Source organism: Scleropages formosus, chromosome 6 (assembly GCF_900964775.1).
Source record: "Scleropages formosus chromosome 6, fSclFor1.1, whole genome shotgun sequence".
Classification (NCBI taxonomy): domain Eukaryota; kingdom Metazoa; phylum Chordata; class Actinopteri; order Osteoglossiformes; family Osteoglossidae; genus Scleropages; species Scleropages formosus.
Window position 1 is genome coordinate 29,415,078 of NC_041811.1, and position 142,090 is coordinate 29,557,167.

The 142,090-nt window shown below is 43.6% G+C and overlaps 9 protein-coding genes across 15 annotated transcripts; 5 read left to right on the top strand and 4 right to left on the bottom strand.

Moving 5' to 3' along the window:
- Positions 1-9,680: 9,680 nt before the first annotated feature.
- On the top strand, positions 9,681-19,541 carry pde6b (phosphodiesterase 6B, cGMP-specific, rod, beta). 2 transcript variants are annotated; one of them, XM_018751116.2, is made up of 22 exons: positions 9,681-10,151; positions 11,619-11,771; positions 12,534-12,623; positions 12,713-12,853; positions 12,951-13,025; positions 13,127-13,191; positions 13,352-13,418; positions 13,578-13,625; positions 13,808-13,957; positions 14,160-14,303; positions 14,440-14,505; positions 14,960-15,106; positions 15,464-15,571; positions 15,691-15,800; positions 16,929-17,016; positions 17,147-17,247; positions 17,598-17,705; positions 17,837-17,900; positions 17,980-18,054; positions 18,135-18,218; positions 19,206-19,362; positions 19,486-19,541. In XM_018751116.2, the coding sequence occupies exons 1-22, from the start codon at positions 9,681-9,683 to the stop codon at positions 19,539-19,541; spliced, it is 2,568 nt and encodes an 855-aa protein (XP_018606632.1). The 2 variants fall into 2 exon arrangements, with proteins under 2 accessions (XP_018606632.1, XP_029108837.1); XM_029253004.1 differs by having other exon boundaries at positions 19,206-19,319; positions 19,506-19,541.
- An 8,733-nt stretch (positions 19,542-28,274) lies between these two features.
- Positions 28,275-29,260, top strand: LOC108933515 (heat shock protein beta-11-like). The gene has a single exon (XM_018750648.2). The coding sequence runs from the start codon at positions 28,352-28,354 to the stop codon at positions 28,967-28,969; it is 618 nt and encodes a 205-aa protein (XP_018606164.1). The 5' UTR covers positions 28,275-28,351; the 3' UTR covers positions 28,970-29,260.
- A 1,626-nt stretch (positions 29,261-30,886) lies between these two features.
- Positions 30,887-32,172, bottom strand: LOC114910728 (heat shock protein 30-like). Its single transcript, XM_029252993.1, has 2 exons — positions 31,447-32,172; positions 30,887-31,159 (listed from the first exon to the last, which is right to left on the bottom strand). Exon 1 carries the CDS (start codon positions 32,143-32,145, stop codon positions 31,522-31,524), a length of 624 nt encoding a protein of 207 aa, XP_029108826.1. The 5' UTR covers positions 32,146-32,172; the 3' UTR covers positions 30,887-31,159; positions 31,447-31,521.
- Positions 32,173-32,932: 760 nt separating this feature from the next.
- Positions 32,933-33,800, top strand: LOC114910730 (heat shock protein 30-like). The gene has a single exon (XM_029253008.1). It carries the CDS (start codon positions 32,948-32,950, stop codon positions 33,569-33,571), a length of 624 nt encoding a protein of 207 aa, XP_029108841.1. The 5' UTR covers positions 32,933-32,947; the 3' UTR covers positions 33,572-33,800.
- A 1,230-nt stretch (positions 33,801-35,030) lies between these two features.
- carm1l (coactivator-associated arginine methyltransferase 1, like) lies at positions 35,031-47,965 on the top strand. 2 transcript variants are annotated; one of them, XM_018754991.2, is made up of 13 exons: positions 35,031-35,216; positions 38,436-38,561; positions 39,756-39,862; positions 40,697-40,801; positions 40,978-41,088; positions 42,671-42,848; positions 43,077-43,167; positions 44,897-44,978; positions 46,149-46,234; positions 46,360-46,449; positions 46,799-46,936; positions 47,025-47,114; positions 47,503-47,965. In XM_018754991.2, exons 1-13 carry the CDS (start codon positions 35,048-35,050, stop codon positions 47,510-47,512), a joined length of 1,383 nt encoding a protein of 460 aa, XP_018610507.2. In that variant the 5' UTR covers positions 35,031-35,047; the 3' UTR covers positions 47,513-47,965. The 2 variants fall into 2 exon arrangements, with proteins under 2 accessions (XP_018610507.2, XP_018610515.2); XM_018754999.2 differs by lacking the exon at positions 47,503-47,965 and having other exon boundaries at positions 47,025-47,118.
- Positions 47,966-48,505: 540 nt separating this feature from the next.
- pum3 (pumilio RNA-binding family member 3) lies at positions 48,506-59,415 on the top strand. Of its 2 annotated transcripts, none has more exons than XM_018754980.2 (18): positions 48,506-48,559; positions 48,933-49,045; positions 49,527-49,739; positions 50,756-50,894; positions 51,525-51,600; positions 51,795-51,888; positions 51,993-52,059; positions 52,174-52,348; positions 52,903-53,006; positions 53,776-53,854; positions 53,965-54,063; positions 54,212-54,265; positions 54,352-54,432; positions 54,530-54,672; positions 54,766-54,988; positions 56,328-56,415; positions 56,614-56,704; positions 58,498-59,415. In XM_018754980.2, the coding sequence occupies exons 2-18, from the start codon at positions 48,973-48,975 to the stop codon at positions 58,625-58,627; spliced, it is 1,929 nt and encodes a 642-aa protein (XP_018610496.1). In that variant the 5' UTR covers positions 48,506-48,559; positions 48,933-48,972; the 3' UTR covers positions 58,628-59,415. The 2 variants fall into 2 exon arrangements, with proteins under 2 accessions (XP_018610496.1, XP_018610488.1); XM_018754972.2 differs by having other exon boundaries at positions 48,559-48,608.
- Positions 59,416-61,325: 1,910 nt separating this feature from the next.
- kcnv2a (potassium channel, subfamily V, member 2a) lies at positions 61,326-67,686 on the bottom strand. The gene is made up of 2 exons (XM_018750090.1): positions 66,373-67,686; positions 61,326-61,589 (listed from the first exon to the last, which is right to left on the bottom strand). Exons 1-2 carry the CDS (start codon positions 67,684-67,686, stop codon positions 61,326-61,328), a joined length of 1,578 nt encoding a protein of 525 aa, XP_018605606.1.
- Positions 67,687-69,238: 1,552 nt separating this feature from the next.
- Positions 69,239-87,977, bottom strand: vldlr (very low density lipoprotein receptor). 2 transcript variants are annotated; one of them, XM_018751842.1, is made up of 19 exons: positions 87,553-87,977; positions 82,451-82,570; positions 80,613-80,735; positions 79,362-79,484; positions 78,766-79,137; positions 78,403-78,525; positions 78,027-78,149; positions 76,499-76,618; positions 76,135-76,260; positions 75,784-75,955; positions 75,355-75,576; positions 75,073-75,191; positions 74,561-74,700; positions 74,092-74,233; positions 73,746-73,895; positions 72,635-72,694; positions 70,627-70,707; positions 70,323-70,492; positions 69,239-69,999 (listed from the first exon to the last, which is right to left on the bottom strand). In XM_018751842.1, exons 1-19 carry the CDS (start codon positions 87,617-87,619, stop codon positions 69,967-69,969), a joined length of 2,586 nt encoding a protein of 861 aa, XP_018607358.1. In that variant the 5' UTR covers positions 87,620-87,977; the 3' UTR covers positions 69,239-69,966. The 2 variants fall into 2 exon arrangements, with proteins under 2 accessions (XP_018607358.1, XP_018607366.1); XM_018751850.1 differs by lacking the exon at positions 72,635-72,694.
- A 7,197-nt stretch (positions 87,978-95,174) lies between these two features.
- On the bottom strand, positions 95,175-109,108 carry sh3bp2 (SH3-domain binding protein 2). 3 transcript variants are annotated; one of them, XM_018751863.2, is made up of 13 exons: positions 108,987-109,108; positions 103,098-103,237; positions 102,578-102,680; positions 100,804-100,921; positions 100,495-100,562; positions 99,449-99,522; positions 99,143-99,214; positions 98,270-98,882; positions 97,630-97,741; positions 97,155-97,210; positions 96,814-96,889; positions 96,276-96,335; positions 95,175-96,007 (listed from the first exon to the last, which is right to left on the bottom strand). In XM_018751863.2, exons 1-13 carry the CDS (start codon positions 109,070-109,072, stop codon positions 95,870-95,872), a joined length of 1,716 nt encoding a protein of 571 aa, XP_018607379.1. In that variant the 5' UTR covers positions 109,073-109,108; the 3' UTR covers positions 95,175-95,869. The 3 variants fall into 3 exon arrangements, with proteins under 3 accessions (XP_018607379.1, XP_018607387.1, XP_018607394.1); XM_018751871.2 differs by lacking the exon at positions 108,987-109,108 and adding an exon at positions 106,399-106,453; XM_018751878.2 differs by lacking the exon at positions 108,987-109,108 and adding an exon at positions 103,790-103,915.
- Positions 109,109-142,090: the final 32,982 nt, after the last annotated feature.

The window sequence follows — 142,090 nt, forward strand, 5'->3', positions numbered from 1 at the left end:
AATGTAATGTAAATGTTTCTACAAGATGTGGCATGAGTATGTGTAACTGAGCTTAACTTTTTTCAAAGAACCCTTTTAAAGTCACCAGAAGTGATCATGAAAGGTATGAAAACGTCAACCATCTGTGGCTGCAGTGGCAATGTAATCTGTAATGTTACTGCACTATCAGGCCCAACCACAAAAGGCCATTACGGGCATTCAAATAGAATCCTCATCAGTGGACGGTTTAAGGACATGGTGGTGTAACCACTTAATGTATATTGGTTGTTGACAAACAGACACCTTTGTTTTGACTTTCACTGAAATACTCAGAGCCTCTGTCTGTATTAGTCTGATGATGTTGTTGTCTATTTCCAGCAGGGCTTCAGCGGATTTCGGGTCTTTTTTAAGCTTGGCCTGGCCTGCGCAGGGAGCACCTTGTTCTCCTGGCAGAATGTTCCCTGGGTTTGTGCCACCACCAGACTTTTGGGTGCAGCCTTATAGTTGGGGTTGTGTCAGCAGCCAGATCACATGCAGCAGGTTTGTGCTGAATAAAGGAGTCCTGGCACTTCGCAGGGTACTTTCACCACCGGATGGGCAAGATGTAAGTTATGGTTACATATCCACTTTTGCTAAGAACTAGATGTTATGTACAAACAACAATGTTTCCAGAGCTGGTAAAATTACATTAAGCAGGTTAGCAAACAGTGGTAAAGTACACACACTTTCAGAACCGCTTGTCGCATATGGGGTCGCAGGGAACCGGAGCCTACCCGGCAACTCAGGGCGTAAGGCTAGAGGGGGAGGGGACACACCCAAGACAGGACGCCAGTCCGTCGCAAGGCACCCCAAGCAGGACTCGAACCCCAGACCCACCGGAGAGCAGGACTGTGGTCCAACCCACTGCACCACCACACCCCCTAGGTAAAGTACAGTCTGATAAATCTTAAATCTAGCACTGAAAATGACATTGTTATTAAAAGGCTGAATGGGAATTTTTTGACTCTGGGTCAAATATATATTTTACTGATATTATTCAGTAATATCACTGCGACCCTACTAGGACAAGCAGAATAGAAAATGGATGGATGGATGGATGGATGGATGGATGGATGGATGGATATTATTTATATTGTTTACTTAGCTGACACCTTTCTCCAAGGCAGCTGACAGTGTTAAGTTTGCACAAAGCTAAAGTGCTTACCACATAACATTCAGATTATGACAATCAAGAATAAAATACAGTGCTGCTGCCGACACAAGACCAGCCTATGACTTGACGAGACAAAATCACTGGGATTTAAAAAAAAAAAATCATAAACAAATCAAATCACTTTATTGCCACTTCACCATAACCACAAGTGTACAGGTGGTGAAACTCTTTGGTGTATTCTCTGCAGTTATGCATCATAAGTTGCAAGTATAGAGACCACAAATATACATAATATACACAATAAACACATGCAGAGTATGTACAGTATTCATATAATATAATATACACAAAATACACGTAGGACTCAATGTACAAATAATATGCAATACACACACGTCCCGTCGATGGTGATGGGGGTGTGCTCCCTGTCCAGTCTCCTAAAGTCCACTACAAGCTTCTTGGTCTTTTTAATGTTGAGCGAGAGGTTGTTCTTCTGGCACCAGTGCGTGAGTGCACACCTCTTCTTTGTAGACCGTCTCATCATTGTTAGTGATCAGACCTACCACCATTGTGTCATCAGCAAATTTGACAATGACACTGGTGCTGTATGTGGCCACACAGTTGTAGGTGTACAAGGAGAACAGGAGAGGACTGAGAACACACCCCTGCGGGACTCCAGTGTTGGGGGTGAACGGGTCAGAGGGTGAACAAAGTCGAGAACAATTTGTAGGCAAAGGCAAGATTTTACAAAGAAATGAGGGCAGAAAATACAGAGAGGTCCTATGGCAAAGATCACTAGTAAAATGAGTAAGAGTCTTGAAAAGTCAGCGAAAAGTCTGAAGAGAAGTAATACATTTACATTTACATTTATTCATTGAGCAGACGCTTTTGTCCAAAGCGATGTACATCTCAGCAAAAGTACAATTTATGCATTAATACACCTTATCCTGAGTGGAAACTCATTCCACGGCTTGGGAGGCAGAACGACTGATCCTTTTGTATGTGCTTGAGGAGGGAAAATACAGAAAAGAGACGGGTAGAAGCAGAGTGGAGTTTATGTCAAAGGCAATGGGGAGAGGTGAGAGTCTGAATGCAGTGAGGAGTTCGGTCATGTAGGGATCTGCAGGTTAAGATGTGCCTTAAATCCCATCCTAGCTGTAATAGGGGGGCTGGAGGAGAGAGTGCAGAGGAGGACTGGTGTGTGCAAAGCAATGACCATTAAACACTAGAATAGCAGCATCATTTTGATTGTAGTAGAGGAATAAGTCAAGGATGACACTAAAGGAATAAGTGATGAGTGTGTGCCTATGAGGACACGTGATGGCTGTAACGGAGTGATTCATCCAGAGTGACATGGGGGTACTCTATAGAAGGTGAGGGTGAGACGTTAGTGCCGTCCAGAGAATTTTCAATGAATAATGTGAAGAAAGATTTTCAGGAGCAGGTGAAGGGTGTCAGACTTAGAAGATTAAAGTGAAGGCCAAGGATGCAAGATGTGATGCCTGAGTGGAAATTTGATATTCCGTTTGAAACCTGATGGCTGGAAAAAAGAAATGAGATACGGATTTGACCACTGAGTCCATAAAGGTGAGAGAGCTTATGATGGAAATCAGGTAGTGAATGTGTAGGGATCAGACAGGTCCCGGGACTAATCCATGAGGTACACCTGTAGACAGGACTCAAGAGGAGAACAAGATATTCCAGGAAATAGAAGAAGGTGGACTGGGAGGATGAGATTTCAGCCAGTCCAATACAATTCTAGTGATGCTGAAATTTTTATGTGATGAGGAGAGAAAAGAATGATTAGCTGTGTCAAAAGCTATTGACAGGTCAGGAAGAATGAAGGTGGAGCAGGGGGAAGCAGTATGACCGTAACCATTTGTCATTGATGAGAGAAGTTTCTGCTGAGTGCACTCCACGAAAGCTAGACAAAGTAAATGGTTGAAGATCCTTCTCTGAGATTAAAAAGGACAAATTTACTACCCTTTCCAATGTGTTGGATGAAACAGAAGGGGATTGCATGAGTCTTCTGGCAGTTTGCTGGGACAATCATGTTCAGTGAAAAGTTGAACGGAGAACACATGCATGGCACAACACTGGGGGGATGACAGACTTGAGAATTGCTAACCCAAAAAATTTCATTGCATGAACAGCATGTTAAAATGTAGTCAATGGGGTTAATAAACTGCTTTTGCTTGAAAGTGGACTTTGTTGTGCGGCAGTGTTTTTTTTTTTTTGGTGAACTTTACCATGGAACACAAGTGAGGTACACAGGGGTGGATGATCCCACAAAAGAAACAGTTCATACAAATCTGATGATTCTCTCATTTCATTATTCTCTCGTTTATTTTCCAAGAAAAAGACCAGCCAACCATTTGTCATTCATAAGAGGAACAACAACCAAACACAGGTGCTGAAGGTCAACTGTTTAATAGACATGGATGAATCCAGTTTATTCTGACCTCAGGGGTTGTTCATATTCCCTCCTCACATGTGACTCTGTTCCTTGAAGTGGGTTTCTAATCCCTAGAACCAACTGCTTGTTCCAAACTGGATCCATTCTAGGAGTTTTGGATGAGAGGGCAAGAACAACAGCACAGCATTCCCAGAATTTCCATCCCAGAATACAAAAACAACTGCCTAACCTTACAAAGTATAAAAACAACAGCGGATCTTTCTTAATTTCTCGTGTCAGGCTTTCATTTGAAATAGCGGAATCCGTCTTGGTCTTTTTCTGGGGAACTGTGATAAATGCGCATAAAAATGGAAAAAACTATCCATCTTTAACAAGTGTCTTATAATGTTCTTACACTTAAAAAAACACTGATTTGTCATTTTATTTCTTCATTTATTTTTTTTTTTGAGTCCATGAGAATGGTACCAGGACAAATGTCCGCGATGCTCAGCATTCAGGGGACTTTCATCAGTTTAGCGGTTAATCTATTGTATGTACAGCCTCTAACATGCCAATATTTTTCTCTCTGCTTCTCATCAGTCTTCACTTACTACACACTACATTACTTCTGCCAAATTATACTTGGCACTGGTAATTTAGTGTGACATACTTTGTTTATAGAACAAATGTCCACCTGCTTCACATTTAAGCAATGAACAAATGTCAGCTATTTTAGCTGGATTGTTTATTGAACATCTGGCTCTCTGCAGAGGTATATACACTCACACTCGTCAAGTCCAGTTTTGAGATTTACGTTGCTTTACATCATCATCAAAATGAAGGAACTGTAGGAGAAAACTGGAAGAAAGAGCCCTGTTAGCATCCCTGACAACATGCCATTCATTGAAATGCAGAAAATTGTGTGTGTGTGTGTGTGTGTGTCTGGTAATAATGTGACATGTGCGCTGTATGAAGTAAGCAGTGTGAATAGCTTTGTCAAACTAAATTGCATCATGCTTTCTTGTGTTACTGTTTCAGTCACTAATGTCTCCCTATATGGCACTACATTAGTTTATGTTGGATGCAATTATGTATTGGCCAAAAATCAAGGCTCTCTCACAAATCTTTTTCAGCTCAGCTTCAACTGATCCGGGTAGTTTTCATACATTTTAAATGGTTTTTGACGTAGACGCGATTCACCGGTCGTTCGTTCTGCAGGAAAAACTCAACTTTCATACAAAACTATCAGGGCCTGTTTCACTTCATTTTATCATATTTCTGGCAGAACTGTGCACAAGACTGTACGAAAAAAAACCTCAGATATGAATGGGTCTGGTAACTTATCATTTTGGACTGTGTGACACTACTGTCCCCTAGAGTCCCAAGGATGCCACTGGCCCTGAGTCTGTTCCGGTTGCCACGGGCTGAGGTCTGCTCAGCCTTTCTCGGACTCTAGCAAATAAGATCAGAGGAGACAAAAACAATTATATTTAACTGAGACAATGAAATTATGAAAATACTTAATATTTTTAAATACTTTTACTTTTCAGCAAAGCCTGAATGCTCTCCAGTGTATACCCTGCAGTACACTATAGTAAGTGCTTCCCAGGGCACTTGGGACTGACTTCACATTTCTGGGAGCTTAATGAATGAATTGCTTGTCAAAATAGATGGTTAGCTGTTATTATGTTTAACACATAATTACACATTTCCATTTGTAATTTTTCTCCTAACTTCAATTTATACATTTTTTCATAATGAATACATTACTCGGGTTACTAATAAATACATTCTTTTGACTGTGCGTTGCTTTGCATAAAAGCATCTTCTCAATAAATGAATGTACATGAAAATGAGATTCTGGCACTCATATATTTGTAAGCAAAAATTTTGGCACTGATGGTAAAATTGCATGTTTCGTATAATCTGTGGGTGGAAGGAAGTGAACATAACCTCTGAAGAGTGTAAACAAAGTGACATAGTTCTGCTCATTTTAATGCACAGTTATTATTTATTTGTAGAATTTCACAGATGGAAAATAATGTGGGGAATGTTGCAAAGGTTTGGGCACAGTGTCACTGGATTCATTAATTAATACTTGTTAATTCTACAAATTTAGCCCTTTCATTATGCCAGGTGATGACAATTAAAGAGCTAAATAAATTCTCTCACTCTTCTGACCTCTGAGCGCTCCTATTCTCAGTCATCATACTACTGTAAGCAGCTGACGAAGAACTTAAAGGTAATTGTCTCTTATGAAGAAATTAAAGTTTTAAGGGGAACTGTTAAAAGCAAAGCAAAATCTGGAAGACCAAGAAAAATTTTACCAAACGGCCCACTAACTGGTCAGATGTGCAAAGTAGACCCCACATATCATCGGGAAGGATGTGCGGAAAGCAGTGGTCCCTAGAACGGCACTGATTTCTTGATTTCTCCAAAAAATGATCTACATAGAAGAGCTGTCAGAAGGAAACTTTCCCATGACCTCCTCAAAAAGCCAGCATTCTGCAGTATGCAAAACTGCTTCTTTAAGTCAGAAGGCCATTGGAGAAAAGTTCTGTGGACTGATCGAACAAAAGCTGAATATTTTGACCGCAACCAGAAAAGACACTACCTTGAAGAAATTACCTTACCACCCATCAACATGGTGCCGTAAGCCACAATATCTCACCAAAACGGTTTTATTTCTGTGTTTTGTTCAATTCAGCAAATAATTATTTATAAATTGCAATATGCAGAAATATCTTGCTTAAATTTGTAGCCTGCAGGTAGGGTTAGGGACACATGGTATTTGATGGTGCCAGAAACTTCTTCATACAAATGAAAGCTTACAAGCAATATAACTCACACACCCAGTCGCTCAAAAATACTAATAAAAAATAACTGGCAACACCAAATCAAGGTTAAACCTGTTCAGACATGCAACAAAATATTTGCTGTCAGTAACAGGAGGACGGGGGCGCGGTGGTGCAGTGGGTTGGACCACAGTCCTGCTCTCCGGTGGGTCTGGGGTTCGAGTCCCGCTTGGGGTGCCTTGCGGCGGACTGGCGTCCCGTCCTGGGTGTGTCCCCTCCCCCTCCGGCCTTGCGCCCTGTGTTGCCGGGTAGGCTCCGGTTCCCCGTGACCCCGTATGGGACAAGCGGTTCTGAAAATGTGTGTGTGTGTGTAACAGGAGGACTATGGTGAGAAAAGATCTGGGAAGCACTGGAGAAACCTTTCATTCAAAGTTCTATGACTGTGCTTTCATGTTTCATGAGGGTGGCACCTTTACGCCCCCAGTTCTGAGCTCATTCGCAGTCATCTGCGAGGTTTGACACCTCCAGTGTGTTGAAAGTGGAGCAGAGCAAACAGAGTCATCATAGTGCCTGTGTTTAGTGGCTGCTCTCCTCCTTCTGTGTGGAGCCCTGGGGCAGAAGATAAATAGAATATTATTTGCTCATTACAATCAGCTGTTATGGACAGATGTGTCAGGAAAAACAACAGTATTTGTGGCCTCTGCTGGTGTATTAAAAGCTCAGACTTCACACACCTGTTTGTCTTTTGTCTCCCTCTGCATCACTTAGCCCCATCTCACTGTGAAGTGGGGGGCTGACATTGACATTTATTCATTTATCCACCACTTTTCTTCAGAACAAAAGACAACTCAGAGTAAACAGGGTGCATTTAGCCAACAAAGAGTTATGATTCAATTTGTCCGGTATCCCCATATTTACCAGCGTACAGTACATTAAGAGCTTCATATAGAACTGACACGAAATACAAAGGTAATTGTGACAGATAATTTAAAGTGAGTTTAGGGAGCAGATAGGAGATTAGGAGAGAAGGGTTTGAAAGAGATGTGTTTTGAGACCCATCTTGTACATTGAAAGGATTCCAGCAGCTCTGAGGGGAAAAGGGAGAGGGCTTGCCTGGGCAGTTAGGAGGCATGGCAACTAGATTTACTGTAACTAGGTACATGTAGTAGGGTAGTATAATGACCAGCTGCACCAGATGTTGGTGTCCTCCCTTCAAAAACTGTCTAGAGTAAGCATTGACTTGATCAACCGCTACACCGCAACCAGACCCCTTCGCTCGTCTACGTCTGCCCCCTTGGTGGTCCCGTGCAAAAGGTAAAGCGCGGAGGTTCTCATTTCTGGCTCTGTTGTGGTGGAATAACCTCCCCCTCTCACTCAGAACTGCTGAAACTCTACGTCACGCCCCTGGGAACGAGCAAAGCAGAGACACCTGCGCCCACTCAAGAAGACCAGGGATAAAAGAGGCAACGCGTCCACACCCGGGCGCGGATTCTTGCAATTGCCCTGTGCCTTTGCGGTCTCAGCGGCTTTGCTCAGCACTCGTGTCTTGCCTGTCCTGGTATTTTGACCCTTGCCTGTTCCCTGTTTCACCACCGAGTCTAGATTGTCTGCCTTGCAACGTTCACTCCTGAAAAGACCCACGCCTGTTCTTGACTCTGATCTTGTCTTCTCCCTTGAACCTGATCTACAAGATTAAAGATCAACCCGCAACTGGGTCCACAAACTCGCCCTCGTCCAGTCCTCATATCTGACACTCTGTCTACATTCAAGAAAAGTCTGAAAACTCATCTTTTCCTGTCTCACTTTGCCCAAGATCTCTCCAGCTCATGTACGATGTGAATGTTCATGCACCGTAACTTTATGATCACGCCCAGATAAACCTTTACATAGCCACTACTCTGGTATTGTATATAAATGTTTGTGCACCTTTTTAAAAATAAAAAAAGAAAAATTAGAGGAAGGTGATCAGGATTGGGGGGGGCGCGGTGGCGCAGTGGGTTGGACCAGGTCCTACTCTCCGGTGGGTCTGGGGTTCAAGTCCCACTTGGGATGCCTTGTGATGGACTGGCGTCCCGTCCTGGGTGTGTCCCCTCCCCCTTCGGCCTTACACCCTGTGTTGCCGGGTTAGGTTCCGGTTCCCGGCGACCGCGTATGGGACAAGCGGTTCAGAAAATGTGTGTGTGTGTGTGATCAGGATTAGTCTATCCTGAGTTTTATGCACCTACTCGTGCGGTGAACATCGGTGCATCAAGTGGAACAAACTAGGTTTACTTAAGAATCACATGTCTGCAGTCATGTCTCTTTCTCCTAATGTAATGTACAAATTGTATTTTCTATGAGATGTACGTCACTTTGGAGAAAAGCGTCTGCTAAATGAATAAATGTAAATGTAATGTAAATGTATTATGTCTGGAGTAAGTAACTTTGATGCAACTACTCGTGTGATGTACATTGGTTCATATGGTGGACAGTAACAAACTAGCTGTATCATCCTTCCAAATAAATCTTGTGTCTAGTGTCACTGATCACAATCACAAGTTCAGATATTCGCCAACCTTTGAATGCACATTATATACCTTTGAGCATTACAAAAAAGTACTTGTTAAAATAATTTCAAAAAACTACACCAAATGCTAATTACCTGGTCAACCTGACCAGAACCTCTTGCTGTCAATCGTAGCAGTTACACTTCTACTGCAGGCGATCATGTCAGGGGTTTGCTTTCCCCATTTCTGCATTCACATGAGCAAGATTTTGCACTGCTTGCCCAGTGCCAGGAGTAACTGTGCAGGTGTGGAGACAGTGTGGGTGCTGAGATAATCAGCTAGTGGGCAGGCTAAATAGGGCTTAGCAGTGAAGAGTGTGTTTTTAATAAGAACATAAAGAGCTTGTGCACTGACTGAAGCCAGCAGGGAGAAGTTACGGTAAAGACGAACACTACAGTTGCCAGTACACCACATCAATCTTTGTATGAGCTTCTATCTTCGGGAGAGCGTCTCCCATCTCTAGGTTTCCTGCTTCTTCAGCTCAACGCAGAGAACGTGGAGCGAGGGGGCGTCCACACCGGGCCAGGATTCCTTACTGCTGGGGCAGGTCACCTGACCTGCGTTGCCTGAGCAGATCCGTATTCACCTTCAGCATTATTAGGGGACTCCACTCTGGTAAGAGTTGGACTGCTGTCAGGTGGTCCCTGGCATTGCAGGCTTCTCTCTCCACAACACTAGCTGTCCCTCCTTTCCCCAGGGAGCCTGGGATTACATGCACGTTTCCTTCTCGTCACTCCCCATCGACAGGCGCTCACTTCGTACATTTCTCCCGTTGTTGTTCATAGTCAAAGGGGACTGGGTCCAAGTCCAAGATGAGCGTCACGAAGGAAGACGTGAAAAAGTTCCTGGATGAAAACCCAGCCTTTGCCAAAGTTTACTTTGACAAGAAGCTCAAAGCTGGGGCCATCGCTGCGGTGATGAACAGGCCAGAGTCCACAGTGGACTTGGCCACTTTCAAGGATTTGAGCCAGGTGGAAGAAGCAGGGATCCTGTTCGACCTCATCCACGATATGCAAGAGAACGTTAACATGGAGAAGGTGGTCTTCAAGATCCTCAAGAGGATCAGCTTTCTGATCCACGCTGACCGCTGTAGCCTGTTCATGTACCGCCAGCGCAATGGAATCGCCGAGCTCGCTACTCGCCTCTTCAACGTCCACAGCAATGCTGAGCTCGAAGATTGCCTGGTGCCACCCGACTCAGAGATTGTGTTTCCTCTGGACATAGGGGTTGTAGGGCATGTTGCCCACACCAAGAAAACAATGAATGTCAAAGATGTATCAGAGGTAAATTGTTCGTCTCCATATGATTTCTGCCTGTTACCTGTAACACCTAGTTGTTTTACAGTGTTGCTGTGAAAATACTGCGTTTACTGTGAGATGCCCATGAGGGGTGAGATGTGTACATAATTTATCTTAGTCATAAATAAGGATAATAAATGAACCAGTATGCCAAGTTTTGGATGAAGCACACTTATTCTTCACACGAAAGCTGTACCAGCTCCACAATGAGAACCACCCTATGTATTAAATTAACGGCAATACGGCATTTTATCCATGACGTGCTATCAGAAGAAAGGACCGTAGCCAGATCATAATTAGAGTTAAAAACTAGCTTTTATGCAAGTGTACACTTATCCATAAATATGTTAAGCAAAAAGATGATTAAAATCCTCTTGCCATAATCTCATTTAATATATCCCATGACCCTGCTATGATAAGTGGGATTACAGCACCGGTGGCATTTACAGTCAGCAGAACAGTGAAAGGGATCAGCATGACTGCCACTATCTTTTGTAGAACTCAGTGTGAAAAGGGCAATATTGAACAGGGTGTTACACAAATGACGACTGTACTTATTCACATTCCTATGCGAAATGCATGTCGTACCATAATTGATTTTTGCTCAAGTTCGAGCGGTCTTAACTAGAGAGGGGAAAACCAGTGTGCATTTATTAAGTATATTAATACTGTATGTTCAAGCTTTCTTTAGCGCTGGATGCTTGAGGTCACACAGAATTCTTCCTGTCACACAGAACATTGCAGCTGGGTAGGAAATGGGACATTTACATTTACATTTATTCATTTAGCAGACACTTTTGTCCAAAGCGACGTACATCTCAGCAAAAGTACAATTTATGCAAATGGGAGACTGATTTAGGAAAGGGCCTTCTTGAGCATGTGGTTATGGGTTTAAGTCTCTGCTGGACTTACTATGGTACCTCTAAACAAGGTATCTCCCTTCAGTAGACAGCCATTAGTGTAAAGCGGGTGTGTTAAAATGTCAAATAATAAGCTATATTTGCGAGATTCTTCGTTAAAAAAAAGTATACTAAATCAAACCTGAGTCAAACACTTTCCACAGTACCACTATTCCTGCAGCTGTAGGTAAATTTTGCCTTGTGTGCCAAATTAATTGTTTAAATGCATGCTGTCACACATATTTTAACTTAATCAGTGTGTATGGACATCATGGAGCAAGAGCGGACAAATAGGTTTTGTATTTTTTAGAGCCAGGCTGGGTCAACGTCTCAGAAAGTCCACAGGCCCCAGTTCTCAAGTGTACAGCTCCAGTTTCGCTTTGTGGATCTTCTGTTACCAAGTCTGGAAAACACTAGTGTGGACCTGAGAAACCGTGCTGTGAAAGTGCAAAGCCATGGTCGTGAAATGCGGAATCCTAATTGGCGTCACAGTTGTGCGGAAACATAGAGCCTTGAGGATCCTATGACCTTGTTTGGTTCCTTGTCATCCCAGGACAGTCACTTCAGCTCATTTGTGGATGAATTAACAGAGTACACCACCAAGAACATCTTGGCCACGCCCATCATGAATGGCAAAGATGTGGTGGCGGTCATAATGGCCATCAACAAGACAGATGGGCCGTTCTTCACATCTGAGGACCAGGATGTGAGTATTAGGGGACTAACAGCTCCCTCAAATCACCCTCTTGCACATGCAAACATGACCTTAATTACTCTTACATCACAAGGTTGTAGCTCAAGTCCTAAGAGTAGTGCTTAACCTTAATTGCCCTACAAAACATTCAGCTCTTAGGATGAAACTACTGTCAAATTACCTGTATCAAATTATGTATTTTTTTAAACCAAATCAAAACTGTCAATACAATAAAAATGTTTAATTTATATGTACATATATAATTTAATATAGTATACATAATTATAAATATAATATATAAAACATCCTGCTGTTGTTTAAAATGTAACCATGTTCTCTTCAATATGTTCTTTATAATGAAGTAGGATTATGACACTTTAGTTTATTCTATTCTTTGTGACTTTGTCAAAACAAAGTTCCTTCTTGAGACCATCATTTTTCTAATGTTATTTATTTCAGTTATCCTGTTCAACACATGAAATAATGAAAAATGAAATGTGAAATACACATTGAAATATGTTTATGTTTGTGGCATTATTAGGAATTATTAGAGATGCTATTAAAGGTCTAAAGTAAGTTAAATTTACGTGGCCGTCAAACAAAACCGAACGAGGCGAATTGGGATGATCTTACCTGCACTTTTCGAAACAAGAGAACTGGTCTGTGGCTGTTTCATAGAGACAAGATCACTTGTGCTTGTAAATATGTCTCAGTACTAGTTGTGAAGGAAAATCTCAGCTAAATTCCCGTTTCTAATCTTTTCTTGTCTTGCAGCTTTTTTTAAAGTATCTCAACTTTGCCAGTTTAAATCTGAAGATTTTTCACCTGAGTTACCTGCACAACTGTGAGACACGTCGAGGACAGGTGGGTGAGACACGGACTGTGCCGACCGATAGCGGGTCCGCTCCCGACCGCACTGCCAGCTGATCAGCTCCTGATCTCTCTCCGACCAGCTCCTGCTGTGGTCGGCCAACAAGGTGTTTGAAGAGCTCACGGACATTGAGAGACAGTTCCACAAGGCCCTTTACACGGTGCGAGCTTACCTGAACTGTGACAGGTACTCTGTGGGCCTGCTGGACATGACCAAGGAAAAGGTACGTCTGTGCTCCTCTGAAAACATACGTTCAGAACAGCCATGTGATCTGCATGACAGCAGTGACTTACCCCAAAACCTTTGTCTGAGCCCTACAGGAGTTCTTTGACATTTGGCCGGTGCTGATGGGAGAGCAGCCCCCGTACAAAGGTCCTGTGACCCCAGACGGCAGGGTGGGTGCAACGCTTGTGTGCCCCTCTTTCATGGCGCAAGCTGAGTCTTCTCTCTATCGTATTTTAAGAAACTCACCTCATTCACCATTTTCATGGTTTAGGAGGTCATCTTCTACAAAGTCATCGACTACATTTTGCACGGAAAAGAAGAAATCAAAGTCATACCGTAAGTCTTTTCTCTCCCTTTCCTCGCAGTTTATCTAATGTACTTGAACATTTAATTGAAGAGATGCAAATCGCTGACGATTGTTACAAGTGAAATACTGTAAAGTCCATTTGTATTCTTCTGTCTCCATGTAAATCTGTTTTTCTTCTCCCCGAAACAGAAATCCTCCTGCAGACCACTGGGCATTGATTAGTGGACTTCCGACTTACGTGGCAGAGAGTGGTTTTGTAAGCTCTTCATCGTGTTTGTCTTCTCAAATTCTCATTTTATATCGATGCTGAAAATTGTTGCTATCAACTGTAACTTGCATGCATCGACCATGTTATGACACTTGTATGAGGGTGTACATTTACATCACTAATGATCATTTGTTTAATTTGTGATAGATTTGTAATATCATGAATGCTGCAGCAGAAGAAATGTTCAGCTTCCAGGTGAGAGAAAAAGGCTTAGATACATTACAGGTTATCATTTCACTTTGTTAGCCCTTACTTGCTTTGCATTGTATTGTTATTATCATGATGCCAGAAATACCTTCAGAACAACCTCTGCTCAGGTCTTTGTTTATATCCCCTCATGCTGAAGTGTGCTCATCCACTCCTCCCCCCAAATTTAGCAAGAACCCCTTGACAGCAGTGGTTGGACCATCAAGAATGTACTTTCCTTGCCTATTGTCAACAAGAAGGAGGAAATTGTGGGCGTGGCTACGTTTTACAACCGAAAAGATGGGAAGCCGTTTGACGAGCAGGATGAGCAACTGATGGAGGTAATTTTTCATATTGGATCATAAACATTATTCTAGTTATTCTAACTGCTGTCATGTTGACTAATAATGTATTTGCTGTATTCTCAGTGATGCCTGCAAACTGACATAGACAATCTAAGTATGTTTAATTAGGGCGTACTGGATACCTAGTGTCCACTGACTTGATGTTTAATTACACCCCCCAACCAACCCATCTCCCCAGTCTCTTACACAGTTCCTGGGCTGGTCTGCGCTTAACACAGACACGTATGACAAAATGAACAAGCTGGAGAACAGAAAAGATATCGCCCAAGACATGGTGCTATACCATGTCAAATGCCGTAATGACGAGATTCAGAACATCCTGGTGAGTGAAGGTTCCCACAGTGCTGCTCTCAGTCCTGGCCGCCTTCACCTTGCCCAACCCAATGCATAGAAGATGCATAGAAGATGAACCTGCTTTCACGTTTTAAATATCAGTCTCTGTCCTCTTTTACTTTCAGAAAACACGAGAGTATTACGGATGCGAGCCCTCAGAATGTGAAGAAGATGAACTCTTACAGATCTTGGTAGTCTCCACAATGTTGCGATTATATAGGGAGCAGAAGGGTGGCAGTGCGCTCCAGTAGCACCACTGACTGTATAGCACAGGAGTGGGTTCAGGTGGAGAATCACCCCTGAAATCAGTAATGACTTCAGTGCTGGAGACTTAGTAATAGCACAAGTGATGTAATAACACAACTGAGAGGATGTGAGGAAGACTACCACCTTTAACATTGTCTAGTTCTTCTCAAACAAGTTTTAGCTTAGAATAAATATGCATTATGTTCGGTTGGTGCCAAAGCCAAAAACGTTTCTCAAACAGTTAAGTCTATGCAGTGTGAAATCCTTGTAATTGCTCCAATTTACCGTTTCAAAATCTGTTTATGACACTGATCACTTAGCACAAGTAGTTAAAATCACCTACCAAAAGTAGCTGAAAAGGCTCCATCCCAACACGTATTTTTGTGCATGGTTTTTCAGAAAAAAGAACTTCCTGGCCCAACAAAGTTTGAGATCTATGAGTTCCGGTTTTCTGATTTTGACTGCACAGAACTGGACCTGGTCAAGTGTGGCATCCAGATGTATTACGAGGTTGGGGTGGTCAAAAAGTTCCAGGTCCCACAAGAGGTAATGACTCTGGCATCTAGTAATCATTTCTTTGAACTGTTAGACTATAATTGGACTATTTATGCAGGAGTCCAGTGAGACATAACCTCCATTTGTTCACATATGGCCATGCATTCCATGCATGAATAGAGTGATTTAAAGCAGTAATGGCGCTTATTACTGTTCATGTTAAAGCTGTTGGACAATATGTATACAAATATGTATAAAATATGTCAATATAATAAATTTGAGCAAAACAAAATATAGCTCTTGCCATACAATTAGCATAAACAGAATAAGCCTTTTACCACATTCCACAAAATGAAGTACAGCTCAGTTTAAGATGTAATTAATTGCTCCTTCCTGCCCACTAAACAGGTCCTAGTCCGGTTCATGTACTCTGTCAGCAAGGGCTACAGGAAAATCACCTATCACAACTGGCGTCACGGGTTCAATGTTGGGCAGACTATGTTCACCTTATTAACGGTATGAAAAAAGTAAATTGTGAATTTTCTCCTAATGAAACATATGTCAGTGAATTGGGTTTAAAGCTAGGCTGTTTCTCAGCAATCCTGTTGGTGTATTTTTTTTCCCCCTTGAACTAGACGGGTCAGTTGAAGAAGTACTACACAGATCTGGAAGTTATGGCCATGATCACATCCGGTTTCCTGCATGACATTGACCACAGGGGCACCAATAACCTCTACCAGGTGAAGTGAGTATGACAAGTACATTTCTACCTTCTTTTTCCTGTCCTGGAATTCCTACGGAGCCTATAAGGACAGTGATCCTCAGTATGAGCTGTAAATGACTAAAAAGGCATTACAGATTTTCTTATTAAGCCATTTCTCATTTAGTGCCTGAGCTAATTTTTATTAGCTTATAAACTTACACTTAAATGCCAAAGACATTAAAATTGATTGAAGATTTAATACTCAGATCCTTAACACAGCAGCTCTGGCAGCTTTAATTTGAACACTTCTGACACTAAGTTCCAACCAAATATTAATGTTTAATAAATTACTTGACTAATGTGGATTCTGCTAAGAAACAAGGAAACTAGGTAGTCTATGAAAAGGACCCCCAGTAAAATACAGTAAGAATAAGCTGCTATAATACTTCGTACCCTTTGTCTTGGAATTGCGATGGCACTCCCAACCGATCATCACCACTATCCATCAACCACCCAAGCTTCTACAACATGGAAAACTTTCACAATTAACCTTTTTCATTTATCAGAGATATTACAGCATAAGAGCATTTACAGAAGACTTTTGAGATAAACACCCAACCAAATGATAAAGATTCTCTCTCCAGACTTAACTGTTACCTTCTAATTTACTTATTAATTTCACTGACACTTTTCTGCAAAGTTACTCAGTGTTAAGCTACTTACAATTACCTGTGAATTTAGACAGATGGGGATTTTTACTGGAGCAGTTCAGGGTAAGCATCTTACTCAAGAGTACTATAGCTAGAGTCGGGATTCAAACCTGTGGGTCCAAAGCCAGTAGCAGTAACCACTATACCATGCTGTCCAAGGGTAGAAGGGGACTTTCTGAGTGTAAGTCACAACCTGTTTCTCCACTCAGAACTTTGGTTAGATGTCTAGAACATTTTCCATTCCATCACCTGATGTCAGGTCATTAACTGTTTGAAGTTTATTTATGATGAAAAACTAAAAGCTTTAAACACGGAAGTACGCTGAGTGTAATTTAGAAACCTGTTCTGGGACATTGCACACTATTCTACTCAGAGTTTACAAATAAAATCTTGCAAAGCAGGGGTAAGAAGGTCTAGCCCGTCTCTACAGTGTTTTGTTTGTTTGTTTGTTTATGGGCAGGTCACAAAACCCCTTGGCCAAGCTTCACGGCTCCTCTATTCTCGAAAGGCACCACTTAGAATTCGGAAAGTTTTTATTAGCAGATGAGGTGAGTTTTTTACATTAAGATCATCCCCTTAAATTCATTCTGAGACCCGAAGATTCCTTGTTTGCATTCAGTCACGGTTCTGTTGTGTGTAGTGCAACAAAGTAAATCTGTCTCCTCCCCTATCTTCCAGTCCCTTAATATCTACCAGAACCTCAACAGAAGACAAGTGGAACATGTCATACACCTAATGGACATTGCTATCATTGCCACAGACCTGGCACTGTATTTCAAGTGAGTTTGTTCCCATGATTCCATGTCATTTTGAAATGTTATTAAGTTTATTACCAACTGTGTTAGACTGGTCTATAGAAAAACCCAGATTCCCACTGCAATGATACTGGTGTGAAAAATACTTATTATGGCTTTTAGTTTTCACGCTAAAGACCATATGATTTTTTGCATGTTCAAATAAATGGTTTTTGTGCTAGTTCGAACATTTTTGGCATAGAAGTTTGTAACCTTAAAAATTCCAGCTGTAATAAAAGTTTGAAGTCTTTCAAATAGTGCTTCTTTCATTAAGTATTAATTATTATTATCGTCCTTCTGTTGATGATGAGTTCACAGTTCCCTTCCGTTTACAGAAAAAGGACTATGTTTCAAAAGATAGTCGACCTTTCAGAGACATACGAGGACAGGAAGAAGTGGGTGGATTTCATGTCCCTGGAGACCACAAGAAAAGAGATTGTGATGTAAGTTTGAGATGTAAATTGGAGTGTTTGTTGGGTTTCACGATTTTGTTGATCTCGAGCAGGTGCTTCACTAGACTACACTCTGTGATTGTGGTTTCTGAACAATCCTTCGGCCTTTCCGCCTTCTGCAGGGCTATGATGATGACAGCCTGCGACCTGTCGGCCATCACCAAACCATGGGAGGTGCAGAGCAAGGTGAGGCAGAGCCCTCAGACACTCAGCCTTCAGTTGTCCAAGTGTTCTCACAGTTGCCTGGTTTTTGGACTCTCTCTAGGTGGCGCTGTCTGTGGCTGCAGAGTTCTGGGAGCAAGGTGACCTGGAGAGAACCGTTCTGAATCAGCAGCCCATTGTGAGTATGCTACAGTTCGCTACTGTGTGTGTTTTTACACATATGTGTGTGTGCTTCTAACACTTCTTCTTCATCTCCAGCCAATGATGGACAGGTACAAGGCTGCAGAGCTTCCAAAGCTCCAGTGTGGTTTCATCGACTTTGTCTGCACCTTTGTGTACAAGGTACCACTTTGTCACGTTTGTCAACATTTGTTACTCAGTAGTGTTCAACCAGAGTATCTTGGACACACTGCAGCTTAGGGAGGTCAGTGAAGACCTGGGATTGTTCTGGAGGAAACCAGTAGCTCCAACCTGGACGAATAACTTATACAAGCTGTCAGTGTGCTGTCTGAATATACTGCACTGTAACTGTGAATCTTGTACCAGGTCACATAAAGGGAAAAGCCAGAGAATATGAATAAATTTTTATCCTCCCTGAACCACCTAACAGCATGCACCCTTTCGTGCTAATGACGGGAAAAGTTGCATGAAAAATTTTTCAGTGTGATTAATTATATAGCTGCAATTTTCTTTGAGGAAAGCCCTGATTTATAAGGGTTTCCATTTGAGAAGGGTCAGCAAATTAATCAATTAAATGGCAGTGATTGTTTTTTTTTTCATCTCAGCAAAATCATTATGTTGCTGAATTTTTTTCAAGGAGGACTCACCCCCACACCCAAAATCAAAATTTCAAACTTGCCATGCCAGTATTACTCAAACATATACAAATCTGGCACTTGCGTTGTTCAAAAAAGGGGCGCAGCAGTATTCTTTTAAAGGTCCCAGAATTCCAGGCTATGCCCCTGGTTGGTTGCCCATGCCAAAGGTGAGCTTGTCAGAAGATGTGACACTCCAATGACCTGAAGTTCATGGCTGCACTTTTAGAGCCACTTGCTACAGGATCCAGCTCTGTGACATATTCTAGTACTGTTCTTCATGTCCTTTTACCACCATCAACAGGTTTTTTTACCTTCATCCCTGTTGACCAAGAAGCTGCCATTTCAGCCCAATTTCTCTTCGCAGCCTGAATATACAAGACTTTCACTGAGTGAATTGGCACCAACAGCTGAATTTGCATGCTAGCCCTAGTGTTGGACAAGGTATTTTCTTGATATTCGATGAAAACTTGACTAGACAACATTGTACTCTTTGACTTTTCTCTTTCTCCAGGAGTTCTCTCGGTTCCATAAAGAAATTCAGCCCATGTATGACGGCATCCTCAACAACAAAAAGGAATGGAAGGCCAAGCAGGATGAGTATGAGGCACAACTGAAGGCCATTGAGGAAGCAAAGAAGGCAAAAGAAGAGGCAGAAGCTGCCAAACATGGTAAGAACCCTCCACAGCTGTCCATAGCAGTCCAGGCTCATCCATACATTATCAGGGCTGAGTTTCTGTAATTCAGGGCTGAGCATTGTGTAATTATGTGTGTTTGTTTGCCTTGCTGCACAGCTTCAAACAACAATGCCAGTGCAGGCTCTGGGTCCAAGACCTGCTGTATCTGCTAAACCATTGGATTGACCCAGGAGGAAAGGACATGTCCATTTGACATCCAGTCTGAGTGCACCAGGGGAGAGACTTTGATCTCAACCCAAACCCAACCACAGGAACCTACAGAAGAGTAAGAAGGAACATCTCCTGCAGTCAGCCCATACCAGAACTGAGAATGAAGCCACAGTAGGCAGTGGTTCTGCATATGATGAAATGGGTGATTTAGCAAGATTCATGATCAGGAATCCATCTCTTAGTCAATGATTTTCTTTCTTATTTCTCTTCTTCAAGCGCCTCATTCAGCATTGTTGGTTTTGACCACTTGTGTCATTTTACTTTTTCATTGAACTGCAAGTCAACAGAGAACAACAGTGTGTATTCTGTACTGAGAAACCGATAAGTGGAGCATATACTATAGCATTAAAAGTTAGCTAAATCAACAATTATAGTTTTGTCTAACTCTTAAATGGGCTCATGAATATTTATATACTTATTAACGAGTATCTGCAGTGTAAAGTTCTGTGTCCATGGTTCTCCTTGAGTTGAGATAAAGGGCAGTATGGTGGCACAGCGAGTAGCACTGCCCTCTCACAGCACCTGGGGGGTGCAAAAGGATGTTGGTTTGATCCCCCCTCAGTCTGTGTGGAGTGTGCATGTTCTTCCTGTGTCTGTGTGGGTTTCCTCCCACAGTCTGAAGACATGCTGTTCAGGTTCCCCATAGTATGTGAGTGACATGAGAGTATGTTCTGCTGATGTATGGATGAGTGACCCAGTGTAAGTAGTGTATTTAGCAGTGTAAGTCACCTTGGTGAACAAGGTGTGTGGGCTGATAACACTACATAGAGTTCATTGGAAGTTTCTTTGGACAAAAGCATCTGCTAAATAAATAAATGGCTGAAATGGGCTCCTAGCAGTAGCTGAAACTCTTTTCCATCTCAGTGTTAAACCTTGAAGCATTTGAAGTAATGCACTTCTTTTAACTTTTTAAATTGACCACCTTGACGTATCTCATCCCTTCCAGTCCTTCTTTGTTCGGTAGAGAATAATTTTTGCACAATAGTACATTTTTTGGTACTTTACATGGCTATAATTTAATTCCCTCTGTATGGAATGTGTGGAATCTCACTTGATACAAATCACCTTTCAGAGAAGGTATAAAAAAAGCTTTTTGTATTGCAACATAAGATTTTTGGACCAGGGTGGCATGGTGGACTTTCTAGCCTGTTTGACTGTAGGTTTGAGTCCAACTTAGTCTGTATGGAGTTTACATGTTCTTCCCAAGTCTGCCTGAGCTTCCTTTGGGTGCTTCTGTTCCCTTCAACAGTCCAAAGACATGTGCTTCAAGTTAATTGGTGGCTCTCAATCACCCCCTTCTGCACACACCTCACAGTATATACACTAGAGCTCTGAAATTGCCCATTGTGCGCATGTGTGTGACTGCCTTACAATGGACTGGCGTCCTGTCCGGGGTTGTACCCTTCGTGGTCTAGTGTCCAGTGATTCCAGGGTAGGTTCTGGACCACGCTAAGGAGAAGCGCTTACTGAAAGTGAGTGAGTTTTGGACCACGTGTATTGTCTACAAGTTCAGGTACAAGTGTTACAGGTGTGTGTGAGAGAAAGAGAAAGCACCTACGTTCTTTGGACAACTTCCATTCGGGCTTCCAAGGGTATGTCTCTTTCAGGTACTTTCTGGCATCAAAACACAGAAAGATTTTGCCCAATTGTGCTGGAATTTTGTTTTGAGGAAAAGATAAACCCTTTTAGTAGCTAACAGTGTACATGAGGGAAGAAGGTTGCTGTGAATATCATACTGTACTCTGCATTCAGAAGAGAGATGGGCTTTTTTATGGGAAGTTTTTTTCTTTTGCAATTCATGTAATGATAATGAACTTCAGTCTCAAAATGTACCCTTTTCAATGTTTTTGAAATGATATTATCTATGAGGATATGTACTATTTTCTAACTGTAAATAGACAAAATGTAAATATCTTTAAATATAGAATAAGCAAAAAACCGCTATAATTTCCATTTCCAGATTAAATTATGTACGTACTTTATTCTTTTGTGCATTTCAGTGATGGCAATAAAACAAAATTTAAATACTACATGGTTAATTGATCTTGCATATTAGTTTTGACAATGCTGAATGTTGGTGTCAGTGAAAGACAAGGGGTTTTGTCACATTTTTTACAAAAATATTTAATCATTATTTTGTGTTCATTTATACACCACTCTTTAAATACCTGTCCACAATGAACATGTGGCAAGCAGGAAGTTCAAAAACTTGAGTTATATTGTGACATATGAAACAACTGACAAAAATGTGTAATAGTACATTGAAGCTGAGATGACTTGTTTTTGCTTTTGAATAAGAAATGTAGTGATTACAGATAATGAGGTTTGCAAGGCTTTCCAAGTATGGTCTTAATGTAAAATGACAGTTATGGACCTTAGATCCCTGTCAAAATTACTTTGGTTTCTACATCTGCATTGTCAAAAACACCAGTTTTTTTTTTTTTTTTCATTTTTATGTGACATGTTCAAAGGTGAAAAAATAAACATTAAAAGTGATGTCAGTACTTTTACCACACTCTTTTACTGTTTCTGAGTTGGAATATGTATATATATATGTCTATTTGCAGATTGCAGTGATTGTGTATATATACATATATATGTAAAATATTAATACAATAAAAAGTTTAAATGTATTTAACTTTTAGCCATTTTGTGAATTTTGTCTGCTTACAAACTGCCAATCCTTGATGTGTTGACAGTGGTCCCTTGTTTATTTGTCCCATTTAGACAGGTATTCCTGCTGGTGATTCACTATCTGCTAAAGCTTATTATCCAACACAAACTATCAGCACTTTCCAGACACTCACAGTCAGATCTGAGTACGTCTAATCTGACAAGGTCAATTTGGACACATGGCCTTACTTTACTTTGGTGTCTCTAGTAATGTATAATTCAGGAGGGAAAAAGGTTAGAATGGCAACTGCTAAGCCCTGCCTAACATGTACACAACTGCTTTATTTCATACTTTTTAAGTGATAATCTTGACTGGTGAGGTGCTTCTGAGTTAAAACCTAATTTATTTTTTTTAATCTGATATGTCCTATTAGACTTTGCACTTTCAGATTGGAAGAACAATTGTTCACCTCTACAAACTTGTGTGTTTATTTAGAGTGTCAGGGTCTCCAGGAGCCATTCTCACCTGGCTTGATGTGTTCACTCAGCATTTTCTTATATAGGTCTGTGACCCAAATCCCAGGATTTGTACTAAACCAGGGTCTGGATTAGATTCCTTCTTCACCACGGTAAAGCCCAAGCACCAGAGCCATAAAACAATACGGACACAATTAGATAAAAGCCCAGATCATCAATATGCATTTGCAAGGAATCAAAATAATTTAAGATCCCAACTGCCACAATAAAGTAACCAAGATTATAACCTCAGAGGGCAAAAATATACAGAAAATTAAAGCAGTGAACATTGTCATCTATACAGGACTACTTCCCACCCAAAGACAAATTATCACAATGCCAGACTGTAGGTGAACCCAGGCTAATCTGTCTATTAGAAAAAAATAAATGCAGGAATTCTTACACAAATGTAATATTGTTTTGATAAGCTTATTGCAACATATGTACATTAAATATTGAGCTTAAATATTTACTAGAGTCAAGGCATGAACCTCACATAATAAATACACAATCAACACTAAATTTCAGATCTACAAGAAGTTCAGATTTTCCATGTGGTACACCAATAAACATTTAGCCATCTGCAAGCTTATATTTTTCAAACAAATATGGTTTGGCATTCTTCACAATGCTGTAGGCACCTATAAACAACAAATTCACAGGTCTTCAGCAGCAGACACTGGTGTACTTCCACTAGTGTAGAAGGCTATTAAGGCCTTGACATTAAGGATGCCTCAAATGACAACTGAAGTTATAGCTCCACATGTAAAAGCTGCATATGTTACAACAGATTTAAACCTCCAAATAATGACAACTGCCAGCCTATACTGCTAGTGAGAAAACTGCAATTCCATAAAATATGGAGAGTTCAACTGTGCCATATCTCTTGGGAAAATGAACTTTGTACAATGCTCAAGAAAAATGTCAGATAAACAAATGTAAATATCTTGTCTGATAGGATTAAATAATCCCCCCCAATACCGACTGTGCTGAGCCTGCGCTACAAACATTGATCTTTACCAAAGTAAAAATTAAAAGCTTCTTTTCTACAGTGCTTAAAATCTCCAGCCATTAAAAAGAAACATGAATAATATCAAGTAAAACATTCCTTTTTTAGTATATACTCCGATACCTAATAAAAACTGCTGTGACAGAGCAGGTGAAGATCTTATAAGCACCTCGGTCAGCTCTGTGGAGTGGAATGTCTCTTAGGTTACCACATCTGAAACAGATTCCCTCATTAATTGAATGAACTAAGGTGATTCGCAAAGGAGTTGGATAAGAACTGAGCAGTACAGGTCACGGATGACATACCATCATCCCCACTAGAGGTGGCAGTAGCAGCAAAAGCAGGGATGCTGACAGTAGGGAAGAAGAAAAAATCCCCAACCTGGCAAGCCAGAACACCACAAACATGCTGCTGGATGAACACGATTGCAATGATCGGTGTCTTTGCAACCAACTCAAGATCTTTTGTTGAATTTTTTTTTTTTAATGTTTTTGACCTCTGGCAAAAGAATTTGCACCAACTTAAAAATAAAAGACCCTGGCAAAGACCTTGACCAGGGTATTGGTGGACCCCTGCCCACTCCCTTCTTTCAGCAAGCACCTCATACTACACATCTGTACCACATAGACATAGCTCTGAAAAGCACTACAGACAGTTATTTCATCCACAAATTTATTTTACATACACCTTGGAAGGTAATGGAATTTCTTGCTGACAAGATGAAGTACTGGTACTGATTTCTCTTTAATATTCAAAATGAACAAACAATTTATCCGCTCCAAGAAGGGATTCATTTCAAAATGGTGTCTTCATTGGCTGTTGGAGGAAAGAAAAACAGTGACGGATTAGAAAAGGTGTTCAGCATTCTTAATCTTAAGGAGGTAAACAGCCTAGGCATCTGTACTGGTCTAATATTGGTTAATCTGTCAGTTTGAGTCCCTGTCCAAAAATTAATAATGGAAAGACAAGCTTGACAATAGTGGGGGGACACCACCCAATTATGAGTGACTATAGCCCTTAAACTGTTCCTTAAAATGCCTCCATAAAACACATTACTAAGAAAGACTTTAGGAAAATCTTGCCTCTCCTCAATTAGGCATTTCATAACAATGATGAGCAGAAAACTTGTTCTCCTTCCTCTCATTTTACTCACACACACAGATACACATCCAAACATTCTGAAACCAGCAATTTTTTTCCCCCTATTTTTTCTTTCAAGTGGTCTTGTAACTAATCAACTTGTCATAAGTCTGTGTTCCAGGTTTGTTCAAGCAAATAATACATGGGATGAGTAGTAAAAATAGTAAATCAATACTGAACTTTTAACAGCTAACTTTTCAGGGCAATAGAGCTATGGCAAATCCTCAACAAATTCAGTCACACTATGAATTGTGTAATGAGCAGCTCCTCCTAGCTTCAATACAAACAGTTTAAATTCAGGAGACACACACGGGGGGGGGGGGCAGCTTGTTGACCACAACTCAAAACTACTATTTAGGAGTAGTTTCTCTATTGCATAACAAGAAGAGAAGTCTAACCCTCTGCCAGCTGTTTGGCGATGCGCTCCTGTTCCTCACGGACCTTCTTCTCTTCTTCCTCAATCCTCCTCTCTTCTGCAGCAATTGGCTTCAAATAATCTGCACACCAAACAGGAGAAGCAATAAAACACACACAAGAGGGCAAAAAAGTAAAGCAATGTCACATTATACATTTTTACTAGACAGCTGCAATGACTTGGGAGACATTTTCCAGTAGACTTTCAGGTCACAGGATCCTTCCAAACAAACCTGAACACGCTGGGCTTTACTGTAAAGGTGTCTCACAAAACGTACCATATCTTTTTTTGCCATAGACGATTCCAATAAGTAAAGCTGACCACCTGGCGGTCTGAAATAAAGAGAACATTATTAACTGCAGCTGCTATTCCATCAACCACACCAACAAGGATATCACAGCATTTAGAGCTAATAAAGCATTAAAGAAAAAAACTTTAATAATCTTAACCGTGTAAACCATATAACATAAGGGGACACCAGGAGGCATACTGCTTAAAACAGCCACCTGGGTTGCAGGCTTGAACCTCTGCTCAAGCTACAGAGCTTGAGAAAGGCACTAACCACAAATTACCCTGTAAAATTACCCAGCTGTATAAATGAATGAATAATTGTAAGAAACATGGGAAATTGTCAGCTTAATGTACATGTAATAATGCACCCAATATAAAATTTGATCCCCCACCCACAACTACTTACTAGCAACAGAAAAATATATAAAACAATTACTTTAAATGTTATAACCCAAACAGAGCTACGTTTGGTCCCCATTACTGTAACAGCAGAGCTAAACTAGCAGTTACTCACTCATTGACCTTCAGTTCAAGTAGTCACACAAAACAAGGCATTCGACACACATAGTTGACGCCGCCTATAATACACACGCTTTACACACACATTGTAAATTAAGGTAAGCAGCTAACAAAACGGGTACCAATTTCTGATTGTTAATAATAAATAAAGCGTTGATCCCTCGGCCTGCGCTAGCCAGCGATGACAGAACATCTCTGTCACCTACGTCCAAAGGCACTGAAAGGCACTCTGAAAAACAACGTTGTCTAAAGGAGGACAGCAGGAACAATACGAGCGCAGGGCCTCCTTGGTACAACACGTCCTCAAAATTACCTTGATAAGCGGCGAAACCTGCACAGGGGGAACCATCTTGTTCTTCAGGCGTAGGATAACGGAAGTAACCGAAATCCCCCCGGAAAACAGACGCTTATACGTCACTTCCGCTTTGAAAAAAAAGGTCGAAAATCTGTTGTGACGAATGTTGTAAAACATGTCGGATCACGACTTCGCAGAGTTTCAATTTTAATGTGCGATTCACTAATTCTGTCTCCGCTCATGAAAACGGCGTATTTCCAGAAACCCACACATATATTGTATACGTATAATACGGTGCGTTTTTTTTTTTTTTTAAATCCTCGTTCATTTTTAGATAATGGCTTGTTGTTCACACCAAACGCAGATATTAGTAATTTACTTATTTAGCGTATAATTTCCGTAGCTGCCTTAAAGGGTGAAAAGAATAAGTAGCTGATTGACTAAATATATTTTTGTTGTATTTATTTCCCTGTCTGATTTAATTAACACACAAATAATTAATAATGTCCTGGAATAATACCAATCGGAAACATTCAATGAAAAAAACAGTGAAATACAGGACCTCCCGATGATTAATTTCTAACAAATAAATCACCGGGCTTGACACACGTAAACCCTTTAAAAGTGATCACACCACAAAAATAGTTAAGACGTGACAAATTATCCCACTCTAGAGAAAAACACCCTGAGCTTTAACTCTGGTTCTAGTTCCGCTTCAACATCGGCTACTGATTTACCGATTGCCCCTTTTAAAACACATAAAGTCATACTACAACATTAAAATGACACTACAATGAACATCCCGTAAAAGTAGCACAATATTAAACATGAATTGTCAATGAAAACACTAAATCAACCACTAAGAACAATGGGTCTAAACTTTCTAGGGGACAAAAGCGAAATGAGGTTAGTCCCTATGAGTACATGGCTTATTCCAGCACAAAGTGCACCGTGGTGAACATGGTACACAGCACAGTATAGCTCATTAGAGCAAAACTTGGCTTGGTAAGTGTAATAGAAATGCGACTTGATCCGTTTCATGCGTTCCTTCACAAATTCAAATCAGAGAACAGGAAAAACAGAGAAAGCACCTTTACATGTGAAGCAATGACTTTAAGAACAACTCAGGAACCAACGGATAGCATTATGGTTAGAGCCTTGCCTTTGGACCCAGAGGTTGCAGGTTTGAATTCTGTCTCTGGCTATAGTAGCTGTGAGCAATATACTAATTTCTAAGTAATACTACACACACGGTGGTGCAGTGGGTTAGACTGGGTCCTGCTCTCTGGTGGGTCTGTGGTTTGAGTCCCGCTTGGGGTGCCTTGTGATGGACTGGTGTCCCGTCCTGGGTGTGTCCCCTCCCCCTCCGGCCTTACGCCCTGTGTTGCTGGGTAGGCTCTGCTGTGGTGGGTCGCCAGCACTGAAATAAGTAAGTGCCCTCACACAGCCCATCATGAGTCACTGCTTGTGCCATTCCGCGTACAGATCACATCCCTTCAGGAATGTGCGCCGGGCTTCGCTGCTGAACCCGTTTGCTGGAAATAAACTAATAATGCGAGCAGTCTGTCTCGGCCATGAGGACATGTGGCTTTTTTTAAAACCTCACTACCCTGCTAAGTGGAGCTGGTGCGGGACCATGTGTCACACCCGGGTGCCGCTCTTCGCAGGGGTCGCCGAACGGGAAGGCGGGAGGGCGCCAGTTGCGCTCCAAATAGAACAATGCTCTATGCGGCAGGCACGCGGCTCCTGGCCTGCGACACCCAACCTGCTTGTTTTTAGAGTATGACCGAACGTGCTAAGCAGCAAGAGCCCCGTGACGCACTGCGGGATGAGTCTGGAAGGTTCTGCAGCCGGCTATAAAAGCTGAAACAAACGAAGCGAAAGCACACACACACACCCACACCCAGGATCACTGGAGCCCAGCACAGGAGACCACCCTGAACACGCGGCGAAGATGATGTACCCAGGCGTACTGCCGTCCTCCTTCAGCCCCCTGATGGACTTCCACTGGCCCGTGCGCAGCCTCTGGCCGGAGACACGGCCTCTCTTCTTTCGCATTGAGCAGGAGATGATGAGGCACATGCAGGAGATGAAGCAGAGCCTAGAATTCATGGAGAAACTTCATCAGAAGATCTTCGAGGAGATCGACCATGTGCCGGCTTCCATGGCGCTGAAGCCCATCTCTTTCAAGGTGGACAATGAGGGACAGAACTTCGCCCTGACCCTGGACACTAAAGACTTCTCCCCCGAGGAGCTGGCTGTGAAGCAGGTGGGCAGGAAGCTGCGGGTGAGCGGCAAGTCAGAGAAGAAGCAGGAGGACGGGAAAGGCTCTTTCTCCTATAAATGCCAGGAGTTCCGGCAAGAGCTTGACCTACCAGAAGACGTGAACCCTGAAGATGTGATCTGTTCGCTCTCTGAGGGTCAACTCCGAATCCAGGCCGCCAGGTCAGCGGTGCCCGCGCTGAAGGAAAGGGTGGTGCCTATTGACTGTGCCCCAGGAGTGAAGTCACTGGCAGCACAAAGTCCCAACATGGAGAACAAAGATGCCGAAACAAGCCCTTCCAAAGAATGACAGCCATGTGTCAAAGGCGCTGCATCCACTGGAAATCTAGGTGCATAAGTCTGTGTTTTAATGGTCATGGATTAATTAAATTAATTTTTGTCCAGTTTCAATATTTCTATTTTGTACTGATTTAGAATTAACATGACTTTAGCAGAAGTACTGTTTGGATGAGTGACACTGTCAATAAAATGTTATTTTTGAAAAAAGTCTTTCTTAATATTCGTTCTCTATGTATTCTTGACTTTGAATAATGTAAGAATGTAACTGAACAAGAGGGGCGGCGCAGTGGTGCGGTGGGTTTGGCTGTGTCCTGCTCTCTGGCGGGTCTGGGGTTCGAGTCCTGCTTGGGGTGCCTTGCAATGGACTGGTGTCCCTCCCTGGGTGTGTCCCCTCCTTCTCGGGGGAGAAGTCTGTGCCCTGGGTTAGGTTCCGGTTTGCTGCGACCCTACTTGGGACAAGGGGTGTGAGACTCAGTGTGTGTACCTGGACAGAAAAGACAAGTGAATATATCCTTGGAAGCATTACTTTCACAAGACAAAGTATTTTGAAGCCGCTTTTGTTGTTATCCATAAAATACTACCAACCTGACAGGTTACAGTCAACAACTTGGACTGAAAATCTTTTCTACAGAAGAGTCTCATACACCATGCTTCGTAGCAGGCAATAACGAAAAGCAAGAAAATTACCCTAAAATTTATGCTCAGGTCACAACTTTAAATATTAAAAACGGTAGCTTGCAATGAATACAAAATAAAGTGTGATTATTTCTGAAACTCCAATGTACGTTTACTCTCTTTTATTTCTAACTCTTTAAAAGTCAGTCCTAATGTAGTGGTTGTCTCTCATTTATTTATGCATAATAGCTGAAACACCTAGTAACAAAAAAAAAAGTGCATTCAAGAAAAAGATCTGCCAGACATTGTCATGTTGGTGCTACAGTTTGCGGTGTCTAAGCACACCAGTATTCCATGTTAGATGTGGTTGTGAACGACTTTTTTCCTTCAACTGTTTTTTAATTATTCTTTAAGAGTAAACTTATGAAGTGTTCTAAACAAAATGAAGGAAAAACATAGAAAATTTGACGTTCAGTACTCTAGACGCGTGGAGGGGGTGGTGGCGCGGTGGCGCAGTGGGTTGGACCTGGTCCTGCTCTCTAGTGAGTCTAGGGTTCGAGTCCTGCTTGAGGTGCCTTGCGACGGACTGGCGTCCCGTCCTGGGTGTGTCCCCTTCAGCCTTACGCCCTGTGTTACCGCGTAGGCTCCGGCTCCCCGCGACCCTCTATGGGACGAGCGGTTCTGAAAATGTGTGTGTGTTTCTGAAACTACAAATATTTCTTTTACATTGAATAGAAAAAAAAGGAAGTAAAACAAGAAAAAAATGTGCTGACCAAATGTAAGTACAATTTATTGTTCTTGCAAAATAGACAAAACATTAAGTATGAAAGTACAAATTTTGTGAAATACAGTTTTCTTAATTATGATGCTGCATGAGTAAGTAAATGGCTCTTTGTACATATTTTTATATACTGCAATTACATTATACTTATTTATATACAAACATTGCAAGAGAAGACAAAGCAAGGCGCCAAAAGAAATTGCAAGGTAACTTGTTGAAGTCCAGGTATAACACTCCATTATAATAAAATAATTACAAGTGATTAAATTACAACTGGTAAGATCTTCTGTGGATTATGAGTTAAAATTATTTTTTAAAAGGCTGTTACAACAAAAACAGAAGCCAAACGTATGTTCCTCAGAAAAAAAAAAAAACTGAAAGAAACTAAAAAACATGAATAACTCAGTAACTTAAACAGTTACACAGATTTTTTTTTTTTAACATCTGGATGCCTTTTATGAAGTAGGAAAACATCTGAATCATGAAAAAAGTTACTAACTTTTCCACTTATTACGAAATAATTATCAGGGATCCAAGTGCGGGATATTTTATTACTTTACGAAAGGCGAGGCAAGGCAGGACTCAGGAATTGCGGACAGGAGACCGGACTGTGGGAACGAGGCAGGAACACAAGGCGAAGACCGAGAGCTGCGGGTTGCGACTGCAGAGGGAAGTGATGTCTCGGGGAGATTCCGCCACCTGTGGGAACGATGGCGTAGCTTTTTAGGTTCGATCCCGCCGATTCCTGCCAGATGCGGTAGACTGCAGCGTGCTCAGCGGCGTGATAATAATGGCATTTCGAAGCTACAGTAAAGAGTAAAAAAAGAAAAGCAGTAATTCAAATATTCTTTAGAAAATTTTATTTGAGAAAATTAATTTCACTACAAAATATTTTCTTAACAACTCATTGCATTTTATAAAGTGCACATACCGAGAATACATTCAGAATGATTTATTTCAGAAAGTAGTTCATTAGGCAATATTTTGTTTACACTTGATTGCATTTTGTAAAGTAGAAAAAAACACTGAGAATATGAAAAGCATTAACATTCAGTACGTCTGCATACATATGATATCAGGAAGATTTTTACCCCGACACAATCATCTTAAAAAAGAAACAATCCGGAAACATCCATTTCATATCAGTTGAGTTGTTCGATCTGAGCCTAGTTCTGTTGTTGGCTCTCGTTCTCTGTGCTGATGCCACTTTCCCGGGAGCTCTGGCTCCGCGCGCTCGACACATCTGGACTCGTCGTGTCTATGGGCAGCACTCTCTCTGCGGCCGCGCGCAGCGCCTCCCTCGGTGCCCGGATGCGGAGTCTCCCGTCAGCGAAGGAGCAGCTCACGGCTTCGGGGTTCACGTCTTCGGGCAGTTCAAACTCTCGTCTGAACTCCTGCCTTCTGTAGCAGTAGGAGCCTTTCCCGTCCTCCTGCTTCTTCTCGCTCTTCCCGCTCACCCGCAGCTTCCTGCCCAGCTGCTTCACACACAGCTCCTCTGGGGAGAAGTCCTTGGTGTCCAAGGTGAGGGCAAAACTCTCTCCCTCCTTCTCCAAGTGGTACTTGAGAGGCTCCAAGGACGAAGACGAGGACGGGACGTGGTCAAACTCCTCGAGGATCTGCTGCTGGAGTTTCTCCAGGATGTCCAGGCTTCCCCTCATCTCCCGCATGTTCCTCAGCAGCATCTCTCGGGGAAAGAGAAGAGGTCGGCACTGTGGCCACAGGCTGCGTACAGGCCAGTCCGAGTCCACGAGTGGGGTGAAGGAGAAAGGCTGGAGCATGTAGGAGCACATCGTCGTGTCTTGTCTTCTCTTCTCTTCTGCTCTGCTCTGCTCTGCTCTGCTCTGCTCTGGTAGAGGAGGACGCGCTGCGTTGTCTCTGCTTGCTTGTCGTGCCTCAGCCGCCTCAGCTCTCTGTTTATATTACCCGCGCGGAGCGCTCGAGCGCTTTCGTGAACATTCCTGTCATTACCAGATTTCTCCACTGTGTGTCATCGGGCGCAGTGGCTGTGACGTCACTGCGGGAAATGCAGCGGGTGGTTCAGCTGGAAACCTGCCAGGGATTCCTTCACACAGACACAAGTACTTTATCGAGCTGTATGTGTTGCGTTCATAGTGACTTACTCATTCCTTTGCCCATATCATTTTCTAAATATAGCTTATTTATAAGTTTCGTTATTTTTTCGGTTGTTATTCAACTTTAAAATATGAACATTTAATTTCCCCCCGCATTTCAAACTTTCATTTGTCGCCAAGAAACCGTCACTGTATAATATTAGATAATATTATTTCAATGTTTCACCAAAACATATTGGAAAAAAGATTTAGGCTCAATCAGAAAAGAAAAAAAATTAAAACTTAAATGACAACTGCACTTAGCGCCATACTGGAGTGACGTCACAGCCCCTGCGCCCGGCGACACACAGTGGAGAAATCTGGTAATGACAGGAATGTTCACGAAAGCGCTCGAGCGCTCCGCGCGGGTAATATAAACAGGGAGCTGAGGCGGCTGAGGCACGACAAGCAAGCAGAGACAACGCAGCGCGTCCTCCTCTACCAGAGCAGAGCAGAGCAGAAGAGAAGAGAAGACACGACGATGTGCTCCTACATGCTCCAGCCTTTCTCCTTCACCCCACTCGTGGACTCGGACTGGCCTGTACGCAGCCTGTGGCCACAGTGCCGACCTCTTCTCTTTCCCCGAGAGATGCTGCTGAGGAACATGCGGGAGATGAGGGGAAGCCTGGACATCCTGGAGAAACTCCAGCAGCAGATCCTCGAGGAGTTTGACCACGTCCCGTCCTCGTCTTCGTCCTTGGAGCCTCTCAAGTACCACTTGGAGAAGGAGGGAGAGAGTTTTGCCCTCACCTTGGACACCAAGGACTTCTCCCCAGAGGAGCTGTGTGTGAAGCAGCTGGGCAGGAAGCTGCGGGTGAGCGGGAAGAGCGAGAAGAAGCAGGAGGACGGGAAAGGCTCCTACTGCTACAGAAGGCAGGAGTTCAGACGAGAGTTTGAACTGCCCGAAGACGTGAACCCCGAAGCCGTGAGCTGCTCCTTCGCTGACGGGAGACTCCGCATCCGGGCACCGAGGGAGGCGCTGCGCGCGGCCGCAGAGAGAGTGCTGCCCATAGACACGACGAGTCCAGATGTGTCGAGCGCGCGGAGCCAGAGCTCCCGGGAAAGTGGCATCAGCACAGAGAACGAGAGCCAACAACAGAACTAGGCTCAGATCGAACAACTCAACTGATATGAAATGGATGTTTCCGGATTGTTTCTTTTTTAAGATGATTGTGTCGGGGTAAAAATCTTCCTGATATCATATGTATGCAGACGTACTGAATGTTAATGCTTTTCATATTCTCAGTGTTTTTTTCTACTTTACAAAATGCAATCAAGTGTAAACAAAATATTGCCTAATGAACTACTTTCTGAAATAAATCATTCTGAATGTATTCTCGGTATGTGCACTTTATAAAATGCAATGAGTTGTTAAGAAAATATTTTGTAGTGAACTTAATTTTCTCAAATAAAGTTTTCTAAAGAATATCTGAATTGCTGCTTTTCTTTTTTCACCTTAACAGTAGCACTAAGAATTGTTTTAATTCATAATTTCTAAGACTTAGTTAATTGCTCCGTAAATATATATGAAGTTCTGCAGGCATGTGAATGTTTCAAAGCTCCGTCCGGATAACTGCTGGATTTAACCAAAAAAAAAAACTTTGCAGAAAGTATGGAATAAAACATGGCTTATAAGAGGTGCCATTAGGATTCTGTAGGGTGAACCTGACTTGGGACGAATTGCCGTTTTTCCACATATTAAATAATGGAAAAATTTCATGTCACTTTCCCAGAAGCGAATTAGGACCAGTGAACAAGGTTAAACGTGTACCGCCTTTATGCAATATATATATTCCTTAACATTTAATCATCGGTCGTGCCCTTCATTTCATAGCTTTCGATAAAGCCACTGAGTGTCGTCGGGCGCAGGGGCTGTGACGTCACTCCAGTATGGCGCAAAATGCGGTTTTCATTTAAGTTTTTTTTTTTTTTTCTTTTCTGATTGAGCCTGAATCTTTTTTCCAATATGTTTTGGTGAAACATTGAAATAATATCGAATATTACACAGTGACGGTTTCTTGGCGACAAATGAAAGTTTGAAATGCGGGGGGAAATTAAATGTTCATATTTTAAAGTTGAATAACAACCGAAAAAATAACGAAACTTATAAATAAGCTATGTTTAGAAAATGATATGGGCAAAGGAATGAGTAAGTCACTATGAACGCAACACATACAGCTCGATAAACTAAGTACTTGTGTCTGTGTAGGAATTCCTGGCAGGTTTCCAGCTGAACCACCCGCTGCATTTCCCGTCATACATTTTCAAAGTGCGTTGGCACGCGCTGTGTCACTTTCTTTTACCAGAGTAAAGAGGGAGCTCTTTCAAACACCCCACGGGCTCTTTCCCCGTATTGTAGTGTCACATATCGAGCAGCAGGAGGCGCTCTTTAGGTTCATCTGAGCCGCGTTACCCCTCCCTCCCACGAAGACGCCGCTTCTCTCCCTGTTTTACTCCGTTTTAACGAGTGTCAGAAAATCAGATGCGCGCAAAATCGAGCCCGGAAGCAGCAGGACCCCATCGCGCGTGGGGCAGGAACGTGGGCCAGCAACGTGGGCCAGCAACGTGGGCCAGCGTCACCATGGAGACGCCTGTGAAACGCGATTGCTTCTCCGTGGGATTACACTTTGTCAGCGAGGACCAGGAGAAGGGTGACATCCGCGTGTCGGAGGAGAGCGGGCGCGAGGAGCTCACTCTGCGCGCGGGCGGCGGCGACGACGAGGGCGACGCGGACTTCACTGTCAGAAACGGTAAGAAGAGCAAAGCAAGGGAAGGGGCGACTGGACGTGGTGGTGCTCCCGATGGCAGCGCTCAGTGAATTCCCCACCCCCAGTCCTTGCGAATCTCACTGTCCTGCATTGTTAGTGACATTTTCAGAAGTTTTCCAGAACGCAGCCTTTTCCATATCCTCCTGGCTTCACCATAATAAATAAACTTCATGCAGAGGGTCTGCTTGTATTATACTTTTATTAATATTATTAATAATACTATACTATTCCAAGCATCCTCTGATCTGTCGTAGAAGCAATGTTCTGGTAACAGTGTATCTTTCAGTACTGATGAAAATGCAAATGTGCCCAGTCTGCTTAAAGAATGTCTCTTTTGCCTTAACTATAAATAATATCCCTGGTAGAAACCACCTATAAAGTTGTTGGGGTGTGAGGGGGTTACAGACATTAAAGGAAAGTGTGCTGTTTCCTTAATGTTTTACATTTATTCATTTAGCTGATACTTCTCCAAACTGACTACAGTGTTAAGGTATTGACTCATTTATTAAGCTGGGTAATTTTACTGGAGCAGTTTTTAGGGAAGTATCTTGCTCAAGAGTACTACATTTACTTATTTAGCAGATGCTTTTCTCCAAAGCAACATACAGTGGATACTCCATAGTGTTATCAGCCAACACATCTTATTCACCAAGGTGATTTACACTGCTAGATACACTACTTACACTGGCTCACTCATCCATACATCACTGGAACACACCCTCTCTGTCACTCACACTCTATGGGCGAACCTGAACAGCGTGTCTTTGGACTGTGGGAGGAAACCAGAGCACCTCAAGGAAACCCACGCAGACACGGGAAGAACATGCAAACTCCACACAGACTGAGTGGGGATCGAACTCGCATCCTTTTGCACCCCCCCAAGTGCTGTGAGACAGCAGGGCAACTCACTGTCCCACCATGCTGCCCAGAGGTACTAGAGCTGGAGGTGGAAATAGAACCTGTGACCTTGAGTCCAAAGGCAGTAGCTCTAACCACTTCAGTCCCCGCTGTCCCATCAAACTTTTCCCATAGCTTTAACAGCATGAACTGGAAACACACACACACACACACACATTTTCAGAACCGCTCGTCCCATACGGGGTCACGGGGAACCGGAGCCTACCCGGCAACACAGGGCGTTAGGCCAGAGGGGGAGGGGACGCACCCAGGACGGGACGCCAGTCCGTCGCAAGGCACCCCAAGCGGGACTCGAACCCCAGACCCACCGGAAAGCAGGACCATGGTCCAACCCACTGCGCCACCGCACCCCCGAACTGGAAACACCTTATGAAAAATTCATAAAAGATTCGATGCATTTTTCAGAATGTTTTCCAAGATATTATTCAAGCTCCAGATATATAGTACTCTCTTTTTAGAAACTTTTTAGCCACCTTTTTGTGTTGCTTTCCTTTTTTGCCAAACATCAACATGTCATTTTCCATGGAGCTGCCACCTTTATCGTATCATATTTATCATGGAGCTGCCACCAGTGTGACATGACCTCCGGAAACACAATGTGTCCAGAATGTTTGATGCAGGAGTGATTGTCCTTGGCATGGCATTTCGGAGCACTTTTAAAAAACCATCATAAGAACCACGTACCACGGTGTACTTCTGAGTGTGTTCAAGGAGACAGCAGTCAGGTGTTGGTGTCTAGTCAATCCACCCTTGAGTTCCGTACCGAAATGGATGGGGGGGTGCCTACCGAAACCCCCGGTGCTCTCCATCCGCTCCATGCAGGTGTTGCACACGTTTGTCCCGTCCCGTCCCTGCCTGTGTGGGCCGTTGCAAGACATGCTGACGGCAGCAGCGCATTTATGGTTGTGTTGTATGACTTCAGGGAATTTGGCCGAGCTCTGGGCCCTGGTTGGGTGAGGGTTATGTAATGTTGAGCCCAGATTCATCTGTTCCAGAGCGTGTTATTCATATGGTACACTTGGCTTAACTTGTAGGGTTTTTTTTTTTTCTTGCAACCAGCATCAGATAACGTGGCTGCACACTTGGCGCTTCATGCCAGAACACACTGGGCTTCTCAATGCCCTACGCTGTTGGCGGTGAGACTGCGGCTCGGTCTTCATCCCATCAGTTTATTTATCAAAAACAGCCACGGCAGATTGTCTTTAATGAGCAGTGGTAACTGGGGCAAAATATTAAAGAGAATAGAAATAGAATGTTTGAAATTAGTAAAGTCCATCATTATACCACTGAACAAGAATGGAAGTTGTTAAAAATATTCGTTAAGATGCATAATGCCGAATAGGAACATTTTTGTTTCAAGTTATTTTTGTATTGCCGTTATTAGTGCCCTTGAATGCCAGAGCTCTCTCAGTTCCATATACAGTGTCTTCAGAAAGTACTCAGACACCACCCACTTTTTCCACACTTTGTCGTGCTGTGCACTTAATTCAGAATGGATTGAAATGATTTTTTTTGTTATCAGTTGACAGGCAGGACCCCATAATAACAATGAAAGCACATTTTTATTTATTTATTTATTTATTTATTTATTTATTATTGCAAGTTAGTAAAAAACAAAAAACTGAAATCCCTCATTAACATAAGAATTAATTTTGTAGTATTTTGTGTAATATTCTTTAAGAATTATATGTTTTTTGGCGGCATGGTGGTGCAGCAAGTAACGTAGCTGTCTCACAGTGCCTCGGCGTTGCAAGAGGATGTGGGTTCGATCCCTGCTTAGTCAGTGTAGAGTTTGCATGTTCTTCTCGTGTCTACGTGGGTTTCCTCTGGGTGCTCTGGTTTCCTCCCACAGTCCAATGACATGCTGTTCAGGTTCCCAGAGTGGTGTAACAGAGAGTGTGTGTGTTCCATTGATGTATGGATGAGTGACCCAGTATAAGTAGTGTATCTAGCAGTGTAAGTCATCTTGGTGAACAAGGGGTGTGGGCTGATAACACTACACAGAGTGCATTGGAAGTTGCTTTGGACAAAAGTGTCTGCTAAATATGTAAATGTATGTATTGATATTGCCTTTTTATAATATCCAGCAATTTCAAATATGTGCCCAGATAAGACTGAGAGGGACCAAGTGAAAGTGGCTTGCTCCTAAAATGAAATAATTTGGATCTGAGTTAGGATAAAAAGGTGTATCTCACACACACACAATAGTGCTTGAAGACAGGGGCTGGATGTCCCAAGTTCACTTAGTCCTCAGTGAATCCTCTAGTTTTGCACCCTCTGCAGGTGATGGAGTGTGCGTGTTCAAATTCTCCATTGGCCCGGAGACAGAGTGCTGCAGGGTGGGAACGCAGTCCTTTCTCATCACACTGGGCTGTGTCAGCGTACTGCTGTGCTTCAGAACCAGGACTGGTGAGTGCCACGAGTCAGCGACACCACACCCGCACCTATTAAACACTTCATGTCGACAAATAAGGATCGTAACACCGTCTTTCTCGGGTTTCCAATAATGGCAATTCACTGCTGTTTGGGGGATGAAGCTTGCATCGGGGAAACCTCCACATAACATGTGCCGGCAATCTCACATTTACATTCATTGATTTGGCAGATGCTTTTCTCCGGAGCAACGTACAATAATTATTATTTTGCCTTGAGCTGACATCTTTATCCAAGATAACGTACCATGCTAACACTAGATGCTTACATTTCAGTAAACTCCCTCCAATTGTTCAGCCATCTGTACACCCAGCATTGTAACACACGCACACGTCTACATGCTATGGGCAAGCTAGAGTCACCGATTAACCTGAAACAAATGTCTTTGGGCTGTGGGAGGAAACCAGAGCACCTGGAAGACCCCGGAAGAACATGCAGACTCCACACAGACTGAGCCATTACTGCACTTACAGGGGAATCTTTTGCCGAGGGGCATTCCTAAAAGGGGGGAGGCAATACTCTGTGGGAATCAAAGTCCTTTCTGCAGTGAAAAGAAGGTTTGAGAGCCACCACTGACATGCTCAGCTGCTGCTTTTATGCAGAGGAACACACATGGAAATACATATGGGAGTGAGCTGCCTGGTCAGTCGAACCCCTGTCGGATTTTTATTAAAATCAGATACTCGGATGTACAAAACAAACCTGTTCCTTGACTCAGTGTGAAGAAAAATTCCCTTCTGCTTTGTTTTATTATTTAAGATCAAAAAAAAAAAAAAAAGTTCCTTAGCTTTGGGGTTCTAGCTATGAAGTGTTTGAACTGTTAAAGGTCAAAGGTTGACAGCGTTGGACACTGCCGCTCTCCGCAGCAGTCTGGGTTGGGTTTGAGCTCTCAAGTGTGGCCCGCGTGCGAAGCGTCCCGTCCGATGGCACCGCTGTCCGAGTTGCGCGTCTTCGCTGGAATGCGCGTCGGGATGCGGAGCGCTCGCCGGCGTGCTCGGACGTGCCGAACGCGGAGCCGAGAGCCTCGCGTCTCCGTGGCGAGCAGAGAGGGCCCGTGTTTGCGGATACATGCGTGTGGCAGAGCATGACCGGCGTTATGGAAAGCTGCAGCTCTCCTCATCATTTCATGAGAAGGGTGTTTCTTTTTTTCTTTTTTTCTTTCTGACCCAGAGTTCAACGCCTTCCACACAATGCTGAGCACACAGAGCAGTCTGGACAAGGAACAGTCTGCCTTTGACCAGCGCACAGATGTCTCATCCGCTCGGCAGTACTTCCAGGTAAACATTGTCCAGCCGTGGCGCCAGGCATGGATAGATGAGGCCTGTACACCATCCGTGTGGTTTGTAATGCAGGCTAGGACTATGTGTGACACGGTCAGCTTCTAAACTAAGATTCGAGTCTCTGAAATGGCAATGCTTTTTAAATTTCTGAACTTGTGGCAGCCACACAGCAAGTAAATAGGTTACAAAAGCAGATGGTGCCAAACTGTTCCTAGCAGGAAGGCCTAAGAATTTGAACTGCGGAGCTGTATATATAGTGTGTGTGTGTGTGTGTGTGTGTGTGTGTGTGTGTGTGTGTGTGTGTGTGTGTGTTCCAATGACGTATGGATGAGTGACCCAGTGTAAATAGTGTATCTAGCAGTGTAAGTCACTGCAGTGAATAAGGTGTGCGGGCTGTTAACACTACACAGAGTTCATTGGAAGTCGCTTTGGAGAAAAGTGTCTGATAAATAAATAAATGTATTCACTTAGGTGCAGGACCCTTCCAGTTATTCGTTTAGCTGACGCTTTTCTCCAAAGCGATCTACGGTGTTCATCTACCTACAATTGTTTACCCATTTGTACAGCTGGGTAATTTTACTGAAGCAGTTTAGGGTAAGTACCTTGCTCACAGGAACTACAGCCAGAGGTGAGATTCCATCCTGCAACCTTTGGGGCCAAAGGTAGTAGCTGTAACTGCTACGCTACCAGCCGTCCCACCTGAATTTTCATGTAACGCCCTTATTGACGTGGTTGGGCCAGGCTTGTGGCAATGGCCTGGAGTGTCATGGTTCGGTGTGTCTTTTGGGAAAGCTCTGGTCTCCTGGTGATGCGCTTTGTTTGTATCTGCAGTTTTATGGCTGTCTGTCCCAGCAGCAGAACATGCTCCAGGACTACCTTCGCACAGCCACCTACCAGAAGGCTATCCTGCTGAATGAGGTCGATTTCAGAGACAAGGTGAGACCCAGGGCAAAATGAGAAATGAACAGCGTCCGGTGGTGCTTCTTAAGGCCTTGACTCGGTCTGCCGGATCATGGCGCATCTCCATGGAAAAACCCACAAGGAGGTCTCGCTGTGCTGCTGCTATGGAAGGAAGAGTGAGAAGCACTGACACTCTAGGTCTGCCCTTCCAGGTCGTATTAGATGTGGGCTGTGGTTCGGGGATCCTGTCGTTTTTTGCCATCCAGGCCGGAGCGAGGAAGGTGTACGCTGTGGAGGCCAGCTCTGTGGCCAAGTATACCCAGGTCAGTCTCTACTCTTCCTTTTCTGGATTTTAGTTCCGTTGAGCATCAGGGCTAGACGCATGATTCTGATTAATATTTAAGGTAATTTATGATAATGTCAAATTATTGTTTACTCTTAGTGATCTTATGTGATTAATGAATTCAGAATGAAGTTAAAATGCTATTCTGCTTAGTGAGTCTCCAAAACACCCTTCGCTTATGTCATTGTAACTTATTAAATAATTGTGAAATACTCCTGAATTTTACTCCTGAAAAGTTGAAAGTCTTGCTGTTTTTCACTTTTTTGGTTGTTTTTTACACAACTCTTTTTAGCTTGGCTGGTGAAAGGCTGTTTAGAAGTTTAAAAATAGTGCATCTGCTTTTTATTGTAGTTCATTTGTAGATGCTTGGCATGGCTTGGTGTAAGTCAGTGTGGTAAATCGGTTTTTACTTTGTTAATGGCCAGCTTTGTTGCGTTGTGTTTAGTTTAAAACCCCTGACTGTAGCAGTCAAGGCAAGTAACACCTGATAAAAGCTCAGCCTAAGGACTCGCCCTTGAATAACACCAGCAGGCTCTGAAAGACCGTGCTCTGCTGAAAGCTTGACTTTAGCGCTGGAAATTCCAAAGGCTTAATGATCCGACAACAACTTTTGGCCAATAAGACTGTTTAGAGGTAAAGGAAACATATTTTCACGCTTGGGCAGATTCTTTCTCAACAGTCAAGCATAGTTCAAAATTTTCCTCATTTTCGGTAAATACATATATTCTTTCTAAGATTGCAACCATATGTGTCCCTTGTCATGCCCACTATATTGCCTCGTATCAGCCAAACACAACACCAAGCTTGACGTTGGTTCAACATAAATAAAAAACACAGAATCCTTTGGAAAGCAGTGAGTGGAGGGGCCTTTCCTGCTGTGCTACCCCTTGATTCAGACTGTCCATCAGCCACATTCCATACTCCCCATTCAGTGCTCACCACTCTGTCCTCTTATTCTCCCCAGTGTCCAGCTTCTTGCCAGATGTGCAGGAACAGCAGTTGAAGTGAACAGCTAGGAAAATGCACTTTAACACTTGGACAAACAGGAAAGGGTTTGCTACCACACTCAGCCTAGAGCAGAAACCTGGGAATGACCATAGTGCTCTGGGGTCAAGGAGAATACTGGAGTATACTGTAAATCCACAATTTTTAGTGGGTTGCGGTGGAGTGGTTGAGGGACTTGGGGGTATCTAACTCTGGCAGCTGATGTTGGAGACCAAAGGGAGCGTCCTGCTCTGTCGACTGGAACAGGCTCTGGTTGTTTGCAAAGCTGGCGAGGAAATCAGACGGCTTAACGGGAGACTTCACGCAGGAGGTGTACCTGAACATGAATGGTCACGGACTCGCCTGCTAACCATTTCCTCCTGACCAGCATTGGGCTGTGAGTGTGAGGGGGATCAGCATTTCCTCCCTGAAAGCGTCACATTGCCTCCATGACATCCACAACGGAAGGAGTGATAATGCTGCAGGGGAATAGTCAGCACTGTGGTGAATAAGGTCCATTACTGGTAAAACATGGTATACACTGACCACGGTGCCCGTTGTTAACTTTCATCTCTCAGATGCTGGTCAAGAGCAACCACCTCTCTGACCGGATCACGGTTCTAGCAGGGAAGATTGAGGAAGTGTCCTTCCCGGAGAGGGTGGACATCATTGTGTCCGAACCGATCGGGTACATGCTGCTGAATGAGCGAATGCTGGAGAGCTACCTTCACTCCAAGAAGTGGCTGAAACCCCGGGGTCAGTTCCCACGGTCGCTTAAATGACCAGACCTTTTATAGGATTTTATTGGTAGCTTGGAGTGTTCTCCCTCTGAAGGTACAGTGCTGAGATTTTTTTTTTTTTTTTTTTTTTTTTTTTTTTTTTTTGTCTTTTGCTGTTACATCCATAATTAATTCCGGTTTCTTTTCGCTGCTGCATGATGATCTGTTGGTGGAGCTCACATTTTCCCTACTCTTCCACCAACAGGAATGATGTTCCCCACGTTCAGTGACCTCCACCTGGCACCCTTCACAGATGAGCAGCTCTACATGGAGCACTATGCCCGATCCAGTTTCTGGTGAGCAAGCTGAGTACTTTTTGCCACTGCAACTCGTGTTCCGTCAGACCACACTGGAGAAGCCCCAATATGAGAGAGGACCTCCCACTAAGTAGGAGAGAGGGTACATCCAGTTTTAGGTTTTTAATTGTGTTTTTTTGCATACATGTCCATCCTATTCTTATTCCCTGCCACTCACATTAGTCAGCACTATTGCCTTAGATGACACATATATGGGCACCAAATAGTGTACTGCTGAGGTCCATTAACCTGCAATCAAAGAACCCAGGTTCAGCTTCCTGCTCCTGCTGCAGTAACCTTCAGCAAGATACTTACCCCGAATTGCTCCGGTGAAAATGAGCCAACTTTGTAAATGGCTGAAGAATTGTCTTGAACTTGGTATGCAAACGTAACCATGTAAATTGCATTGGAGAATAAGACACAATGTACGTGTGGTATATCAGAAATGTTCTAATGGGGTTTGCCGCTAATGTGTGAAACTAACCATGAAGTGGACTGTATTGACGCCCCAGTCTTGTCTCTGCATGCAAGAGGTGATTCAGCTCTGTTTTCCCTCTCACGGTACACTGATAACATGGTCGCCCCACATGGTCAGACCTGAGCACTGAAATTCACCACGATTAAGTGGCTAGGAAATCTCACCATCAGTACATGGTACCATCATAAGAAAAGTGATTACAGCGTGGAATTTATACCTTTCATTGTAACCGGGAATGCTGGCTGCATTTCATGCGTTTTTTTTTTTTTTTTTTCTTTTCTTTTCTCATTGCAAACTTTCTGACAAGGCCTGAACTCAATGCACTGTAAACTCACTCCCTTGGAGGAAGGAAAAAGTAAGTTAAAAGTGCAGACAGTTATGTTTTTAAATAAAGACAAATGTATAGGTGGCACGACGGTACAGTGGGTAGTGCAGGTGCCTCACAGCACCCGGATTGCAGCTGGCCATAGATTTGATCGCTGTTCAGATTGTATGGAGTTGCCATGTTCTCCTCGTGTTAGAGCGTGTTTTCTCCCATAGTCCAAAAAGATGTTTCAAGTGGTTGATGTCTCCAAATTGTGTGTTTGTGTGGCTACCTTGCAATGGACTGGCATCCTGTCCAGGGTGTTCCCAGCCTGGTGCCCTATGATTTTAGGATAGGCTCCAGACCATCGTGGTTGTGCCTAAGACAAGTGGTTATCCATACTGAGTCAGTAAAAGTCAGTGCGGGCTGTACTTTGCTGCCACCCCCCCATCCTTCAGTTGGGCACACTGCTCCTCAGGGGTGCCGACAGCCTTCAACTGGGGCCAGAACACACGCTTGGCTGAGCTGCATATTATCTTACACATCACACCACCCGCCCGCACCCCACACTCCCACACCCAGCAAGCAAAGTGAAGTCTCATGGTATTGGTAATGCTATTCATTTTCTTTTTTCCCTTTTGTCACGCATAAAGAGATGGGGTTCGAGATCGACTCGGGGTCAAGTGGGGGCATGCACATTAGTCCTGTTTGCGTTTTACTGAAACACTGAAGAAATGAAAGATTAGTGCTGAGCAGTGCCTCTCGCTCAAATCTACCGTCTTTTACTCACAATCCTTAACCACGTCTCTGGCGGCAGCCTGCGTGAACATACTGAACAATAAGGTATTCCAGAACGTCTCAAGAGTTACCTCGTAATGGGGTTCTGCACGAAAGGACTAGGATCTCGTACCCTCCTGAATGGAAGCTGCTTCTTTGTCCCTGAGCAGGCATCAGACCTCCTTTTTTGGGATTGACCTGAGCAGCCTGCACAGCGCCGCTGTCGACGAGTTCTTCAAGCAGCCAATTGTGGTGAGACTCACCCCCGGCACAACCATGAGCCAGTGCATCTGAGTCTCAGCTCAAATACATTCCTGACAAACCAACCAAAGCGAATTTATTTATCTGCCCTGCTAATATGCTTGCCCTAAAATCTATTTTGGCTCTGTTGTGGGAAAAGGGTGTAATTCCAGCAGCAGAGTTTCAGTGTTCCTGTAAAGGCTATAAAAAAAAAAGTCTGTTGGTGTTGGAACCCTAATTATGATGCCGCTGAAACACATTTGAAATAACTTGGTGTTTTGTTTTTTTAGAACGACATCACTGAGTAACAGACTTTTGAAGGTTGGGGTTCAGGGGCTTCTCCCCTCACTTTCAGATGAAAGTTTTTAGCGTGATTCGCACATTGAACAAACTGCAACACCGTGCAATAATAATTGTACTCTTAAAATAATATGTATGTTGTATATGCTAATGATAACATACTGTAACAACCCATGGTAGCGTTACAATACATATTTAATAGGTGTTTTTCTTAAAATTATCTGTATAAAAGACAAGCTCAAAAAATTCAGATCAGTTGGCTACAAGTAGAACAGCAGAGATTTACTGACATTGTAGCCTATTAAAAACACACTGAATGAGTAGTTCAAGGAGAACTTGCACAATGTTGTTATATTGATATTTTTATTAAGGAACACACTTACACAGGCCTCTCACAGCATTTGTGCTGTGTAATCTGACATATGCTTCATTCACTCTGTGTAGTTTGCATGTTCTCCCAGTTTTTGCATGGGTTTCCACAAAGTGCTCTGGTTTCCTCTTGCAGACCAAAGAAATGTGTCTGAAAAACATATTGTTCAGTAGTATGCATAGTAGTATAGTAAATTTTTTTTTCCATTTGTTGGTGTTAGTGTAAAAAAAATTGTCAGTTTTACTGAACTATCCCTACCTTACTTATTTGTTTCACTGAATGTTTCCACAATACAGTATGATAATACTCTGCATTTATTTAGTGCACAATTATCACTGAAATTTTTGACATTGACAAATGTAAATCATATTGAATGACCCGCTGCAATGATTTTTTTTTTTTTTTTCTCTCCTTGGCATGAAACTCTTGCTTTGCTTCCGCTGGCACAGTAACATCAGAATCTTTCACTGTTACCAAAATTGTATACATTACAAAGCATTTTCTTTCTTAAGGACACATTTGACAAGCAGATTCTTATGGCAAAATCTATCAAATTCAGCATCAATTTTTTGGAGGCCAAAGAAGAGGACTTACATAGGTAATGTTTATCTTACTTTGGCAAGTTGCAACATCTATTAGACTGATCACCTTTTCTGAACCAAAATAGTTGTAAATGACATTTTATATCACCAAATGTACAGCATACCTGACTGGCTTTTGCAGGATGGAGATCCCCTTTGTCTTTCAACTGCTCCAGTCTGGTCTGATCCATGGCCTGGCAGTCTGGTTTGATGTGGCCTTTGTGGGCTCCAGGTAGGGCCTAGTATGTAGGTACTGGTATAGGTACTGATTGCAAAAGGTTGTAGGTTCAAGAGCACATAAAAATATCATTCTTGGGGGGGAAAAAGACTGAGACAGACACCTGCATGGAATGGAATGCCACATTAATACTGAGCTCTGTACCTGAATCCCAGCCACACTCATTTTTTTCCATATTAAGAATACATTATGAAAGGGAAAGACAAGTCGATAAACACACGGTACACCTCAAAAAAAATTTGTCTTTATTCCAAGAGATTAATAGCATGAATGCCCTCCCTACATTTTTTTCATAGTACTGTAAGTCTGCTAAAACATATTTCTAACACTCTTATTTGTGCAGAACCACAGTGTGGTTGTCCACCTCCCCCAGTGAACCCTTGACACATTGGTACCAGGTACGATGTCTGCTCCAGACCCCTCTCTTTGCCAAAGCGGGTCAAACCTTGTCTGGGACAGTCCTGCTAGTGGCCAACAAAAGGCAAGGGAGTCATATAGAAAAATGTATTAAATGCTGACCTGAGCTAGTAATAGAATGCAATCTATAAATGCCTCCTCACTTTTCCCAGGCAAAGCTATGACATTCATCTGTCTGCAGTTGTTGATCAGTCTGGCTTCAAATCTGGCAACACGCTGGACCTGAAAAACCCTTTCTTTAGGTGAGTTGGACAAGGACAGGCAAGATGAAGACGCTGACAGCAGGAACACAGCATAACTTTAGGTCATGCTATACCTTTTTTGTGACTTGTGTATATTGTATGTACTCTACAGTTGTATCTTTCCATACGAGTGAAGTGGAACATTGCATAAGTATAGCACTGCTGTAAGTGTAGTAATAGTAAGTACGGCAATACTGTGGACGTGCACGTGTTTTCAGTACCCAAAATAATATTAATCAATGTCAGGAAGAGTAATCTGAAAAGCTGACATGAGGTAGTGACCTTTAAGTACTTTACATACAAAGTACATGCATATTTTATGTGCATTTTTCTGTCTAAATTAAAAAAATATATATTTTCTCTTTGGTCCTGTTTCCCCTGCCCTCAGGTATGCCTAGGTTTGCAGAAAATGCTCCTGAGAAGCCACGGACACTGAAAAACAGGCCTCCGACATTTGAATAGAAGCCAGGAATACGTGCCACTTGGTTATATCTCAACAGTGGTGGATCAGCATTTGAGTTTATTATGTGTTTCCTGGGAAAGTTTGGTATATCATCAGCAAAACCTTGCAAACATGGAAAACAGAAATACACAAGAAGGGAACCGAACAGTTAAATCAAAAATGGCGCCAAAGTGGTTTGACATCTGTGATGCTAACGTAACCCCGGGGGTTAGGGGTTTGGGGTTGAGGGGGCGGTTGGGGCAAGCAAGTTGCAGACCACGGTCAGTGTCATAGATTCCGGGAATATAACAATTTGTTTATAAACATTTTTCAAAGATGCAATGGTACTAGCCTTTTATAATAATTGTATACTTATAGAATTATTGCAGGTACTCGAATTTGGACTAAATATCAACATTGTCACAATTTTTTTTTTTTGCTTTGATAGCTCATTTTTAATTGTTTATTGATCTAAACTATTAAAAGGTATTTGTATGGATCCATTGGATGTTGTTGTGTTTGTTCACTTGAGCCCTCATTTCTCCACTGTGAAACTGCTGTATTAATGTGCGAATTGTACGAAGTCATTTCGTCAATATGTGTTCGAAACTGATACTTTCCTAACGTTATAAGAATGGATGGTATTTTTACGATAACGATGTTGCAAACAAGTTGTGATACTTTATAATACTGTGTGTTATTCCGTCAGTGAAGACGAAAACGCTTTACACCTATTTTCACAGACTGGCAATGAAACCACAAATTATATGCATTTTTATTGTTCAAAATTAGATCGCAGATAAAGTATTTCGCACAAGAACAGCGTCCCTTGTGCTCGTCACCAAAGACCTGAAACGAAAAGAAACCGTTAAGGCTGAAACCGGACTCTTGGTTCTGCGGTATGTGGACCTTGTTGTCGTAAAACAAAGGTCAGGTTGTTTTTGCGACAGTTTGCCTCGGAAAGAAGAGCCGTAAAGTATTCGCTCTCTGAACACGTGGGAAGGTACGTAAACGTGCTGTGGCTTCCTTCACTTCTGAGAACATATGCGCTGGTATTTGTTTTTACATACATACATGAAGTGTTCCCGTACTGCATTTGTTGTTTTCTAAAGTTCCAGAACACTATACGATTTTGATGTGAAATGTTTACCTGGTTGATTCGTTTTGAGAGGTTTGTTTGGTAAGACAACCGACTCGAGTAGTAGTTACACATCACGACGTGTGTCACATCATGTCATATGTCACGGCGCGGTACTAAGTCGTGGCGCTAGCCTAGGTTCGTTTCGTTCAGTGTGTGTTAGCTGTGACTGCGGTGGCCCCGTCGCTTTGCGCTAGAAACTCACACTCGCGCTTTTGCTCGCACGCGCGTGCCTCAGGGTCCTGCTCGTGCTCCTTCCCTGAGCAGCGCGAGCCACGATGGAAGCCAATCAGAAGAAGAAGACGTGGTCTGCGAGGAAAGGTGCGAAGAAACCGGGGCAGAAGGGCAGAGGTGAGCGAACGGCGGAAGAACCGAAGTCTTGGAAGGGCTTTCCACAGTTTTACCAAGAACTCACATCGTAAACCTGTGTGAATCGTTGTAAATTTACTAATTCGACATGATTGTATGTTAGGCGCCTTACGGAGCCATCTGAAAATATTATAATGTCTCAAATTGGGGTGAACATCACGGTGATATCCAATTTCATGTGGGCATTTCTTCTGAACTGGGACAGCTGGTAGTAACGGTTAGATCTGCTGCCATTGATTGGACCGAAAGGTCGCAGGTTCGATCCCCACCTCTGGCTGTAGTACCCTTGAGCAAAGTACTTACCCTCAATTACTCCAGGTAAATTACCCAGCTGTATAAATGGGTAAATAGCTGTAAGTAGCTTAATACTGTAAGTCATTTTGGAGAAAAGCTTCAGCTAAATATAATGTAGACTCATGTCATGTACATAGTGTATGCAGTCTTAGTTTGCTGTCTATTTCAGCCTCCGCAGGTAAACCAGGTAAAGCAGGAGACTCGTCCGCGGTTGAACCCGGGGAGAAATGGCCCAAGAAGCCGCACGCTGGAGAAAAGACTAAGAAGTTTGAGAAGACCAGTGGGAAGGGGGCCGCGCAGAAACTCCGGAGGAAAAAACCGACAGAGGGGAAGTTTCCACAGAAAAGGAAATTCACGCCTGGGAAGAAAAATCAGGAGGAAGGTCAGAATTAAAGTTACCTGTAATATATTTTTTTTAAAGGAAGCGTAGTGAGTAGTAGTGTTGTTTTTGCTGTTACCTTCCAATTGAAGGACCTCAATTTGAGTCACACCTCTGTTGTATTACTCTTTAGTGAGGAACTTGAGAGTGTAAAGTTGTATAAATGGGTCAATTACTGTAGGTGGCATAGTATACAAACTTCACATAAGTTGTCTTTTGACACAGGCATCAGCTAAATAGGTTCCCCCATAGTGTGAGAGTGACAGACAGTGTGTTCCACTGATGTATGGATGAGTGACCCAGTGTAAGTAGTGTATCTAGCAGTGTAAGCCTTCTGGGTGCTCTGGTTTCCTCCCACACTCCAAAGACATGCTGTTTGGGTTCCCCCATAGTGTGTGAGTGACAGAGAGAGTGTCTTCCACTTATGTATGGATGAGTGACCCAGTGTAAGTAGTGTATCTAGCAGTGTAAATCACTGCGGTGAATAAGGTGTGTGGGCTGATAACACTAGATAATAGAGTTCATTGGAAGTCACTTTGGAGAAAAGTGTCTGCTAAGTATACACACACACGCACGTTGGCTGAAGTCGCTTGTCGTGAGCGGGGTCGTGGCAATCTGGAGCCTAACCCAGCAACACAGGGCATAAGGCTGGAGGGGAGGGGACACACCCAGGACGGGATGCCAGTCTGTCACAAGGCACCCCAAGCAGGACTTGAACCCCCGATCTGCCGGAGAACAGGATCCGGCCAAGCCCGCTGCGCCACCGCACCCCCCCCCACATCTTCCAAGTAAATAAATGTAAATGTAAGCAATGGTTGAAAAAAGAAAAGGTTAGAAATCGAGGATGATGGCACATGTCACCTTTTATTGGTCTTTTTTCATATGATGCTGACCCACATCAAACAGTAGTGTGAGAACCTTTTAGTGGCCCATTTTGTGGTTGTCTAGTCATTGTTGCCTCGCTGCACTGAAACAGTTCAATTTGGCTAATGTGTTCCTTGTATTGCTTATTCTGGCAGGATCCGAGGCGAAGAAACCTAAGTGGGATGAGTTTAAGCAGAAGAAGAAGGAGCTGAAGCAGGTGCGACAGCAAAACGAGCGGAAGAATAACTACCACATCATAACCCGGGCAAAACAAGTGTGGGAGACTGTGCGGAGGTAACGTATGCCTTCGCTCCAGTTACATGGCCGATAACCATTTCCCCAAACAAGCGCAGATGCTCGCTTGTTGGCTCAGGGATCTGCCGCTACTCAGGAAACCCTCTTGATATTTCTCTTTGCATAAGGAATTCTGTGTCAACAACATACATAAAAAGTTCCATTGGTAAATCATTTACATTTAATTTAGCAGACGCTTTTCTCCAAAGCGGCTTCCAGTGAACACTATGTAGTGTTATCAGTCCATACTTTAGTCACCCATGGTGACTTAAATTACTAGATACACTACTTAAAATTAGTCGCTCGTGGACATACCAGTGAAACACACTTTCTCCTGTCACACACATACACGCTATGAGTGATTTTAGAGTCACCAGTCTACCTGAACAGCATGTCTTTGGTCTGTGGGAGGAAACCAGAGCGTCCGGAGGAAACCCACACAGGCAGAAAGAGAATGTGCAAACTCCACACAGACTGAGCGGGGATCGAACCCACACCCTCTTGTACCACCCAGGCATTCTGAGACGGCAACACTACTTGCTGTGTCGCTGTGCTGGTGGCAGGCAGAGTGGTAACCATTTGATTTCATAATGTTTTTTTAATGTGTTATTAAATGTTTCTTTGAACCAGGAAGGACTGTGACAAAGGGAAGAGGTCCAAGCTGATGAGCGAGCTGCAGGAGCTGGTACGGGGGAAGATTAAAGCTGTGAGTGTGAATCCTCCCCTCTTCGCTGTGCATGTCTGGTATTTGATGCTGCGTGGCAGCAATGGTGGGAGAGCCTTTAAGGACATTTATGTTAATTCTGCTTGGTGTGTATGCAGAGTATTTGTGCTCAGACAGCATAAATGAATCAGATTGAGTTGGAATGGGGGGGTAATATCAAGACTTGTTTCTTGCAGATCGCCTTCGCGCATGACTCTACCCGAGTGCTGCAGTGTTTCATTCAGTTTGGCAATGACCAGCAGAGGCAGGAGGTGTTCGAGGAGCTCAAAGGTCTGCTGCGACTTTGTTGTGTTGTACGGTCGCTTGATGTGCAGCGTTAGCCTTATGGTAATAGCTTTGTTTGCTTGTTTTTTTTTTTTTTTTTTAAATCACAGATCATTTGGTGGAACTGAGTAAGTCAAAATATGCAAGAAATATTGTGAAGAAGTTTTTAATGTATGGGTAAGTGAAATTTTGATGTTGAAATGCTCCGCACGCGTACACCAAATGAATGAGATGATGCGTCTTGCTACAGCGTGGAGTAATATGGTTGGTATGGTGCACGAATCCCAACAGGAACAAGCAGCAGGTGGGTGAGGTGATGCGAGCCTTCAAGGGCCATGTGCGGCAGCTCCTGCGGCACGCTGAGGCCTCCTCTGTGGTGGAGTACGCCTATAACGATAAAGCTGTCCTGGCCCAGAGACTCATGCTCAGCGAGGAGCTCTATGGCAATACCTTCCAGGTCTGCAAGGTACGCGGCCGCCGCCGCCACGGGAAACGCTTCTTCCCTTCCAACGGCTCCTGCTGGCTGCTGTGGGATGAACCAGTTTTAAAACTCGTGGATGGAAGCGCCATCGAGTCGAGGCGACTCATAGTGACCGCTCGCGTGGCTTCCAAAGGCACGAGAGGATCCGAAGTGGTTTCGGGACCCTGCCTTCCGTGAATGTCCAAAGGGTGCAAACGCAGGGAGAAACATGCAAACTACGCACACCCCACGCCCGCTGCGCAGCTCATGAGCTGTGAGGCCTCGGCATTTCCTGCTGTGCCATCCTGTCCCTCAAAAATTATATTAAAGAATAAATATTGTCTTTCGTGCTGTTGATTGTAGTGCCAGCAGAGGAGGAGCCTTTCCTCTTGCCCTGCTAGAGTTATGCTACAAATTATAGATGCACCTGTACAGTGTTAAGTACTATTGTACAATATTTTCGGCACTCAAATACAAGATTTTGTGAGTACTTCATATACTGGGCTAACTATCAATTTCTGTGTCTTGGTCTGCGTGTTTCTGTATGTCTTCGTCTTCAGTCCACAGTCTGTCCCACACTGGACAAGGTTCTAGAGAGCAATCCAGATAGGCTGGACAGCATCATGGACGAGATGAAACAGATCTTGATGCCCATGGCCCAGAAGTGAGTATGACTGCAGCGTGTGAGCCTGGCCTTTGGATATGGGTGTTTTTGGGGTAGGGACAGGGTTGCCGAAGTGGACGTAGGCTGATCGTGGTTGGTATGCTGGTGGACGCTGGTCACTCCTTGTGTGTATGCGATCTCGGTCCTATGTAGCCTTTGGTTTTTGTTTGCTCTGTTACACACCGCACCCTTGCTTGTGCATGTCTCTACTATGAACGTAACTTAAAATGGGATCTGAGAGGAAAGTGTGCTTTTAGCATTTCTGCTAAATAATTAAGCACCTGGTAAATCTGCCACCCTGGGTATTTCAAGTAGGGGCATCTGGTAGTTTAGTGGTTAGAGCTGCTGCCTTTGGAGCCAAAGGTCACAGGCTCAAATCCTACCTCCAGCTAAAGTACCTACAAGCAAGGGACTTACCCTAAATTGCTCCAGTAAAAAAAAATTACCCAGCCGTATAAATCGGTGAATAACTGCAAGTTGTTTAGCATTGCAACTCATTTTGGAGAAAAGTGTCTATTTAAATATGATTGCAATATAGAGATAAAATACCCCTGTAAAACACACTTCTCCCATTCATCCACTTTGCCCCACCACACTTTCAATGCTAACCCGATTGATTAGGAACCATTTGCATTAAAAAGATGCCAAGCTCAGTGTTCACCTGATACTAGGAAGGTCAGAGAAATCAGACACTTGAAGCATCAAATCAGGCTGGAGCTATAGTCTTTGTTCATTCCATCTCACTTGATACTCTGTCCACATTTGACAGGGAGGCTGTCATAAAGCATTCACTGGTCCACAAAGTGTTCCTTGACTTCTTCCTGTTTGCACCAGCCAAACACAGATCTGTAAGTATTATGATTAGTGTCAAAAATGAACAGCCCTCATGCGCATGTTGTTTGTGGCAATAGTGATGGGTTGGAAGTCTTCAGCATCATCTGACATGTGTCCCCTGCAGGAGATGATCGAGTCCATACGGGAGGCAGTGGTGTACGTGGCCCACACGCACGATGGGGCCCGGGTTGCCATGCACTGCTTGTGGCATGGGACCCCCAAGGTAAGATGCCTCACCCCAGCACCCAGTACTGGGTGTCAAAAGAGTACTGATAAGTAGTTGTTTACGTTCATTGTTAATTTTATCATATTATTATCATTATATTTCACTGAATTATGCACTGTACACTAATGCTTCCATTTGTTTTTAGGACAGAAAAGTTATTGTGAAGACCATGAAGACATATGTTGACAAGTTTGCTATGGTAAGATGACTCCCAGCAGATGGTAGTATTGGACTGGGGGATTTGTAGGGAGTCCAGACTTAACATGTGTACTTAATACCCTGCAGGGGGAGTTTTCCTACCTGGTGCTGCTGGCTGCATTTGACTGCATTGATGACACCAAGCTGGTGAAGCAGGTCATCATATCGGTGAGTGCACAAGTGCATTGTGATAACCTGGACTAGGCGCCCCATCTCCATTTAATCAGTAAAGTCACTTGTTATGTTGCCTGCTCTGTTTCCACAGGAGATCATCGCCTCCTTGCCAGATATCCTAGGTAACAAGTACGGGAAAAAAGTTCTTCTCTACCTCCTGAGTCCACGAGACCCTGCCCATTTCCTGCCAGAGATCATTCAGGTCCTTGAAAAGGGGGATGGCAACATGTACAGGTGAGGTTCTGTCGTCACTTTAACCCATTCAGACCAAAACGCTCATGATGCTGTGCCTTACCGTTTACATGCCATTCGCATGTTTCTCTGCAGTAAGAAAGACATGGCAGTGCGGCGCAGGGAGCTCTTGGAAGCCGTGTCCCCTCCCCTTCTTAAGCACCTGTGTGACCATGCCCGTACTATGGTCATGGACAAGGCCTGCAGCGTTGCTGTGAGTGACATCTTGGGAGGGGCTATTGGGGACCTGCGGCCTGCGATGGAGGCGGTGGCTGACCTTGCCACAGAGGACCTTGTGCCAGGCGGCGCGGATGGCGAGGTACATCATAGAGCAACATGCTGTACTGTTCCCTCTCCCTAGCTTTGCATTAACGTTTTAGAAGTTTGCATTTTTGCTCACAGGTTTTGCACTGCCTGGGATGAATTTAAAGTGCCGTTAGGATTTTTGGGAAAATGGAGTGCAGATGGGCTCATGTTAATTTTCTGCCTGTCCTCTAATTAAAGACACAGAAATATGACATGGTTTTTCAAAGTACGTGCTGAATTCTAAAAGCCTTGTTGAGAGGTTGTGATTTTTGAAGAAACAAATAGCTACACCTATGCCCCGTTATTCGGTACACCGTTATCCAGTTTTTTTATCTTGTCCACAATTATTAATACCACTTATTGTTGTACTGGTTGGCATACTTAATCTGAGATACTGTGCTGCCAGTAATACAAAATCAGCCTAGGAGAGAAGTAAGCAATCATTTCATAATCTGGCACAGCACATACAGTTAACACAAAATGTGATAAACGTAGAGAAGCAATGAAGACAGTAGCTGCTACTGAGCTGTACTAGAATATAGTGTGTTTGGGAATGATTGCGCAGTATACAGACACACGTCACTTATCAACGAGGATACATTCTGAGAAATGCATCGTTAGGCGATTTCGTCGTTGTGCAAACGTCATAGTGTACTTATACAAACGTAGATGGTATAGCCTCGGTCATAGTGTACTAATACAAACCTAGATGGTATAGCCTTAGTCATAGTGTACTTATACAAACGTAAATGGTATAGTCTCGATGCAGTCAAGAAACGCTGTAAACGAGATTTATGACACTACTGCCGGCGTAACACAGCATACTGTTTTACAGTAAACTTTTTTATAAGTAGAAAGAGCACACTCTAAAATAAAAAGTACAGTACAGTAAATGCATAAACCAGTAACATAGGTGTTTATCATCTAGTATTATGTACTGTACATAATTGTATGTACTTTTATATAATTGGCGGCGCAGTAGGTTTGTTTACACCAGCACCACCACGAGCGCGTAAAACGTTGCACTACGATGTTGTGACGGCTATGATGTCGCTAGTCAATAAGAATTTGTCATCTCCGTTATAATCTTATGGGACCACCATCATATATCCGGTCAGTCGTTAAGCGAAACATCATTAAGCGGCGCATGACTCTATATGTATTTCGTTATTTCACCAGTTGGGCTTTTGCTGGTGGCAACAAATTAGTAACCTTAACCTCAGTCTCTGGTTTACCCCATTGTGCGAGAGGGTTAGCTATTTTGTTTAAGGGTTTTTTTCCACGTGTGGCCGTAGCACGATATTTCTCTACACTGACTTCCAGTCTTTTCCCTCCTTGCTCCCTGTCTCCAGCTCCACATTGTTGAGCACCCCGCAGGCCACCTTGTGCTGAAGTGGCTAATAGAGCAGGATGCTAAGATGGAGGCCTCTGACAGAGAAGGTAGTACCGTTTCCTTTCCCTTCTTCCATTTCAGTGTGCAGCATTTGTCCTAGAAGTGAGGCTACTAACTGTCGAACAGGCTACTGGCATTTCACAAGTGGACATTCTAGTGGAGGTTGTCCCCTTGCTGTCTCTCTAGTAGCACTAATGTTTTCCAGGTCAGGATAGTCTATAACTTGCTCTCTTCTCTCTGTGCAGAACGCTTCTCCAGGATTCTGTTAGACCAGGTTGGCCTAGACAAACTCAAAACGTGGGTGTCTGTGAACAGGGGTGGCATTGTGCTCTGTTGGTAAGTTCCTGTTGGCGATTGTTACCATAAGCTTACACGTAATACTGGTAGTAATAATGATAATATTGGTCATTGCGCAAAAGGAACAGTTTTTAAAAAAAAAAAAAATGTGAAAATCAGTGCAAACCAAGATATGCAATGTAGTTCTGTAAGTGAAGGGTTAGAGTTAGTGAAGTAAGTGTAAGTGAAGGTCTCAAGTGTCATAGTGGTAGCATTGTGGCCTTTCGGTTCCTGGTTTGGATTCAGCTCAGTTTATTTAGGGTTTGCATGTTTTTTCCGTGTTTGTGTGGGTTTCTTTTTGGTGCTCCGATTTCTTTACATAGTCTTAGGACTTTAAGATCAATTTGGAGAATCGAAATTGTCTGTAGTGCGTGAGTGAGTGGAAGAGTGTGTGTGTTTGCCCTGTGATGGGCTGATGTGTACATTGCAGTGTACCCTGCTTTGCATCCTGTGCTTCTTAGATAATCTGAGACCCATTTTTAGCATATATTTCCCTACATTTTTTAAACCTAGTTCAATATTGTTAACTGTAGCTTAGAGACAAAGAACTGCACTGCAGAAGGGTCAAAAGTGTAAACCTGTTGGTTCGAAATATCAGCTTTATAATTGTATGAAATTCAGTCAATCAAAATCAAGTAATTTTAATATGTATTTCAAATCTGAAATCTTCCTGCATTCTTTTTGTTTCATGAATTTGAAACATTTTAGTCAACCTTAGTAGTGTGTGCCTTACTCTTGGTTTGGAGCACAACAGAGGTGCAATCCATTTGAGCACGAGACGCCCTCCCCGTCCCAGTTGCCACTGTTATAGGGGCAGACTTGAATTAGCAGTGAAATGTGGATTATTTCTCTGATCACCCCCCCCCCCCACACTTTTTTTTCCTCCAGTGTTACATTACGTTTACTTATTTAGCAGGCACTTTTCTCCAAAGCAACATACAATGGATACTATGTAGTGTTACTAGCCCATACACCTTATTCACTAAGGTGACTTACACTGCTAGATACACTATTTACACTGGGTTACTCATCCATATATCAGTGGAACACACTCTCGCTGTCACTCACACACTATGGGGGAACCTGAACAGCATGTCTTTGGAGTGTGGGAGGGAACCAGAGCACCCGGAGGAAACCCGCACAGACACGGGGAAAACATGCAAACTCCACACAGACTGAGCAGGGATTGAACCCACGTTCTCTCGCACCAGTCAGGCGCTGTGAGACAGGAGCACTACTTGCTGTGCCACCGTGCTGCCATGTCTTCTCCGCCTTGTTTATGCCCGACCTCCTCTAATCTCACTAAGACTTTAAGTATTGAGAGATTTGTCAGTCTACATGACAAGTGTGGTACTGAAGTGTGCAGAGGAAGTACACAGTGAATATTTACAACTTAAATCTTATTTTCATATGTGTCAGGAGAGGAAAAGTCAGTATTTCAGTACAGTGTTCCCAGATTTAGATGATTTTGATCTCTGCAGTGTCAAATGCTTTTTTTAAAGATTACAAGTTGCATTTTAATTTTAGAAATTGAAATTCCAATTAATGCTTTGACTGCATGACTGAGTAGAGTTTCAATTGTTGTTTTGTTACAATTGTTAATTGAATTATTCATAGATGCATGTTATTAGCCATGGAAAATGATGGCAGTGAAAACATGTTGCCTCTCTGCATGCTGTGATTTTTTTTTTTTTTTTAAATAGCTATAGGCTGCCCTTACAGCAGCAAATGGAAGAATAGGGTTGGCTCCTCTGAGTCCATCACTAGATTTCACAGTTCTTCTGTTCCTCCAGTCTCCTTCAGAGTGCAGACAAAGATGTGTCCAAGGAGCTGAGGTCAGCCCTGAAGCCCATGATCCCTAAACTTCGGAAGATGGAAAATTCGAAAGGTGTGGAGGTCCTGCTTGAGAAGCTGGCCGAGTAATTAAAAAAAAAAAAAAAAGGCTTTCCCCAGCACTGACTTCCAGCGCTCCTGTTGTAACAACCTCCCTTCAGATCTGTTTGGCAGTCTCTGGGGTCCAGCAGGGATTTCGGGAATGTCGGGTGCTGGACCATTTGAAAAGGCTTCCTTTTGAGTCACACTTCCATGGTGTTCACGGGCCAGCTGCACAGTGCAGGCGTACAACAGTGAGAGCTGGTTGTTGGTGGATTTTTGTTCACAGTCTGTGCTCTTCTGGAAGACCTTGGAATAAATGTTCCTTACAGCAGGACCCACCCTCTGTCTGTTGAGATGTCAGTAAGTGTTAAAATGTAAACAATATTAATATACTCTACTTTTTACATTGTTCTCCATCTTTGTACTTTTAGTTTATGCAAATAAAATGTTTAATGGTACTTTGTGTAGAGTTCAAGGATGTTTTATGATTGGTTTTTTGAGGATGAAAGCTGTGAGCATTTGCTGGCAAGTGTAAGTAAGTAAATTTCCTGGCACAAACATAACCAGCCTGTTCACGTAGCTGGTTTTAACAAAATGACTGATTACCTAATTTGTAACTAAATCTTGAAAGAAGCGCAGCGTGTAAAAATCAATTGTTTCAGTAAAAGTGTAAAGTTTTCGTACAGATTGTGTTGTGCTTCTACATGATGGGTAAGCGTGTCTTTCTGTGTGTGTCACAGGGGTCTCTCCCCCCATGGCTCTGTGAAACAATATGTAACAGACCAGGAAATGGAAGCGTGAGTGCTCAGAGAAAATTAATCTAGCAGCCATACTAGGACCCCATCTGTCCCAGCATCTGTGTGGACTCACTGGGCCGACAAACGGCTCGTCTCTCCCAAGACTTGTACTGTGGGGTTTTTTTTTTTTTGTGGGTGGGGGTGCGATCCTGCCTCTGCCCAGATTAACATCACGGATTATCAGTGCCATTGTGACCATAATTTTGGGATTGATTTAATTCAGCCAGTCCTCACGTTCCCGCTGCGTGAAGGAGCGATTTACACAATTGTTCATTGTTTTTCCATTTTACAGTCTCCAACGTTCTCCCCCACACCTGCATCATGGTGTCAGTTTTGCAACAGGTGCTGCTTTGCGCTTGACACGGCACACAAACTTCAATGAAATCATAAACGTGAAACACAAGTTTGTGCTGTTCAAAAGACAAATGGTAGCAATATAAAAAATTTACCACCTTACTTGAACAATGCATCCTTGCCACAATTCAAATTTTTTCAAGGCCAGAATGTTTGGAAAATATTAATTTTATTAAGTATGAATTATGTTGATCAGAAATCTTTTTTTTTTTTTCCCCCACTGAATAGAATTACTGCAATGTAACCAAAGGGTACAAGATCTATATAACCTCTCCATTGGGATTATAAATGTAGGAGAGTGTTGCCACTGGTGAGGTATTTACGTATTCATAAATCGGCTTTAAATTCAATCTGATGCATCAGGAGTTTGACCTCATATGTACAGGAGGGAGTAATAATCACCCTTCACGCCCTGTGCACTTCCCAATTCCAGGTTCTAAACTGATTATTTTAAACTTGGTTATTATGGCCAAGATCACTTCGTGTTTACAAGAGACCGTATTTACTTTTGTAATCATTGCCTTGTGGTCCGATAGTAAAGCTGTGCATTTGTCACCACAAAGAATACATTTGTTTAAATAAAACTAGTATACTGTAAATTCATGAGTTTTGAGCAGCTCTTACAAATTTGGGCAGAAATAGATGGAAAGTCCGTGTGAAATATGCATGTTCTCTGCAAATACTGACAAACTTTGAGAACCAAAACCACCAATATACCACATAGATAGAAGTAAACTCATTCACTTTTTGTAGGACTCCAGTGCTTTGCAGGGTAGCCAATAAGACACAGGAATTCAAACTTGCACACTAAGGCACCAGTGCTACCCACTAAGTAAACTATAATTTGGATGTAGTTTGTGGCTTGAAAAGGAGATGCAATGACAATTTGGTAGCCAATAGTTAAGGTACAAAACATCAAACAGTAACGAGTAGCTCATATTCCTGCTTGGAACAATATAACACAGAAGAGGCAGAAGAACACATTAGTAAAAATAAAATGTCTTTATTTTGGCTGGACCATTCTAAGCAGCTGTATGGAGACTTTTTTCTCATTTAAAATTCTCTCAACTTTATTCAAAATAAAGAGCTAATGCAGAATGTAGCACCAGAAAGTGATATAGTCAAAGCTTTTATCATCATCAAGTTGAACTACTGCAAACACAATAATGAAATAAAAAAAATTGGGGCACCTGAATATTTTTGCCTTTCGGCACAATAGTCTTTTAGGTTGGTGCTGTCATTCAATGTTGCGAACGTTAATGTGGATTCTTGTTCCTTACCGTGAATTCACCAGCCTAAACAATTGTAGTAGATCAGCATTTATACATGATATTTTTCATGGTACGTAGTTTTTTTCTCCTGTATTAAAGTTTTTAGTTTTTGAACAAAACCAGGGAGGTATCAGCCATGTCCCCATTTAACACTGAATCAATGACAATATGACATAAGAAGTTTTTGCATAATTTGCTTTTTAACGTCACTGCACAAATACAGGTGTTGAGAGGACGTCATTTGAACAGGCTTGTAAAAATGTCTTTTTTTTTTTAAACAATGCAAGGAAATATAAGAGCACACCTGGGTGAGGGTCCACCACCCTAATGTGCCCTAATGACCTCCTCGCAGTACTCTCCAATCTTCCTAACTGCCCTCTTGGTGAACCTAACCTTGCCCCGGTTCTTTAGGCTGGAAGTATACTCATGGGACTTCAGCTTGTTGTAGTAGTCTGAGAACTTGTTGTAGAGGATGGAGATGGGCATCCCGTTTAAGATGATCCCGAAGGAGATACAAGCAAAAGCAAAAAGCCGACCCAGATGGGTCTCCGGAAACACGTCCCCGTAGCCCACCGTGGAGATGCTCACCTGAGGGTCACAACAGAAAAGAGTATTAAACTGAAACTACAGTTCCATGTCCTGTACAGTAGAATTACTTAGACATCCATCCATCCATCCATCTTCCTCCGCTTTTATCCGGGGCCGGGTCGCGGGGGCAGCAGTCCGAGCAGAGTACTCCAGACCTCCCTCTCCCCGCACACCTCCTCCAGTTCCTCTGGGGGAACCCCAAGGCGTTCCCAGGCCAGCCGGGAGACATAGTCTCTCCAACGTGTCCTGGGTCTGCCCCGAGGCCTCCTCCCAGTGGGACAAGCCCGGAGCACCTCCCCAGGGAGGCGTCCAGGAGGCATCCGGAACAGATGCCCGAGCCACCTCAACTGGCTCCTCTCGATGCGGAGGAGCAGCGGCTCTACTCCGAGCTCCTCCCGGGTGACTGAGCTCCTCACCCTATCCCTAAGGGTGCGCCCAGCCACTCTGCGGAGGAAACTCATTTCTGCCGCTTGTATCCGCGATCTCATTCTTTCGGTCATGATCCAGAGTTCATGACCATAGGTGAGGGTAGGAACGTAGATCGACCGGTAAATTGAGAGCTTCGCCTTACGACTCAGCTCCCTCTTCACCACAACAGACCGGTACAATGACCGCATTACTGCAGACGCCGCACCGATCCGTCTGTCGACCTGCCGCTCCATTTTTCCCTCACTCGTGAACAAGACCCCAAGATACTTAAACTCCTCCACTTGAGGGAGCAACTCCCCCCTAACCCGGAGGGAGCAATCCACCTTTTTCCGACTGAGAACCATGGCCTCGGATTTGGAGGTGCTGATTCTCATCCCCACCGCTTCGCACTCGGCTGCAAACCTCCCCAGTGCACGCTGCAAGTCTTGACCTGATGAAGCCAACAGGACCACATCGTCCGCAAAAAGCAGAGACGAGATCTCGCGGCCACCAAAGCAGACACCCTCCGTTCCCTGACTGCGCCTAGAAATTCTGTCCATAAAAATAATGAACAGAATCGGTGACAAAGGGCAGCCCTGGCGGAGTCCAACATGCACCGGGAACAGGTCTGACTTACTGCCGGCAATGCGAACCAAGCTCCTGCTCCGGTCATACAGGGAACGAACAGCCCGTAGCAACGAGCCCCGAACCCCATAATCCCGAAGCACCCCCCACAGGATGCCACGAGGGACACGGTCGAATGCCTTCTCCAGGTCCACAAAACACATATGGACTGGTTGGGCAAACTCCCACGAACCCTCCAACACCCTAGTGAGGGTATAGAGCTGGTCCAGTGTTCCACGGCCAGGGCGAAAACCGCATTGCTCCTCCTGAATCCGAGGTTCGACTATCGGTCGGATTCTCCTTTCCAGTACCCTGGCATAGACTTTCCCAGGGAGGCTAAGGAGTGTGATCCCCCTGTAGTTGGAACACAATCTCCGGTCCCCCTTCTTAAAAAGAGGGACCACCACCCCGGTCTGCCAGTCCAGAGGCACCGTTCCCGAACTCCACGCGATGCTGCAGAGGCGTGTCAGCCAAGACAGCCCCACAACATCCAGAGACTTGAGAAACTCGGGGCGGATCTCATCCACCCCCGGAGCCTTGCCACCAAGGAGTTTTTTGACTACCTCAGCAACTTCAGCCAGGGTAATGGACGAGTCCCCCTCCGAGTCCCCAGCCTCAGCTTCCTCTACGGAAGGCGTGTCGGAGGGATTGAGGAGATCCTCAAAGTACTCCTTCCACCGCCCGAGAACATCCTCAGCTGAGGTCAGCAGCGCACCACTTCCACTGTAAACAGTGTTCGTGGAACACCGCTTCCCCCCTCTGAGTCGCCGGACGGTTTGCCAGAATCTCTTTGAGGCCGACCGAAAGTCTTCCTCCATGGCCTCACCGAACTCCTCCCAAGCCCGAGTTTTTGCCGCGGCGACTGCCAGAGCCGCGCTCCGTTTGGCCCGTCGGTACCCGTCAGCTGCTTCAGGAGTCCCATGAGCCAGCCAGGCCCGATAGAACTCCTTCTTCAGCTTGACGGCATCCCTTACTTCCGGTGTCCACCACCGTGTTCGGGGATTGCCGCCGCGACAGGCACCGGAGACCTTATGGCCGCAGCTCCGAACAGCCGCACCGACAATGGAGGAGCGGAACATAGTCCATTCAGACTCAATGTCCCCCACCTCCCTCGGGACCTGGTTGAAGCTCTGTCGGAGGTGGGAGTTGAAGACCTCTCTGACAGGGGCCTCCGCCAAACGTTCCCAACAGACCCTCACTATGCGTTTGGGCCTGCCAGGTCTGTCCAGCTTTTTCCCCCGCCATCGAATCCAACTCACCACCAGGTGGTGATCAGTTGACAGCTCAGCCCCTCTCTTCACCCGAGTGTCCAAAACATATGGCCGAAGGTCAGAAGAAACGACTACAAAGTCGATCATCGACCTCCGACCTAGGGTGTCCTGGTGCCAAGTGCACTGGTGGACACCCTTATGCATGAACATGGTGTTCGTTATGGATAAACCGCGACTAGCACAGAAATCCAATAACAACTCACCGCTCGGGTTCAGATCAGGGAGGCCGTTCCTCCCAATCACGCCCCTCCAGGTATCACTGTCGCTGCCCACGTGGGCGTTAAAGTCCCCCAGTAGAACGACAGAGTCCCCAGTGGGAGCGCTTTCCAGCACGCCCCCCAGGGACTCTAAAAAGGCCGGGTACTCTACACTGCCGCTAGGCGCATAAGCACAAACGACAGTGAGAGACCGTTCCCTGACCCGAAGGCGTAGGGAGATGACCCTCTCATTCACCGGGGTAGACTCCAACACATGGCGGCTGAACTGGGGGGCTATTAATAAGCCCACACCAGCCCGCCGCCTCTCACCTTGGGCAACGCCAGAATAGTGGAGAGTCCACCCTCGGTCGAGTAGAGTGGTTCCAGAACCCAAGCTGTGAGTGGAAGTGAGCCCGACTATATCTAGACGGTATCTCTCAACTTCCCGCACCAGCTCAGGCTCCTTCCCCGCCAGTGAGGTGACATTCCAAGTCCCAAAAACCAGAGTTGGCGCCCGAGGTTTGGGTCGGCCGGGCACTCGGCCCCGACCACCGCCCAAATCACAACGCACCGGCCCCTTATGGTTTCTCCGGCAGGTGGTGAGCCCACCGAAGAGCGGCTCCACGTTGTGGCTTCGGGCTGAGCCCGGCCAGGCCCCGTGGGCATAGACCTGGCCACCAGGCGCTCGCATGCGAGCCCCCCCCCCAGGCCTGGCTCCAGGGTGGGGCCCCGGTGACCCCATACCGGGCGGGGTAAACGGACGCCTTGATTTTTTTGTCATAAGGGGTTTTTGAACCGCGCTTTGTCTCGTCTGTCATCCAGGACCTGTCTGCCATGGGAGACCCTACCAGGGGCATGTAGCCCCAGACAACATAGCTCCTGGACTCATTCAGGCACTCAAACCCCTCCACCACGATAAGGTGGCGGTTCACGGAGGAGAATTACTTAGACATATCAACGCAAACACGAGGACCTGAGAAACATCCCTATGGAAAGGTGTGAAGTTTTTAATGGGTGATCAGTTCATGCCATAGTTTTCTTAAAAACTCAAAATGCATTTAATGAAGTAAGAATAACATATGGAATTTAGCAACTTCTACAATTGTACCACTGTGCCATGACCAAGATTTGCACAGGCTCTCAAAACTTGGCATGTTTTTCTCTGGGTGACAAATGAGCCAAGGTTATCGGTATAAACTCGATCAGACACATCTGTCATTGAGTAATCTTGCCAAATTGGCACCCGACCACCTTTATCTGACTGTAGTATTTAGACTGTTTCTTCTGCCCCAAGAGGTTGAGGTGACCTGAGCAAGTAGAGGAAGACTGGTTTGGAGGTCCTGAGTTGTGGGGGTTATTTAGGGAAATGTCTGGTGGCCTGAAGGGCCTTGGGTTTGTCCCCTGGCACTAAGCAGTATATAATAGCATTACAGTTTTAAGGCTTTAGGTGGTGACCTAAGCCATGCCCAGCGGCTGGCATCATGACAGGTTGTAGTTAGTCACCATATCGCCCTCATGTCCAAAACATGAAACATCCTCAAACTCCTCACTGTGGCAATGGGGCATTCATCACAGCTGGGATATGGCTACACAAGGCAAAAGGAATTAGAGGGATGTTGATCCCAAACCAAACAAGGCAAGAGTGGAATAGTTCCTTGGTTATCCAGGAAAGTGTGTTACATATGCAGCTAAAAGTCTTTTGATTGGTCCCTCAGTTCAAACAGTTATTTGCAGATTTTTTGGATCAATAAAATTAATGCACGGATTAGCCGAGTAAGTTTGTTTCTAAAGATACGGTGTGCTAGGCTTTGTTCTTGTTTCTGTTTGCTCCTCAAGCAAGTACGCTAAGTCAACAAGTTCTTACAAACACAAGAGGATAAGCAGTGAATTTGCAAAGAAGTTCCCTCAGAGGACTGTGGGAAAGAATCTGAAAAACAGTTGATCTGTAAATCAAGGTGAACAAATAATTCATGTTCACCAAGTATCCAATCTCATAGCTACTTTTGTCAATTAAATTAGTTTCGAAAGCAATGCTGGATGGCACAGACAAAAGGATGTAAATCAGGTTAAATTATTCCACCCACACTGTAGGATTATTGCTTACTGATAGTTATTCTACTTTAGGGGCAGTTACTGTACCACTGACAACTAGAGCAGCCGTTTGCATCGCTTAACAGATTAACTGCTTTGTGAATGGTAGTTGTGCAAACGAATGTAAAAATGGTTTGAAGACTTAGAAAAAAGTTTAAAAGTAAATAAAAACAAGAAATGTCCTTTACTTACCGCCGCCCACCACCAGGAGTGGGGAATGCTGGTGAAGTTGGTCTTGTGGACATCGTGCTCAACTGTGTAGACCATGGCCGAGAAGGTGAGGATACCCATGGCAATGAAGAGGAAGAGGCACCCCACCTGCTGGTAGCACTGGCGCAGAGTGAAGCCAAAGGCCCGCAGACCCGTTGAATGGCGAGCCAGCTTCAGGATTCGAAAGATTCTCATGAGCCGCATGATGCGTAGTACCTGACCCACCTTGCCCACTCGCCCCACAGTCTCAATGTCGTGGTCATGCCGACCGTAATCCTCATTCTCAAAGTATTCCAGAGCCACCTGCAGGTACAGGGGCAGGATGGCAATCAGGTCTACAGCATTGAGTACACTCTTGCAAAAGTGCCAAAGATCTGGTGTGGACACCAGGCGCAGCAGGAACTCAACAGTAAAGAAGGCGATGCAGAAGGTCTCTACGTACTCTCCGTAGGTCCGTCCACTTCGTTGGCCTGCAGCTGTCTGATACTGCATTTCCTCCACTGTGTTTAGTGTCATGGCCACGAGGGACACCAGGACAAAAAAGCTGGAGGCCACTGCCATGAGCTTGGCTGTGACTGAGGAAAAAGGCTTCTCCATTAGGTTCCAGATAACCCGACGAGTTTGGCCAAATGCCATCCCCCGAAACAACTCTTCATTCTCTTCGATTTCCACCTCTGCTTGCAGCTCACGCTGTACCTTCAGTTGCTCGTTTAGTTCATCCTGCCTTTCTTCAAAGGAGATACGGCAACAGCGGTGGGTGTTCTTTATCCGAACCCCCCAGTAGTTGATCTCCTCCAGGAAGTTTCGGGGACAAAGCTCATCCTTTATCCAGAGAACGCCAGTGCGATAAAAATTGAAGATGCAATGGAAAATGTCTGGGTCTCTGTCGAAAAAGTACTCATTATTCTGGACAATGTAATCATCACAGAGATCCAATTTCCTGTTGTGGTCCGTGTAGGTAGCCAGTCGTCCAATCCGGGTTTTTGGATACCTGGCTGCCGCCCTGTATGAGATCTGATACACTTTACCCCCCACATTAATGTTGAGCATGTAGTTCTTGGATGGTGACCCCAGCCCCATAGCTGGGCTTAGTCTCTCATCGTAGTCATCCTCATCTTCTGCATGAATGTCGTAAATGTCCCGGCTCAGCTCCTGCATGGAGTTCCATTGCTTTACACAGCTGCTCTTGGCAAAGGGAAGGTCATGATCATCTTCATTGTTATTGGCCCCTTGACTTGGAACACCAACTTTGTAGTTGGGGAATAGGCTCCTGCGCCTGCCCTTAATCTTCAGCATTGTGAATGGTCTCTTTCTCTGCCAGTAGAAGAAAGGTACGGATCACACAAACAGAAAACGCATCCAAATACAGATGCGCTAAACGTCCTTTAATGTGCTACAGTGAGAGCGCCGGCGGGAAGCTTCTACCGGCCCTTGAATGTTGCTGACTGAGAGGATCTGTGTGCTTAAAGTTTTAACTGTTATGATCCTCTTGCAGGCTCTTGCTCCGCCCTCACATCGTTCATTCACCACATTTTCATAAATCTCCCATGATGAATTCCCACATGCCGCTTTCCATTGTTGTGACCGGGAAACACAGATCTGCCAGGGTTTGTGTTGTGTTACACTGGCAGCGCTGTTCCTGCAGGCCACAGGTAGACTAGGCTTCATGTCACACGAATTCTGTTAGCTCAAGTAGTAAAATATGTCCCTTTAACAGGTAATGTCAGTTACAGGTAAACTCATTTCAGACAGCTGCCCTGATTTTCACACACCATGAAAGTGCTATAGAAGTTCAGCAGGCAGAAATGGTCAGGCTATTCACATAGAAGAATCTACCTGCAGGCAAAGGGCTGAACAGTTACCCATATAGTTCATTTACATTCATGGCAAGGGGTAAAGTGCCAACTACCACCATGTCATTCATACACATTGTCTGAAATCACTTGTCCCAAGTGGGGTCACAGCAAGCTGGAGCCTAACCCAACAACACAGGGCATAAGCCTGGAGGGGGATGCACCCAGGATGGCACAAGGCACCCCAAGCAGATCTCAGACCCCAGACCCCTCAGAGAGCAGGCACAGGCCAAACTCACTGTGCCACCACACCCTTCAGAGAATCTTTGAATAGGCATTTTTCCCCATTCATGTATGGTATTCAAGAAAATGCAAACATTTTGACCCATGTTTTAGTGTACAAGTTTGAGAAAGCAGTTAGCAAAGTGCTAAACAAAGCTTTTGCCATATAGCTTCATTTGTCCTTGCATACCACTTCAGCACATGCTGCAGCCTGCTTAAGTTAACACTTGTTAACTCAGTGGTAAAGTCTCATTTACCTTTGAATTCCATACCTGCTTCTAGGACCTCTTCACAGCTGCCCTGTTTAACCATTCAATTCCTCACATGTACAACTAACATCTATTGGCTGTTTACTGTGATCATGGCAGGAATGGGGAGGTCAGAATGAACAAGTGGCAGAAACCCTACAATGGGATCTAAAGTAGAGAAAATTGCTTCTGACCATGGGACCAAATAAAGTCTTCAAACCAGCCATTGGCACACTGCACCTAAAGCAGTTCCTGAACCAGTGGGAGGTGAACAGACATGGCATTTCACAGTGCACTTGTGAACTTCTGCCTTCACACCAAGGTCAGGAAGAAATTAGCCGTTATACAAGTTTACGTGGTCCACAGTGCCTTGCAATTTACATGAGTCCTCAAGAATGGAGATGTCTTGACAAACAACTAAAACTCCTCCTGAACCACATGGGTTGGTCTTCTTGACAATTCCTAGTAGGATCTACCCCAGTTTGAAGGGAACGTGACTTAATACAGGAATCAATATCATTTCAAGTCATTTTATTTGAAGTGACTGCAAATGTTTTGCTTTCACAGCACAGTTTAGTACCCCCCTGTACAATGTTATAAAAGGTCACAGGAACAGCACAAACATACAAAATATTAACAAATTTTTTTTAAATACATTTTCCTCTACACTGGTACTATGCCCAACTGTTGCAAAAAATGATTCAGTCAAATGTATACAATCTTATTTACAGAGTAACATTTGATCAAAGTGCTTCAGAGTCCTGATTGCAATTTTTTTTCAGATGGGGTATGTACAATTGTGGTTTTACAAATATTTTAACAGCTGTCCTTAAAGCCTGCTTCCCCACTACACAGAAGCTTCTTAAGAACACGCATCAAGAGGTAAGATTTAAGGAATAATTTAAAAAAAAATCATGAATGCTAAAAATATGCATCTTGTGTCTGGTCCAAGTATTCTGAGACACCAGGTCACTGGACCAAGCTCATGGTCTGCTGAAGGTGAGGTCAAGTGGAGAAAGATCATGCCCAAAAAACCAGCTTGCTTTGGGCATGCTCAGTGCAGGTTTTAGGGGCTTAATGCATTATACATATAAACAATGACAAATATCCCAGACCCTACATACCCCAACCATACACTCAATAGGAAAAAAAATGCACATCAGAAGGCATCTGGTTGTAGCACTGCCAGAACAGCAGTTGTTGGCATGGATACCAAGGAGACAGTAACAGGTGAAGTCGCATCAAGGACCAGGCTACAAATCGTCATCTGTATTCACAACTGATATCTGTAAGTCAGAAAGAAAAACCATTAGAAAAGAATGTCACTGAATCTGTTATACTGCAAGTACAACCAATTGTACTTTTGGGGCTCCTATGCTGCTCATTATATTTTCCACAAGGTCATTTGCAACATGCCCTTTCCAGCAGGATCTAGAGCAATAAATTGATGTGGCTGGAATCATTTACTGAAAATCTTAAGTCAAAGTCAAGAGTTCAGGCACATAACCTGAGATTCCAGGAATATAAAATTTGATTCCTGAACAAAGTCAGGTCAGGCAGGCTCTCAAGTTCCCCCCCAGCTCATGCTATGCAATGACATGGCACTCACAGCAGGATAGGTGTGGCCCACAGATGAGCTATGTCGACTGATGTCGATGTTGAGGTCCTCCTCAGTGGTTTTCAGATACACAGGATTGTCAAAGTTCATGCTCTTTTTGTTCTTCAGCTGCCAGTTGCGCCACATCAAGTACCCTCCTGCAGCTGCCATGGCCAGTAGTACTACAGACAAGGAATGGGACAGTTAGGCCAAGCATATGCTGCTATAGCAAAACAGGTACTATTTAATGTCTAACAGTGACTGAACTAGAAGACACTTATCCAGTCTGCTTCAGTGGGTAGGAATGTAAACTCACAGACTGGGAGGATGGCCCAGGCAGCAGCTGATCCTTTGGCTGAGGAATTCACCTCATGGATAGAGGTGCTCACATTCCCTTCTTCCAGAGGAGGGAGAGGGGAGGAAAAGGTTAGTCTATCAAAGAACCTAGGATCCAACCATCCCTTTCCAGCTCACTGAGGACCACCTCCCCCACATACCAGTCACCCTTAACAGATAGGAAACACTGTAAACCAACAGGGGACACTACCAGTAACATCTTATATTCTAAGAGTAAAATATAGAAACAATAATGGGAATCTGGAAGAATGAGCCATTGACCTATTGCAGACATGACCTACAAACAAGTACTGGTCAATTTTAGTTCTAAAATGTAGCTACCCAGTAATGACTGGTGTCCCACCTAAGACAAGACTGACAGCCTTGTGCCCTATGGCTCTGGGACAGACTCTAGACTGCTGCAACCTCAAATTGGAAAAGGGGTTAAGGAAAGCAAGTGAGGGATATTCATGAAAGTTGGAAAGATTCTGAATATCTGAAAATTGATCTGGCAGTGCAAGTTGATCCCTGGTTTTTGGTTCCCCACCCCTGACCTCACTTGGCTCCATTATCTGCATTAATGTCATGGAAAAAGGACATAAGGGCTAGTCTAGAGATCAACTACTTCAAATATTAACCATCACATTCAATAAAACTATTCTACCCCAGAATACTTTCTGGTTCCATTATAAAAACTATACCAGTAAGGATGGACAATGGGATGCCAAATTTAATGGATGAAGGAATGTGAATCCATGCAATACATGCAGCACCAAGAGCTACCAGATAACATAAGGACAGCCCTAGAACAGGCCATCACTACAAATATTGCAGCTCAAAGTTTTGCCAGAAACAGCCCCCCCCCAATAGCCCTAGGAGGTTACAATAACTTTTTTTTCTGGCAGGCAATACAAGTTCTGCACTGTGGCTCAAAGCTGTCAAGGTGGCAGTCTAAGGGCAAATCAACATGGTACCAGATGCTTTCATTGTATAGAGCATAAACTCCAACCCCTTGTTTGAGGCACACGAGACTGGATATGGTTTAAGAACCATACATCTGTTGGAGTCTAATCACAAAGACATCCAGGAGAATGGCCCAGGTCAACCAGCTATGCAGGCAAGGGATGCATTACCTGAAGCATGAGTGGGGTGTACTAGCACCTTCCCATTCCCTGGGTGTACAGAAATGGTGACTGTTTTGAGAAAACATGTCAAGAGTGGGGGTCCCCCACTGCAATTCAGGGATCAGATATTCATAATATGCACCTTCTTGCATAAGGCAAAGCAGTCAGTAAAAATCTTACATTTCAACAGTAAAATAAACTAATGGAATCTGGAAGAATGAGCCATTAACTTATTGTAGATTACCTACAAAGAAGTACTGGTGAATTTTACTTCTACAGGATAGCTACCCAATAATGATCTTATGTCCCACCTAGGGCAGGACTGAGCCTCATGTTTTAAAGAGGGATTCTGGACTGCTGTGACCCCAAATTGGAGAAGATTCCATGAAACTGCATTATACTCAAGAACACTTTCTGGCTCCATTATAAAATACCTACACTAGCAGGACGGACAATGGGATGCTGATGCAATGGATAACAGAACATGAATCCATGCAATACATGCAGCACCAAGTGCTACCAGCCAATGTAAGGAAGGACCTACAACAGGCCATCACTATAAATATCCCAGCTCAGTTTTGCCCCAAGTCCCCCCCAGGCCCTAGGGCTTTAATCATCCTGGCTTTTTCAGGCAAGGAATACAAATTCTGCACTGTGGCTCACAGCTGTCAAGGTGGTAGCAATCCAAGTCACATAGGAGACGCTTCTTGTCTGGAGCATAAACCCTGACCTTTATATAGTAGTTTGAGGCACACAAGGAGATTGGATGTGGTTTAAAAACCACATTTGTTAGAGCCTCTAATCAGGAATAGAGGCCGAGGGAAACAGCCTGGTTAAACCAGCTATGCAGGCAAAGGACATTACCTGAAGCATGAGTGGGGTGTACTAGTACCTTCCCATCCCCTGGGTGTGCAGAAATGGTGGCTGTTGAGAAAACATGTCAAATACACTCATACTATGTACCTTCTTACATAGGAAGGCAAAGCAGTCAGTGCAAGGGGAAACAACACCAAGAGCTAATCATTCAAGAATTGAATGAACTAAGGCCAAGGAAGAGAAAGCAGGGGAGTTTTAAAGCCAAGTTCAGAAATGCAGAAAGTCTAAAACTTGTTCCTATTTGAACTTTAGTCAGCATTTAATGCATTGTTCCTTCCTACTGGCCAGAGGGCCGATCAGTCTTATGTTGGTTGTCCTCCGGACCCAAACTGATAGCAATGGCCAGCTTCCAAAAGCATCCTGAAGTATTCTAGTTGTCTGCTTTACAGTCTAGTTGCATTAAAGCAGTTCATTTTAAAATGCATCTTGTAAACCTGACTCTTGAGAATCCCCACCCTTGTCCCATGAACAGGAATGTTCTAAAGCAGAATGAAAGTGTAGCTGGAATCACTTTAGCCTCCTGACTGACATTTGGGACAAAGTCCAAAATGTAGTCTACAGACCCTATAAGTAGCCCCTTGCAACCTTAAAGGTGAGATTAAAATACTGGTGAGCACATCTCTTGGACATGAGGCAATTAAAATATTAAAGACTTGTGCCTGAAGAATATAAAATTGAGTGTTCAGTGGTGCCACATTTGGCAGTGTTCAGTCACAAGAACAAGGTATCAAAAATGCTGAGTGCCTTGGCTGTAGACACTACAAAGCAGCAAGATTGTGGTGTGGAAGGCACATTGAAGAGGGTGCCAGAAATGAATGAATGAATGGGAGGTCGGTTCTTGGATGAAGTGGCTAGGAGATCCAGACAAAGCTGAATCAGGATGTTTAATGTGACAAAGGCAGTGGGGGAGGGGCATGCTTGGGTATACAGAAGCATGAATGCATAAAAGGTTTAATGTATAAGAGTAGCTTTTCAAGCATTCTGAAGGCCTGCAGATTCTAGGTTTGGGGGGGAAGGGAAGCAAAGCAACAATGCCAGTGAACTCCATTGCTGTACCCATCCCTAACCCCCCCACTCCCACAACCAGTAGGGCTCTTGCCTGGTCTGCAACTGAAGCCATCTGCAGCAAGCTCCATCCCTCCTGGACAGACACATGTGTACTTTGGTGAGTGCTTGTTGATCTGTGGTGCTGGTAAACACATGAAGGCACAGCCCCCATTGGCCCCTTTGTCACTGCACCAGTTGGTTCCTGCATAAGGAAAGGCGAGTTAATTTTACATATTAAGGTAAATTATACTGCCACTCAGATCAAGGAACTAATAGGTAGCTACAAGACCAAACATTAAAAAAAAAAAAAAAATGAATTTAAGGTCAGAGGAATCCATAGCTACCAAATGCCTTTCTATTCATGTCTCCAGGTCTATATAGACGATTGGCAGACCCACCAGATAGCTGGATGAGCTCATGGTAAACAATGATGTCCTGCGGCTCATTCAGGTTGCTGGCGAGCATAACCACATCTGATCCTGTGAATTTGTTGGCACCGTAGATCGCCTCATTCTCCCCATCTGTCCAGAACACTCGATCCTAACAAAATATAAATCACAATACAGCCAAAGCATGAAGCTTGGGCATTGTTTTCAGTGGATGCTCCAGCTGACCATAGGAAAAACAAGCAGTACCACACTTTTTACAAAAACAGCATGGTCCAAAAAAGCTTCTCCCACAGCACTTTGCAAACTGCCCATTACATGTTTGGGAGTGCTACACTGAAGAAACCCTGAAGCTGACTCCACTGAGGAGCAGATGCCAGATACATCCTATTACCATTCTAGCACAACACTGCAAACCTGTGACATTTAACCCTTGCAGGTTAAACCCAGAGATTGGTTATTTATATACTGTTCCATTTACCTCAAAGACCGTAAGAGCAAAGGGATGTGCAAGATAGTCAGGAGACTGGAGCACTTTCCGCCGGTTGTCCCCATTTAGATCAACACTACAAAGCATGTGTAGCTTGGAGTCAACCCAGTAGAGCCTGCTCTTAATGAGGTCTAGAACAGGTATGGAAGGGGAGAAAAAGTTAGTTGCATGCAAATTAAATGACAGATGCCACATGTGGATGTACAGCTGGATTCTTTTCTGAAGCCATATAAAATTCCCCCCATGAAAGAAATTAAGGACTTAACTGTAGCTCACTAAGGGTGTGGGGGCAGTCAGGCTTCAGTGAGCAGCTATACAATACATTGCTAGAACAGTTCTTATATTAACTTTGTTGAAATACCTGGTACTTTCCTTAAGGGTATAAAAGCCTCTGCACCAACTATTTTGGATCAGATGTATGCAGTCAATTATACTAAAGTGACTTTAGAGCCACACTTCAGATATTTACTAAAACTGAAAATAAAATTTAAAACCTCACCCACCTAAAGTGATCCCATTAGGCCACTGAATATCAGTATCAACCAGAACTTGCCGGTCTACACCATTCATGCCTGACTTCTCAATCTTGGCTGGCTCACCCCAGTCTGACCAATACAGAAACCTAGAAAATGGCAAGAATTATAAATCAGCAGCAAAATGTCAAAGTTTGACAATCAAGAACTTTACGATCATGTAGTTGAGGTCAGATTGTGGGAGTGGAACAAGACACCCCTTTTCACTGCGGGGGAGGGGGGAGGAAAAAAAAAAAAAACCAAACACTTTACCCAGAGAGTGGATCCACAGCAATGGAGGCTGGCTCTTTCAGTCCACTGCTGAACAAAACCTTGCTCTTGGTGCCATTAAAGTTAGCCACAGAGATGGTCTTGGTACCCAGGTCTGACCAGTAAATGTTCTTGTAAATCCAGTCCACTGCAATCCCGACAGGAGTGTGCACGTTGTCAATTACTTTCGTGATCGTGCTCCCATCCCGCTTCTCAAGTGATGTGCTGAGAAAGTGAAGCAGGAAAAATTACTTGCCATACATGCTGGCAAGGCCAGTTCACACTAAGGTAGCTAGGCTGGAGCAATTGTTAGATGTATACCTAAACCAAGTTGCTAGTGCACCATGTTCCACGTTACGACGTCCAAGTAGGTACGTGCTGTTCTGCTACGGACATATCTAGAAGACATTAGCAAATAAGCACATAGCATACCTGAAGATTGCCTTTTGTCCTAGGTCAGCCCAGAAAATCATCTGCTGGGAGAAATCTGCATCTAGGGCCACAGTGTTGCGCAGCTGCTCCACAATCTGGGTGTACTCCCTCCGCTCTAGTGTCAGCTTTCGGATGTCACGCCGGTTTGTGAAGATCAGGCATGGCTCCTTGCCTGTTGAACATGATTGTAGACTTGTATGAAGCATCAAGTTTGAAAATGTGTTAAAACAAGCCAAACTAATGAGTCTAGGTCTTTCACCCTCCATTTCAAATTAACTCCTTTAAAAAACCACTTCCAGGGTTTCCTCATCTTTAATAAGAAAGAATCAAAACTTCAGAGCAAATACTTACCTACAGCCTTGCACACGCCTGTGGAAGAGTCCATCTGGTATCCATTGTGACACTCACACTTGTAACCCCCCTTCAAGTTGATACAGATCTGGCTACAGATCCCAGGGTTTAGGCACTCGTTAATATCTGAGGGGATTAGAAAGAGGGGTAAAAATCTGTACACCTTAAACTACTGAAGCCAAGCAAAAGTTGAGTCAGCTAACCTTACAATGAAGGTTCATCTTTCCAGTAAGAAGTTCACCTGTTACTTGTTCCAAAACTCTGAAGCTTTTGCCATGCCCAAAGCACAAATATTGGCTTCATTACAAAAACAAAAGTGCAAGTTAGAAATGTGCTACCCCAACATTAAGCATGTCGCACATACCACCACAGGTCTTGCGGTCTATTAGCTGCAGGCCTGGAGTGCAGTCACATTCATAGCCAATCACATTGTCTTGACAGATGTGGGAGCAGCCACCATTGTTTTGAAGGCATTCGTTCACATCTGGGAAGAACAAGGAATCTTTTCAAAGGAAATCTAAGTTCCATTGTCAGCACAGTGCTAGTGAACCCAACATGTTTAAGATCAGCATCATAGAACTCTTAAGGAATCCTCTGGTGCCTGGTCCAACAGCATATGATAGACTGCTTTGTCTAGGATGGTACACTATTCAGGTAAGTACAACTATAGCCCATGTGCAAAAACCACTGTGCATAATACTCAAAATATAATAGCTGTACAATATCTAGGGTGTGCAACTATCTGGCCAGTGTAATATGTAAATTTCAATGTTTTGTGGCAATGCACAAGTTTCATGTATGTCATTTTTCAGAGCTGCTGAGATTTCAATTTCAGAAATCTGACAAAGTTCAGCAATATCATTATCACTAGGGCCAACTTGCCAGTGTTCAGGAGGCAGTTCTTTACAAAGCATGCAACCTCAAACTTAGAGCTACACAAATGTTAATCTTTGAAAACACATGTAAGGCATACATATGTATTGCAAGAATGATTCCAATTCCAACTAACTGGTATGGGGAGGTCCATCTACAAAACCTGAGCAGATTACCACTAGAACCTGAGAGTTTACAGCTCTGTAAAGACCTTGTCACAGAAGTTAGTCTCCCACTTTAATCTTCATTCCCATGCATTGTTGGATCTTGTTTTACCAGTTATGAGTAGGAAGGAGCCAAAGTTGTGTATTGGTACAAAGTTTAAAGCAACATCTGACAATAAAACCTTTCACTCTAGGACCACACCTACCACCAGAAGTTCCAGCAAACACCAGGATGAACAGTAAAAATATATATAACCTGACATCAAAATGCATCTTCATACTGGAGAGGAAGGACACAGCAAGAACAGACCATCACTGCCACACTGAAGACTGGATATGGCAGAAGCTTTGCCCTTTTACTGTCTCCTGCTTTTTGAGCATGCACTTTGTCCAGAGATACAAACAGGCTCAGAGCATGCCTGCAAGGACCCCAGGGTGGGGGGGCAGGGGGTGCAGATATGACTGACCAAGCTGAAGACATTGCTCTGGATGACAATGCTGTTGCCATGGGAAGAGCATGTGGGGCAGAGAGCATAAACCCATGTTTGCCCATTATCTCAGTGATGCATAAAAAGCAAGACTATTGGCAGTCAATCAGCTGTGAGTAATGTTTAGCAGCTGACTGGCTCCCCAATGACATTTAAGCTGGCAATGGCACTATGCCAACATGAGTCATTTATACTACCCTGTTTGGGAGGCCATGTTCAACAAGACACCTGGTGGAGCCAAAAGATCTCAGCAAAAGTAGGTTTTGGAGCTTGGTTTAACCCTTTTGATCTGAGTTGTGAGCATTGTGTTTCACGCAAGAGAACTCCGGTGATGAAGCAAGAAAACTGAACCAGCCAAATCACTCACTGCACTCCTTGAGGGGCTCATCGCTCCAGTCTGAGCAGTCCCGAACCTTGTTGCACACCTTGCTCATCTCAATGCACTCCCCACTACGGCACTTGAATTTATCTGGGCTGCTGCACTGAGTCACTGGGTGGGAGGGAAGAGACAAGAGGTGCTTAGTTACAGTAATCTCAAAAATGCTTAAAAGCCACTTATCCAAAATTAACTCTTCTGCAGTTTAAATTTGAGAACTGTAGCACAAACCATGCTTTCTGGGGTAAGGATTAAAAGCACCATTGTGAATTTAGTTCTGCATCTTCACCTGATAAATGCTATAGAGAAACAAACATCTGTTCTCCATGACTACAATCTATATCCACAACCCACAGAACACACTTACTGTTTTTGCAATTCAGCTCATCGCTCCCATCCGAGCAGTCACGCAACCCATTGCACTGCCGGCTGCCATGGATGCAGCTGCCATCATCACACTTAAACTGGTCTGGTCTGCAGCTCCGGACAGCTAAATGTTGGAAATGCAAATACTTCAAGACCCAAGACGACTCGAGGTAACCCCTTAAGTTCTTTTCCACAGAGATAATTATGGCTGGACAAACATCACCCAAGCTTCTGCTTTGGATCAGTAAGCCTGGCAATGGAGCAAGTACTAATCAGCAGAGGAAATCTCTTCCTGCAGCAAGAAAGATCAAAATATGTGCCAGAAAGCCTGCACAGAGAACTTCCATAAATACGGCACACTCACGGCAGTTCGCCTCGTCGCTGCCATCCTTGCAGTCTGCATCACCGTCGCAGCGCCACTTGCGGTGGATGCATTCACCTGAGCTGCAGCGTATCTCACTCGAGGAGCACTTGGCAGGTGGCGTGGGGTTGCGGCCACAGCGCTGTGGAGACTCATCCGACTGGTCCTGGCAGTCCACGTCATTGTCACATACCCAGCTGTCAGGTATACAGGTGGCATTGCCACACTGGAACTGGCTGGGGCCGCAGGATGAAGGCGCACAGTCCATCTCGTCGCTGCCATCGCCGCAGTCGTCCTCACCGTTGCACACAAAGTTCTGAGACACACAGCGGCCACTTGCACAGGTGAACTCCAGGGGGGCGCAGGTGATGTTGCCTAAAGCAAGGCATTTAGGAAGGCAACTAGAAATTATTCTTTGGTCAAGAGAAATGATACCATCTGCATTTAAATCAAGATTTAATATTGTATAGTGAATGTGCAACTAAAGTTCATGTTATAGTCCACATTTAAAGGAAATTCTTATGGTTGCTTTAAGGATGTGAATTGTATTTGTAAGTTCTCTAGACTGAGAACAGCATTTAACTAGAAAAAAGCCATACCACAGTTAGCTTCATCCTCCCCATTATCACAGTCCTTCTCTCCATCACATTTCCAGAACACTGGGATGCACTGGGTCGTGCCTGCCCCGCAGCTGAACTCATTCACTCGACAGGTCCGTGTGTCTGAAGTAAAATTCAGTTGACCAAATTAAACATTCTTGCAAACGGCAAACATGCCAACCCACCACAATGTGGGAAGTGCATATCTCTTCAAACTGCATGAAATCAGTCAGAACTAGAGTTTAGCCAACCCTACTATCACTGCATTGACTTATTTGGCATCATTAACCACTTGTCCTGATGCTGGGTCATGGTGGTCTAGAGCCCATCCCAGATGGGAAGGATGTGCAGATCAATCCTGCACACACTATACAACCAAGTCCCCAATTACACCAAAACATATCCTTATATTGTGGGAAGAAGCCAGAGCACCCATAAGAAACCCACATGGGAATGAAACTCAACATGACCAGACTTGAATCCATATCCAAATCAGCTGTGAGGCACCAGTGCTACCTACTGTGTGTCACCCACTACTTCAATTGCTCCCATTATTAAAGTGCCTGAGCATTCATTAGAATGACAAGTCCATACAAAAGTCAGACTGAATTTGACTTTCTCAGTCTTTCAACTATAAAACCTGAGCACCAGACTGACAGGTTCAAAATAAGATCTGAAAAAGGAACAGGAGTTTACAGCAGCACCATTTGTGACAAACTGGCTGTTGATGGAAATGTTCAAACAGCTGGTGATGCATGCCATTGCTGAGACCTGCCAAAATACTTCAACTGTACATTCAAGTTCACCCCTGTGAACAAACTGCCAGGTCACAGCAGTGTGGTAATGCACAGCAGCTGTCCAGCATGTAGGCTAGCATAACCTTCTGGGAACATCAAGAAAGGACATTTGTCAGAGGCCATCTGGTGCTTTTCATAGCCCCTACATTGGATAACTGAAGATGTGTACAATCAATCATTTTAGATCCCAAGTTACCACATATTTGTGCAAATTAATCTAGAAGTATGTGCTGGGATAAAGATCTGCAAGTTTCATATTTAAAAGGCATATAAATTGAGTAGTGCTTAACTGACACCTGTGTCAAACTGACAATCTACTATTGGAACATTTTAGAGAATTTAAGACCTTCCAAAAGGCAGGTGGTGACTAGCAGAACCACATCTCCCAATCACATCTTTCTTAAAGGTCCCAGGGCACCTTGCATAAATAGTCAAGTCTGAACAGGGGGCTTACGGCAGACGTCAGGGCTCTCATCGGACCCATCTTCACAGTCAGGCTCGCCATCACAGTGCCATCTCTTGGGAACACACTGGCCATTGCGGCACACGAAGTCCACCTCTGCGCAGGTCTTCCTCACTGCAGTGAGGAAGCAGAAGGAACCTTAACACACTGCTTCAGTTTTACCAACTTCTCTAAAGTAAAACCAGAGAAGTTGGTTTCAGAGTCCAAATTTAGAAACAAATGAAGACCATGATGGCCACATCATAAAATCCAAGTTTAAAGTGTTTGTACAAAGAAAATGTCAAGGCCCAAAGCAACAAAGAATGTTATCTTCCAGAGTAAGATCTACAAATGAAATATCACCCAAAGCCTCAAACTGCTGAGGCTGCATTGTTGCTTTACTCCTCAGTGTACCTCCACATGCTCTTTATCTCTACACCAACCCTGGAGAAGAGTGCTAGCAACTCTACTCCACCTGCTCACATTATGCCACACACTGTACCTAAACACCTACTCAGATGTTACTTTATTTAAAACAGGACTGTACATGTTTCAAAGTAGAGCACACCATTTAAGCTGTTTGAAAACCATGTTTGAAGGTATCAGGGCTTTGGTTAACAGATTCAGCTGTACTGAGAATTGTGTCTGCATCTGTGGCCATCTGTTGGTGAAACACTTCCCACCAAACTGTACATGCTAGATTGATACATTTCTCTGGCAGAAAAAGTTCTAACATGTTTTGAGTCCAATTCCAGAATGCAGCACCTCAGAGCCATTGGGTCTTTCATAAGGGCATTTTACTTGACACCTGGACTTAAGAGTCAAAGTTGTCTGCAGCACCATGAACACCATCCAGCTGGGTGTCAAGCCATGTGGTCATATTCCTACATTCCACTTAATGCATCCTTTGCTCTGAAGAGACCAAAGGCAAGCTGCAAACAAATCCCCCATATATACACCAACATGCATCTTCTGGCATGGTGAAAGTCAAAAATAGGTATGCTGCTCCTAAAAGCAAAATCCTGACCTTACCAGGTGAGTCTATTTGAACCACAGAGTACAACAAGTCTAAAGAAATGCACTATGGGTTGAGTGGGGGAGGTGTGCAGCATAGGTGCCCGTTTTACATCTTTGGGTTCACCAAGCCTGCCCAAGTACTGTAAAAAGCGAAGAGCCTGAAAAGCAAATTGGTAGGTAGACCACTTAAACTGGAAAGTGCTACAAGCACTCCCTTCCCAAAATGAAGAGCCAGACTGAAAGCAAAGTGGAACCAGCTAAAAACTGTCACAAATGGCAATTACTGTTAAACGAGGCAGGGAGACTATAGTTACCAAATAGCGTTAAGTCAAATTATTTGCAATCTATTCAAATGAATAGACTACAGACACTGATTTACCCTTGCATAATTTTGCATTTCAGAAGACCGTTACAGCACAGCCCTTCAATTCCATTTCAGTACTGAATCTCAGCAAGTGTTGCACTTCTGGGCAATCCAATTTTTCCACTGTGAGCCCTCACCTAGAATAGCAGTTTACCAGACTCATCCATGACCCAGATAACACTTATAGATGGGACACTGGGACTATGCAAGGTACCATGCCTTTGACACACATGCACACGTCACTAAAACCCAGGAGACTTTCAGGCTCATACCAGCCCAGAATTGCTCTCCATGAAGGACTAACCTGGTGATAAATATATGCAATATAAACTGCAGTTCACCATCCTTTCAGCATTAGGTTGCACCCATATACTGTTCCACTTAAATGCAACCAGAAATGCAAATGTGAGGGCAGACTTCAGGTGATCAACCTATATCAGCATCTCGGCACCACTAGGGTTGTACTCACCGCAGGTGCTCTCATCACTACCATCAGAACAGTCTTCATCGCCATCACATTGCCACACTGAGGGAATACAGCGGCCATTTCCGCACTGGAACTGAGAGGGATCACATTCTGCCTGGGATCCTAGAAAGAAACAAGACTGTTAGAGGAGACAGAAGGCTGTGAAAAAGTTTGAAGCATTAGGGCAATAAGAAAGGTTAGAGTAGGGTGCAATTAAAATTGCATGTTCCACAGTTTCTACTCAACACTTCTCAAATGCACAACAGAAGATCCTCTGGATGGTGCAAAAAAATACATCGACCTGAAAATAAGGGGAGTAGAATAGCTGCTTGTGTTCTTTATGCATTTAGGTCAAGTCACTCATTACTATCAACTCCAGCACTTTGCAGCAAAGGGTTAAACACTACATCAGCTGTTAGATGCCAACTATTTACAACCAATTAGGACAGTTAAAGTTGATCTTGGTACAACTAAACACAGCTTGGAGAGACAGGAGACAACTGGAGTCTAGTTCAGATCCCAGATCTGGGTTAAGGGTAACTGAAGACCATATCTTCCTTAAACATCCAATCCTTGGTCCAGTAAGTCTAAGGTGCCCCCAGGCCTGTATTTAGCATGAAGTGGCAAGTTTCAAACTGTAGTTTTTAATGTTATCTAACACCGATTACAGTCCTATAGAAAGAACAGATTAGTTGCATTAACTAGAGTGGGGAAACCAGCTCATCCCCTCATACAGTTCCAGGGGTACAATCTCTGCACAATATACACTTAAGTGTTGTCTTCCTCAATGCATCACAAGAACAGATACCATAGGAACATGACTTTGGCCTGTCTTTCCTTCATGGTTTGAAGTCTTCAGCTTGCAAATTCCTTGGTATGCATGAGCAAATCTTGACATTCATCCATTTGAACTACCCAGCTTCAGCTCCTCTTCCTGGGAGCTTTCTTGGGGCATCTCAGCTGTGTTTTATGTGCAGAGTACCTCCAGGCACTGTGATACATTTGTTACAGGAATCATGTGATTAAAAAAGCAAAAACTTACTGGAACAGTGCTCATTCAACCTTTAAGATCTTAAGCTTATATGTCACCCCCCTTCTATATTAGAGAAACATTCTGCTTCTGATTAAGTTATGGACCTTGGATTTCCTTGCCAAACATTTAATCAATTTTACTGCTATGGTTCAGACCAGAAGCTCCCTCATGAAATTTTGACTTAATTATCTAACCTTCTTCCAGTCTAGAGATGTTATTGAACTGCATGGTCATTTGAAAGAATTCTGAAATATCAGGTCCCCTTTTAGAACTTCAGAGTTACATGACCACACCTGCTAAGTGTTTTGCCCTTGTGTTCCATTTTGCACCTGTATGCATTTATAGTTTCTCTGCAGGGCACTGTGACCCAGTTCAGTTTATTTAAAAAAAAAAAAAAATCCACATTGTTCAGGACTGGTCCCAACCTCCAGTCCCTGCCCTGGATCAGCAACATCTGCCAGCAGAGATCTAATCAACTGGCTGATTATCTCCTTGCAGTGACCAATTGGTCATTAATAGATTTATTAATAATTCCAGTGATCTTAATGTTAAGAGACTTCAGACAGCTAAAAGGAGAAAGAGCAACACAAGTAAATCTCAACCTGGAAAACAGCCACAAGGCTGCAGGGCAAAGATGCTGAGCCACATGTGTAGCTATGGTCTTGCTCAGCCCCACAGTGCTAATGAGCATTAACTTTTTTGTGCTAGGTATTAAAGAAATCCATGTAAACATCTGCAAATTAGTAAAATGCTATACAGGTGTATAGCAAACCTGAAGATCCACAACTTTAGTAACCAGCTGCTTTATGGGTACAGCAGTAAAATGCCCTTCTGGGATTTTACAATTAAAATGTGTTGCCGGGTTAGGCTCTGGTTCCCCGCATCCCCATATGGGACAAGCAGTTCAGATGTGTCTCAAGCTCAGTTTATGACACATAAGTACACTCCAAATATTGCTCTTGGAGGAGAAAAAAAGATCTAGGGCCAAGTTGTATGCTTGGGAAATGTAAAACTGAACTATAGATTTTAACAATGGACACAACTGCTCTTCCTGAACACCTTAATGCACTGACATGCCAATTAATAGGTAATGAATCCAGGAATTAGTCCTTTGTTTTCCAGCCATTGTATATGCTGAATGAAAAAATCTATTTTATTGAAGAGTTACTAAAAATGTATTACAGCATTAGGCAAGTTCCAGTACTGCAAGTGTGTATACACATTTCACCTTCATGTGGTGAAGGAAAACCAATTCATCTCCTTGGTGCCAGTAGGATCAGACATGCTGACAGCACAAGCTGTCTGGAGGTCAATGACAAGACAAGAACCCAGAAGCCAAAAGCAAAGCAAAATAACCCTTTCTTAGCTCACCATAATTTGAGAGAGAGGGACAGCAGTTTAGGCCAAAAGGAAAGGCATCTATGTAATCCAACACTGTGCACTTTGTTGATTGATTCAAGAAACCCCCCCCCTTTAAGCCTAAAGCTTAAGTCCTTGTTCTGGAGGGCCACTCTGCACAAGTTTTCCAGCTCAAAGCTAAGCCTCAATTTTGAGACTGCTAAATTAAATTAAGTGCATAACTATTCAAATACAATAACTTTGAAATGGCACATACCTTCAAAACAAGACCAAAGCTGTTGGATGCCTGTGCTCCTATAACAGGCCAACACTTACTACAGAAATACCAGTCATACACCAGACCATCTGAAGTTCAAGTACAAGGTGCTGAACTGCAGCTGCTTGAGTACTTGCAGGATGATGCTGTGAAACCCATTTTGGCAGCACAACCACTGACATTCTGGAAACACAGCACAGCAGCATGACACACAAGCACTACGCTGTTCAAAGGAAAGCAGAGTTAAAACACACCTGCCTTTCAGTGCTGGATGCAACTCACTCCCTGACCGACAGAGCAAGTAATCACCCCCCATACCTGACTCACCTTCAGAAAAGCAACAGTAGATAAAATAAGGATTCCTCTGAGCAACACCACAGTTCCACAACATAGGATAAAGGACTGATGAGAAATCAGCCAATCGGTGTGTGCAGGCCATGCACAGACAGTGCAAGAGCAATAAATGCCGCAGCTCCTGCGGAAGCAGTACAACCGCTGCAGTTCTCACCTGAAACTAGTGTGATGGTATGCAACCTTCACCTTTGGGGAGCTGCACTTTCACCATTAATCTCATAAAACCCCCAACCATGTGCTGAACATGCATCATAAAAACAGTCAAGAATCAAAGTATATGCACCAGAACAAGTCTCCTTGACAAGTGTGGTACCAGAAGCATGGAACCTGGATCAGTGTCCACATCACCAGGGTGGGTGAAAGTAATTCCCCTTCGAACAGCTGGTGTACACGAGCGGCAAGACTGCAATTTAGTTTTCTAGAATTTTGACATTCCTTACAGGTGATTTGGATTATTAAAAATAGTTTTTTTTTTTTTTTACAAATGCACAATTCCATATCTTTATTGGAATTTGGGGGAAATACACCAGTACAATGACTTGAGTGCAACTCCTGCACAACCAGTGCTTCCCTAAGAAGCATCATCGGTTCACAATTACACCTTTGTAACTGACAAATCAAACCACATTCCACTCCAGGGTTCATCCATGCAACGCAGCAATCAATGGCCCTTCGCCTGACAGTTTCCGCCCATATTACGGCAATCAATTAAGGGATAAATGGAAATCTATAAAAAACCCCAAGACATTACATTAGTGCATGAAAACCCAGAAGTTGAGTTGGCAAAAGCACTGAAGGTACACTCATCCAAAATGATGGAGAGATGCTCATTTGGAAAGATCACAATCTGCTACATTTGTTTCACATTCAAGACAACTTTCAGACAGAAAGAAACAAACAGGTTTCTTCAAAGCAAACGGGACTACAAGGTATTCCATGTACCAGTGACAGGACCCTAGTCCTGGTGCCTGAGCCCAGTTGGGGGGCCGGCATTCACGAGGGGATCCCCTTTTCTTCATCATCATCCTCATCACACCCTCATCTCCAGCACGCTGCGACCAACTGCGACCCCGCTCCCTGTTCCGCAGCCTCCCCACATACATCGGACCTTTAGCGATCCAAATTTGGAGAGGGGGAAAAAAAAATCTGCGAAATGAGGCCAAGTCCCGAACGGTGTCGGGTCTCCGATACGCGTGATGCTCCTTCCCATCCTCTCGCGACGAGGACCCGGATCAAGCTCCGCGCGACGCGACACAACGCGGTGCGATGAGGATGGAGGCACGTAGCCGAAGCCGTAACAAATGTCATAAGCACATGGGACAATGAGACGCCCGATTATGCGCAGTGACAAACCACTGGCCCGAGTTACGCGGAGACGGAGAGTTCCTGCCTCTCTTCCACCATTATAATCACCTGTTCATCAGCAGCCCGACCCTCCCCCCTGCAACGACGGGAGAAGCCAGGGTGCCCGCTGGACGGCTATGCTAACCAACAATTATAAAATTTTTTATTTCCCATAAGATGAAGGGAGAGAAGGTTAGGCCTAGCCATATCCTTGAATAATTGATGATTCTCAGCTTTTGTTCATGTGGCAGATCGATTCCCCGGAGGCGCATAGAGAAATAACGCAGCGTCCCGATAGCAGACAGGGCGCCGCAGAAACAATGTAAAGGCCTTTTAACATTTAAATATCGGACATAGAGAACGCGTTGACAGGGGAAAGCGCGCCCACTCATGAGCGCAACACAAATACCACGGAAAAAAAAAAAAAAAAAGGGGAAAAAATCAGTTTCCTCCACACAAGTGAACGCGATCCTAAGCGTGTGTTGAAACAGGGACATAAACACATTAGGAGACACAGACGGAGGCCCTTAACGACGCGGGCTGCTGTAGCGCAGCGGCCACATTGGCGCACGGCTGAACGCACACGGAGTCGGACGGACGGACGGACTGACGGCTCCCTCGTCGCTGAGACCTTATTTAAAACAATAAAAGAAGAGCTACAACGCTGTGGCGATTTTGTGTCAGCAACCACGCTTCAAGTGTCCGTGGAAGGAAGGACGAAGCGAAGGGGCGTCCCGCCCGGCGCCCCGCGCTACTCACCCCACACATAGGCGAACTGCTGAAGACATATTGGCAGAATAAGAAAGCCCAGAATAGACGTGACCATTTCGCGGAGTGGCTGTGTAGTGAGCGCTGGCCGCGTCCTTCCGCGCAGAGAGCGAGACCGTGGCCCGAGCGATCGACGTGCCTGCGTGGGACAAACAGAAAAGCGCTACGAAGCGCGCCTTTTTTATCTCATTCACGCGACCGCGTTCAGTCCATTCGCGCTCCTCGAGCCGCTCGCGCGACCGCAATCCATGTCCTAATTTACTGATGGCGTGAACCTGCAGCAAATAACCGAGCCAGTGGAGCCCAGCTTTTTTTTTTCCTCCCTCTTCAACATGTCATTTACACACATTTAACCCTTTCTCCGCCGCCGCGCGCTGTGTAAGCGAGCGTGGTCTGCTGCTCGCGCGCGCCTTGTGCCCCCCCCCCCCCATCCCGATGTGTTATTGATAAATTAAAAACGATTAGCTACTTTCATTCATAAACAACAGTGAAGTTTCATTTTGAAATCTGGTCATTTTTGCATTTAACGTGTAAACCGTCGTTCTTGGATAATAAGTGTAATTTTCAACTATTAAAAACTTAAATGCACTTTTTATTTACGGTATGTTTACTTTGTTTAATTAAAGTGACTTTATTTAGGGTTTCGAATTCATGTTGCACTTTCAGACGTTCGTGCGTGTAAAGTGGGTTTTTTCAGCAACCCATCTTGTCATCGTTTTTGTTCTATTTAATTTATTAAACAATATTGTTCTGCCACTTGTTCATAAGTGCCATTTCAGTTTTCAAACCAGAAACTTGTAAAACTCGATTTTTTTTTTTCTCAGTTATCCGTGAAATGAATGCAGATACACTGGTGTGTTGGGTGATGCAACTTCTGTTCCCTCAGGGCTATCGGATGAACCCAGAGGCCTGAATCCTATTGAAATAATTATGAGTCAATGTTAATATAAGGGTGGCAAGGTCACCTCCTACCTCCTGGGTTGTTTCAGCATAGGTTCTAGTTTAATCCAGTTTAGTCTGTGTCGATTTCTTATGGGTGCTCTGGTTTCCTCCTGCAGTCTTAAGGCCTGTGTTTCAGGTTAATTGGTGGCAATAACTAGCTGTGTGTGTGTGTGTGTGTGGCTACAGGTTGATGGCTGTGGATCCCCTCCAGGGTTCACTCTTGCCTGGCATTCATTGATTCCAGGATAGGGTCCACACCCCTGTGACCCTCACAAGCATAAACGGTTAATGAAAGTGAGTGGGTGCCTATGAATATTAGAACAAGCTGTGACTTGCTTTATAAGCACTTTCTTTTTTTGTTGGTGATTACGGAATTGTCTAATGCCATGTGTCTATATTTCTGTAGTTTTCTTGGGGACATGCCAACATGCCTGGCTTCTCACTTAGGAAAAACTTCTCTGTAGCCTGAGAAGGGTGAATAATGGAGAGAAAGAGGGGTTATGGGCCCTTCTTCCTCTTTCCTTGAAACCCAAACTTGTGACTAAGGTGCTGTAAGTGCAAATTTCTGCTGATTTGTGGCACTTCCTTAAACTCAGTGCATGTGATTCGCTGTAATCTGAGAAAGTCACTTGACAATAGTCAGACTTTGTAGATGATGCATGCAGAATCTAACAGTGCCTTACCTCTATCTGTGAGCTTGTGTGACACGTCAACAGCCAAAGCTGAAGAAACACAAATGCTCACCAGAGTTGCAATATCTAGACTTTGGAATATGCGCATCCATCCCAGCCCCTACCCTAATCACTCAGAAAGTTGGCAGAGTAGTGTTTCTACCACGTTCTGTACCATTAAATCAAGGTCTGTGTAAGGGGCCTCTAGTCCACTTTGAAGAAGAGATGGGACCTTTTTTTTTTCAGTTTGCCATTGATTGCTTAAGACTGTGGCATGACAACCGGAAAGGAACACAGACGAACATATAACACACAAAAAAGCAAGGCGGGGCCAGCGTGGAGGGGAAAAAAGAGGAGAAAAAAGCCCTCATTGTTGTGTGAGCTACAACTGGAGACAGTCTGAGCCGACCCCTAAGCTGCCCCCCCCCCTTGCTCCCACATGAGGGGGACGAACAAAGCTGGAGACAAAGACACAAAGAGAACACAAGGTGTCAGGCAGGAAACAGAACCGTGAGCCCATACCCTGACTGACTGGGCCCAGCTGTTAAAATGACCCAGTAAATGCACTCCATTGTTGTGGTCCAGATCAGCTGCTCAGTACACGAGCAAAACCAACACTCCCAACATCAGAAATAATGTTCATTGCTCTCCTGAAATGTGTTGTTCATCACTCCTAGCTCAGTGATGAAGCCTCCAGTAACACATGTAAACATACTAAAAGTGACACAGAGTTTTATGCACCTATTCGTGCGATGAACAAAGGTGCATAAAGTGGAAAAAACTAAGTTTACGTAAGAATCACATGTCTGCACCTGTGTCTCTTTCTCTTAATGTAATGCACAAATTGTATTTCTCTGAGATGTATGTCACTTTGGAGAAAAGCAACTGCTAAATGAATAAATGTAAATGTAAAAAAACTGTAACCCTAGAAAAAGGTATTTTAGGGGTCAAAACAGCTACATTTAGACTTAGACTCAAGATGCTGGCTTGAATCCCACCTCCTGCTATAGTACCCTTCACCATCTTCAGTAAAAATTGCCCAGCTGTATAAACTGGTAAATAATTGTAGGTAGCTTAACATTCCAAGCTGCTTTGGAGAAAAGTATCAGTTAATTAAATTAACATGACAGGGCAGTAGGTGGTGTAGTGGTTAGAACTAGGTTTGAATCCCACCTTCAGCTGTAGTTCGCTTAAACAAGGAACTTACTGTAAGTACCTTCAGGTTTTAAGTCACTTAGGAGAAAAGTGTCATCTAAATATGCAAAATTCTTTTTCGAGATCAACTGAACCTGTTACTTTTTGCGATGTATTGTGTATAAAACCTCTTGTCATGATTCTAGAACCAGATGACTGGTTATATGTCCACACAGTGAAAAAGAATGAAGACTAAAATAGTTTTGAATCTAGTAGGTGGGGTTGTACAGAAGCAATGTCACTCATCAAAGAGACGTATAAAAGGAGAAGTCTGCCCTTGATGAGGAAATACCGAAAAATAACCATGGAGGTCTAGGTACCTGCTTTCATGGTGACAGGTAGCTTACTGAAGCATCAGTTCAGATCAGCATAAAAGGATCACAGTAGAAAGTCATGTCTTAAGAACTTTAGGACATCTGTGTGCAGAGAGACATGAAAAATACCGCGCTGAAATCAAAGTAGCCAACAATGCTTTGCCATAAGGACAGCAAAGGTATCGGCAGCTAAAACAGTAAGACAACTGGTTTTTGTAGTGGTTAGAGCTGCTGCCTTGGACTCTAGAGTTTGTGGGTTTGATTCCCTGCCTCTGGCTGTAGTACCCTTAAGCAAGGTACTTACCCTAAGTTGCTCCAGTGAAGTTACTCAACTATATAAATGGGTAAATAATTGTAAGTTGCTTTGGAGAAAAGTGTCATCCAACTGAATAAATGTAAAATACAGGTGATGCCCAGCAGACTGAACTGCAGAGACCCATTCCATCATGTACCATGTAGGCTGAGGCCATGAGAAGAAAACTGGATGAACACTTGTGTGGATAGACAAAGAGCTGTTTTCAGAGCAGAACTTCTTATTCTACCTTTCCATTCCCTTGTAATAGAAAGTGTTGCAGGTCCTGATGATAAAAAAATGTGTTGTTTAACAACATGAAGCAAGTATGTAGAGAAAATGTCAACCATTAACTGAATAAAATAATGCATAGCAATGTATCACATCAATAATATTTCAATATTCTGTTATATTATTTTATCGTGATGTAATACCTTTTCTTTTATTGCTTTAGTGTATTTTCAGTGTGTGAATTCCAGTTCTCAGAATAGCCCCTCTGTTGCTTCATGTTGAGTGTTGCTGGAGTAATCAGTTACGTCAGTTTTTCCAGTGGAAAATTCTGCCTGATCTGTTTTCCATCATAGCGGACGTTGAGCGTTACTTTCTGTGTATCGAAGAGTAAAGTAAATTGCACCTGTTTGGGGGGTGTGGCTTGTTGAGTTCTACCTGGTTGTAGGCATATTCCACTGGGGGGTGTGTCTTCCTGGTTTAACTTGTTAAGTTTTGTTCCAAGGTGTCTTCCCCAGCCCGTGTTTACACTGCTGCCACGTGGGCAGAGTTCTTTTTATGTAACTCACCGAGTGCCGCTGCTATCAGACAAGTACAGCATTTTTTTTGGCCAGGCCTGGGGATTCAAATGTCCCCGTCAGTTACAGAATTTTTGGCTTTGGAAACAGAGAAATGTGCACATTTCTTCATTCCACAAATATAGGAGTGGACAGAATAACAGAAACACCTACCAATATTTTCATAAGCAGTGGGGTCACCAATAGCCTCCAGAACAGCTTCATTTCTTCTTGGAATGTTGTCATACATGTTCTGAACTATGTGCACTTGAATATTGTACTGTTGTTCAGGAAGAAAAGACTCCAGTTCTTTGAAGAATGAAAGAAGTGGAAATCGCTCTGCTCTTTAAAACTTCCCATGAAGGTTTTGTGATGTTTAGATCTGATGACTGGGGAGGCCATGGAAGGCCTTTGATTTCATCTAGGTGTTCATGGAACTGCTCTTGAATTTGTTTAACTCTGTACATGGGGCATTATCATCCTGGAATATAATGACATCATATAGGGTACGTCTGATTCTGCGAAATGGCTTTATATTCCTTGGTTTCCATTGAACGTAATGACTCCCACGAGAAGGCTACCAATACCATCAATGGACCCCTACAGTTGGCAACAGATACTGTGGGTTGAAGGTATCTCCTGGCTTTCTCCAGATATAAACCCATTTGAATGTAAGAAAAACAGCAAAAGATGGCTCATCAGACCATACTACTGTTCTCCACTGCTCAAGGGTCCAAGTTTTGTGCTCCTAACACCAGGTTATGCATCTTTGTGAGTTGCGCTTGGATAGAAATGGTTTCCAAATGGCATCCCCACCACAAATTCCAGTTTTGTGAAGCTCACAATATACAGTTTTTGTTCAGACCTTGGCACAGAGGTGTTGAATCACACACACACACACACACACACATTTTCAGAACCGCTCAACCCTTACGGGGTCACGGGGAACCGGAGCCTACCCGGTAACACAGGGCGTAAGGCCGGAGGGGGAAGGGGACACACCCAGGACGGGACGCCAGTCCGCCGCAAGGCACCCCAAGCGGGACTCGAACCCCAGACCCACCGGAGAGCAGGACTGCGGTCCAACCCACTGCGCCACCGCACCCCCTGGTGTTGAATCAATTCTGCGGTAATTTTTGAGACTGTACTTTTGTGGCGTTCACCAGCTATCCTGTCAAATGTTCGTCAATACCTGTCGGTGAACGTCAGTTTGCATCCGCTGTTCCTCTTTCCAGAATGCTATTTATCTGTCCAAGTGTGCCATATTCTGGCATTATTTTTGATACTGTTTCGTTACCGTTGTTTTGATACCAAAAGATACCTTCCACCCTTCAACCCCTTGACACACATAGTTTTGCAGTTTAATTGATTGATGCACCTGGAGTGGGGGTACAGAATATTTGACCTCTTTGGATCTCTGTTAGTTGTCTGATGTTGCTTTGAACAGCTGTATAAAAAGCGTTAATTTTTAGACCTCTTTTATAGCTGACACATACTGCTTATTGGCAATGAACCTAATATGACTCACCTCTGCAGCTGTGTTTGTAGTAATGATTTAGTTATTTCAAAGATAAACTCCTTTTTCATTTGATGTTTCCCTTATTTTGTCCACCCACTGTACATTTTTGAATAATGAACAACGAACAAAGTCTTGCCTTAGCAACTACACCTTGGAGACCAGTCCCATGTCCATTATCGCAAAAGCCAACATCTGAGAGTAGGCAAATACTGCTCTCCAAGGTCATATTCATTACTGCTGTGCCTCTGACATAAGGGGAATAAAAATAGAGTAAATAAACATTAATGCCAGGATGTCTTCCTGATGCTTTTTTTTTTTTTTAATGAACTATGCTCATGAAGTGTTTGTCAGCACATCAGTGTTAATTAACTTCCTATGAACTAGTACTACCAGCCCCAGGGACAAGTAGAACCTTTTAGTGCTTGTCTAGATAGTTAGATTAAAAATGATCTTTGGTAACTAAAACTGTATGCTTTGTAAGTTCCTAGGTACAACATTTATCAAGAAAATTAAATACTGTCATGTCTTGCGTGGAAAGGAAAGCTTTAGTTCTAAGGCCTATAACAAGTAAAGAATGTAACATATAAAATACAATTTGTTTCATAACAAACTCTCCACTATTAAATTGTTTTCTTTCTTCTGTGGTTTATCCGTTTCATTTTTATTCAGCACTGAATTTCAATGGATGTCGGAAATGTTATAAATATTATATTTTCCTCTGTCTGCAGCCATGCAGTCTGTGCTGTAAAATGAGTCATTTGAAAACAAAATCTTACAGTTATCTTCACATAAATGTTTCATCCTCATTCACATGAAGCTTGAACATTGCATTTGGATGTCTCAGAGAGGGACTGGAGACATGACATAGGCTACTAGCTGTGAAGTAATGTCTAGGAGCTCTTGAATTGCTGTATACTTTCACTACTCTTCCCCCCCAATGAACTTATAATTTTTTTTTTAACCACGAAACATGCAAGCAGTGATCTGTCTTTCTTAAAGCAAAGGACCTTTTTCAGATCAGTGTAGTCTGTTGGAAAGACAGCCAACACTTTAGGACAAAGACTTGAATAATTTGTGTGTCTCACAGTGGTGAAGCATCTTTGCCACTAGGGGCAGTGTTGTGTGAAAGGCAGTACAGGTTTGGATCCCGATTGTGCAGAAAATGTGAAACAATGTCTGGTGGAAGACACAACTGCTGTTGACTGGCTTCTCTCTCACACACACACACACACACACACACACACACACACACACACACACACACACACACACACACAAACACCTGCACAAAGTACTTCCGTTCTTGTTATAACCTAAATAATGTGTTAAAAATGCGACATAATTATCAAAATGTCTCATTGATGATAAAAGAAAATATTTAATATGTACAGACACATCAGTACACAGCACTTGTCGTTCTAATTTTCAATACGATGTCGATAAAAACAGTAAACAATATCAAATATGCAGCATTAATTAGTAACATTACAATTGAACACAAATTTTTCATTTGAACTATTATTGCAGTATCTAAAATTTTAAATAAAACATTTTTTCTAGTGCAAATATGAAATAGTCACCTAAGGGCAATATCTCCTCTTGGACCTCTGAGAGTGATGAAAATTGATGCATTTTCATATATTTGACGTGGCAGTTCTCTTTTTCAAGGGTTCTGTAGTATTGAACATATTTTAGTGCTGGTAGAGATATAAAGAGCTACTGGAAGGTCTAGGAGGTTTATTGTGCTCTAAAATCTCAAGACAGAAACTGATTGACAACTTATGACATTTAACAGTCTAAAAACCTGGGGTTGGTGTAGTGGTTGAGGAGTTAGGCTTTCAGCTCAAACTTTGCAGGTTTGAGACCCAAGTGGGGCCCTGCCATTGCTCCCATTAAGTAAGGTACTTAAACTGAACCAGCTCTGTAAAATATCCAGTTGTTTAAATGGTAAAAGTCTAAACTGCTGTGGAAGTCAAGCCTGTTGAACAACTGAATAATTTCATATATGCTAGGTAACCTTACAGAAAAAACCAAAGAAAGTCACTACACAGAGCACCGTAGTCTGGCAGGATTCAGCAGTGTCTGGAAGTATTCTAGAGAAACCCTTGTCTTTCCTCTTCAGCCTCAATCCCGGGACAGTCCCAGCTGCGCTACCGCTGGGGGTCATGTCTCCTCTCCGCCAGTGGCAGTTTGCCACACGGTTGACATCTGTGCCATTTACGGTCCATGAAGGCAATGAGCACACGCTGTTCTGCACTTCAGCGCTGAGAGGGAGATGTCTTCTTCCACAACAGGCGTACCAGGGGGCACCCAGCGGCTTCCGTTCCCGCTGCCCCAGAATCTACTCTCACTGGAATGCCCAGGCGACTATATCCTGACACCAATTAGTGTGTGAACATGCCAGTTCAGATCACTGGCTGCTGCTACAGTGGCACTGGAGGGTGTTCCCGTTCCAGCTGGTTGCCATCCAGTCACACTGTGGATGCCTACTTAGCCTCGCACTAAAGTTCCGCCAGAGGCTCGTATTGGGTGTACAAGGTCCACTTTGGGATGAGACCCCAGGACCCTCCCTTTAGGGAGTCGCAGGAGGGTCACCTGGGGGGTGTGTAGCCATACGGCTTCTGCAGGCACAGGGAGTCGTGGTTCGGAAGTGGATGGAGGTAGTAGTACTCCACGAGTGCAGCCAACGAGGGGAAAGTCACATCCGCCTCCAGGAAGACTCTAGACTCCTGCGGGCACACAAGGAAACAGGGCAGGTTGCTTACAAGGGCCGAGTTTTAAAGGGAGAGCCATATTTTCTGAAACAGCGAATCGGATGTGAAGCTCCATAACATATCGGTTGTTTCACAGGACAGATATGAGAGACGAATCCTCTGACACGCTCCATGAAATGTCATATCTCAGCCCGGATCACTGGACATCCTGTTCTTATCCTCTGCCGGCCCACACACTTGTCTCACGCAGTTGCCACTGCTACTGACACCACAGGGTACTGACCTCTTCAAAGAGTCGGTAGTTCCTGGCCTTGTTTAGACCCACGTCCCAAACCACCAGCACCTGCGTAAACATGAGGGCATTGCGCACGGTTACTGGTGACGTTAACACATGACGACCCCTGTGTTGCTGTGCCGGCTGCACCTCGTACTGGTGGTTTACTGGTTTGAGTTCCTGGTGAAACACTGTAGCTGTTGATCATGGTGATAGGATAACTGCCACCAGATCAAATGCATTGTTAACACACACAGAATTAAATTTATATTTAATTTCTTTTGTTTCCCAGCATAAGCTTTTATCCTGAGAGGATCACCCAGCATAGAATGACACAGTAATGTCAATTTTTATTGCAGGATATTTCAGAGGGACCCGTTTTTGAAAGTTCCTAGCCCAAGGGCACGGCAGCTTTTGCTTTGCACGTATTTCATGGTTATTTTCTGTCATGTTTGTGTGGAGACGGTGTTCATGTGAGCTGCGTTGATAGCTGTACGGTGTGTCTCTAGGGCACCACACACCCCCAAAGGAGGACTGTTTGCTCTACCTTTGATGTCTTTGTTCCTGAGTTCCTTATGCAGTAGAGACCATCCTGGGGAGATTTTTCCGTTTCTTTAAACAGCCTGTAATTAAAACCGTCGATGAGTTATGAATATGCTGATGAGCATGGAGCGCTAAGCTCGGGAGGATATTGCATAAATGCAGTGTCGCATTTCCACAGACCGACAACAGGGGGCGCTATACACTAAGAACAAGAGGAGGTCTTTGTGCTTGGAAGCTTAAAACTGCTTCCTTTGGCAGAACAAAGCAATCAATCTTACACACAGAGAAAAAAGGAGGGCAGCTATTCATGAACTAAAATTATACACGCGCGTATACACGTCTTACTTTTCGATGCTGCTGGTTTCTGTTGTGTCAATGAACACAGACTCTGGCAACTGCACCTAAAGAGGAGAAGACAAGAGCGTGCTGTTGAATTTAATTTTGCAGAACTTCTTCAGACACGTATACAAAGAGCTGAAAAGTACCCATGGGGGCAATTCTGTAGCGTAAAGGGATGTTTAATAATGTCTTAAACAGCACAAATATCACTATGGTTTTCATCTCTCGGGAGTTTCATCTGGCCTTGTAGGGCAGAATTTCAGAGTTTCCTACAAAGCAGCAGAATCTGCGTGCGCCTCCAGGGAATCACGGTAGTGTTGTCACACGCAGTGAGATATGTGTGTGTGAGATACTGTTGGAAGCATCTGCTCTCTATGCTTTCACTTTCGGCCGTCTCAGCGCAGCTCCGCGGAGTGTAACCGGCACCTTCCTGCTTCCTGTCGGACCCGCACGCTTTCCGCAGCCCGTCACCCTCACTCACATTCTCATAGTCGTCGTCTGAGTCAGAGTCCTGTTTCGGTTTCACCTTCTTCAGGTGGGCTGGAGCCTCGTCCGCTGAGGAGCGGAAACTCTGCCCATCTGGTGATGATCTTCTGAGGAGAAATGGACACAGAGGCTACCAATGTCCTTCCAGCAATACCCAAAATCCGCACTCCTCGCCCTTAAAACAAATAAACTTTGCATATGCTGGTGTAGTAAAATCATGCTGGAATAAAAATAGGGATCTAACGTATTCCGAATGCTATTTGAAAGGATTCCCGGAAGGGAGCACTCTGCAGAGTACTGGAGTCATCACTGTTTCAGACGAAGAGAAGAGATGATTCCATGGCTCAGTCCACACCTGCTTCTAGAACTGGAGGCAGGAGCCAAGTGCCTCCTACAGTTTACCCCAACGTTTGGAACTGGAGATAATGACATGTTCTGACCCTTCTTTGGACTTTTAAACAGCACTCGGTGAGCTTCTTTAAAACAGTTGTCCAGCATTGTGACTCAGATTTTTGAACACTGTGTAACATTTTTTTTGTAGAAGTTATACCAATCTGGGGGAAAGGAGAGAAGGTAAGATGAGCAGAAGGAGGGACAAAAAAGAGAGATACACAGAAAAAGAGAGGAACCCTTACTGGAGGGAGGGACCTCTGGGTTTATCCTTGGCCGCTGTGGGTGGTGGTTTCGGTAATGTGGGGGGTTTGTACATGGCAGGCTTGGCTTGTTCCTCCAGCAGCCTCTTTCCCAGGTTTTGGCTGGTTGACAGAGGCAGGGACAGGCCGCTTCTGGGCGCAGTCACCAGGACCAGCTTCTTCTCCAGATTATTACAAATGGGGAGGGTGGCTGGGGATGCCACAAAAGGTTTTACATCTCGTCCCCAATTTGATGGCACAGTGGATGCCTGCTTCTTTAGCATGGCTGGCGGAGGCAATGGTGAAGGGGTGGGGCTCTTGGGTGCGCGGGGAGGGGGCTCTGAGCTGAGATTTTGAAGGTGTGGGGCAAATGGTAAAGGAGGCGGTGGACCTTTGAGGCTAGGGTGATCGGGTTTGCATGGCTTGGGGGGTGGTAAGAGAGGTGGTGGTTTCCTAGAGTGGGGAGCTGGGGGCGGTGGGCTCCTGGAAGGGGCAGGAGGCACTGGTGATAGAAGGTGTTTGGAACAGCTTTGTGAAGACTCTGATTTTGAATGGGGCTTATGCTGGAAAGGAACCGGTGGGGGTGGGTAGGCTGGCGGGGGCACCGTGGGCCGACCTGAGGAGCAAACACAGTCACTGTAACATTCATCCAATTGTATGTATATGAAAGATTATTAATGTGACAAAGGAGACGAAAATTTACAGCGAGCCACAAGATGGCAGGAAGCTATAGATCATTTCTCAGAGCGACAGACAGTTCTGGTTATATGTTGCTGACTGAGGTCTGACCGCAAACAATAAAATTAGTAACCACAATAAAGCCGACAGTGATAAGCGAGGGCTTTTGGAATGCCATGACGCAGAAAACGCTGGCACCTGTCGGGGGTGACGACCCATCTGGTTTAAGGTAATCTTCGTCTTCGTCTTCGTCATCCTCGTCAGCAGAATCTATGAGTAAATTCGTTGGAAGCAGACAGTTTACCGGACTGCAATATCAGTTATACAATCTAAGAAACTCATTGTTGAAGATAATCCACACTGACATATTTTTAGAATATATAACCATTTCGTCATTTCACTGGTACCTCTGACACACAACCCACGAGACTTACAGAAATAAACTGCCTGCTTTAATACGCAGCACCAGATAAGTTTTCTACAATTTCTGGAACTGTCTCTTACCGTCGTCTGCGTTGTCAGGGTTATAGTTGATGTCAAGGGGCTTTTCTATTGACCCATAGTCAGGGTCTGGATCACTACAATATCAGAAAGAGAGATATTTAATAAATAATGTTATGCCATTATGAGGGGACAGCTGGTAGTGTAGTGGTTCGTGGTACTGCCCCTGGATCCAAAGGTTGCAGGTTTGTTCCCCACCTCTAGCTGTAATGTGCTTGAGCAAGGTAATTACCCAGCTCTATAAATGGGTAAGTTCTCTGGAGAAAGCATCAGCTAAAGGTTATTGTTATGTAACTAAAAAAAAAATTGTTCAATTATCATTCAACTAAAATGCTTTAGAAATACAAGTGTACTTAATTTGTCATAAGAGTAGAGAACACTAAATTCAAACTGAAAATGAGATACATTTCCATGAGGCCACCTGTAACATATAACCTTGGTGAATAAGATGTGTGAGCTGATAACACTACATAGAGTTTATTGGAAGTCGCTTTGGAGAAAAGTGTCTGCTAAATAAGTAGATGTAAATGTAATATATATTTTTCTTTGTGACGAAGACTTGAGTCTTTTAGGTGCCATGTTGTTAGAACATATAGTCCTCCTTAAATTCAAATATTCTATCTATACTTATTTCAGATGCACACTTTGAATTTACATATTTTAATCTGGCTGGGCCCTTAAGAGACAGTCACGTCAGGCCCACAGAGAGTGATGAGCAGTCAGAGGCTATCAGAAAGAGGAAGTGGCTGTAACTGAAGCGATTATTGGAAAAATGCTGAGTATTTCCTGACGTCAAATTCAGCATTCGCTGGAAGAGCTCCGATGTAGGCCTGTGTACAGTCACACATGGGTGGAAGCGATGCAGCATACAGCAGTTCTCAAAGGTTGAGAGTTCACAAGAAGCCCTATAGTTTAACCAGGAACGGCAGCAGTAGTACCTAATATTGTCCTCCAGTCCCACTACATGTCTTACACACATTCCATTGCTTCATCATGTGAGTCATGAAAAGAAGAGCAGAACACAAATCAAAATAAACCAGCAGTCCCACCTTGGAAAATGCGACTCCCTTCTGTCGTGATAATAATCAATCTCTTTCCTCAAGTCCAGCATCCATTTCTGTCAATTGAAACCAGACAGATCAATGGGAAATCAACGTTAGAGAAAAGCACCTGACCATTACTGTCACACTGCCCACATGTGGGTACTTCATCCTTCCCCCCATTGCCTGCAATGAAGTCTATCATGTTCAGAAGTCCTTGTGATTGTGGGGATGTGTCACTTTGCACGTTCACCACCTTTCTAACCTGCTCGGCTGAACCCAACAGCTCAGCCCCACCAGCCTTGGGGGAAAACTCACCTTCCTCTCTTCCTCCGAGGCTGCAGAGAAGTACCAGGTACGATGCTTCTTGCTAAAGTGTACAATTTTGAAAGGGAACACATTGCTGGAGGTCGTCTCTTCGGTGGCACGCATCACCCTAGGAGACATTGGGAAAGGACATGTGGCCAGGTTGGCTAAAGAGTTTGATCCAGGTCTGAGGTACATGAGAACAAACCACAACCAGTGATACAAACCTCATTTTTATAATTTTTTTTTTTTTCAGTTTGCAGAGACTTGAGTGTTTTTCAGAAATCTTTTGTACGGGAAGTTAAATTTCAAAAGCATTTTTTGTAGAAAGCTTCAGAAAGCTCACATGGACCTGCTCTAGAAAGTAGATTGTGCAATTAGAAAATGTTCCAAGTGGTTTCCCTGAATTTAGTTCAATACTGTCGACAGATACAGTGCTGCTTGAAAGTACATGAACTCTATAGAAATGGTCATTATTCTTTCATAAAATATTAAATGAAGCCATATAATCTAAAAATTAAATCTTAAACTTTCAAAATGAGTAAATGATTACGATTTACACACCTGATTCTGCTTACCTACTTGGTTTAACCAGTGCAACTTGGGCTTCGCTTATTTTTGCACCTGCACTACTTCCGTTTTTCTGTTACACACACGGTTTCCTCTAAAGCAACATATGGAATTGGTCATTTCACACCTATTATATCAGTTGGGAAAGACTGCTTCTCATTAAATAACGATACTGTGGGAAAAGTAAGGGACTCAAGGGGTTCACGTACTTTAAGCAGCACTGCGTGTATTTAAAACGGTGAGTGCATTTCAAGACATTGTCATGGTAATCAGGCTCCGATTATTTTGTTAACTCATCGAGGCTTTAAGATTGCTTGAATCTGTGAGTCACCCTTCCAGAACCCTGCTGTGTTTAGCATATGTGCTTCTGGAAAAAATTACAACGATGATTATTGGTGCTGAGGCACTGTGGTCATAATAATATGGTTGGGGTGGCGGCGGAAGCCATGCTGGGGCCATCTAGCTCAGGGACGGACTGTATTGAGTGGCTATTTATATCCTAGCGCTGGCTGAGGTGTGGAACACGTTCAGTGAGTATGCCCGACAGTACAGCCTAGAACAGCTCAAACTCAAATTTTAAAAGATCAGTAATAATTCGTATAGAATTAAAATAATGTGCAATCATCTCACGCAGCATATAACTAACAAAAGAAGATCATCTCAATACGTAATTTTTATCTGGTAATTTCATTGATCTTGAAAAGAGCCACATGTGCTTTGCACATTTGACTGCGTTACCGCGTGAAACGGGCTTTTTCTTCCTCTTTTGAGATTTTGGTTTAATACTGCAAACGCTGTCTGAAACGCGTGCAAGCTCTCGTAATCAAAACCCAAGGCCTTTAAAGGAGGTGGGCGGATGTAACGGACTTCCTATAAGGCAGGAAATAACCCAGTATGTTCCAAAAAGAGAAGGCGGGGGGCGGTGGGGGTTCAGCTGGTAACCTAAATTTGCACTGTGTAGAAGAACCGTGAGATCGGAAAAAAAAGCTCGCGCAAAGGACAATAAACAATAGCTTATCGTCAGCCTGCTAGACGACAACAGACAGACAACCATGTCTGAAAACATTTTCATTCACGCCCAGGGCAGTGAGAAGTAAAAGGCAGGTATGCTGTATTGAATGTACTTATTACACTGTAATAATGTTAAATAAAACAGTCTGGGGGGAAGTTAAAGGGTAGCAGCATATAGAATATGAGTACAATAGCGTGAACATACCTGTTGTAGCCATTAAGTGAGAATGCCCCCTGTGGCGTGGGGGAGGTACTGCTCTTGAAGTAATACACACAGCCCTTGTGGAGGATGATGAACCGAAGGGGCCCTGGAGAACATCGAAGGGTCAGAAGGTCAGAAGCTAAAGGTCACAGGCCAGAGGCTGACTGGTTCAGGAGCTCGAATTGATGCTGAGAAGGTCCCTGGATGCACCCTACTGTTGTAGCTTTGATTCACACACTTTGGAACGTGTTTTTCGCAGAAAGCAGATAAATAATGCCAGTAACATTGTAACTGCCTGTTACAATTTCTCGCTTTTACCTATTTATACAGTTAGAAATTGTACCGATGAAACTTAGCTTTAACAGAGGAAACCACAGAATAACCTGCGTTGGGACTTGAATCTGCAACCTTGAGCGACAATTCTAGCTCCGCGGGTAACCGAGTCCATGGTGAATTACGTGAGCTGTCCTGCAATGATGACAGGGCAGCTTGACAAAGTTCTGCACTCTTCACGGTTACTTACATTTCATCAGGCTGAACTGGCTCCCCCCTTTCTTGTGCAGGTATCCAGACTGCGACACTCCACCAGGCATAGTGAGCAGGTTCTGGGCCCCGATGGCCTTCATTGGGAGGGGCCAGGATATCGGAGCAGAGGCCATATTCCTGGGAGAGAAAGGACAAGCCCTTCCTCAGATCACCTTCTCACATGAGTTCTGCTCTCCCTCCCAAAAAGTCAAGGCAACCCTTTCAAGCAAAACCCACACGTACGCTTTTGCTCGCAGCGTCAAGTCTGCATGAGAGAAACGAGAAACTCCAATGACAAAATAACCGCGCTCTAATGTAAACTTTTTGTTTTGAAGATGCTCTCCGTGTAAAATCAGCTCATGCTGCAGCTTTTAAAACACTTCCATGGCATGATGTGCGGAGCTAGCAAAATTTTTTAAAAAAGTTCAATTCCAAAAAAACGATTACTGAGCGCATTTAACTTGTAAAAACTGCTCCCGTGACAAAATCCCCGCGCGCTCACTGAAAGTTATGGTTCAACATCTCCCTAGTGCCACGCGAGGCACAAATAGTGTAGGAGCGTTCTGCTAAGGAGTCGTAGACTAACCACACAAAAAAGACCGACCTGCTCCTCCTTTGCGGTGCAGCGAACGCCCTGCCTGTTCCCACAGCTGGGGGTTATGGGACTCATTCCTCTCATTCCCACCTCACCTCTTGCTCATTTGCCTCCTGAGCTGTAGAGCCATCCGGCTGAACGCGCTGGACGTGGAGCACCCCCCCAGGGCCGAGAGCAGAGTCGGGTGCCTGGAGCCCAGAGTCAGCGGTGTCTGCTCTGCAACCGATGTCAGAGCGAGATCCCAGCTGTCCCCACCTCCGGCACAGCTCAGACCCACCGCGAGCAGGAAATGAGACGTTTCCCGAGGAACGGCTGTGCCCCCACCTTTCCCTGCGCTGCTATTTCCCTCCCCGAATGCACACTTCCTTCCCTTTCAGCTGGGATCCCCCGGGAAGAGGCTGCTGACCATACTGCCTAGAGACGGTGAGGAGGACGAGGAAGAGGAGGAGGAGGAGGAGGAGGAGAAGAAAGCTCCTGCTTAATATAAGTTGACGCCTGAAGGGCGGAGCAGAGGGAAAACCTGGTATCAGGCAGAGACAATCTCTGGCAGCCCAGTTCAAGGGAGTAATTTTGCTTTCCAACTTGAGGGTGGAGAAGGAAGTTCAATGAAAAAGAAGTCCGCTCCTCGGTTGTTTATGTTTCTCTAATCATAGGCGATCGGAAGCTGAAACCGTATCTGTACGCTGCTGACCGACCGCCCTGGGAGTGCGGCGGTGCAAACTGCTGCATTTCAGGAGCAGTGGGGAGTCGGCATTTATGCAAACCTCTCGCCGACTCTTGAGCGCTTTCAAGTGACGGACTTCATCGTTCCTGCAACCCACATCTGAACGGAAGTATTTTCATCGCACAGATTGCTTGGGACAGATAAACTATTTGCTTAAAATATTTGCTTTTCTGCGTCACAGCAGAAAAGTAGAGAGTCGGTGAAGGGAATTTAGAATGAAATAATAGTGATGTGGCAGTTTAGTTCCTCAACTCGGCCATGTATGATCGCAGTCTATTTTGGTGAAAGGTGAAAAATATTTGCGTGTCACAGAGGTCCCAGTATGTGAAGACCGACACTGAGGTCTACTTCCAGGCGCTTCCAGAGCAGACCATGTGGACCGCAGCTGAATCATGAGGTCATTGTGGGCATGACCTACTCCCTTCCCCATGATGCCGCTGCCCGTCTGGTGCCCTACTGAAAAGGATTCTCATGCACCACGGAAACATGCAATGCCTGTGCAGGAGATGCTCATTTATCTTTGCCTTTTAAGCTACCTGTGATGGAGTGAGTGTAGTTGTTAGGTCTCCATTTGTAATGTGAAGGCACTTGGTTCAAATCCCACTCCTGCTCTAGCAGCTTTGAGCAAAGCACTTCTCATGAATACAGGTCTACTTAGCAGGCCTTTAGGTGGCAGCAGGTAGAGTGGCGGTTAGAATGGCAGTCTTTTGACTCAGGGGTTGCAGGTTCAAATCCCATCTCTTGCTGCACTACCCATGAACAGTGTTTTTACCCTGAAGCGGTCCAGTAAAAATGACTCAGCTGTGGAAATATGTAAGTAGTGCACTTGAAGGTAGTTCAACATTGTAAGTCACTTTTGGAGAAAAGCATTGGCTAAAATAATAAACATGAATGCAAGCTGGTAATATAATTCTGACCCAAATCATAAATCACCACCAGTGTTAAAATCTGCTGGCGATAGGAAAAGAGCAAATAAAACACTTTTAGTTCAAACAGCTTGGTCTCTGTCGATGAACAGCTGTGACCAGATTTTATTTGTATGACATTGACTTAATTAAAAGGTATTCATTGAAATTAAACTGTATTAAATAAGTTAATAAAAATTGTTGTCATCAAGGACTGTTACTATATAGAATATACATTTCCTGTAAATAAGCAAAAGAAGCAAAGAGCATAGTTTAGCACCGAACACACTGTAGGCCACAAACTTTGTGTCAACCTGGTCAGTTTCTGAAGCGAATTTCGCAGGATTTTTGAGTAAACCTCATATTGTGATTCGACGTCTTGTCCTTAGCGATCACAAGTCAATGCTGCCTAACAGAGCTATGCACAGATAATTAAAATATCAGAATTGTGTGATAAAGATGGATATGGAAATATTTTCTTCTCTGATGAGATGCCCCTGATTTACACCACAAGGAATAAAACAGCGAAATAAACATTAACTACTCAATGACAATACATGATCCTACTGTTCATCTCCATTCCAAAAGAAAGGTGTCTCCTGTTCTACATGTTCACATCGTTCACTGTGCATGGCTGCAAGTTAAAATTAAAACCCCAACCCATCTATAGCCAGTAAATACAAAATCTTATAAAACTAAAGCACTCGATTCAATTTCTCAGAAAAAATTAAATACTGAATGTCAATAATCAGTAAGCATTTGAACGGACTGATAGTTTCACTCTTTGCTCAGCACCTGTTTCTCTAGAAACATTATATTTTTCTTTCACTTCCAGGTGATGATCTCACATCGCAGTTGTCGTGGTTGTGGTTAATGACTAATTATAGTATCAAAGAGACTAAATTCCCCACATGTTTAAGGAATCTAATCTGAGGTGAAGGTGTGTGGTATGAGTTATCTTTGCGGCAGGCTATGCCACCTTTGTGCCAAGTCCAGCACTTTAAGCAGGAGAAAAACTTTGTTGTGGCGCCATAGGTCTGCGTGTGCCAGCGAACGGGCCAACGAGTGGTCTCACCTCTTTTTAAAATCATGGAACTCTCCATTCTTCTTCATTGCCAAAAGATAGGAGGTAATAAAAATACCCCGGATTAAAATATACAAAAAAATATGCATAAGAAATAAACATCCGGATCCGTGCCGACACGCACCTCCGAGCCACAGGAACGCAGCAAAGGCCGGCAGATTAAAACCATGTTCTCTCTAGCAACACACCTCAATAAAACTTCCTACTGTGAGTTCAAATGGGGCTTCGGAGTGGAAAAGAGGGAAGTGGCCCTCAGTAGGAACAGAGATGCAAATAGGAGCGGGGTGGAACCAACTGCTCCCAGTGAAGAGATGCGTCGCACTTTGTGAAAGAATGACGCTCTTGTCCTCCATACTGCTGCAAGACCACAGAACCTGTAGGACTTATGAATGTCCACTAGAGAAAGATATTTGGAGTCCCTGGAACTGGCTTGCCCATAAACAGGGCTTGTTTATTTATGTCTGGTAGCCCCACCTACCCACACTTCTTATATTGGGGCTACATTAACATGACACTTTTCCTCCAAAGCAATTTACCATGTTCAGCTACATGCAATTATTTTTCAAGTTATACAGCTGGGCAACTTTAGCAGAGAAATTCTAGGATAAGTACATTACTTAAGGGTTCTACAGCTGGAGGTGGGATTCAAACCTATGATCTTTAGGTCTAAAGGCAGCAGCTCTGAACACTACACTACCAGCTGGATTAGAAGACATATGTCATCCCAGGAGGGAATTACAACGATAGTGTGGCTTCTGAAGTACGTTACCACAGATACTCGTGGAAAATTACAAGGGCGAGGCCCCGAAACACCCGGATACTGTTCCACAACCGATTCGAGAGAACAAATATGATCAGGACTCATGAAGTACGAAGCACAACTTAGCAATGTACTCAGATGCTGCATTTTTCAACTGCACTTACGTCCCGTGTGTCTTCTGGACTCAACTGAAAAGCCACATTTAGACATTCAGCACAGAGTTTCACAGAGAGTTCCTTATGTTCATGCCTCACAGACTGCACTTTATCTTGAATTTTGCTTTCATTTTGCTTCACATTTCTTCATTTTGGAGTAATTACAGCTTCTGCTTTGCTGTCGTTCCCCTTTCCTACTAAGACCCGGGGTCTACCGATGATTTAATTTTAGATTTCCATGCATGGGTATAAGCGAAATTTTCCCCTTTCTGTTTTGTTAAATGATGACAGTAACTTCCCTTATAGGGCAAAGAGTGGCTTTCCCCCTTGCATCACTTCCTAGCTGCTAATACTTGCAAGCTATTCTCAGGAAAGTGTGTCCTTCAAAAACTGCAAGCTCTGCAAAGATCCAAAAGGATCGAAAAAACAATATCAAGAGGTGAATAATTAATGCTGTCACAATGATTTCCCTTATTTCAAAAAATTGCAAAATTCAGTGTGAGTAAATTCGGGGTAAAAAAAAAGTAATACTTCAGCACAATAAATACTGTAGTTCATTTATTCAGTAGCCTGTTTATCATGCTATGTTTGTGCTGGAAGTCACATCATACCAACGCAGAGCCCATGTAAACAGACGTGTCCTTGAACAGGTGGGCAGATTTAGGCAGGTGAGTAGCGGAAGACTCCGACACAAGATGAAGAATCCCTCACATTCCTCCACGCATGACAGCATATCCCACACCCACTGTTAGGGGTCTTTACCACATCATATTCCTCCACTTGGTTTCATTGAGAAAATTTGTACAGAAGCAAATAAATTCCGTTCAAACCTGTTGACGTGTGCAATGCGAGTACTGTTCACTCACTCGTATGTGTAACATAAACTGCCGGAACGAAAACACACGTTACCCTGAGAGTGGAGAAGCACCCACCTCTATCTTCTCCTTGCATTAGGCAGAACACACATGAACTTGACTGCTTAGTTATGAATTATGTATGACTTGAGTTGCATATTGTAACAGTCCTGACAGTTTAAGTTGCCTTCGGCTAAACGGAGTACTAATAATGTTAAGCAGTGAGAAATTCGTGCATGAGGCTCAGCTTGGAAGCCATGCTATGTATAGCTTTGGGGCAAATAATGCTGCAAAAAATCTCAGAAAGAGACTGAATGAATGAAATAGTCCAAGGAACCCATTAAGCGAAGTAGAGCCTAAAAGATTCAAATATTATAGTGCGGCACATGATGTTTGGTACCTGGGGGCTTGATTACTTATACAGCTTGGTGGATTGCCATTCCTCTTACTTCTGAGAGGTCATCTTCTTAATATCCTTTCTCAAATTCTATCACGTAAGGGATCAGTCAGTGCATCCACCTCGCAATTGACCAGGAAGATGACCCTCAATGACCAGCTTTACATCACCAACCAGGGTCTTGCTTCTACAACGGCCAGAGGCTCAGCAGACTCGCACTGCGGCTGTCATCTCTAACCTTATTTCAGATGTCTGAGCCCTCAACCACCTAGGACTCCTTTCAGAGGCAGAGAGGGGGTGACACCTACACCTCTTCTCCTTACTCTCCCCACGGTGCTTGAGATGCTTGCCCTTTCTGAAGCACCACCGTTCCTCCGCACGCAGCGATAAAACTGGTAGAGGGACCAACTCACATGTCGCCTTGGTCTTTGAAGCACATCCTGACGCTGGTCTGATTCTGAAGCAAGAAGGACTTCTTCTTTTTTACCGACACAGCCATGGGTACAGGCAGAGTTGTGCCACCATCTTACTTCTTTGAGGTGCAAGCTTCAAGCTGGAAGACGGAAGCACAGGCGTCCGCTGAGAAAGGCATCCTCTGATACGCCTACAGTAGGGAGGGCCCCCAAGGGTTTGTGACGTCGTCAGGCTACAGGAAGTCAACCCACCGCACACCCCCTCATCGCCACGGGTGACTTCCTGTTCTCGCAAGGTGGTGGAGATGATTGGACGCCGTTACCATAAGCCCACGTCCAGTCAGCAAGCAAGGAAGGGACTTTCCAGGCGCTGTCAATCATTGCGGAGGATGCGGCCGGGACAGTGGACATGCAGGGACCAAGTCTTCCACCACTGTCAGAGTTATAGCGCATAAGACCGCAAACTCTGTTCACATGTACACTGTTCCCAGTTGTCCGCCACCTGGCTGAATCGAAATTTAACTTCACTCTCGTTATTATTTTTCGACATACTAATAGTTTAACTATTTTGAGCCTCCTTGAATCCAGTCCAACCTCCTAAAGAACTATCAATAAGTGCTGAAAATCTTAATTATGGGAGATGTTTTAGCAGATCCAACCAATATATAGTATATATATTTTTTTGCCCAGGTTTTATTTCACAATATTATTGTGTCTCCGCACTGCTTTAAAAAGATAATTTGTACAGATATACGGTATTTTGGACTTAGAAAATTGTTTCGGGGAAGTGTGGGCTAACGTTCATTGACAGCATGCAATTAAAGTTAATTGAGGCAGTAATCTAGAAACATTTTAGCTCCCTAGAAGCATAGTCTACTCCAAGAGGGGTCAGGTCATATCTGCCTAAACTTTGCCTTCTGCTTCTTTCATCTATGGACATTTCATAGATGAAGGATATTTATGGAACTGGAAGCTAAATTAAATGTTACCCCTTATGATAACTAATTATTATTACATTGGACTGTGTTTGGGAAGGAGCTAAATATTCAGTGAAACGTTCAGAAAGAAAATCTTAAAATAAATATTAGCCTACCAGTTGTTTTTAGAGTTTTTCTCACTTTCAGGTGCATAATTTAAGACCGGTTTCAGTAGTATCGTGTCAATATGTTTGGTTCTTGCCCACTCAATTTCAGTTGTGGGTGTAGGAGGAACGTGGCCACGTTATGGAAAATCTGAAGGAGATGACTTTGTTGCCCAAAAATAAATATGACCGATGCATACCCCCTTTTTAGCTCCTTCTATATATAGAAATTGAGAGGAAATAGAAGTATGTTTAACTAAATGCATTCAACACCATCAAGACACCCAAAGACAAAGAGGAGTTGGCATTTTTTTAAATTAATGTATAATTCAACAGTCATAACTTCTGGATGTCTGGTAAGTAAAAATATCAATTTATTTCCAGTTTTTTCAGCTGTAGTGGTTCCATGTTTTGGACTAGAGATTTACATACAGCAGCTATAGTGTGTGAATGCAGAAAGATCATTTTATTCAAGCATCCTGTCTATTGACCAGTCCAACTCTTGCCACATTTTTAACTTACTATAAGATATGTAACAAACTATACGGTAACCATAATGGTTGAAAGTAGTAAAAAGTCCCATATTTGCATATGCTTATGGTGATTTATACGTCAACAGCAACAGAGGGCACAGAAAGTAGGCCGTCACCCACACGCTTCTGTCTGGAGATGTCCCTAGGTCATGGGCAGTGCTTCTTGTAAAAGAAGCGCATAGATTTTTTTGTGTATTCTGATGATGACACTTTTAGAACATATGGAGACATCCCCTACTGTATACAGATTTAGCCTTGCTGGTGAAAGTTATTCTGTTGCTTTGTACTTTGTAGTCATCGAGCCATCAGCCAGCACGCAATGGTTTAGGTGTCAAAAATGGCAGATCCTTAAAGTGATAAAAAATACATATGGCACGGTTTTACAAAAGATATTGTAAATGTAATCTATTTTGAATATTTAAAAAAACCTAAACCCAGACAAAAAGAAGCCATTAAGAAGAGACTAAAAGTAAATGGGAAAGATCAGTATTGCTAGATCAATGCCACTCTAGTTGCGAAGAAAGTTAAGAAGTAAAGAAAGCATAGAGCCTTTTCATCCAAATAATAATAATAATAATAATAATAATAATAATAAAAGATCACACTGATGGGAACCACACATATCCTGTGCAAAGTGTTTGGATGAATTTCTTTTGTCATTGAAATCTGAATTCATCAATAGCAAGTTAAAAAAAACTGTAGTGGAATGACGGGAAAAAAAATAAAATAAAATAAAGCTAATAGGGGGCATGGTAGCACAGCAGGTTCAGCTGGTGCCTATTGTGTTGCAGGTCTGGGGTTTGAGTCCTGCTTGGGGTGCCTTGCAATGCACTGATATCCCATCCTGGGTGTGTCCCCCTTGTGCCCTGTGTTGCTGGGTTGGGTTTTGGCTTGCTGCAACCCCACTGGGGACAAGTGGTTGTGGTTATTGTTGTTGTTGATGGATGGATAATAATAATTATTCCTTCTTCCAGCTCACTAACTGCTTATCCACTGTACAGTTGTGGTGCTGTCTTGAAAGTATAAAGTGTGAGGCAGGGTACACCTTGGAGAGGATGCTACTTCGTTGCAGGGCAATGCACTACCATGGTTGCAACAAAAAAAAAAAAAATCATAGGATTATATATGGCAAGCAGGTAGCACAAGTGCTTCACAGTTGCTGGACTGTCAGTTTCAATATAGACTCAGACCTGATTTTCTGTGTCCGCATGGGTATCCTCTGGCTCTTCCAGTTCCCTCCCACAATCCGTTGTGAAACATTTCTGGTGAACTGGTAAATCTTAATGCCTGTAGTGCGTATGCGTCATTAAATGTGTGTTTGTGATCTGGTGTCTGGTCGGGTGTCATATCCAGGGTGTGCCCTGCCTTGCGTCCTATGCTTCATGGGTTTGGCTCATGACCACCACAACACTGTATTGCATAGTCAATTTCTGCAGACTGATGGATTTACAAAACCAGTGCTGGACCATCCTGGTGAAGGGACTTTTACTTACTAACAAAAGTCAAGTTTGTCTCTTTGCTTCATTTGAGGCCCAGTAGGTGTTCACACAGCAAGCCCCTCACATTGTACCTGGTCTTCAAATTCCAACATTTTTATTAAGCTACAATTGTGGGAGGAAATTTGGGAATCTCAAGAGGAGGCTGTCTCACTTGGATCCAATTTTACTATATTCAACTCTGTTTTCGGGATCCAGTATGCAACCATCTGCTGCATTCTCTTTGTGTTTTTGTACTCATCTTACATGGACAGTAGGTCTCTATTATTTTAAATGCTACAAAGGTCCAAACTACATGGAAGTGACTGGAAAGCAACATATACATGATTACAAATTTACCCCAGTAAACACTTGAGTTTTTTTAAATTACCTTCATTTTACCATCATCACTATCACAACAGCAGGTCCCCAGCACTTTGGATTTTAAAACTGAAACCATTCATTTATTCATTCATTCATTCATTCATTCATTCATTCAGTTCCAGTTCTTCCAGCTCCTAATATCTTGCAAAGCTTATGGGCAGCTGACCGGTCTTAGTGTCATCAGCCTTCAGGTATAATTATTCAGTGATTTCACTCTTCTAAAGCGTGACTGGCCCAAAAACAATATCCACAAATGCTGCCCGATTGTTTTATATATCAACTGCATTGTTTCACATAATGCACTTAAGGAAATCCTTACCACCAATGTCCCATATGCAGTGTAATCCAGAAGAACAAAACCTCCAGACAGTTGACTGTAACTGCGGAAGCCTACGGATTTTAATAAATCCTCACGAGTTTGATGCACTGCTCTAACCCATCATGTGCAAGAGCATTTTGAAGGGATATTAAAAGAACATTATTGACATCAGGACTAGACAGATTGGCAGTGTCAGAGCTCAAAAAACCTCCCTTGATCAAAATATCAAGTTTTCATTCACTTCCTGTAAGCAAGAGGCTGGGTTCCTCACTGGCACTGAGGAACTGCATGCAGCTGCACTAAAAACATGCAACACCTATGTGACAGCCAACAATCCAGCCCCAGCAGATCATATGACAGAGTCATGTATGAAGACCACGCTGTTGAGTAGCAATGAGTTTGTGCTCTCCAGATGGACAGTTTTTTCCATCCCCCTTTATACGATGGCTCTCTGAAGGCTAGGCGAGATGAAGCACCACATGCACTAGGCGAGATGAAGCACCACATGCAAAGAAAGTTAAAAGTTGAACTCACCCATTGAGAGATATGGAAGAAGAGTGGCTACCCCAAACTGCAGCGGTTCACACTAAACAGGCCACTTCCTTGATGTGCTTGTTTTCACCAGAACAGCATGAGAGACACTCCCATTTATAGCTCCTCTGTGCTGGCCTGAGGTTTGAGCCAGACAAACAAACATATGAACAGACACACACATGCATAATTACACATGAGATTTACAAGAAACCTCTGCAGAGTGTGACCCTAACCTTGCACCTAAATTATTAGCATAATTTTTCATTCAGAAATTATTTGAGCAACGACAGATCTCTCTGGGGACACCTAGTCGCATAGTGGTTAGAGTAACTGCTTTTGGACCCAAAGGTTGCAGGTTTGAGCCTCATCTCTGGCTATAGTACCTTTAAGCAAGGTACTAACCCTGAATTGCTCCAGTAAAATTACCCAGCTGTATAAATGGGTAAATAACTGTAACCTTAACAGTGTAAGTTGCTTTGGAGAAAAGTGTCAGCTAAATGAATAAATGTAAATCTGTTTCTCCAGTTTTCACAGCTGAATGTGTCACAAAAGCAGTTTGGATTAAATTCCTTTCTCGAGGATAAAACATCACCTCCCGGTCCCAGAAACCAAACCTGAAGCTTTTCGATAAGTTCATCAGGCCCATTTCAGTAACCGCTACTTTTTCCGCTCTCTTACTAGAAGTTTCTCTGCTCTCATTACCCTTAGATACAGTTCTCTTTGCCCATTGCCGTCCTTTGCTACATGCCAAACATAGTGAGGTGACCAGGTTTGCTTCACCCCAATTACGAAAATATGCTGAACCTACGTTGATCTGGCTAGAAAAATGGATAGTAGGTCGGTAGAAGTATGGGAACACTGTAAGTCTTAGAGTAGGAAACAAAGGAGTATAAAGAGGAGGGAATATCGGGTTATGTTGTCTCTGCTACCTTTACTTTAGCTAATTTCTGGAGAAATTTCTGAGAGTAGTTTTTTTGACATCAGTACTTTTACTTGAGTACATTTGTAAATAAAACAGTAAAAATACTTTTACTGTTATATGTCTCTCACTCCGCAACAGTTTCTTCCCTGAGGCAGTCAGACTACTCAACACCCTGCTGCCTCCCAACGCTCACCTGGCACAGTCAAACAGGTAACCCAGCACTACACTACACCACAACTGCCTACAGCTCGCAGCCATATCTGCATCCACGTCCTGTCCTGTGTATTTATTTATTGTCTTGTGCTATGTTCTCTGTTGCACCACGGTCTCCGGAGAAACGACATTTTGTTCCACTGTATACAAGCTGTAGAGGAATGACAATAAAAACAACTTGAACTTGAGCTCACCCTTTTTTCATTAGTTTTGAGTTTGTCACATTTAATGTTTTAACCTCCTCTTGTTAACCCTAATGATGTCACTATTACTGCAAACCATGACGTCTTCTGTGGATTTCACCAGGTACAGATCGCTGCCAGTCAGAGTCACGATTTTAGTGAACCATCATCAGATGATCTTTTGCTGAATTCATTGGCCAAGTTTGGTAGCAGTGAGAACAATCAGAGTCCTGGACTGACCAATCCGAGCTAGAGGTGAGTTTTGTCCCGCCTTGATTGACAGCCTGCTTTATTTGCTTCCAAGGAAGTGAACTTAGGAAAATAAATGCAAATTCAAATATGTTTCATTTGTTAAGAATATGTCTTTCTCTGTATTGTGAGAACTGAACTGTATAAAAGTTAAACCAGAAGGAACAGTTTTTCATTTGTTAGTTATTTGGGCAGTGTTGCTTTCTATCTGTGTAGACACTGTCTGTCCGAATCCTCTCAATGCTTTATTGGCTTTATCCTGAAATTCTCCCATATGAATTTTCAGCTGTTTACATTAGTCAAGAGTCTATCTGCTAGGATAAAAGAATCTGCTAAATTGAAATGAGGGCTATAGCTTCATTTGGGCTTTGGGAGTAACACAGTGGTGAGAGCACCTTCTAGTCAAAGGACATGAGTTTGAATCCCTGCTCTACTGTAGTACACTTGATCCAGGTACTTACTCTAAATTGCTCCATTAAAGTTATCCTGGTGTTTAAATGGGTAAATGACTGTAAGTACCTAGATATACAAAGCTAATTTTTTAATTCTATTTTCATTTGGGAAAACAACATACAAGCAGTGAAACTTTTTACTACAACAGAAAAAAGTATAGCACTGTGAAAGAAGTATACAGTTTCATCATGACAAAATAGACATTTAAAGTGATACTGTGGCTTTTCTTAAATCTCAGAATGTGGCTTTTCAAAATGAAGCAGCATAAGGCCCCAGGTCTCATCACTTTTTTGGTTGGCCCTCTTCCAGTTATTCCTTTTCAGTTTGAGGAACAATGTGAGGTCCCAAAAACAAAGTGATGCTTTATGTGCATTTGGTCACTTTGAGTATAACAAAGCTAACATTTTAAATCACGTTGAACAAAGGGGTCTGCTTAAAATGGTTAATGATAATCGCTGTCAGACTGTGGTCTTTCATGTGTTTTGTATTTACTTGATTAGTGTAATGGACAATATCTAATTTTATTTGCACCGCATATTTAAGATTTATTGAAACTATCAGTTAAAACTGTAGACAGTAGTTGTTCAGTGCTTTACTTTTTTAACCTGACCTTTTTTTTTACATTTATAATCATTTACATATCCTTAACTTTTATTTTTATGATCTAAGTTTGTGATTGTCATGCTCACTTACTACAACTGATTTACCCTCATGAGAGAACACCTGCGATCTTCCTCAAAGTAATATGACTCTATAAACTCTTCAAATCTTCAGATAATGTCACTGTAGTAGGAGTTGTATCGAGTAACGATGTGAAAGTATTATGTCTTTCAAAGTATATCCAAAAGTTATGTTTCTAGAAAGCATTCATATGTAGCTGCAGATGTGCTGTGTGTTTTTTTTTAGGTTTAGGTTGCTTGTTTGCAAAGAAGGCGACCACCTCTGTGACCCTCAACAGGAAAACAAGATTAAGAGAAATGGGGCAAGGCATCTTTTTCAGCGATTTCTTTTGTATCGTTTCACACAACACAAAGCAGAACTTTTCTCCAGGCAAGTAGTTATGGTTTTGGTTACATTCTCACTAACAGAAGCAATGCGCTTTGACTGGAACAGTGCCACCAGTGTGGTTTTAATAGAATGTGTTCAAGCCATGAAACAGCGGAACAAGATGTTCAATGACACCGGCAGCAGAAAACACCTGAAATGTGGTAAATTTGCTACAGCCCCTCAATGTGGCCAATACTTTTGGTGCCCAAAGTACTCAAAGTCGTACGCTGCTCAGGTTCCACTTCCATAACCTAGTCTTTTCCACCTGGGGCCTTTCTCTATTTTGGTTTGAAAGACTTGCATTAGGCACCTGCAGCAATGTCGTGTTGCCAGCAAATTGTTTGAATGAAAAAAGTTAACAATGTCCAATAGATACACAGTAGGCCTTGCCAGCTTCCATTTAAACACTGAACCTCCCTTAACTGGTGCTCTTCACATACTAGAAGAGATAAGTTTATGGTCATATTATATCCTGTTTGTACCCTTCTTGACTCCTAAAGGTTGTTTAGAGCTTGGCAGATGGTTGCAAGGAATGAAAGTGAAACAGCAAGGAGAAACTCAGCAGAAGGAGTCATATTCATCAACTCTGTCAATTGAGAAGTGGGAGTGTCACATGAGACAGTAGAGGAAAGACTCCCACAGCTCATCTCTTGTGCAACACCCAGTTCACCGCTTATCCTTGTACAGATCACCACATGGATGGTTCTCTGAACTGTTCACCGTCCTCTGCTCTTTCCACCATTTCAGAAAGTGTTACAAGTCATGTGGCGTGTCCCAATCACAACCTCTGTAACCAGTGCCATCATCCATTCAGTAGAAACCTGCCTGGGGTGCCTTGCGACAGACTGGCGTCCCGTCCTGGGTGTGTCCCCTCCACCTCCAGCCTTGCGCCCTGTGTTGCCGGGTTAGGCTCCAGGTTCGTTGTGACCCTCTTCGGGACAAGAGGTTTCAGACTGTGTGTGTGTGTGTGTGTGTGTGTGTGTGTGTGTGTGTGTGTGTGTGTGTGATTCTTTGTTATAAGAAAATAGATCAGCCACTTGACACAACTGACTTGAGCTGACTGAAATTGATCAACCGCTTGATCAACTGCTACACCCGAGCTAGACCCCTTCACTCGTCTACTTCTGCTCGCTTGGTGGTCCCGCACAGGAAAGGTAAAGCACGGAGGTTCTTGGCTCTGGCTCCGTTGTGGTGGAATGACCTTCCCCTGTGACTCAGAACTGCGGAAACTCTGTCTACATTCAAGAAGGGTCTGAAAACTCACCTTTTCTGGACCCATTTCGCCCAAGATCTCTCCAGCTCATGTATTGTGTAAATGTGCAGGCACCGTAACTTCATGAGCATCACCAGATAAAGCCTTTTATCAGCCACTACTCCAGCATTGTATTTGCTTGCTTGTGTATCTTAATATTATTTAAAAAAATGGTAGGAGGGTATCAGGATTTGTCTATCCTGTGCACCTACTTGAACGATGAACCTCGGTGCAGCAAGTGGTAGGTAACAAACTAGGTTTACTTGAGAGTCACATGCCTGCAGCCATGTCACTTTCTCTTAATGTAACGCATAAATTGTACTTTTGCTGAGATGTACGTCGCTTTGGAAAAAAGCGTCTGCTAAATGAATAAAAGTAAATGTAATGAAGTCCAGATGTTCAGATGGCCAATGGTACTAACTAAGGCCTCTTCTAGTGTACACTGTATATTATCACTGGGTTACTGTTCTGTAGAAACTAGAACTACCTGCACATGCAAACTAAGGAATTAAATTTAGGGCTATAGCATTGACATTGAGTTAACTTTTCGATGCATTTATCTTGTTGTATACTGCAAAAGACTGGTCAAGGGTATTTAGTCTCGTCTACAGGTGAACTTCTGGAGCCTCAGCATCTGGACGGCATCCAAAGATGAAACTGACTTACCTCCTGCACACTAGGTGTGAAAAGTTTATACTATAGAGTTAACTTGAGAATTAAAAGGTGCTGAAACTCTTGAGGTTAGTGCTGTCATTGTGTCTTGACCAGTTTATTTCAGGCCACTGGTGTTCACAGTACAACGTGAACGACAACTATTTGGAGCGACAGAGAGGCTCGGTGTGCATGTGCATCTGCAGGACGACAAGCTGGCCGCTGGGGAGGGGGGTGTGAGCAGGATAAAACAGAAGTGAGAGCAAGTGAGTACTGTACAGCTCTCCTGCTGCTGTGGTTTCTGTGCAGCAGCGCTCTTTGGGCAGATGCAGAGCAGATGCACACGGTTCGTGGTTCCCATGTGGTCAGTCAACCATACTGCCGCCAAACAGTTGAACCAAACCAGCTACAGTTCACTGTCACAGAGTTGCCTCCTTACTGCCTTCCTTTGCTGCCCCAGAAGCTGTTGCTGGGGTTTATCAGGTATGGATCTTAGAACACAGCTTGTGTTTCTGACAAATTTAAAGCTACGCTCATACTCTTCCTACTAAAGCAGGTTCCAGCATGCTTACTTCAGCTCATTTACATGCTGCATGTTGTTGCGAGCATTTTTTCAATGAAACATGTATATGCCAGAAATTAATGTGTTGTGAACTCCTGTTCCAGTGAGATCTCCTTAGATTTTCTCATCTTCTAGAAACATCAGAAAGCATGCAGAATGTGGGGCGCTAAGGGTGACAAATTAAGATGACAGATGACCAATACATTAAATTTAGCAACTACCCAGGCAACTTCAACATCCTCCCGCCCCCTCACACACCTTCCTCAAATCCCTAGGGAAGCCTTCTATAACACCAACCCAGTTGTCTCCATTCCCAGACACGATGGTTGGCACACCTATCTGACACATGGGAAATCTTGATCATGCCACTTTTTACAATGTTCTACTTGAGTCAGACGACAGAATTTCCCTCGAACTGCACATGTCAGTGGCGTCACCCTTTCTTGCTTTTCGCTTAGAGGACTCAGGCAGGGGGCTAGAACCAAATCAGTACGTGTCCAATGTGGCCCCACAAAGGCTCCAAATACCAGTAGATAGGAAATAGTGTCTCCTTTTCCTCGCAGCTGTGACTCGTGTTTTTTTTACACCAGTTTTGTATCAGACATCATCATGCTGGCAGCCTGGCAGATCTGCAAGTGGGGTGGGACCCAAAGTTTCCCTCAGCGATTTGGTGTTTGCATATAGCTAAAGTTACATAGCATAATGGAGCATATCATACTTCTCCCTTGGGGGAGCATCACAGCAGCATCATCTCAATGCTGATACACAACTGGACCTCCTAGGCATGAAGGAGCCTTTCTCCCCGAGGCCTGATACCAGTATCCAAAATCACACCGCTGGAGACACCGGTGCATATCTATGAGGACAGAGACAATGTATATTCTGTTGCTGTGCCTGGAGATATCAAGTCAAAGGAAGATCCCCTTGAGGTATGATGACCATCCACGTGTATAGAATGCACAAAAAGACCAATGTGTGCACTGTTATATTTAGAGCAGCCGGAGGTTTTCTCGCCCAGTCACACTCTCCTTGGCTCAGAAGCTCTGCCTGTTGGTGCTGATCTTTGCATTGTGTTGAAGCTTTCTTCAGGGTCATCTGTCATTTTCACTTCCTGTGCCTTAAAAAAACCTCTGAAGCTAATCTCAAGGCCAAAGGTTTGACTATGAGCAGCAGAAAGTTATTTCTGTCCTGAGGTGACACATACGCCTGCAGATATCCACAGCTCATAACAATTGCAAAAAACCCCAGAATCCAAATCATTTACTCCACACACACTGACACACACCCAGCTCATTCACAGAAGTCCCACTGTTTCACTGTCCTCATAAACATAAAGTTTATGACAGTATATTTCTATATTTGTCCACAGAGTTTTTTTTTTAAATATTAGTTTATCTGTTGCTCCTTGCCATTGCTAAGCAACAGAAATAAAAAAACACAAACAATTATTCAGGGACAGTGGATAGCATAGTAGCTAGAGCTTCTGCCTTTGGATCTGAAGGCGGCTTGATTGATTGTCACCTACTGCTGTAGTACCCTTGACCTTACATTGGTGTTTATTTGTTTAGCTGACACTTCAGCAAACCCACCTCTTTTGAGATACTAATCACATAGCAGCAATTAGGACAGGAAACATGATATCTTGACCCAGCCCAGGATATATTACCTGCACATTTCTTGCTGCTCATAGGAAGCAAGACCTCCCGACAAGACACTTCCTGTCCAGAAAGTGACCTGCAGATTCTTCTACTCTACTCTACTCTACTCTACTCTACTCTTTGCTCTTCCCATAAAGGTACCAAAACTGCATGTGATCAAGTTATCGGCCACCTCTGATATTGTACTAGTTAACTGTGGGAAGATCAGCACTGCTGTCCAATTTAACAGGCCCTTTCCGTGTACTGGCCCGTGTTGCTCTGTACATTATTACAGTATTAATAAGTGTTCGTGCACCAAAGTGGCCCAGCACAGGCCTGGGGGACATTCTGATCAGCGACGCCTGACTTTATGTCTCTAGATGCTGACAGTTTGAGTTCCATCACAGAAGTGTGCTCTTAGTTCACTGGAAATACACTGTTGAGCTGGGTGCTGGATTAAGGCACTGGATTCCATGTATTTCTGTCCAGGACTCTGTTGACGACACCCGTAACGTGATGTCGGACGGCGGCGAAGGGGCTCACTGCCCTCTTGTGGATATTGCGCTTCGTACCACACATTTTCCAGAGTGAAGCAGCTCAGTTTGCTTTTATTAGAATAAGGGAATCTGACTCAAATGTAATCCGCAGAGTTCGTTGAGTGAAATCTGATGTTGGATTACACATAAATTGTGGATTACGCAGAAGGATCACATTCATTTTCTTACTTCCCAGGAGCTGTCGATCTGAATGTAGATCAGGTCAAGTGAAGAACAATGTAAGATTATCAGAGGACTATGGTATGGGTCTGTGTTAATTTTAACTTATTTCTTAACTCTTTAACTGAAGTTGTCATTTTAACTAGAGGTGACTTTAACTAGAGGTACTCTCATTATCACCTATGATGGACTGCTGTCCTGTCCACTATGTAGGCTACTTAGCTTTGTGCCCTCTACTTCCAGAACAGGCTCTGGACCACTGTGACCCTGACTTTGGCAAGCGGTTAAGGAGACAGAGTCTTTTAAATGAATTATCTTTTTATATGATTATCTTATAACAAGAGGAGGTTATTAAGTCAGAAAGCTTTCTTTTAGTACAGTCTGAAAAAAGAATTTCATACCTCTATGACAGGAGTATAGGGGGTGCGGTGGTGCGGTGGGTTGAGCCTGGTCCTGCTTTCTGGTGGGTCTGAGGTTCAAGTCCTGCTTGGGGTGCCCTGTGACAGACTGGCGTCCCATCCTGGGTGTGTCCCCTCCCCCCTCTAGCCTTACACCCTGTGTTGCAGGGTTAGGTTCCGGCTCACCCAGACCCTGCTTGGGACAAGCGGTTTCAGCCAGTGTCTGTGTGTGTGTAGGGTAGGAGTTATTGTTGGGAGGTGATCAGGCTTGTGAACACTGGTAAAGTACTGCTTTACCATAAGTGGATTCAGCAGACTGGTAAAGCATTCTCTCCCCAAGTAAAGTGGTTACAGTAGAATGGTGAGAAACCACATCTTATACACTGCTATGGCATTGGCACATTAACTGATCAAGTGCAACACTGCCTCTCTGACTCTGGGTTGTGCACGTGGGTATGGTGTACTTTTACCCCATTAACCTCAGTATACATCCTCAGTATGTATTAAACATACAGATTTAATCCAGGCTGTGCACCAGCAAGGCATTACCCTGCTCTGTACTATGTAGTAATAAGCAGTTTTATAATCTGCTCAAAAAGCATTTTCACTGTCTTCCTTTACAGCAGCAGGGTATAGCTTAGGTTCCTGAATGCAGAAGTGATTTTCACCTGAAAGAGCAGGTAAAGTATCAACATATCCGAAGAATTACTGTTACTGTATTGTCAACTGCCAAAAAAAAATACTTCAGGAAATTAGTATTAATATCATTATGATCTGAGGCTCAGCAGCATGGGCCATGGCCCTTGACAGCAGGGTTAACGGCCTTGTTTCAAGGGAGAAACGCACTGTGATGACTTTGTTACCTCATTCATTGTTTAACAAAAGCTGTCAGCTCAGTTGGAAGCAGTGATTGGAATTGCTGGGTGTTTGGTACTGTAAATACATGCAATAATAAAAAATAATAGCTCTTAATGAGCTATTATACTGATAACTGCTTCCTCTCTCTTCACGGAGATATGGGTACCTGTATATACCGTTTAGATTTCTTGCGTGATGCTTCCAAAGTGGCCCTAACTGTACACCGTTCAAATGAAACTGTGGATGAACAATTAACTCACAAACACCATAGTTCATTAGCTGCTTTGCGTCATTATATTTGGGTCAAAAACAACATTTTATGATGGCGTTGTGTTGTGAACTTCAGTTGCTGTGACTCCAGAAGCTTGAACTTTCCACTTCTTTTAGATCTTACTTCTGGCCCAAGGCATGTGTGTGTGTGTGTGTGTGCGTGGGGGGGTGACTTTAATTTCCTAGCGTCCCTCCACGGCACCACCAATGTTCCGAAACAGGAGGAAATGTATTGCTCGAAATAACAAAACAAAACAATTAAACTGTTTGTTCTTGCACAATATTAATCACATCTCCTGCGCTGTGGCATTTGGCCCAAAGCAGTGAGGGTACAGAGTTCATTAAAGAAGGTGACGAGACAGCTTTAATGCTCTCGGATCTTCCGCCTTGACCCTGCAGACAGAGAGGGAAGAACAGGGACACAGGCTCATACACACAAACACACACACATAGGTCTTGTGTCACTTTTTTCGCAAATACACGAAAACCAGCGCACACACACTAACAATCAAATGCGAAACAATAAAACATTAATAAACGCTCCCAAACAGACATTTTACGGGATCCGCAAACTTGTAAGTAAATGGAAAAAAGATGTCAGAAACCTCTGCTATTCTAACAACTGAAAATAGCTGCTTCATGAAACTAGTTTAGCATCAAATAAAAGATATAAACCTATTAAAGTTCCAAAAAAGAGCAGAAATTCCTAAACTACATTTGTCCATGATGCGTTTTTTTCTGGCGCAGCAGACTGGAACACAGTTTTTGCCTAATACAGTGGGACTGTGTATCCATATCACGTCAAGGCCTAAATCACTCAGTATCCAAATATTCATGCAATAAAATATTTGTTGTAATAAATAATATGAATGCATAAATCATAAATCTTATTTGTGGAGCACCGATGGCATCTGACTCTAATAATTGGAGATAATTGCTGCCATTCGATATTTCATCAGAACGCTTCCTACTGAAACATGACCCACCCAACAAATGAACAGTTTACGGTCCTCACTAAAAACATGAGGGAACACATTGAAATTATTTCCATTATTCAAATGTGGCACTGTGTTGGCGGATGCCTGAAAAAACTGTTTATGTAACTTAGGTGGTTATACAGAAAAATAAACAAAAAAAAAAAAAAATCATGTGATCTTTCCAAACATGTCTGATTAGTACACTGGTAGACGGCTGAGAAAGGATGGAAAACACCGGGTTGGTCTGGCGTTTCCATGTAATCAGGCACTCAGAAACGATCCGAGTCCCACTGAAAGGTACTCTGTGTCCGACAGCCAGGCCCCAAAACTAAGGCCCCCATTGGGACCAGGGAGCTTGGACAAATATAGATGATTTTACAGCAAGACTAGCATTAAAGAGTCATGTTCCCTTCTGTCACCACAAAACATGCCATTTATACCCACCTCTGGCTCCTCAGGCCCCCAGGAGTAGGAAGCTACTTTCGCTTTCTTGCCGGAACAGCTTGACATCTCAGTAACTAGTGGTTGGTGCACATAGGTGTGACCCTGTGCACGTGCAAGTATTTAAATGTTCGTCTTCGTTTTTGTGGATGTATGTGAGTGATCGCATTGGCTCACCCTTGCATGCCGCATGTAAGATTACGGTTGGTTACATGGACTGCAACAACACATGGAGCAAATGATGGTTTCCGGTTTAACTCTGCTCTGCCCTTGTTAGAGGCCTCACACTGCCCTGCTTGCTCAAGGAGAGGACCGCGGTGGGGATTCGGCCCTCCGTTCCACACACAGACCAACTTGCGGTAGGGTTTCTCGACCTAATGATGTGTTGCATAAGGGCAACATGTGGGCAAATCACACTCAGTCTGTGGGCTGGTAGAGGGCACATCCTCCTAGACTAGATGTCCTACAGGCAGTTGGTCCCCCTCCACCCTGGGGCATGAGCAGAGGACAAGTAAGTCCAGGATATGCGGCAGAGGACAGGGACAGTCCTGGATTGCAGACCAGTTTTGCAGTCTAGTTTCCTTGGTTGGCATCTGCATTTTTCCAGATTCTCTTGGTTTCAGATGATTTAAAAAAAAAAAAAAACACGACTGTCTCTGAGAAGAAAAATACAAAACCCTTGTGATGATCCCTGAGAAAAATACTGAGGATGAACACAGAGGGCGCCACCCTGGGTCTACTCAGCCCCATCAGCACATCTGACCTCAGAGAGCGCCAGATCTCCAGCATTATAAAAGGAGTGAAAGACAAACACCTAGTTGCAGATTCCGCTCTCGACTGCTTTTACCTGTAATAACCTAGTAATCCTTGTTCTGTGCTTACACAGGGTCTGAAAACTCACCTTTTTCCGGGCTCACTTCACCCATGATCTCTCAGGCTCATCTATGGTGTAAATGTTCTTGCATCTTAACTTTAAGATCATGCCCAGATAAACCTTTACACACCCCCTACTCCGGTATTGTACGTAAATGTTTGCGTACCTTTAAAAAAAAAAAAAAAAGAAAATGTAGGAAGGTGATCAGGATTCATCTATCCTGCGTTTTATGCACCTACTCGAGCGATGAACATCAGTGCATCAAATGGAAATTAACAAACTAGGTTTACTTAAGAATCACATATCTGCAACTATGTCTCTTTCTCCTAACGTAATGTACAAATTGTATTTTCTATGAGATGTACGTCGCTTTGGAGAAAAGCGTCTGCTAAATGAATAAATGTAATGTAAATCTACTTACCCGGTTCCAAAGTCCCCTTCACAGTGTGTTTCTGAGCTCTGTTCCACTCATGGTCCTTGTAAAAACGCCTTGTGTGTTTCTTGGTTCACTGTCCCTTGTATCAGCTCAGCACGTGTTTTCCTAATTTACACCGTGCACTTGCATATCTACTCTGCAACTGAGATCATCATCTCTTCGTCCGTGTCTGAATGTTACAGCAGTACATTCTGGTGACCGTGTCACCTCAGGATGTGACAACCCTGACCTCGGACCGTGGGAGTGTTGACTGCAATGCTGCTTGGTAATAACAATTCGGAAGGTTTCACACTGGAACATGTTACCAAGAAGTTGCTGCTTCAAACGCCATATATTCTCGCTAATTCTTTTAGCGGATGCTTTTCCCCAAAGTGACTTACAATGTTAACTTTGAACACTAAGTTACATGAAAGAATTTACCCATTTGCACAGCTGGGTAAGTTTTACTGGAGCAATTTAGGGCATGTACTTTGCTCCAAGGTGCTAAAGAAGGACTGGGGTCTTGAATGCAGGTTCGAATACGAGATAATGACTCTAACATCAATGAAGTATAAGCCAACCCATGGGTGCACTGTGAAGTACCATGTCCCACAGGCAACACAAGGCTGATTTTAACCGTTTATGTCTCCAGTTATTCATCCTGTATCACATTAGGGTAGTTGCCTTGCCCAAAGGTCCTACAGCAGTAGAGGGATTTGAACCCTTGACATTAAGATTACAATGTTTCAGGTGCTAAAGAAGGACTGGGGTTTTGAATGCAATGTGAAGGGTATGCTGCCTGGTTCCCCCAATTATTTATAGGTATTGCAAGCAATTTAAACTGCTTTAGAAAGAGTTCCATTGAGCAAAAAAAATATAGTCTAACACCCCTGGACCTCCCCAACACCTCGTTCACTCACTCACTGATACTGCAAGGCTTCACTGAAAGGCTTGGATGGGAAAACCCACGATGAGAGGAGGAGGGTGAGTGAAAGCAGACGAGAGCAGTCGTCCAGCGGCACGGCCACATCCTGCAAAGGGCCTAACAGGCCGCACGGCTACTCCCTCGGACGTTTGTGTTTACGTCTCGCCTCTTTGCTCTCCCGGTCAAGGTTTGGGGCAGTAGCGATTATTTTTACCATCAGGGACCAAGGATATTTTCTTTAAATATGAAGAAAACGGCCAGTTCTTAGTTTGCTCTGGTCTGCTTTTTTGAACTTCCAGTGTTTTTATAGAAGAGGCTGACAGTGCCCTACCATAGCCTGTTTACAAACAGATACAATACCGTGGTCTACATTTAACAGATAGCCTGTGCATGACACAGGCCAAATACAAAGGCATATCATTTTCCTGTATATATATATATATAACAGGCCACACTATCCCTTAACCTCATGAACACATTTCCTGTTATTCATTCATGTTCATTACGGTCACTATATATAATTTGCAATAATAAATTTGAAATTTGTCAGTGTATTATGGGTTCATGACACTTGTTTATGTGAATTAAAATGCATTCCTGTGGATACTGACTATTTATTATTCTGTTACTCCATTACACATGTTGGTTATCGTGTCCTTGAGGAATGGACGGTCTGGTAATGTCTGTTCATGGGCTCTGCCGGCAGTGTTTTTGGACGATAAGGAACAGCCAGACATGACCCCCCACCCATGTACGCCCAGCATAGTCACCCGACAAGACTACCCACACCTGCTAGACCATGTACAAGCTTCTCTTCATGTGCATGCATTCAGTGGTCAGGATGCCATGTGCTGGTCAGACATGAAGTCATTTGCCACACACCAGTACACATGCACATGCACACACAAACACTGATTCATTTGAGGCTCATCTGGAGACATGCGCACACACACACACACACACACACACACACACACACACACACACACACACACACACACACACACAAAGTATCCACAGAGATTAACTTGCTTTCCATTCTAAAAATTCAAGAGTATTTTGTATTTTCATCATGCCATCTTTCAACTATGCAGTTCATTTTAAACATGCTGGAAAATAGGTTTAACTGAATATATGATGGCAAATGCATGGGAATGCAACAAAACTTAACTGTGCTGCAGCTTGGGAAGGGCAGGTCATTCTTTAAAGTGCTGGTACCACACATAAAAGAAACACTGCCTGGCTAAGGAATGGCTTGCTAGCTTATATTTACATTTATTCATTTAGCATATGCTTTTCTCCAAAGCGATGTACATCTCAGCAAAAATACAATTTGTGCATTACATTAATAGAAAGAGACATGGCTGCAGATGTGTGATTCTTAAGTAAACCTAGTCTGTTACTTTCACCTGATGCACCGAGGTTCATCGCTCACATAGGTGCATTAAACGCAGGATAGATGAATCCTGATAACCTCCTACAATTTTTTTTATAATAAGGTACACAAACAAACATTCACATACAATGCCGGAGTAGTGGCTGCGTAAAGGCTTTTCTGGGGGTGATCATGAAGTTACGGTGCATGAACATTTACACCATACATGTGCTGGAGAGATCTTGGGCAAAGCGGGTCTGGAAGAGGTGAGTTTTCAGACCCGTCTTGAATTTAGACAGATTTTCTGCAGTTCTGAGTGAGAGGGGAGGTTATTCCACCACAACAGAGCCAGAACTGAGAACCTCCGTGCTTTAACTTTTGTGCACGGGACCACCAAGCGAGCAGAAGTAGACAAGCGAAGGGGTCTAGTTGGGGTGTAGCGGTTGATCAAGTCTTGTTAATAGCTGGGAGCAGTTCTATTGATGCATTTGTAGACAATAACCAGGGTCTTGCATTTGATCCAGGCAGCTGTAGGCAGCCAGTGCAGAGAAATGAGTAGAGGGGATATATGGGAATGCTTTGGCAAACCAAACACAACTCATGCAGTGCAGCAGCATTCTGTATCAGCTGCAGAGGTTTGATGGCAGTAGCAGGAAGGCCACACAGGAGAGAGCTGCAGTGTCCAGACAGGATGCCACCATGGCCTGGACAAGTAGTTCAGCAGAGTCAGTTGTGAGGTAAGGACGGATCCTGTGAATATGATGCAGGATGTATCTGCAGGACCGGATTGTGGCTTCGATGTGCTGAGAGAAAGACAGACTCGTGTCAATCATCACTCCCAGACTCTTAGCCGAGGAGGTTGGCAAAATGAGTGAGTTGTCCAGTTTGATTGAGCGATCGTGACAGGAGGACAGGCCAGCTAGGAGGTGAAGAATCTTTGTTTTGAAGGGGTTGAGTTGGAGGTGGTGATCAGACATCCATGCAGAGATGTGTGACAGGCAGACAGCAATGCGTGCGGAAATGTCTGATGTTGCAGGTAGAAAGGAAAGGAAGAGTTGGGTATCATCAGCATAGCAGTGGGATTTGAATCCATTGGAGGCTATGACTGGGCCGAGGGAGGAGGTGTAGATTGAGAAGAGAAGAAGACCCAATACCGAGCCCTGTGGGACACAGGTTGAGAGAGGCAGAGGAGAAGAACGAAAGCTCTGCCAAACCACTTGATAGAATCTGTCAGATAGGTAGGACTCAGACCATCTTAGTGCTGCTCCCTTGACCCCAAGCTGACTAAGAGAGGAGAGTAGAATCCGGTGGTTGACGGTGTTGAATGCTACAGAAAGATCGAGGAGAGGGAGGCGGCTCTGGTGGATTGGAGAGCATCAGACACCACCAGAAGGTCCATCTCAGTGGAGTGACCAACTTTGAAACCAGACTGATAACCATCGAGGAGATGGTTCCGGGTGAGGAAATCAGACAGTTGATCACAGGCTACCCTCTCTAAAGTTTTAGACAGGAAGGAGAAGGGGAGACTCGTCTGTAGTTTTAGACCAAATTGCGATCCAGGGAGGGTTTCTTTAACAGAGGTGAAATGAGAGCAGTTTTGAAGGCAGCTGGGAAACAGCCAGAGGAGAGTGAGGAGTTGATCTTAGAGATGGAGGTGGAGAGTTGCGGGGAAATGTTCTGTAGGAATGACGATGGGATCAGATCAAGTGATCAAGGGGGTGGCTCTGTCCGATATCAGGAGGTCGGAGATTTCAGATTAGGAGAGCAGCTTGAATTTGGAGAGGACAGCTTCGCAGGGAGGTCCAGCGGGACCCGTGCAGGGTGATGCTGAGAACTCGTCAGCGATTGCTTTGACTTTGTCTGTGAAAAACAAAGACAAGTCATCAGCAATGAGAGAAGAGGGAGGAGGAGGAGGCGGAGGACACAGAAGGAATGAGTAGGTGGCAAAGAGTCTGTGTGGTTTTTCAGATGCAGACTGTATTTTGTTGTTGTAGGAAGAGGTTTTAGCTGAAGAGACAGCAGAGTGAAAAGTAGCTAAGAGTGACTAAGAGTGGCTTGAGGTTGCATACATTATGCTGGGTCCCAAGGTTGTTCCTATGAGAACTTCCAGATGTTCTGCTCAAAGACTAATCCAGCTCTTTTACACCTTACTAATACGGTGAAAATACAGACTGATTGGATTAGTGACTCAGCCAGCTACATTTCATGCCATACCTGCAGAGGAGCAAAGAGATCATAATGTGCTGTATAGAGGTGTTCCAGACAGAATTTTACAAAGCTCCAGGGAGCTGATCGATTTGTAAGTGGCAACCACTGTCCTTGCAGATCAATCTCCTCATATTCCCTCTGTTGCTCAGCTTCACACAGCCCTGTTCCCCCCTATGGCCTCACGTTCTCTGTTTTCTCCATCGCTTTCTGAAGGCCCAAGCACAGCTCTTACTCCAGGACACAGCTGCATGGACAAGTCCAGACGTTTTCATTAGGTAGAATCACGTTCACTTTTGCAAGTTTCCATCTGTTCCACACCACTTGATGCATTTTATAAGGGTTGACATTTTTTTTCCACAAGCATAAAGCGGTTCTTAAAGCAAAGGGCTAGAATGGACTGTCGGCTACAACACCACCATTACATGCCAGAGTGAGCCCAGTAATCCAGTATGGTTCCCTTTAATAGACCAGTATAGAGTTGCACACTTTGATGGAAGAGTTTTCCATGTGCTAACCCACACCACGAACAGAGGGAGCGTGCTGATCGCACAGTCATCCCATGGTAACATTCACTGTGAAACCACCAGTGCACACACCCCCACACAAACATACACATACTGGCGCACACATGTTGCAGCTATTCCACTGAGGTCAGCCCTCGGAGGGAAATGAGCTGCGATCTTCTACTCCAAAGACAGCGAACCTACCTGCATTATAGGTAAAAAGCCAAAGACCACCAGCAAGGCTTCTGGGATCGCAACACTGCACCCTACTACACAGTGACCACATCAGATTTGCATCAGCTGCCATGGAAGAAAGAAATAAATGCCAGTCTCTCATGGCAAGACAGTGATCATAAGCACATCCCCAGTATTCACAGGTTGAAAGAAAATTTGCTTTCATTTCTTTATTGAAACACTGTTATAATAACTGGGTAATATAGAGAAAATCATGGCTTATCAGTGATTCCGGAATCAGTGCGGAACCTGGCACTGTATGTCTATTTTACAATATCCAAAACACACACACACACAGGCTGAAACTGCTTGTCGCAAGCAGGGTCGTGGTGAACTGGAGCCTAACCCAGCAGCGCAGGGATGCCAGTCCATTGCAAGATACCCCAAGCAGGACCCGAACCCTAGACCTGCTAGAGAGCGAGACTCAGCCAAGCTCGCCACACCACCACGCCCCCCTCACATCCAAAAGAGTACAGTTGTATAAAACTTTAAAATTTTTTGTAAATATTCCCCACATGTGGGAACCATCAGTCACCCAAGTCTGCTTTTTCCCAGGTTTTTGTGTCTTCGATTCTACACAACCCAAGGACTTCAGATTCTGCATGAGGAAACGACAACCATCCTGGCAACTGGTTAACTCTCATTCTCTGATCTCTCGAGTTGTTTTATGGGCACCTGAATAATGAAGGCTTTTGCATCATTCAAATACACAGCCTTAAACAATACTAAAATTGTATCTGTACAAATTACTTTGAATGAAAATATCTGCCAAGCTCAACATAATTATGTTGTATGGATTCACTCTTGTTCCTTTCTGAACTAGCAACTGAACCCTTGACTACTACAGCTATAAGCCAGCCCCAGTGAAATGCGACCAAGAATTTTATCATACTCCCATATAAATACTATAAAAAGTGGCATGTTCAGTTTTACAGGAATGTTAGTCAAATACTACCCTATAGGGGCTGGGGAATAAATGTCCCTCTAGAAAATGTACCTTCATGACTTTGAAGGCCTCTACGATAACTTGCAGTACAGGGTATAAAAGATCAAAGAGTTGATCCGCGTTTGGGTCACAGAGGCTGGATTGGTGACCAGTAGAGGTTAAATTTCCAGGCCCCACAGAAGCCCTGCTATTGCACTGTTTCAGTGTGGTCATTCATCCTTACATTTAATTTTTCAGTGGTACTTGAAACTATGTTAACCATATTTGGATGGCCATTATTATTGTGTACAATATTAAAATAAACATAAAATCTAACAAAGTGAATAAATGATTGATTTACACACCTTATTCTACTTACCCACTCAGTTTAAACATTGCAACTTGAGATTCACTTACTTTTGCACCTGCACTACTTCTGTTTTTCTGCTACGCACGATTTCCTCTAAAGTAACGTACGAAAACGGTCATTGTGCACGCGTCATATCAGACGAGACAGACTGGTTCAGAATAAATTAAACTATTTAATGGTAAAGCAGAGAGAACAAGGGGTTCACATACTTTAAGTAGCATTATATGCTGCTTTAGATCTGCTGTACTAAGATTCACTTGAACAAGGATCCTTTTACAGTATAGGCTGGTTTTACCATCTGCAGCTCCACTTTTTGTTATTTAGCTGACAACTTTTTTAGAAGTTTACAAAGCATTTACCAACAACACACACACACATTGACTGAAACTACTTGTCCCAAACGGGGTCGCAGTGAGCCGGAGCTTGAGCCTAACCCGGCGACACAGGGCTCAAGGCTGGAGGGGGTGGTGACACACCCAGGACGGGACTCTAGTCCATCACAAGGCACCCCAAGTGGGACTTGAACCCCCGACCCACCGGAGAGCAGGCACACGCCAAACCTGCTGCCCCACCACACCCCCCGTTTACCAACAAGTAACAGCTATTTAACCCATCTGCAGGCACCATAGTATTCTTAGCAGTGCTATGCTCAGGTCCTACCAAGAGGTAGTAGGTACATTGGGGTTTCAGGTCTGGGGTTGGAGTCCCGCTTGGGGTGCCTTGATAGACTGGCATCCCATCCTGGATGTCGCCCCCCTCCAGCCTTACACCCTGTGCTGCTAGGTTAGGCTTCGGTTCGCAGTGACTCTGCTTGGGACAACCGGCTTCAGCCTGTGCGTGTGAGTATGTAATGTGATGAAAGAGACAGAGAAATGGCATCGTGGGTTCATTCAGAAGGTCACGGCGTGCAGACAGGCCAACCACAGTGCTTCGTTGTGTGTCTGATGCTCGACGCCGTCGTCGCTCATCACTTAGAAACACACAGACATAGACACACACGCAAACTGGAAACTGACAAATTCGCAGAAGTGGAACTGGTGCAGCCAAAATATGCAGACGACAAAAGTGCCAGTGACACGCCACTCCCTCGTGCGCGCACACACTGCTCATCTTAGTGGTTTTCTCTAGTACTGCGTCACGGAAAGTAAGACCGATGGGGTTAAATTGGGCCCACCGCCGGACCGATTACATCATAAAGAAAACTGTCAGAATTACAGTGCCGCAGCCTTCATCTTTGGTCCCACCTCCTTGAAGAGCTCAGCTGGAGCAAGAACTGTACTTATGTTTCCCCACTCAAAGGTACAGCAGTCTTCACATGTCCAGTTGTTTAGCTCTCAGGTTAACAGCTGCCCACATGTGCTTCAGACTGCAATCAACAAGGGACAGCTAATAGTGTAATAGATAGAGCTACATTCAGACCCAAAGGTCCCCGTTCACCCTTTCATACAGCTAGGTAATTTAGAGCAAGGTACTTACCCTACATCACCTGGCTGTATAAAAGGGTAAATCAATGTAAGTAATCTCAGAGAAAAGCATCAGCTACAGGAATAAATGCAACATAGAGGGGAACACTGGCAATCTGAGAGCAGTGAGACTGGGCACAGGTGGGGACAATTACAAGGGAAGGTCTTGGGTTTTAACTGCTCTCAGTTGCGGGCAACTTTTAATTTGCTACCACTGACTCTGGTTTTTATTTATTTAGCTCATGTAGCAAGTGTTTATATACCAGGCAGTTTTAGCCTTTGGTAATTGTATTCATTAATCAAATTAGATTCTGACAGAGTTCTGGTTTAGGGAACTGTTGATGAGTAAGGCAACAGACGCCCTACTTTCACACCCTTCGGCTCTAGCTTGATATAACGCTCTACCTGTCGACCTGCTGTAGACTACTGATTTCTATCAAATGCTGTATGTTCTAATCACATGAGTTTTCTTGAGAAACCCATCAGGGACATTAAAGAGGAGGGATTGGAGAGTGTGGTCGCGGTTCACACCACTCCATGATGACCACACAGGTTTGCTGTCTGGTATTTACCCTGGTTGATGAGCTGGTCCATGTTCCTGAAACAAAGAGGATGAACCGCAAGGATAAGAGCAGCTCTCTGCAAGATTGAAATACATTCTGTACATCCCCTTCAATTATAACATGGCTTGAACACTAACCAGTGTAAGGGATGCCACGCTGACATCCAAAATTCCACCCGTGTGGTTAAGGGCTGGCTCTAGGGGGGAAGATCGGCTTTATCGATGGGTGTATGTCGTAGCACGCTGCTATTCCGCATACAGCCATACACACCCAACGTATATAGCCGCAAGTGCCCGTAGCCAAACCAGATTTTTATGAACCGTTCAAATGCTGGAGGAAAAATGTGGCCTTTCGGCATTCCAAGAAGAAGAGTGCTCGTTGGATCTTACTTTTGTGAAGGCCCCTATTTTAACGACGTATTCCTGAAGTAGCGGCTGCGTGTCGTTCAGTCAATATTATTGAGCAATTCCAAACGTGACGTGTAAAACGTTTTTCATTTTTTTCAAGTTTCAAAAGTCACTTTTTAAATTATGTTGTTAAGCAGCCCTGTTCTCTTTTCACTGGACTGACTGATACATTTGCGTGTTCATTCTTGGCCCTCAAAACATCACTTGTTTCTTTAATAGACAAAAACTCAGATTTTCGCCGTTTTTCAACATATGAACTAATACCTTCGTCCTATCTCGTTCAGGCCTCAAATCTTGTGATGAGGCAGACAAAATCGCAGATCCCTTGCTTTGCGCTGGTGAGCAGAGCCTTAAAACACAATAAACCACTCGGGTCATTCATTAGCTTTAATGAAGAGGAGAAGCTGCATTACATCACTGGTAGCTGAGAACTTGCCAGCCAAGCCTTTCTGGTGCTGCTGGATGTTTAAATGTGATTATAAACCCAAAACCTCAACATGTCCGTGTAACTTTTATGACTGATTGTTAGTGAGGGCATTTTAAAACAACATTGGAGTGCCCCTCCATTCCACACCCATTCGCACAAAGCACCCAGCATTCACCATTTGCTTACTGACATTGGTTTCACAGTCATTATTCAAAAAATACAGAGGTACAGTATAGATTGGGAAATACCGTATGGTATAGTACAGATTTATGAGGATCCTGCCCTCTGGTGGAAAACATGGGATAGATTTTGCCCCCTAGATATACCCCTTTGGGTTATGTAAATTTGACTTTACAAAGAATTTTATTTAATGCCCTTATTTAATTTCTTACTTAATCTCTGTTTACGAGTTTCACCATGCTGTCCTCTTCACAGTTATAGTTTATGTCATGACGCGTTAGGTGCTCAGCTTCCATGGATCTTAGTTTGCCAGTTTCACCTGTTATAATCATATTAGTCATGGCTCCTAGTAATCATGGCCACTGTTGGGTCAGTCCAAAAAATGTTAGCTTGTGTTATGAGTCTTTAATCATTTGCATTTATATTTTAACATAAATCGGTGTTAGTTTTGGGACTCAGAAAAACGTGTACAAAATAATAACAAGTGAAACTAAAGGTAACTACATTACATTTACACTTTACATTTATTCATTTAGCAGACGCTTTTCTCCAAAGCAACGCACATCTCATAGAAAATACAATTTGTGCATTACATTAGGCGAGAGAGAGAGAGACAGAGCTGTAGCTGTGTGACTCTTAAGTACATTTAATTTGTTTCCTTCACCACTTGCACTAACGTTCATCACACAAGAGTGGCTCAGTAAAGCATTGATCCGAGCATGATCGTGAGCAATTATACCTTACATGAACTTATCGTGGGCAAAGTGAGTCCGGAAGAGACGATTTTTGAGAGCCGTTTTTTTACATCTGTTATTTATGAGAATGAATGAGGTTCGGGGGTGCGGTGGCGCAGTGGGTTGGACCGGGTCCTGCTCTCTGGTGGGTCTGGGGTTCGAGTCCTGCTGGGGGTGCCTTGCGGCGGACTGGCGTCCCGTCCTGGGTGTGTCCCCTCCCCCTCCGGCCTTACGCCCTGTGTTGCCGGGTAGGCTCCGGTTCCCTGTGACCCCGTATGGGACAAGCGGTTCTGAAACTGTGTGTGTGTGAATGAGGTTCTCTGGAATTCATTACCTTCATAAGGTGAGGGAAGACTGGAGTCCTGTGTGGGACAGCAGGACTCCAGTCTCCAGTGTGAAATTGCCCTGTTCAGAGGAGGGTATTTGGATTACTTATGGAAAAAATACTAGGTTCACAGACAAAAAATATTTAATCTAAAATGAATTAGGTGGTATTTTTATTCTTGGCAATGATAACACCAACATACTGTATTTTTAAGAAAGATATTTTTCTGGGTTTTCTATTAATGTTATGTTTTCATTCATTCAGTCAGTCAGTCAGTCAGTCATTCATTTATTCATCAATAGCCACTCATCCAACGCAATTTTTGCAGAGGTCTGGAGTCTACACAGGAAGCACAAGGCATATTAATGTAGCTGACAGATGCTTATTGTGCAGATACAGTTCACATGATCACTGCCCATGTCTTTCACTGTACAAAGCACAAAGACATATTAATAAAAAATGTTTGATGTTAGAAGATCTGCATTTCATTGTGAGATTAGGGCATTATTTAGTGTAAAGCTATTCATGTTACAAAAGTTGTTAATATGATTTAAATAACTGAGTTAAAAGGAAAGTGTTTATAGTTTATAATCCAATCTAATAAGCATAGTGGTCAAAGCTTCGAACTGAAAGGACCCACTGTAGAATCTTGCTGTTACTGTACTTACTCTGAAATACACACACACACACACACACACATTGTCAGAACCGCTTGTCCCATACGGGGTCACGGGGAACCGGAGCCTACCCGGCAACACAGGGCGTAAGGCCAGAGGGGGAGGGGACACACCCAGGACGGGACGCCAGTCCGCCGCAAGGCACCCCAAGCGGGACTTGAACCCCAGACCCACCAGAGAGCAGAACCCGGTCCAACCCACTGCGCCACCGCGCCCCCTCTCTGAAATACATACTTAATTAATTCCTATTTATTTATTTATTTATTTACTTACTTAAGTGTTCCTCTTGCTGCTGTTTTCTGAGGGTTGCCACACAAACTTCATTGTATTGAATAAAATGACAGGGGGGTGCAGTGGCGCGGTGGGTTGGCCAGGGTCCTGCTCTCCAGTGGGTCTGGGGTTCAAGTCCCACGGGGGGTGTCTTGTGGCGGACTGGCGTCCCGTCCTGGGTGTGTCTCCTCTAGCCTTACGCCCTGTGCTGCCGGGCTACGCTCCGGTTCCCCACGACCCCGTATGGGGCAAGCGGGTCAGAAAGTGTGTGAGAATACAACGACAATAAAGTTTCTTATCTTACTCAAGTAAAAATTACCCTACTGGATAAATAGGTACATAATTGTAAATTGCTTTAGAGAAAATTGTTAGATGAATGAATTAATAATAATAATGTATTTGATTCTGCTGTTTCACTTGGTTTCTATATTTACCTTAATTAATGGTTGTGATTGTGTGAGTGTGTCCATGTAGTAACTGCAGTAAAAGAGAGGAGTCAAACCACCATCATTCAAACTTGATTATTACATTCAGTGTAATTACAGGTTGATGCGTTAGATTTAGCCAGAAAAAGTCAGACTGACACCATTTCGGGTCAAAAACCTTTTGGGTTTGCGACATTAGGGGTGTATCACTGTTCAAAAACGACTGATGCTGGAGTCCGATAGAACACTTTACAAAGAATAAAATACCTATCAAAGTAAAACTGACTGCATAATTATGAAACTGAAATTGTTTTGAATAATAATCGGGATGTAAGAGAAAGGCTATATAATTTCATATTCCACTGTAGCGGATTTTCCATGTACAGGACCCCGTTGTATGAGGACTGAATGTTCTGTATTGTGTGACTCTTTATCTGTTACAGGGGTCCTCCATCAGCATAGCATATATGTAGTCATAAGTGTGGACCGTATGCATGCAGGACTTACCAGGATTCGTGCAAAACAGTGCAGTTCTCCACTTCCTGCCCCACAGGCAGCTCCAGTATGACCCCGGGCCGCCTCAGGGGTGTCTGTGAGGGTTCCTACCAGGAGGAGCCAGTGTTACTTTGTCCTGGGGTTACTTTGCTGACAAAGCACAAGGGGCCACTCATGGGTCCTGGAGACCCTTGCTGCGGAAGGTCAGCGGCTTGCACAGTCATGGCCCGGTGACTCGTGGAAAAAAGGGCCAGAGTTCGAAGCGGGTGAGACAGGATGTGTGGCGTCGCGCCCACAGGGTTGGATGGGGGAGGAATACAGGAACACGACAGACAATAAATAAACAGAGACCTGCATATGCCCACCGTGCAGAACTTCCGTAACGCAACATGTGGGACGCCAAACAGCAATTATCACCATGATGAAATGCATTTCTTTAAATGCCTGGGGTTTTTTTTTGATGACAATAACAATACTTTCTGCATGTCTGATGGCAATTTTGCAAATATGTTTCTTTTTTCTGCAGTGATATTTCATGGATACTGTGCCGGTGCTTCTGTATCATTTGTCTTGCAAATTATATTTAAAAAAATCAAAAACACACTGTATTGCTTTACTGCTTTCGCTGGTCTTATGTCACATTTTGCACGTTTGTTATGATAGATTTGTAACATTTATTTGCAGCATTTATTAGACAATTAACTAAATTCTTTGTGAATCTTTGCAATCTATGTAACTCACATAAGTGTTTGCCTCCAAAATAATTTAATGACATACAATATGCGCTAATATTTTCCTTTTGGACATTCGTAAATTTCTATATAAACTTTTACAAGTTTTATGTTTTTTACTGAAAAATCCCACAGGGAATGTCTGTAAATACTTCCAAATTAATCTAGCAATGAAGAGATTATCGTGGAATTCTGGAGGGCAAAGGGCAGTATATACAATAAAATACATGATGAAAAATGAAGTATTGTTACATTTATACAATTCTACATTAATTGCATTTAATTACATTAATTTCCACACTACTTATGTGTGTATTGCACTTTTTACCAAAGAATTACATTGTTATCTGTCTTGTTTTTTGTTTCCTTTGGATCTTTTCTGAATACAGATTTTTCACTTTTTTTTGGAATAAACATATTCAAAAATCAAGGTTATTGTCAGAAAAAGTCCCCCAGAATTCCTCATTCTCCCTTCTTAGAAGTCTAATTACAGATTTAAAAGTAGGATCAGTATCTACACTTGCACTCTGTGCCCCCAAACAGTTTGCAGTTTGTGATGTTCTGTTTCACAAGATAACATGTCTTCACCTGGTTTCTCCCTAGCTGTTGGTATTTAAGAGCTTTTTTAGCTTGGAGCTCTTTGCAGAAATGCCACAGTCAATCAAAAATGACATGTTAAACTACTGTCTCAGTCCACAGTTGATTTACCGATTCCTTGACAAATGAAATATTATCTGCACAAATTGCTCAAGGAATGTTGCATTCAAAGAAGGGATGAAAGAGTGGTTTTGTTCTGGCTAGATGGTCTGCATTAAAAAAATCCCAATCACATCTTAAGCATTATACAGACCCCCCCTGTCTTCCTGCTTCCCTCCTTTTCTCCTGTTTTTCACACCTGACATGGGGAAACCCATGTTTCTACTACATTTATCCCCACCATCACTGCACACTCAGATAGGGCAACCAATGCTTTTATTGGCACGTCTTAGTTCTTACTTGACACGGGTCACTCTTACATCTTATACGTCTAGGTCCTCCTTCATGCCTGTTTCACCAACGTACTTCACTCAAAGCCAGTGCCACCTTTACAGCAGGCTCAGCCATATATGATCAATTTTTCCAATAGCAACAGGATATGTCAAATTACCAACAGAAAATAGGTAGGTATAAAAAATTGAGAGTTTTTAGAGTACATTAGATGGCCTTGATAGCCAATCACACACACACACACCATCTGAAACCACTTATCCCATATGGGGTCACAGGGAGCCAGAGCCTAACCCAGCAACACAGGGCAAGGGGCTGGAGGGGACACACCTAGGACAGGACGCCAGTCTGTTGCAAGACACCCCCAGCGGGACTTGAACCCCAGAGCCACTGGAGAGCAGGACCTGGTCCAATCCACTGCGCCACCGCACCCCCCCATCACATATTTCTACACATTTTATTCTCCGTGTGAGTATTTTCTATTCATATGTCATTTGTAAAGGTAGCAACTTGAGTACGTGTGCTCGAGCTGAGATTCAATAATGATGTTCTTAAAGTATATCTCAGCCCTTTCCCTCCATTTATAGAAAAAAACATCTGCCAACAATGTTGTTGTGATGGGGAAAAAAAGAGACAATTTGCCTGCTCTGGTGTTTCTCAAACACTCACAGACAGAGACCAGGCCGTACAGTATGATCTAGCCCCAAGGTACTCAAGCAATGAGTATGTCTTAAGGAACAAAATGTCAATGTTATTCAGATTAGTCACAAAGCTCTTTGAGGTACGTTGTATGATTAATGTTCCATAACTGTGTCTGTACAAACACACTCATCATGCAACCCCTTACATGCACACACACAAACCTTAATTTTAAAAGATAATGACAAAGAGGAGCATATTACACTGGAGCAGCCAGATGATGTTCTGTATTGAAGTAAACATGGACATTCCCCAGCGTGTCCTTAACCAGTTGTTCTTACACTTAGCTCTTCCACTCTTTAATGGTTAGCATAATATACCACTTTACTGCCTTTAAATCTGGAATGAGTTGTTCTCCCTCTGTAAATAAGGCTGACACTGACCACATCTGATCATTCCCACCACATATTAACACCCTTGTATATTTTTTATGATAACGGAATCAGGAATTTTAACAGAAAGTTCCATTAATAACAAGATAAAGTTTAGTTTTGCATGTACGGGGGAGAGAGCAGGTTTAGGAGTTATTTCCAAACAGAATGACTGTCGTACTTGATAGCTTTAGCTGAGTTTTAGCGACTCCAATGGTTGGTTTATGTTGTATTTTAGGAGACGATCTCAGCCACAAAGACATGTTTTGAACGTTGGCCTGTTGGACATGATTTATTTTTTCTGATTTATTTCTTGACCTGGGTTCCTCAGCCTTCCAGGATCTGGACCTCGAACTATATTGCCAGAAACTATGTTCTGGACTTCAGAATTGATTTGCCATCAACCATCAGCAGAACTACTAGACAAGGGATATGTAGTCCAAAGACGTGCTTAGAAATTCTGCCATAACTTATAAATCAATTCGCCATAAACCCAGGCTGCATTTGTTTTTCAGTGCCCAATAAGTGCAATGTGAGTGATGCCTTTATGTCTATTTGTCTAAGCTGTCAGGCTGGATGAGGTCAGTACCTGCAAGTAAGTACCTGATACAGTAAAATTCATCACTGCACCACTGCGTTCCAGCTTAATGAATGTTCTTCGTTTTGCACCTCCCATGGACCGTCTGTTACTGTTATAGTTACTGCTGTATTGTGACATACAAACCAGAAAGGAAAAGGTACCTGCTTGTCCTGAATTAATAAAAGCTGGTCAAAGTAACAACAATATTTAATAGGACTTTTACATCTTCTCTAGAGCAGCTGGTAGTGCAGTGGTTAGAGGTGTTGGTTTTTGGTACGAAGGTTGCAGGTTTGAATCCCAGCTGCAGTATCCTTAAGCAAGATTCTTACCCTAAATTGCTCCAGTAAAATTACCTAGCTCTATAAATAGGTAAAAAATTGTAAGCTGCTTTGGAGAAGCATCAACTAAATGAACAAATGTAAATGTCATTAATGAGTAATGTGTGCAGGGTTGTCTGCTGATTGTACACCGTTCATGGTGTTCCATCTCAGTTAGCTTCCAGAGCTGAAAGCTCTTGGTCACCATCAGCAAGGGTCAGACTGCCATTCTTTAATGCTCCCTTGCAGTAACATTCAGGATGAACCTCTGGAGAAACGTGGCTCTGGCTGCACGAGGTTCACTAGGTCCTGTCTTGGAACTCTTGGAGTCGCTGAGGTCGGTCTTGGTGCGCAGAAAGGCCACTTTTACTGACCCTGGGAACCCTGGACACTCCGCTCTTGGTAAAAACATTCTGAGCACAGAAGTTTCCACATTCTTCACTAAATATTTCCCCACATATCATACTCCG

Excerpts from the sequence above, each read along its gene's own strand:
- pde6b (XM_018751116.2), top strand. The coding sequence starts at position 9,681 with ATGAGCGTCACGAAGGAAGACGTGAAAAAGTTCCTGGATGAAAACCCA. Across the intron at positions 13,419-13,577 it reads ACGTGGCAGAGAGTGGTTTT|ATTTGTAATATCATGAATGC; the intron begins GTAAGCTCTTCA and ends AATTTGTGATAG. Across the intron at positions 15,572-15,690 it reads CTATGTTCACCTTATTAACG|ACGGGTCAGTTGAAGAAGTA; the intron begins GTATGAAAAAAG and ends CCCTTGAACTAG.
- kcnv2a (XM_018750090.1), bottom strand. The coding sequence starts at position 67,686 with ATGCTGAAGATTAAGGGCAGGCGCAGGAGCCTATTCCCCAACTACAAA. Across the intron at positions 61,590-66,372 it reads ACTCCTGGTGGTGGGCGGCG|GTGAGCATCTCCACGGTGGG; the intron begins GTAAGTAAAGGA and ends TGTGACCCTCAG.
- pum3 (XM_018754980.2), top strand. The coding sequence starts at position 48,973 with ATGGAAGCCAATCAGAAGAAGAAGACGTGGTCTGCGAGGAAAGGTGCG. Across the intron at positions 52,349-52,902 it reads ATACCTTCCAGGTCTGCAAG|TCCACAGTCTGTCCCACACT; the intron begins GTACGCGGCCGC and ends CTTCGTCTTCAG. Across the intron at positions 56,705-58,497 it reads GGTGGCATTGTGCTCTGTTG|TCTCCTTCAGAGTGCAGACA; the intron begins GTAAGTTCCTGT and ends CTGTTCCTCCAG.
- LOC108933515 (XM_018750648.2), top strand. The coding sequence starts at position 28,352 with ATGATGTACCCAGGCGTACTGCCGTCCTCCTTCAGCCCCCTGATGGAC.
- carm1l (XM_018754991.2), top strand. The coding sequence starts at position 35,048 with ATGGAGACGCCTGTGAAACGCGATTGCTTCTCCGTGGGATTACACTTT. Across the intron at positions 42,849-43,076 it reads GAAGTGGCTGAAACCCCGGG|GAATGATGTTCCCCACGTTC; the intron begins GTCAGTTCCCAC and ends TTCCACCAACAG. Across the intron at positions 46,235-46,359 it reads AAAGAAGAGGACTTACATAG|GATGGAGATCCCCTTTGTCT; the intron begins GTAATGTTTATC and ends TGGCTTTTGCAG.
- LOC114910728 (XM_029252993.1), bottom strand. The coding sequence starts at position 32,145 with ATGTGCTCCTACATGCTCCAGCCTTTCTCCTTCACCCCACTCGTGGAC.
- LOC114910730 (XM_029253008.1), top strand. The coding sequence starts at position 32,948 with ATGTGCTCCTACATGCTCCAGCCTTTCTCCTTCACCCCACTCGTGGAC.
- sh3bp2 (XM_018751863.2), bottom strand. The coding sequence starts at position 109,072 with ATGGCTGTGTCGGTAAAAAAGAAGAAGTCCTTCTTGCTTCAGAATCAG. Across the intron at positions 103,238-108,986 it reads TTCAAAGACCAAGGCGACAT|GAATATGGCCTCTGCTCCGA; the intron begins GTGAGTTGGTCC and ends TTTCTCTCCCAG. Across the intron at positions 97,211-97,629 it reads CAGACGACGACTATGAGAAT|GTGCAGTTGCCAGAGTCTGT; the intron begins GTGAGTGAGGGT and ends TCTCCTCTTTAG.
- vldlr (XM_018751842.1), bottom strand. The coding sequence starts at position 87,619 with ATGGTCACGTCTATTCTGGGCTTTCTTATTCTGCCAATATGTCTTCAG. Across the intron at positions 80,736-82,450 it reads TAGTGATGAGAGCACCTGCG|TGAGGAAGACCTGCGCAGAG; the intron begins GTGAGTACAACC and ends TCCTCACTGCAG. Across the intron at positions 78,150-78,402 it reads TGAGCTGAATTGCAAAAACA|TGACTCAGTGCAGCAGCCCA; the intron begins GTAAGTGTGTTC and ends CCTCCCACCCAG.